Source organism: Zea mays, chromosome 2 (assembly GCF_902167145.1).
Source record: "Zea mays cultivar B73 chromosome 2, Zm-B73-REFERENCE-NAM-5.0, whole genome shotgun sequence".
Taxonomy (NCBI): Eukaryota; Viridiplantae; Streptophyta; class Magnoliopsida; order Poales; family Poaceae; genus Zea; species Zea mays.
The window spans coordinates 46,096,915-46,224,601 of record NC_050097.1 but is presented as its reverse complement, the minus strand read 5'-3'; the positions used below and the strand labels follow the sequence as shown (position 1 = coordinate 46,224,601).

The following is a 127,687-nucleotide window of genomic DNA, read 5'->3' as shown; positions in this document are numbered from 1 at the left end:
GCAATATACTCGGCTTCGGCGGTAGAAAGAGCGACCGAATTTTGCTTCTTTGAAGCCCAAGACACCAAGGATCTTCCCAAGAACTGGCAAGTCCCCGATGTGCTCTTCCTATTAATCTTACACCCTGCCCAATCGACATCCGAATAACCAATCAAATCAAATGTGGATCCCCGAGGGTACCAAAGCCCAAACTTAGGTGTATAAGCCAAATATCTCAAGATTCGTTTTACGGCCGTAAGGTGGGATTCCTTAGGGTCGGATTGGAATCTTGCACACATGCAAACGGAAAGCATAATGTCCGGTCGAGATGCACATAAATAAAGCAATGAACCAATCATCGACTGGTATACCTTTTGATCCACGGACTTACCTCCCGTGTCGAGGTCGAGATGCCCATTTGTTCCCATGGGTGTCTTGATGGGCTTGGCATCCTTCATTCCAAACTTGGTTAGAATGTCTTGAGTGTACTTCGTTTGGCTAATGAAGGTGCCCTCTTGGAGTTGCTTGACTTGGAATCCTAGAAAATACTTCAACTCCCCCATCATCGACATCTCGAATTTCTGTGTCATGATCCTACTAAATTCTTCACATGTAGATTCGTTAGTAGACCCAAATATGATATCATCAACATAAATTTGGCATACAAACAAATCATTGTCAAGAGTTTTAGTGAATAAAGTAGGATCGGCCTTGCCGACTTTGAAGCCATTTGCAATAAGGAAATCTCTAAGGCATTCATACCACGCTCTTGGGGCTTGCTTGAGCCCATAAAGCGCCTTAGAGAGCCTATAAACATGGTTAGGGTACTCACTATCTTCAAAGCCGGGAGGTTGCTCAACATAGACCTCTTCCTTGATTGGTCCATTGAGGAAGGCACTCTTCACGTCCATTTGGTAAAGCTTGAAGCCATGGTAAGTAGCATAGGCTAATAATATGCGAATTGACTCAAGCCTAGCTACGGGTGCATAGGTTTCACCAAAATCCAAACCTTCGACTTGTGAATATCCTTTGGCCACGAGTCGAGCTTTGTTCCTTGTCACCACACCATGCTCGTCTTGTTTGTTGCGGAAGACCCACTTGGTTTCTACAACATTTTGGTTAGGACGTGGAACTAAATGCCATACCTCGTTCCTCGTGAAATTGTTGAGCTCCTCTTGCATCGCCATCACCCAACCCGAATCTTGTAGTGCTTCCTCTACCCTGTGTGGCTCAATAGAGGAAATAAAAGAGTAATGCTCACAAAAATGGGCAACACGAGATCGAGTGGTTACCCCCTTATGAATGTCGCCGAGGATGGTGTCGACAGGGTGATCTCGTTGGATTGCTTGGTGGACTCTTGGGTGTGGCGGCCTTGGTTGTTCATCCTCCTTGTCTTGATCATTCACATCTCCCCCTTGATCGTTGCCGTCATCTTGAGGTGGCTCATCTCTTTGATCTTCTCCTTCATCAACTTGAGCCTCGTCCTCAATTTGAGTTGGTGGAGATGCTTGCGTGGAGGAGGACAGTTGATCTTGTGCATTTGGAGGCTCTTCGGATTCCTTAGGACACACATCCCCAATGGACATGTTCCTTAGCGCGATGCACGGAGCCTCTTCATCACCTATCTCATCAAGATCAACTTGCTCTACTTGAGAGCCGTTAGTCTCATCAAACACAACGTCACAAGAAACTTCAACAAGTCCTGAGGACTTGTTAAAGACTCTATATGCCCTTGTGTTTGAGTCATATCCTAGTAAAAAGCCTTCTACAGTTTTAGGAGCAAATTTAGATTTTCTACCTCTTTTGACAAGAATAAAACATTTGCTACCAAAAACTCTAAAATATGAAATATTGGGCTTTTTACCAGTAAGGAGTTCATAAGATGTCTTCTTGAGGATTCGGTGTAGATATAACCGGTTGATGGCGTAGCAGGCGGTGTTGACCGCCTCGGCCCAAAACCGATCTGATGTCTTGTACTCATCAAGCATGGTTCTTGCCATGTCCAATAGAGTTCGATTCTTCCTCTCCACTACACCATTTTGTTGTGGGGTGTAGGGAGAAGAGAACTCATGCTTGATGCCCTCCTCCTCAAGGAAGCCTTCAATTTGAGAGTTCTTGAACTTCGTCCCGTTGTCGCTTCTAATTTTCTTGATCCTTAAGCCGAACTCATTTTGAGCCCGTCTCAAGAATCCCTTTAAGGTCTCTTGGGTATGGGATTTTTCCTGCAAAAAGAACACCCAAGTGAAGCGAGAATAATCATCCACAATAACTAGACAGTACTTACTCCCGCCGATGCTTATGTAAGCGATCGGGCCGAATAAATCCATGTGTAGGAGCTCCAGTGGCCTGTCACTTGTCATGATGTTCTTGTGTGGATGATGAGCGCCAACTTGCTTCCCGGCTTGGCATGCGCTACAAATCCTGTCTTTCTCAAAATGAACATTTGTTAGTCCTAAAATGTGTTCTCCCTTTAGAAGCTTATGAAGATTCTTCATTCCAACATGGGCTAGTCGGCGGTGCCAGAGCCAACCCAAGTTAGTCTTAGCAATTAGGCAAGTGTCGAGTTCAGCTCTATCAAAATCTACCAAGTATAGCTGACCCTCTAACACTCCCTTAAATGCTATTGAATCATCACTTCTTCTAAAGACAGTGACACCTACATCAGTAAATAGACAGTTGTAGCCCATTTGACATAATTGGGATACGGAAAGCAAATTGTAATCTAAAGAATCTACAAGAAAAACATTGGAAATAGTATGGTCAGGTGATATAGCAATTTTACCCAATCCTTTGACCAAACCTTGATTTCCATCCCCGAATGTTGTAGCTCGTTGGGGATCTTGGTTTTTCTCATATGAGGAGAACATCTTCTTCTCCCCTGTCATGTGGTTTGTGCACCCGCTGTCGAGTATCCAACTTGAGCCCCCGGATGCATAAACCTACAAAACAGTTTTAGTTCTTGACTTTAGGTACCCAAACGGTTTTGGGTCCTTTAGCATTAGAAACAAGAACTTTGGGTATCCAAACACAAGTCTTGGAACCCTTGTGTTTGCCCCCAACAAACTTGGCAACTACCTTGCCGGATTTGTTAGTCAAAACATAAGATGCATCAAAAGTCTTAAATGAAATGCTATGATCATTTGATTCATTAGGAGTTTTCTTCTTAGGTAACTTGGCACGGGTTGGTTGCCTAGAGCTAGATGTCTCACCCTTATACATAAAAGCATGATTAGGGCCAGAGTGAGACTTCCTAGAATGAGTTCTCCTAATTTTGCTCTCGGGATAACCGGCAGGGTACAAATTGTAACCCTCGTTATCCTGAGGCATGGGAACTTTGCCCTTAATGAAGTTAGACAAGTTCTTAGGGGGAGCATTAAGTTTGACATTGTCTCCCCTTTGGAAGCCAATGCCATCCTTAATGTCAGGGCGTCTCCCATTATAGAGCATACTTCTAGCAAATTTAAACTTTTCATTTTCTAAGTTATGCTCGGCAATTTTAGCATCTAATAATGCTATATGATCATTTTGTTGTTTAATTAAAGCCATGTGATCATGAATAGCGTTGATATCAACATCTTTACATCTAGTACAAATAGAAGTGTGCTCAACGGTAGATGTAGAGGGTTTGCAAGATTTTAGTTCTACAACCTTAGCATGCAACATATCATTCTTAGTTCTAAGGTCGGAAATAGTAGTATTGCAAACATCAAAATCTTTAGCCTTAGCAATCAAATTTTCATTTTCTACTCTAAGGCTAGCAAGAGAAATATTCAATTCATCAATCCTAGCAAGTAAATCAACATTATCATCTCTAGGGTTGGAAATTCAATCAGTACAAACATGAGAATCAACCTTAGCAATTAATTTAGCATTTTCATTTCTAAGGTTGTCAATGGTCTCATGGCAAGTGCTTAGCTCACTAGACAATTTTTTACATTTTTCTATTTCTAGAGCATAAGCATTTTTAACCTTAACATGTTTCTTATTTTCCTTGGTTAGGAAGTCCTCTTGGGAGTCCAAGAGATCATCCTTTTCATGGATGGCACTAATTAGCTCATTCAATTTTTCCTTTTGTTCCATGTTTAGGTCGGCAAAAAGGGTACACAAATTATTTTCCTCATCACTATCATTATCATCACTAGAGGATTCATATTTAGTGGAGGATTTAGATTTAACCTTCTTCCTTTTGTCGTCCTTTGCCATGAGGCACTTGTGGCCGACGTTGGGGAAGAGGAGTCCCTTGGTGACGGCGATGTTGGCGGCGTCCTCGTCGTCGGAGGAGGAGTCGGTGGAGCTCTCGTCGGAGTTCCACTCGCGGCACACGTGGGCATCGCCGCCCCTCTTCTTGTGGTACCTCTTCTTTTCTCTCCTCTTGCCCTTCTTGTCGTTATCCCTGTCACTGTCACTTGATAATGGACATTTAGCAATAAAGTGACCGGGCTTACCACACTTGTAGCAAACCTTCTTGGAACGGGATTTGTAATCCTTCCCCTTCCATTGCTTGAGGATTTGGCGAAAGCTTTTGATGATTAAAGCCATTTCCTCATTGTCGAGCTTGGAGGCGTCAATTGGTTGTCTACTTGGTGTAGACTCCTCCTTCTTCTCCTCTGTCGCCTTAAATGCCACCGGTTGTGCTTCGGACGTGGAGGGCTCCTCAAGCTCGTTGATCTTCTTTGAGCCTTTAATCATGCATTCAAAGCTCACAAAATTCCCGATTACTTCCTCGGGAGTCATTAGTGTGTATCTAGGATTACCACGAATTAATTGAACTTGAGTGGGGTTAAGGAAAATAAGAGATCTTAGAATAACCTTAACCACCTCGAGGTCATCCCACTTCTTGCTCCCGAGGTTGCGCACTTGGTTCACCAAGGTTTTGAGCCGGTTGTACATATCTTGTGGCTCCTCCCCTTGGCGAAGACGAAAACGACCGAGCTCCCCCTCGATCGTTTCCCGCTTTGTGATCTTGGTGAGTTCATCACCCTCGTGCGCGGTCTTGAGTAGGTCCCAAATTTCCTTTGCATTCTTCAACCCTTGCACCTTGTTGTATTCCTCCTTGCTTAGAGAGGCAAGGAGTATGGTTGTAGCTTGGGAGTTGAAGTGCTCGATTTGGGCCACTTCGTCCGTATCATAGTCTTCATCCCCTATAGATGGTACCTATGCTCCAAACTCAACAACATTCCATATACTTTTGTGGAGTGAGGTTAGATGAAATTTCATTAAATCACTCCACCTAGGATAATCTTCGCCATCAAAGGTTGGCGGTTTGCCTAATGGAACGGAAAGTAATGGAGTATGTCTAGATGTACGAGGATAGTGTAAGGGGATCTTACTAAACTTCTTGCGCTCTTGGCGCTTAGAAGTTACGGACGACGCATCGGAGTCGGAGGTAGATGTTGATGAAGTGTCGATCTCGTAGTAGACCACTTTCCTCATCCTCTTGTGCTTGTCGCCTTTCCGATGCGACTTGTGGGAAGAAGATTTTTCCTTCTTCTCTTTGTGGTGAGAAGAAGAAGATCTTTTCTCCTTCCGTTTGGAGGAGTCCTTCTTCTTCTCCTTCCTCTTGGTGCGGGACTCTTCCGATGAAGTGCTCCCTTGGCTCGTAGTGGGCTTGTCGCCGGTCTCCATCTCCCTCTTGGTGTGATCTCCCGACATCACTTCGAGCGGTTAGGCTCTAATGAAGCACCGGGCTCTGATACCAATTGAAAGTCGCCTAGAGGGGGGGTGAATAGGGCGAAACTGAAATTCTCAAAAATAATCACAACTACAAACCGGGTTAGCTTTAGAAATATAATAGAGTCCGCGAGAGAGGGTGCAAAACAAATCGCAAGCGAATAATGAAGTGAGACACGCGGATTTGTTTTACCGAGGTTCGGTTCTCTCAAACCTACTCCCCGTTGAGGAGGCCACAAAGGTCGGGTCTCTTTCAACCCTTACCCTCTCTCAAACGGTCCCTCGGACCGAGTGAGCTTTCTCTTCTCAATCACTTGGAACACAAAGTTCCCACAAGGACCACCACAAGTTTGGTGTCTCTTGCCTCAATTACAAGTGAGTTTGATCGCAATGGAAGAATCAAGAAAGAAGAAAGCAATCCAAGCGCAAGAGCTCGAAAGAACACAAGCAAATCTCTCTCTCTAATCACTAGGGCGTTGTGTGGAATTTGGAGAGGATTTGATCTCTTTGGTGTGTCTAGAATTGAATGCTAGAGCTCTTGTAAGTAGTTGAGAAGTGGAAAACTTGGATGCAATGAATGGTGGGTGGTTGGGGGTATTTATAGCCCCAACCACCAAACTAGCCGTTTGGTGAGGCTGTCTGTTCGATGGCGCACCGGACAGTCCGGTGCACACCGGACATGTCCGGTGCGACAGCCACGTCACCAAAGCCGTTGGGTTTCGACCGTTGGAGCTCTGTCTTCTGGGACCGCTTGGATGTCCGGTGGCGCACCGGACATGCACTGTATAGTGTCCGGTGCGCCAGCATGGGCGTGCCTGACCTCTGCGCGCGCAGCGCGCGCATTTAATGCGTCGCAGGTAGCCGTTGGCGCCGAACTAGCCGTTGCCCCGCTGTTGCACCGGACAGTCCGGTGTACACCGGACAGTCCGGTGAATTTTAGTGGAGCAGCTGGAATGAATTCTCGAGGCTGGCGAGTTCCGGAGGCCGCTCTTCCTTGGAGCACCGGACATGTCCGGTGTACACCGGACAGTCCGGTGAATTATAGCGGAGTCGCCTCTGGAATTTCCCGAAGGTGACGAGTTTGAAGTCGGAGTCCTCTGGTGCACCGGACATGTCCGGTGGCACACCGGACAGTCCGGTGCGCCAGACCAGAGGTGCCTTCGGTTGTCCCTTTGCTCTTTGGTTGAACCCAATACTTTGTCTTTTTATTGGCTAAGTGTGAACCTTTAGCACCTGTATAACTTATGCACTAGAGCAAACTAGTTAGTCCAAATATTTGTGTTGGGCAATTCAACCACCAAAATTAATTAGGGACTAGGTGTAAGCCTAATTCCCTTTCAATAAGCAAGGGAGTAACCACTCGCTCTAGATTAGCTAATTTTTGTGAGCATTACTTTTTTGTCTCTTCTATTGAGCCTTTCAGGGTAGAGGAGGCCTTGCTAGATCCGGACTGGGTGTTGGCCATGCAGGAAGAGCTCAACAACTTCAAGCGAAATGAAGTTTGGACACTGGTGCCACGTCCCAAGCAAAATTTTGTGGGAACTGAAAGTAGCCTAGAGGGGGGGTGAATAGGCTACACCTGAAAATTTTCACTAAAAACTTCGAAATAGGTTAAATTAAAGTTGCACAGGTGCAAACCGGTTCAGTCGATTTTACTCACAACTGAACAAGTTTGAACCCACTCAACTTGAATTTAATAATCTATTGAACAAATTCGAAGTAGTAAAGAAAATAGCTAAAGATTTGCCCTACACAAGAACTACTTGAATGAATAATATGAACCAACCACCGAATATGAAAAGCTTAACAAGAACACACAAGAACACGCGATATAACCCGAGGTTCGGCAACCACCACAAAGGTGTCCTACTCCTCGTTGAGGAACCCACAAAGGGCTGGGTCTTTTCCAACCCTAATCCTCCACTAGCCGACCACAAAGGTCAAGGCAATCTCTTCTCAAATCTGCTCAAGGAGCGGGTGATACAAACTTCTTGGGGTCGTCCACAAATTTGGAGACTCCCAAGCAACCTCTAACCGTCAAGGAACACGAGGTTCCAAGAGTAACAAATCCGCACACGGTTAAGTTTGCAACGAGCTCAAGAACAAGAGAATGGGAGAATCGAGATGAAATTGACAGCGAGTTCGATCGAGTTCACCTCACACCAAGGGTCCTTCAAATGATTGAAGGAGATGCGATTGCGGGTGTGAGAGGTGAAGTGAATGCTCTTGTTTGAGGGTTGGTCAGCCAAAGATACATGGGAGAGGCAGAAGTAAATGAGAGAGAGAGTGTGAGGGGGTATATAAAGGATCCCCCAAAAGCTGGCAGCCGTTGGGAGAAAGTGGGTAAAAACCGGTTGAACCGGTTTTCAAACCGGTTGAACCGGTTTCTACCAGGGGGATCCCGGTCCACTGGTCTACTCAGCCGGACACTGGACCGGTTTCAAAACCGGCTGAGTAGGGTCAAATTTCGGCTCAACCGGTTTCAGAAAAATATTTGCTGCGACTTTTCTGACAGCTCTGACTGTCAGACAGGTCAGAGCAGAGGTGGCAGGATGAACAGTACCAAAACCGGTTGAACCGGTTTCAGGACCGGTTGAACCGGTTTTGGGGGCTGAAACCAGACTTTGAGAATTTTGAAGAGAACTTAGGTGGAGACTTTGTGGGAAGTGAAATTTGTTTTTCTCAAGAGCATTCATGATCTGGAAAAGATGATCTCAAAGGAGTTTTCAAAAGAATTGAACTTGGCTCGTTTCACAACTTACTTAACCGTCGCGGATCCCTCTTAATTGTACGGCGATTCCTATGACTCAAGAATTTTAAACTTAGCACCGCCGTTGTTTCATAGCACTTGGAGCACGCCATTGGATGTGGAATTTTAAATCCGCTGTGCTTTATACTTTTATTCTGGTAGGATCTGTGCTTCTCCTGTCTGTAGAAATACTGTGTACATACTAGGAGCAAACTTGTTAGAATCATAGTTTGTTTTGTCATTTATCACCAAAACCCTCAATTAGGGTTGATTGCACTTACAATCTCCCCCTTTTTGGTGATTGATGCCAAAACAAACTAGAATGGAAATAATAATTAAAAGTTGCAAATACTTGCGATATAAAATCTTTTGTGTATGTGTAGCTCCCCCTAAATATGTGCATGAGTTTTGCGATATTAACATTGACTTGATATGTCAATTTGCAACATATTTAGAGAGAGAGAACAATTAACACAATACACAAAAATGATGAGATATGAAACATAATTGAGATATAAAGAGTAAAAGCACAATCAAGCTCATCATTGCATAGCATATGATATGAAAAAGTTCTACCGCTATTACAATAATGAGAGCTCGTCTCATCACATCATCAAGTGTTTATGGCTTTCAAGCCATGCATGCAGCCAATAGTTAGTTATTACAGACCAAGTGTTCATTACAAAAATAAAGTACTGAATAATAAACGTTCTCCCCCTTTTTGGCACCAAGAACCAAAAAGAGAGAGAGAGAAGCGTCAATCCAAGGATCACCAGTGGGGAGGAGGTTGATGAGGAGCAAAGAGGTGTTGCGCCAGGTCGTAGGCAAAATGTTCCTCTCCAGACTGGGCCGGAGGAGGAGCACTGCCAGACGGGTCCTGGGGCGGAGGGTAAGAGGTCGATTGACCCGGATCCCCGTGATATGGGGGAGGGTCAAACTGCTCCGGATCATCAACATAAGTTTCTTCTTCGACGTCATCGGCTGATGAGAAAGGTACCCCATACGCCTGCTGGTACCACTCGTTGACATCTGGAGGAGGAGGGTGAAGAGGTACATCAGGAGAGCGAGGGGCGAAGGGAGTACCCAAAGCGGAAGCTTGACGACGAAGGTTGTCGTCGGTCTCCCGCTGACGTCGAGCCACCTCATGGACATCTGTAGCAATATTTCGGCACATGGAGAAGAAGGTCGCAAGCCCGTGGGCCAGGCGGGCACCCATCCCACGGCCACGACCTCGACCACGACCACGACCACGTGGTGTGGGAGATCCGCGGCCAGGGGAAGAGCGCGAGGCCCCAGCAGCAGCAGCAGCAGCACCAGCACCGGCAGACGGACCAGCAGATGTAGGACCACGAGAACTGGAGGGAGCTTTCCTGAGACGCCCAGCTGGATTGTTGGGATCAATCCAGAAGGGAGTGTATGACTGATGTCGGGTGCCTTTCTCAAATCTGAATTGGGTCACGACCTCAATCATCTTCATAATGAATGGGGCATGAAGACACCCCTTCAAAGGAAAGCAGGCTGCATGAATAATTTCCTGCCATATCATGTCAAAGACATTAATCCTTTCTGAGCTGTTTGGTTTCATAAAAGAGAGCAAGACCTTGCTCTCCCCAAGGATGTTCATCTGATTTCCCCCTTTTGGAATGAGGGTCATCCTGCAGAGGGAGTTGATATAGCGATAATACTTATGAATGTTGGTTGACTCCCAATACTTGCCAGACTCAGACAAATGAAGGTCCTTGGCTTCATCTCTTGTGGGCTGACGGTAATCATGAATCTTGATCCTGTCTCCAGATATATCCTCGTCAGAAAAACCAAGAATGTGAGCAAATCGACGATAGCTCACCTTGTACCAACTACCTTCAATGAAGAAGTTCAGATAGGGGTAGTTGTAATGGCTCTCCTCATCAGCAAGCTTTATCCAGAGAGTGGAATAAAATTGTGCAATCACTTCATCATTCCAATCATATTGGAATGTCATGATGTTCTTCATTTGCTTCCTTTCACAGGCCCTCAGTGCCTGTGACATCTCTGGGTCCCCAATTGCTTCGCAACCTTCCCAGTTAATATAACGTTGATGAAGGATGGGCTGATGCTTCTTGGGAAGAATAACTGAATTATAGAAATCAACATGGTGAAGAGTCCAGAAACGATTTCCATCGATCCTGGCATCGCGAATACGCAATACCGGATTTTGGAAACGCAGATCCTGGAGAAGTGCAGACCCTCCACTGGCCGTGAAGTCCGTGACTGGCTCATTGCCAGCACGCCGAGCCTCGGCCCGGTGGAGCACCAAACCGCGAATCACAGGGGCCGACGCCGGGGGAAGATCAACTTCATCGTCCTTCCCACCGTCATCGTCACTTGCAGGCTCCCACGCCTGCGGATTCGTGGCAGGTCGAGACCTACCGGAGGGAGTCCGGGAAGTCCGACCCCGAGCACTTTGAGACCCGGAGGCCTCAGTACCCGGCATGACATTTCCACATCCGCGCCCTCGCTTGGATCGAGAGCGAGGAGGGGTATCACCATGGATCTCTTGTTCATCCGAAGAGTCGGATTCTACCACTGACGGGTTCCTTCGTCGCACCATTCTAAGAAATAAGAGATAGAACCTATGATGAGCAAGGATCAACCACGTTTGAGAAGAAACGCATAAGAGATTGAATCATGCACTTCAACCGTTCATATGAGCGGTTCAACTACAATGAACAATATCAAGTCGCTAATCTCAAACAGTGTTTGTGACAAAATGAAGATAGTCTAAGTGTTGCAATCACTTAAACCAAAATGTACCCAACGAATGATACATAAGATAATCAAGAACGCGTATGATCGAGTACAAGGAAATAACATAGAACAATACCTCGATCCGAAGATGGGGGTCAAGATCTCCCAACGAGAAGGAGGAAGATGGTGGAAACACGCCGGGAAGAACGGATCTCCAACCACACTTCCAAACGGGAGAGAGCTCGAGAGAGTTTGGAGAGGAGAGAGGAAAAACAGAAGTGGCGGCGGCGGCTGGAAACGAGACTGAGAAAGGAAGAGAAGAGAGGGAGAGGTATAAAAAGGAGAGGAGTCGGCCGCCAGAAAGCCGAAAACCGGTTCAACCGGTTTCAAAACCGGTTCAACCGGTTTCGGGTCAAACGGCGCAGTAAAAGCGCGCAGAAAACAGTGTTGACTGCGCGAAAAACCTGGCAGTCTGACAGCACAGACTGCAAAACTGACAGCGCAGACTGCGCAGCTGTCAGCGCAGACTGCGCGCGGACTGACGGCGCGACGGCCAAAACCGGTTCAACCGGTTTTTATACCGGTTCAACCGGTTTCCACCAGGAAGAAACCGGTTGAGTGGTCTACTCAGCCGGTTTACTCAACCAGATTTCAAATATTGCCCGGAAGGGCTGTAATATCACTTAGCAAATATGACATGAGATATTATAAAGATAAAAATGACATTTCTCAATTCATATTGCTCAAACAAACAATTTTCAATCATCAAATTTGATCAAAATTTTAGTTATTAAGTCACGTTTCGAGAATCCAAGATATTTAGCTCACTCCTAAGAAAACAAAACCTAGTCTCATCAAGGGGTTTAGTGAAGATATCGGCTAGTTGATTTTCGGTGCTCACATGAAAAAGTTCGATATCTCCTTTGGCTTCATGGTCTCTCAAGAAATGGTGTCTAATGTCAATATGTTTAGTTCTAGAGTGTTGCACTGGATTGTTTGCAAGTTTTATGGCACTCTCATTGTCACACAAAAGAGGAATTTTGTTAAACTCACAACCAAAATCTCTAAGGGTTTGCTTCATCCATAGCAACTGTGCACAACATGCCCCAGCTGCTATGTATTCAGCTTCTGCAGTGGAGAGTGCAACACAATTTTGTTTCTTGGAACTCCATGACACTAAGGACCGCCCAAGGAATTGGCAAGTCCCAGTAGTGCTTTTTCGATCTACTTTGCAACCGGCATAATCTGAGTCAGAATAGCCAAGCAAATCGAAAAAGGAGCCTTTAGGATACCATAATCCTAGGTTTTGGGTGTGGACTAAGTATCTTAGAATTCTCTTAACGGCTACAAGATGGCAGTCTTTAGGATTTGCTTGAAAACGTGCACACATACAAACACTCAACATTATATCAGGCCTAGATGCACATAAGTAAAGCAGTGATCCTATCATTGATCTATATAATTTTTGATCTACAGGTTTACCTTCCTCATTTAGGTCGAGATGTCCATTTGATGACATTGGAGTCTTGGCGTGCTTTGCTTTTTCCATGCCAAACTTCTTGAGCATATCTTGAGTATATTTAGTTTGGCATAGAAAGGTACCTTCCTTGAGTTGTTTGACTTGAAATCCCAGGAAGTACTTAAGCTCGCCCATCATAGACATCTCAAACCTGTTCGTCATTACTTTGCTAAACTCTTCACAAAATTTTTCATTAGTACTACCAAATATAATGTCATCAACATATATTTGGCACACAAATAATTCATTATCAACTTTTCGAGTAAACAAAGTAGAGTCAGCTTTTCCTATTGTAAACCCATTTTTAATTAGAAAATCTTTAAGACAATCATACCAAGCTCTAGGGGCTTGTTTAAGCCCGTAGAGTGCCTTGTGAAGAAGATAAACATGATTTGGCTTCTTTGGGTCTTCGAAGCCCGGTGGTTGCTCCACATATACTCTTTCTTGTAGTGGTCCATTTAGAAAAGCGCTCTTGACATCCATTTGATATAGCTTGAAATCATGGTTAGTAGCATAGGCAATTAATATTCTAATTGATTCTAACCTTGCTACCGGCGCATATGTTTCACCAAAGTCAAGTCCTTCCACTTGAGTATAGCCTTGGGCAACCAACCTTGCCTTGTTTCTTGTAACAACGCCATTTTCATCTTGCTTGTTCCTAAAGACCCATTTAGTCCCAATCACATTTTGTTTGGGTCTTTGGACTAAGGACCAGACTTCATTCCTAGTGAAGTTGTTCAACTCCTCTTGCATCGCAGTTATCCAATCCGGATCACCCAATGCTTCTTCAACCTTAAGTGGCTCAAGAGAGGAAACAAACGAGTAAAATTCACAAAAATTAGCTAAACGAGATCGAGTCGTTACCCCTCTCCTGATGCTACCCAGGATGTTGTCCACCGGATGATCCCTTTGAATTGAATGATGGACTCTTGGATGAGGCACTGATGGATGTCTTTGTATTTGCTCTTCCTCATCAGTTACTTGATCAAGAGGCACTTCACCATCAATATTTTCTTGTTCATCTTCTACCACTGTTGGCATCCTTTGATGATTTTCTTCGTGGTTTGGATGACTTGAGGTTGATGGGTTTGCTTGGGTGGAGACACTGTCACTCACCACCCTTGCACCCACATCAACTACCTCATTGGTCATCCACAAGGTTCCTTCTTCATCATCCCTTTCTTGAGGTCTCACCTCACCTATGGCAAGTTTCTTTATGGCCTCACAAGGTAGTTTTTCATTTCCTGCAGTGTCATTAGAAACATGCCCTTGCGAGCCATTAGACTCATCAAATGTCACGTCTATCGCTATTTCAACAAGACCGGTGGAATTGTTGAAAACACGATATCCATGCGCATTTGATGCATAACCAAGCAAGAAACCCTCGTCCACTCTAGGAGCAAACTTTGAGCTCTTGACTTTCTTGTTAAGAATAAAACATTTACAACCGAATACTCTAAAATAATCAACTTTAGGTTTGTTACCAGTGAGAAGCTCATAGGCAGTCTTTTTGTAGATCTTATGAAGATAGAGGCGGTTGATTGCATGACAGGCGGTGTTGACCGCCTCTGCCCAGAAGTTGTCAGGTGTCTTGTATTCATCCAACATGGTTCTTGCAGCTTCAATTAGAGTCCGGTTCTTTCTTTCCACAACACCATTTTGTTGTGGAGTGTAAGGCACCGAGAACTCATGCTTGATTCCCTCTTCTCCTAAGAATTCTTCGACACCTGTGTTCTTGAATTCCGTCCCATTATCGCTTCTCACTTTCTTGATTTTGAGCTCAAATTCATTTTGAGCTCTCCTCATGAATTTCTTTAAGATTTCTTGAGTTTCACCTTTGTCACTCAAAAAGAAAACCCAAGTGAATCGAGAAAAATCATCAACAATAACTAAACCATACTTACTACCACCAATGCTAATGTAGGCCACAGGTCCGAAGAGGTCCATGTGAAGAAGCTCCAATGGGCTCTTTGTTGTGACCACATTCTTTGATTGATGTGGGACTCCATGTTGCTTTCCTGCTTGGCATGCGCCACAAACCCTATCTTTCTCAAATACAACATTTGTTAGTCCAATGATGTGATTATCCTTTTGAAGTTTGGCCAAATTCCTCATACCGACATGGGCTAGCCGGCGATGCCATAGCCAACCCTTGTCGGATTTTGCCACTAAACAAGTCTCAGGCGTCACTTTACTTGTTGTGAAATCAACAAGATAAAGCTTACCCTTCAAGCGACCTGTAAAGGCAACTGAGGAGTCCTCCCTTCTAAGGATTTTCACATCCATATCCGAAAATAAGCAATTATAACCCATTCCACAAAGTTGTGAAACGGACAACAAATTATAGCTCAAGGAATCTACTAATAAAACATTTGAAAGTGATTGTTGGTCAGAGATAGGAATTTTACCAATACCAATCACCTTACTCTTGCCACTATCTCCAAACACAATTTCTTGTGCTTCTTGAGTTAGTTGCAATGTATGAAACATGTCTTTCTCCCCGGTCATGTGATTTGTACATCCACTGTCAAGCACCCAACTTGACCCACCAAAGGAGTAGACCTGCAAAACAAGTTTAGGCTATACTTTTAGGTACCCAAATTGAATTGGGTCCTACAGTGTTAGTTATAGCCTTGGGTACCCACACACTTCTTTTCATGACTTTTTGTTTAGTGTAGGCACCCACATATTTCACAACCAATTTCCCTGAATCCCAAGTTAACATATAATCACAAAGATATGAGTGGGAAATGGGAGCATTAGATTTTTGTCCACTTGAGGATCTCACTTCCTTCATCTTACTCTTTGTGGAACTCAAGTTAACCTTTACCTGAGATGACTTGTCATTTGAGGAGTGGATCCTCCCCAAGGCATCATATAGAGTGGTTCCCTCTATGAACTTGGGGGATCTCCACCCCTTATGCACTGTGCTAGGGTTTTCCTTGGATGAGTTGAACCCAAGCCCCCTTCTACCCTTGTTGGGCTTAAGGGACTTGTACTTGGGTTCAACTTTCTTTAACCCATCATTGCTAGAGCATCTTTTCAAAATTTCTTTGACCTTCACCTGTGGGCTTTGCTTCCTTGCATGGTTAGTTAGACAACAAGAAGCATGATATTTGGCACAATGCTTGCAAGAATTATCATTAGAGCTAGACTTAGATTCAAATACTAAAGTGGGGGCATTGATGTTCTTGCAATTTTCAAGTTGCACTTGAAGTTCTTGATTTTGAACATTCAAGCTTAACATGCTTGATTCAAGTGCATTCCTTTCATTTGCAAGGTTATCAATAGAGGTTTTCAAGTTAATTACTTCTATATCTTTATTGTGAATCAACTCTTGAAGCTCTAGGTTTCTTTCCTTTTCAAGGATAAGCAAGTCTTCTTGAGCATCAAGAGTTGCCTTTCTTTTATCTAGCTTTTCCATTAATTTTGTGATAACATTGTATCCATTTAAGCCAAATTCTTTAATCATTTTATTTTTCATGGCAATTTGATCATCATCGTCATCATTTGAAAAATCATTACTAAACAAAGTTACCTTATCTCCTTTTGCCATGAGGCAAGTTGGAATGTAGGAGTCGTCTTGAAGGTTGGTGAAGAGTTGCGCGCTTGAGGTAGATTGGATGGCCACATTTGCCACCACTTCCTCTTCCTCGGAGCTAGAACTCTCATCATCGGAGTTCCATTCTTCACCAATATGAGCTTGTCCATACTTCTTCTTCTTGAAGTATCCCTTGGTCTTGCCTCCCTTTTTAAACTTATCCTTCTTGGCTTCTTGTTCCTTCTTGTTAGGACAATCCGCTATGAAATGACCGGTTTGGCCACATTCATAGCATGCCCTCTTCTTTCCTTTCCTTTGGAACTTGTCATTCTTCCTTACAAATTTCTTGAAAGTTTTGATGAACATAGCTGTGTCTTCATCACTTGAGCTATCTTCATCACTTGAGGTCTCGACCACTTTCTTTGCTTTGTGGTCTTTGCTCTTCTTGAGATTGTCTTGTTCATTTGTGATCAAGGCATGAGAGTCGCTTGTCTTGATGGGGGCTTCCTCGGACTCGTGTTGTTGAATTTTTGCAAATAGTTGATGAGGCGTCATGTCCTCATAATCATCACGATCCCTTATCATCCTTGCAAGACTTTTATCTTTCTCTTTATAAGCTCTCATGAACAATCTTGTGACCTTGGAGTCACTCCAATCTTCACTCCCAAGTACTCTTATTTTGTTGACCAATACCATCAATCGATCAAAGAGTGATTGGAGCGACTCACCCTTTGTCCAATCATACCTTGCAAGCTCACTTTCCAAAGCTTCAACTCTATGTCTTTTAGCTTTGGGATCTCCTTCATGTGACATTCTAAGAATGTTCCAAATGTCACGAGCATCTTCTCTTCCTTGAACTTTCCGGTATTCTTCCGGACAAAGACTACCTTTGATTATGCTCACTGCTTGAGCATTTCGATGAACCTCTTGCATCATTTCCGGAGTCATCTCTTCTCCTTGGGCGGGCTTATACATACCTACATTAACAATCTCCCAAAGACTAGGATGCACACCGATTAAATGCGACTTCATCTTGTCGGCCCACTCATCATAGTTCAACTCACTAAGAGTTGGTAACTTTCCAAGTGGGGCGGAAGAGAAGTTGGGAATATAATTTCTAGAGTAATCGAATTGAACTTTGCTAAAGTCATTACCTTTGCTTTTGGTAGATGATCCTTCGGTGTTGAGACTTACCTTGCTCAATACCTTAGACACCAAAAGATCCACTAGATCGTCATTATAATCAAATGTTCCCTTACCTTTACCTTCTTCGGCCTTTCTTCTTGTTTCCTCTTCTTCGGCCTTTTTCCTAGCATCTTCCTCTTTCATTTTGAGGAACATTTTCTCGGCAATCTTCATGGCGAGGTCGAGGACCTTGGGGTCCACTTCCTCACCGGTAGATGTGACGGGGATTTCCTCGAGAAGAGGATCCACATGGTCCCGTTGTGTAGACATGATCGTTTCCTCACGCGGTTAAGCGTAAAACGAGGCACGAAGCTCTGATACCAATTGAAAGTAGCCTAGAGGGGGGGTGAATAGGCTACACCTGAAAATTTTCACTAAAAACTTCGAAATAGGTTAAATTAAAGTTGCACAGGTGCAAACCGGTTCAGTCGATTTTACTCACAACTGAACAAGTTTGAACCCACTCAACTTGAATTTAATAATCTATTGAACAAATTCGAAGTAGTAAAGAAAATAGCTAAAGATTTGCCCTACACAAGAACTACTTGAATGAATAATATGAACCAACCACCGAATATGAAAAGCTTAACAAGAACACACAAGAACACGCGATATAACCCGAGGTTCGGCAACCACCACAAAGGTGTCCTACTCCTCGTTGAGGAACCCACAAAGGGCCGGGTCTTTTCCAACCCTAATCCTCCACTAGCCGACCACAAAGGTCAAGGCAATCTCTTCTCAAATCTGCTCAAGGAGCGGGTGATACAAACTTCTTGGGGTCGTCCACAAATTTGGAGACTCCCAAGCAACCTCTAACCGTCAAGGAACACGAGGTTCCAAGAGTAACAAATCCGCACACGGTTAAGTTTGCAACGAGCTCAAGAACAAGAGAATGGGAGAATCGAGATGAAATTGACAGCGAGTTCGATCGAGTTCACCTCACACCAAGGGTCCTTCAAATGATTGAAGGAGATGCGATTGCGGGTGTGAGAGGTGAAGTGAATGCTCTTGTTTGAGGGTTGGTCAGCCAAAGATTCGTGGGAGAGGCAGAAGTAAATGAGAGAGAGAGTGTGAGGGGGTATATAAAGGATCCCCCAAAAGCTGGCAGCCGTTGGGAGAAAGTGGGTAAAAACCGGTTGAACCGGTTTTCAAACCGGTTGAACCGGTTTCTACCAGGGGGATCCCGGTCCACTGGTCTACTCAGCCGGACACTGGACCGGTTTCAAAACCGGCTGAGTAGGGTCAAATTTCGGCTCAACCGGTTTCAGAAAAATATCTGCTGCGACTTTTCTGATAGCTCTGACTGTCAGACAGGTCAGAGCAGAGGTGGCAGGATGAACAGTACCAAAACCGGTTGAACCGGTTTCAGGACCGGTTGAACCGGTTTTGGGGGCTGAAACCAGACTTTGAGAATTTTGAAGAGAACTTAGGTGGAGACTTTGTGGGAAGTGAAATTTGTTTTTCTCAAGAGCATTCATGATCTGGAAAAGATGATCTCAAAGGAGTTTTCAAAAGAATTGAACTTGGCTCGTTTCACAACTTACTTAACCGTCGCGGATCCCTCTTAATTGTACGGCGATTCCTATGACTCAAGAATTTTAAACTTAGCACCGCCGTTGTTTCATAGCACTTGGAGCACGCCATTGGATGTGGAATTTTAAATCCGCTGTGCTTTATACTTTTATTCTGGTAGGATCTGTGCTTCTCCTGTCTGTAGAAATACTGTGTACATACTAGGAGCAAACTTGTTAGAATCATAGTTTGTTTTGTCATTTATCACCAAAACCCTCAATTAGGGTTGATTGCACTTACAGGAACCAAGTGGGTGTTCCACAACAAACAGGACGAGCACAGGGTGGTGACAAGGAACAAGGCTCGACTTGTGGCAAAAGGTTATGCCCAAGTCGCAGGTTTGGACTTTGAGGAGACTTTTGCTCCTGTGGCTAGGCTAGAGTCGATTCGTATTTTGTTAGCCTATGCCGCTCACCATTCTTTCAAGTTGTTTCAAATGGACGTGAAGAGCGCTTTCCTCAACGGGCCAATCAAGGAGGAGGTATACGTGGAGCAACCCCCTGGCTTTGAGGATGAACGGTACCCCGACCACGTGTGTAAGCTCTCTAAGGCGCTCTATGGACTTAAGCAAGCCCCAAGAGCATGGTATGAATGCCTTAGAGATTTTTTAATTGCTAATGCTTTCAAGGTTGGGAAAGCCGATCCAACTCTTTTTACTAAGACTTGTGATGGTGATCTATTTGTGTGCCAAATTTATGTCGATGACATAATATTTGGTTCTACTAACCAAAAGTCTTGTGAAGAGTTTAGCAGGGTGATGACTCAGAAATTCGAGATGTCGATGATGAGCGAGTTGAACTACTTCCTTGGGTTCCAAGTGAAGCAACTCAAGGACGGCACCTTCATCTCTCAAACGAAGTACACGCAAGACTTGCTCAAGCGGTTTGGGATGAAGGACACCAAGCCCGCAAAGACTCCAATGGGAACCGACGGATATGTCGACCTCAACAAAGGAGGTAAGTCCGTTGATCAAAAGGCATACCGGTCTATGATAGGGTCTTTGAAAGGGAAATGTGCCCTTGGGCCATTTCTAAGTATTTTGGTGATTTAGTGTCCAACACAAGTGCCTAATTGTAAAAAGGTGGACAAAGTACAAATCAAGGATAAAGGTATGTTTCTCAGACTTAGTACATTGTTTTATGGACTAATGTATTGTGTCTAGGTGCTGGAAATAGAAAAAATCGAGTTGGAGAAGAGATGGCTCGAGTAGCCAAAGTCTGCTCAGTCTAGGTGCACCGGACTGTCCGATGGTGCACAGGACAGTGTCCGGTGCGCCAGGCTGGCTCGAGGGAAAAGGCTGCTCTCGGGACTTCGACGGCGGTGTACGGCTATAATTCACCGGACTGTCCGGTGGTGCACCAGACTGTCCGGTGGGCCGTTCACAGGCGAACTCGTCGCTCTCAGGAATTCATCGTCGACGTACGGCTATAATTCACCGGACTGTCCGGTGTGCACCGGACTGTCCGGTGAGCCAACGGTCGGCCGCGCGATCTGCGCGGGACACGTGGCCGAGCCAACGGCTAGAAGGGGGCACCGGTCTGTCCGGTGTGCACCGGGCATGTTCGGTGCGCCAACGGCTCTCAGTCTGCCAACGGTCGACTGTGCCATTTATGGAAGGAAATCGGGCACCGGAAAGTGTCCGGTGTGCACCGGACTGTCCGGTGCGCCAGTCGACAGAAGGCAAGATCAGCCTTCCTAGATTGCTCTCAACGGCTCCTAGCTGCCTTGGGGCTATAAAAGGGACCCCCTAAGCGCATGGAGGAGCACACCAAGCAATTCCTACAACATTCCTAAGCACCAAGACATCGATTCCGCGCCTTTGATTCTTTGCGATAGCAATTAGAGCTCTAGTTGAGTGGTGAACTCATTGAGTTGTGTTGTGAGCTCTCGTTGCGACTTGTGTGCGTGGTGTTGCTGTGATTTCTTGTCTTGAGTGCGTTGCTAATCCCTCCCTTGCTCCGTGCTTCTTTGTGAATTTCAAGTGTAAGGGCGAGAAGCTCCAAGTTGTGGAGATTCCTCGCAAACGGGATTGAGAAAAAGAAAGCAAAACACCGTGGTATTCAAGTGGGTCTTTGGACCGCTTGAGAGGGGTTGATTGCAACCCTCGTCCGTTGGGACGCCACAACATGGAGTAGGCAAGCGTTGGTCTTGGCCGAACCACGGGATAACCACCGTGCCATCTCTGTGATTGATCTTGTTGGTTATTGTGTTTTGTTGAAGATTCCTCTATAGCCACTTGGCATTTACTGTGCTAACGCTTAACCAAGTTTTTGTGGCTTAAGTTCTCAAGTTTTACAGGATCACCTATTCACCCCCCCCTCTAGGTGCTCTCAATTGGTATCGGAGCCGTTCTCTTCACAAAGTGACTAACCGCCCGAAGAGATGGATCCTAAGGGGAAGGGAATCGTGATCAACGACAAAGAGAAGGAATCCTTCGTCAACGAGCCGAAGGACGACAAGCCTACCGACTCTGGCTCGGGCCATAGACGGAAAGAAGGGAAGAAGACGAGGCGCATCAAGGAGTGGGTTTCGGATTGCTCCTCGTCCGACTCCGACAATGACAGACTCGCCGCCACCGCCTTCAACAAGTCATCCCTCTTCCCCAACGAGCGTCACACATGCCTTATGGCAAGGGAGAAGAAGGTAAGTACTCGAAACTCTACTTATGCTTCTTCAAGTGAGGACGAATCTAGTGATGAGGATGAAATAGATTATTCATGTTTATTTAAGGGCCTAGATAGAACCAAGGTAGATAAAATTAATGAGTTGATTGATGCCTTGAATGATAAGAATAGGCTTTTAGAAAAACAAGAGGACTTGTTGTATGAAGAACATGACAAATTTTTAGAAGCACAAAAATCTCATGCCTTAGAAGTTAAGAGAAACGAAATGCTTTCTTGTGAATTATCTTCTTGCCATGAGACAATTTCTAGCTTAAGGAGCATTAATGATGATTTGAATGCTATGTTAGAAATAGCTAGTAAATCAACAACTTGTGTAGAAAATGTTGTTATTTGCAATAGATGTAAAGATTTTGATATTGATGCTTGTAGTGAACACATAGCTTCTATTGCAAAGTTAAATGATGAAATGGCTAGTCTTAATGCCCAACTTAAGGCTAGCAAAAGTGATTTCGATAAACTAAAATTTGCTAGGGATGCCTACACGATTGGTAGACACCCCTCAATTAAGGATGGGCTTGGCTTCAAGAGGAAAGCCAAGAACTTAACAAGCCATAAGGCTCCCATCTCCGCCAAGGAGAAAGGGAAGGCCCCTATGGCAAGTAGTACTAAAAAGAACCATGCTTTTATGTACTTTGATAGAAGACAGTCTCATAGGAGTTGTAATGCTTTTGATTCACATGCCTATGATTCTTACGCTATGTTTGCTCCCAGTTCTTCCTATATGCATGATAGAGATATGTCTAGGAAAAATATTCATCATGTGCCTAGGAAAAATATTCATCATGTTCCTAGAAAAGTTATGAATGGTCCCTCTACAATTTATCATGCTTTAAATGCTTCCTTTGCTATTTGTAGAAAGGATAGGAAGATAGTTGCTAGGAAATTAGGGGCAAAATGCAAGGGTGATAAAACTTGCATTTGGATCCCTAAGGAAATTGTGACTAACCTTGTAGGACCCAACAAGAGTTGGGTACCTAAGACCCAAGCCTGAATTTGCCTTGCAGGTTTATGCATCCGGGGGCTCAAGCTGGATAATCGACAGCGGATGCACAAACCATATGACGGGGGAGAAGAAGATGTTCACCTCCTACGTCAAGAATAAGGATTCCCAAGATTCAATCATATTCGGTGATGGGAACCAAGGCAAGGTGAAAGGTTTAGGCAAGATTGCAATATCTAATGAGCACTCTATCTCTAATGTGTTTTTAGTTGAGTCTCTTGGATACAATTTACTATCTGTCAGTCAATTATGTAATATGGGATATAATTGTCTATTTACAAATGTAGATGTGTCTGTCTTTAGAAGATGTGATGGTTCACTAGCTTTTAAGGGTGTACTAGACGGCAAACTTTATTTAGTTGATTTTGCAAAAGAAGAGGCCGGTCTAGATGCATGCTTAATGGCTAAGACTTGCATGGGCTGGTTGTGGCATCGCCGCTTAGCACATGTGGGGATGAAGAACCTCCACAAGCTTCTAAAGGGAGAACATGTGATAGGTCTAACCAATGTACATTTCGAAAAAGATAGACCTTGTGCAGCTTGTCAAGCAGGTAAACAAGTGGGAGGAGCACACCACAGCAAGAATGTGATGACCACTTCAAGACCACTGGAGCTGCTGCATATGGAACTCTTCGGACCCGTCGCCTATCTGAGCATAGGAGGAAGTAAGTATGGTCTAGTTATTGTTGATGACTTTTCCCGCTTCACTTGGGTGTTCTTTTTACAGGATAAGTCTGAAACCCAAGGGACCCTCAAGCGTTTCCTAAGGAGAGCTCAAAATGAGTTTGAGCTCAAGGTGAAGAAGATAAGGAGCGACAACGGGTCCGAATTCAAGAATCTTCAAGTGGAGGAGTTCCTTGAGGAGGAGGGGATCAAGCACGAGTTCTCCGCTCCCTACACACCTCAGCAAAATGGTGTGGTAGAGAGGAAGAATAGGACGCTCATTGATATGGCGAGGACTATGCTTGGAGAGTTCAAGACCCCCGAGCGTTTTTGGTCGGAAGCCGTGAACACGGCTTGCCACGCCATCAACAGGGTCTACCTTCACCGCCTCCTCAAGAAGACTTCATATGAGCTGCTAACCGGTAACAAACCCAATGTATCGTACTTTCGTGTATTTGGGAGTAAATGCTACATTCTAGTGAAGAAGGGTAGGAATTCCAAATTTGCTCCCAAAGCTGTAGAAGGGTTTCTATTAGGTTATGATTCAAATACAAAGGCGTATAGGGTCTTCAACAAATCATCGGGTTTGGTTGAAGTCTCTAGCGACGTTGTATTTGATGAGACTAATGGCTCTCCAAGAGAGCAAGTTGTTGATCTTGATGATGTAGATGAAGAAGACGTTCCAACGGCCACGATACGCACCATGGCGATTGGAGATGTACGGCCTCAGGAACATTTGGAGCAAGATCAACCGTCTTCCTCAACTATGGTGCATCCCCCAACCCAAGATGACGAACAGGTACCTCAAGTGGAGGCGCATGATCAAGGGGGAGCACAGGATGTTCAAGTTGAAGAGGAAGAAGCACCTCAGGCACCTCCAACCCAAGTTCGAGCGACGATTCAAAGGGATCATCCCGTCGACCAGATATTGGGTGATATTAGCAAGGGAGTAACTACTCGTTCAAGATTAGTTAATTTTTGTGAGCATTACTCTTTTGTCTCTTCTATTGAGCCTTTCAGGGTAGAAGAGGCCTTGCTAGATCCGGACTTGGTGTTGGCCATGCAGGAGGAACTCAACAATTTCAAGCGCAATGAAGTTTGGACACTGGTGCCTCGCCCCAAGCAAAATGTTGTGGGAACCAAGTGGGTGTTCCGCAACAAATAGGACGAGCACGGGGTGGTGACAAGGAACAAGGCTCGGCTTGTGGCAAAAGGTTATGCCCAAGTCGCAGGTTTGGACTTTGAGGAGACATTCGCTCCTGTTGCTAGGCTAGAATCAATTCGTATCTTGCTAGCATATGCCGCTCACCATTCTTTTCAGGTTGTACCAAATGGATGTGAAGAGCGCTTTCCTCAACGGGCCGATCAAAGAGGAGGTGTACGTGGAGCAACCCCCTGGCTTCGAGGATGAACGGTACCCCGACCACGTGTGTAAGCTCTCTAAGGCGCTCTATGGACTTAAGCAAGCCCCAAGAGCATGGTATGAATGCCTTAGAGACTTTTTAATTGCTAATGCTTTCAAGGTTGGGAAAGCCGATCCAACTCTTTTTACTAAGACTTGCGATGGTGATCTTTTTGTGTGCCAAATTTATGTCGATGACATAATATTTGGTTCTACTAATCAAAAGTCTTGTGAAGAGTTTAGCAGGGTGATGACGCAGAAATTCGAGATGTCGATGATGGGCGAGTTGAACTACTTCCTTGGGTTCCAAGTGAAGCAACTCAAGGACGGCACTTTCATCTCCCAAACGAAGTACACGCAAGACTTGCTAAAGCGGTTTGGGATGAAGGATGCCAAGCCCGCAAAGACGCCGATGGGAACTGACGGACACACCGACCTCAACAAAGGAGGTAAGTCCGTTGATCAAAAAGCATACCGGTCCATGTTAGGTTCTTTGCTTTATTTATGTGCTAGTAGACCGGATATTATGCTTAGCGTATGCATGTGTGCTAGATTTCAATCCAATCCTAAGGAGTGTCACTTAGTGTCTGTGAAGCGAATTCTTCGATATTTAGTCGCTACGCCTTGCTTCGGGATCTGGTATCCAAAGGGGTCTAACTTTGACTTGATTGGGTACTCAGATTCCGACTATGCTGGATGTAAGGTCGATAGGAAGAGTACATCGGGGACGTGCCAATTCTTAGGAAGGTCCCTGGTGTCATGGAATTCTAAGAAACAAACTTCCGTTGCCCTATCCACCGCTGAGGCCGGGTATATTGCCGCAGGACAGTGTTGCGCACAACTACTTTGGATGAGGCAAACCCTCAGGGACTTTGGCTACAATCTGAGCAAAGTCCCACTCCTATGTGACAATGAGAGTGTTATCCGAATAGCGGAAAATCCTGTTGAGCACAGCCGCACAAAGCACATTGACATCCGGCATCACTTTTTGAGAGACCACCAGCAAAAGGGGGATATCGAAGTGTTTCATGTTAGCACCGAGAACCAGCTAGCTGATATCTTTACCAAGCCTCTAGATGAGAAGACCTTTTGCAGGCTGCGTAGTGAGCTCAATATCTTAGATTCGCGGAACTTGGATTGAATTGTAGCATACATGTGTTTATGCCTTTGATCATGTTCATTCTGCATTTTGTTGCTTATTGTGGTGCTCAAGTTGTACAAACACTCCCTGGACCTCACAAGTCCTTTTTGCAAGTGATGCACATATTTAGGGGGAGCTGTGCTACAACTTGACCCTTTGAGACTAACCATGTACTTGAGTTTGGTTGTTTTAGTCTTCAAGGAGGATTGAAAGGGAAAAGGTGGACTTGGACCATGCAAGACTTCCACTGCACTCCGATGAAAAGAGTAACTTTTCCAAGTTCATCTTTATACTCTTATTGTCCATTTGCTCTTATTTGAAGATTTTGGTGAGGCAATGGGGTTTAAGGGCCAAGATTGATCCCGTTTTGGTGCTTGATGCCAAAGGGGGAGAAAATAAAGGCCAAAGCAATAGATGGATCAGCTACCACTTGAGAAATTTTGAAAGTAGTAGATTAGAGCTTTTGGTTTGTCAAAACTCTTTTATTGTCTCTTATGTCAAAAGTTGGCCTCTTGTGGGGAGAAGTGTTGATTATGGGAAAAAGGGGGAGTTTTTGAAATCCTTGATCAAATTTCTTTGGAAAACCTCTCTTTATGTCTCTACAAGTGGTTTTGACTTAGAGATAGGAATTTGAGTTTGATTTGCAAAAACAAACCAAGTGGTGGCATAGAGTGATCCATATATGTCAAATTTGAATCAAAATAATTTGAGTTCTTATTTGAAGTGATTTTGTACTTGTTCTACTTGCTTTATGTTGTGTTGGCATAAATCACCAAAAAGGGGGAGATTGAAAGGGAAATGTGCCCTTGGGACATTTCTAAGTATTTTGGTGATTTAGTGTCCAACACAAGTGCCTAATTGTAAAAAGGTGGACAAAGTACAAATCAAGGATAAAGGTATGTTTCTCAGACTTAGTACATTGTTTTATGGACTAATGTATTGTGTCTAAGTGCTGGAAATAGAAAAAATCGAGTTGGAGAAGAGATGGCTCTCAGTCTGCCAACGGCTAGAAGGGGGCACCGGTCTGTCCGGTGTGCACCGGTCTGTCCGGTGTGCACCGGACATGTCCGGTGCGCCAACGGCTCTCAGTCTGCCAACGGTCGACTGTGCCATTTATGGAAGGAAATCGGGCACCGGACAGTGTCCGGTGTGCACCGGACTATCCGGTGCGCCAGTCGACAGAAGGCAAGATCAGCCTTCCTAGATTGCTCTCAACGGCTCCTAGCTGCCTTGGGGCTATAAAAGGGACCCCTAGGCGCATGGAGGAGCACACCAAGCAATTCCTACAACATTCCTAAGCACCAAGACATCGATTTCGCGCCTTTGATTCTTTGCGATAGCAATTAGAGCTCTAGTTGAGTGGTGAACTCATTGAGTTGTGTTGTGAGCTCTCGTTGCGACTTGTGTGCGTGGTGTTGCTGTGATTTCTTGTCATGAGTGCGTTGCTAATCCCTCCCTTGCTTTGTGCTTCTTTGTGAATTTCAAGTGTAAGGGCGAGAGGCTCCAAGTTGTGGAGGTTCCTCGCAAACGGGATTGAGAAAAAGTAAGCAAAACACCGTGGTATTCAAGTGGGTCTTTGGACCGCTTGAGAGGGGTTGATTGCAACCCTCGTCCGTTGGGACGCCACAACGTGGAGTAGGCAAGCGTTGGTCTTGGCCGAACCACGGGATAACCACCGTGCCATCTCTGTGATTGATCTTGTTGGTTATTGTGTTTTGTTGAAGATTCCTCTATAGCCACTTGGCATTTACTGTGCTAACGCTTAACCAAGTTTTTGTGGCTTAAGTTCTCAAGTTTTACAGGATCACCTATTCACCCCCCCTCTAGGTGCTCTCAGTCTTTACTTTATTTATGTGCTAGTAGACCGGATATTATGCTTATCGTATGCATGTGTGCTAGATTTCAATCTGACCCAAGGGAGTGTCACCTTGTGGCCGTTAAGCGAATTCTTAGATATTTAGTTGCTACGCCTTGCTTCGAGATCTGGTATCCAAAGGGGTCTACCTTTGACTTGATTGGATACTCAGATTCCGACTATGCTGGATGTAAGGTCGATAGGAAGAGTACATCAGGGACGTGCCAATTTCTAGGAAGGTCCCTGGTGTCGTGGAGTTCTAAGAAACAAACTTCCGTTGCCCTATCCACCGCTGAGGCCGAGTATGTTGCCGCAGGACAGTGTTGCGCGCAACTACTTTGGATGAGGCAAACCCTCCGGGACTTTGGCTACAATCTGAGCAAAGTCCCACTCCTATGTGACAATGAGAGTGCAATCCGCATGGCGGACAATCCTGTTGAACACAGCCGCACAAAGCTCATAGACATCCGACATCACTTTTTGAGAGACCACCAGCAAAAGGGAGATATCGAAGTGTTTTATGTTAGCACCGAGAACCAGCTAGCCGATATCTTTACCAAGCCTTTAGATGAGAAGACCTTTTGCAGGCTGCGTAGTGAGCTAAATGTCTTAGATTCGTGTAACTTGGATTGATCTAGAGCATACATGTGTTTTATGCCCTTGATCATGTTCCATTATGCATTTTATTGCTTATTTATGGTGCTCAAGTTGTGCAAGGGATCCCCGGACCTCACAAGTCCATGTGTGAATGATGCACATACTTAGGAGGAGAAATGCTACAACTTGACCCTTTGAGACTAACTGTGTGCTTGAGTTTTCTTAATTTAGTCTCAAAGGAGGATTGAAAGGGAAAAGGTGAACTTGGACCATGCAAGACTTCCACTGCACTCCGATGAGAGGGTAATTTACTCCAAGTTCATCTTCGTGCTCTTATTGCCTTTCTACTCTTAATTGAAGATTTTGGTGAGGCAATGAGGTTTAAGGGCCAATAATGATCTCGTTTTGGTGCTTAATGCCAAAGGGGGAGAAATTAAGGCCAAAGCAAGAAATGGATCAGCTACCACTTGAGAATTTTGAAAATGGTAGAGTTAGAGCTTTTGTTTTGTCAAAATACTCTTATTGTCAAAAGTTGGTCTCTTGTGGGGAGAATGTTTGATTATGGGAAAAAGGGGGAGTTTTTGAATCTTTGATCAATTTCTCTTGAAATACCTCTCTCTATGCCTCAACAAGTGAATTTGACTTAGAGATAGGAATTTGAGTTTGATTTGCAAAAACAAACCAAGTGGTGGTAAAGAATGATCCAAATATGCCAAATTTGAATCAAAAACAAATTTTTGTTCTCATTTGCATTGATGTTGCACTTCTTTGGTTGCTTTTTGTTGTGTTGGCATAAATCACCAAAAAGGGGGAGATTGAAAGGGAAATGTGCCCTTGGGCCATTTCTATAAGATTTTGGTGATTAAGTGCTCCACACAAAAATGCTTTGAGTGATATTTGTGCCAAAGACTCAAGAAGTGCAAATCAAGATTAAAGGTATGTTTCTAGACTTAGTACTTTGTTTTGAAGACTAATGTATTATGTCTGAGTGCTAGAAACAGGAAAAATCGTTTTGGAGAAAAGTTGGCTATGTACAGCCAAAAGGCTGCTCGGTCTGGGTGCACCGGACTGTCCGGTGGTGCACCGGGCAGTGTCCGGTGTGCCAGGACCAGTCCCGATGAACAGCGTCTCGGGTCTCGACGGCGACGTACGGCTATAAATCACCGGACTGTCCGGTGGTGCACCAGACTGTCCGGTGAGTCGTCTGCGGCGAAGTCGCCGCTCTCGGGAAACAGTCAACGGCGTACGGCTAAAAATCACCAGACTGTCCGGTGGTGCACGACTGCACCGGACTGTCCGGTGAGCCAACGGTCGGCCGAGCCAACGGTCGACCGCGCAATCCGCGCGTGAAGCGTGGGCACGCCAACGGTCGGCAGGGGCACCGGACCGTCCGGTGTGCACCGGACAGTGTCTGGTGCGCCAACGGCTCCATTTCTGCAACGGTCGGTTGTGCCAATTTAGGAAAGCAATCTGCACCGGACTGTGAACAGTGGATGTCCGGTGGTGCACCGGACTGTCCGGTGCGCCACCCGATAGAAGACAAGAATTGCCTTCCCAGATTGCTTTCAACGGCTCCTAGCTGCCTTGGGGCTATAAAAGGGACCCCTAGGCGCATGGAGGAGAACACCAAGCATACTTTGAACATTCTAAGACTCCCACACTCCATCTTCACACATTCGATTGACATTCTTAGTGATTTGAGCTCCGTTCTAGTGGTGAACTTGTTGCGTTTTATTTGAGCTCAAGTCTTGGCTTGTGTGTGTGCGTATTGCTGGGATTTGTGTGTGTTGCTTCCCTCCCTTACTCTGGTGCTTTCACATTGATATTTGTTGTAAGGGCGAGAGACTCCAACTTGTGGAGATTCCTCGCAAACGGGAAGAGTGATAAGAAAAAGGAACACCGTGGTATTCAAGTTGATCATTGGATCACTTGAAAGGGGTTGAGTGCAACCCTCGTCCATTGGGACGCCACAACGTGGAGGTAGACAAGTGTTGTACTTGTCGAACCACGGGATAACTCACGTGTCTCTTGTGATTGCTTTTTGTGTGATTATTAGTATTCGCAAGAGCTCGCTTTATAGTCACTTGGAATTATCTCTCTAACACTTAACCAAGTTTTGTGGCTATAAGTTTTAAGTTTTTACAGGATCACCTATTCACCCCCCTCTAGGTGCTCTCAGTGAGAAGCGGGTGTTGCATTTGTGCAGGCGTCGCGCGTGAAATAGGGTGGGGTGAGAGCGATGTGGCGACGTGTGATTGGTCCAACTAGCTGACGTAAGCACCACGCGTACTAGTCGTTGCAACTATTCGTTTGTGACAGTTTGGAATCCCAAAAATAAAAAAACTACAAATAATCACAAATTTTATATCTAGTCCATCTATAAATACCCCCTACCCTATTGGAGGTCATTGCACACATCATTTCATCTCATTTCTCTCCTCCAAACTCCCATTTTCTACTCATATTCATGCCATATCTAACTTGAGCCCAAACTCAAGTGAAGGAGACAAAGGTGCAATTCATTGGGAGCAACCATGGAGGAGGCTATGCTCAAGCTCGATGAAGAATTGTTGAGCCAGTCCAAGCGTCGTCAACGCTACATCAAGGGTGATTGTGAGCCTGCCCATGACCGCCTTCATCAGGACTACTTCGTCGATGATTGTGTGTATCCTTCGAATTACTTTTGACACATGCATCGCAAGAGGTGACAGCTTTTCTTGAGTATTATGCATAGATTAGGTGAATACTCTCCATATTTCACTCAAAGAGAAGATGCTCTGGGCTGGCTCGGTCTCTCTCCCCTACAAAAGTGCACCACCTCTATGCGCTTGTTAGCCTACGGATCCGATGCAGATTCGATAGATGAGTACTTAGCTAACCATATCAATTGCATTAGAGTGTATAGAGAAGTTTTGTGAGGGTATCGTTCACTGTTACGGGGAGGAGTTCTGTCGTGGACCAAATGTCACGAATACTCAATGTCTACTAGCAAAAGCAGAAGAGCATGGCTTTAGGCATGCTAGGAAGTATCGATTGCATGCATTGGCAATGGAGGAATTGTCTGGTCGCCCATACCGGTCAATTCACAAGGGGGATATCAAAATCCCACCATCATATTAGAAGTTGCATCATATGATCGATGGATCTAGCATGTTTTTTTTGGGTGGTCGGGTCAACAATGGCATTAACGTACTCAGTCAATCACCATTATTCACTGATGACCCGATGATCTACTACAACGCACCCCAAGCCTAGCAGCCAGGATTCAAATGGACACCGAGATAATGAACACATCAATGTATACATAACTCCAACATGATTTGGTTGAGCATGTGTGGGAACATAATCATCATTAGATTTATATAATTTTCTATTAATTATTATGTATTTTTTTAATTGTCATGTATTTTCTTCTAATTATTAAGTACTTTATATTTTTTACTCAATAAAAAATATTATGTTTGATGATTTGTAAGCGTTGAAACAAATCTATGTGCTTACTTAATTTTGAAATAAACAAAGTTGATGTGGTTTTGGACTAAGTCTATAGTCTGCTATAGGGCTATACACGACGAGGAGAGTGGAGTCGAGATCTAACATAGAAGAACGAGAGGATGGTACACCGGCACCAGCCTAATTACAGCGTTGTATCATGAAGACTGTAGGGCAAGATACATTCTACAATAGGCCAGGCTACGTTGTTGACCTCTAGTTTGAGGTCTGCCCAGACGAATTACAGGGTCCCAATAGCTAATCCTAGCTCAGAATTACAAAACCGTGGCTAATTGTCACTTGCACCTCTATACGATGAACAATTTACATGACCATTGGCCGCTGTCGACATTCTTCGCTAACAGTCCCTTGTCATCACTACCTGCATGAGCTACTGCTACAAGCCTTGCCGAAGACGCCGTCGCCGGTGTGGTACCTAGAGGCGATTGAATTTGGCCGACGGTCCATTACCGCATTAGGTCCAACATATGTACGCATGGCACCATCCAAGTTCCAACATCTGTCTATGTCCAATGGTAATCCATGTATAGAGGAAGTGCTGCTACAATGACAACTGCAACAAGAGTTAGCTCGTCACACCGCTAGGTGGTCGCCTCAAGATGACTCCTGGCTTTAGTCACTATTCACTTGACCCGCTATTTCTTGACGAGGAGTCTGCACATGTAAGAATACAATGTTGATTGCCCCTAACGCACTGTGGATTTCGTAAGCTGTATGAAAAAGAACTAGGGCAGTTTATAGAAACAGAAAGTTTATACCTCGCGAGTGACGCTTCCCCTCCATCGCCTCTTTCTTTTCCTGGCAACTGTGACAAAGGAAAGGGCCATCCCAGGGACGCAGCTTCCCTGTCTTTGACGAACCCTCGTGTATGGATATGCCTTGGCCAGACTCCAAGTCAATTTGACAAATTGCACATGCAAAAAGCTTGAACATATCTCGGACAGGATATTCAGAATTAAGCCTGCATTTTGGGGGAAAAAACAAGCTTGTTTTCAACATTTTATGAGTCTATGGCTTTCTCACAATATTGCCATGATAGCTCTTGATGAGATACTGGTTCCTTCCAACAAACATCTACTTCCATTTCCGAGACATGCAATGAAAACACTACTGGAAGCAGTTACGTTTTGGGGTTGTCCTAAGTCAACCATTTCAAAATTTGGTTGAATATTACTTTCTATGTGTTGAGTTTGGATATTTGAAAAAAAAATGATGAGTATCGTCTCGAAATATAAATAGTTTTGTAAGAGAGGACACTAGAAAAAGTATTGTTTTGGAGACCAGGTCAATGTTCAAAATGTCACTTAGAGACTCGAGTAATTGATTACTCTGTGAGGAACTGCACGGTTAATTAAGTGTTAATAGAACAGCATGCACTTAATTGAGGACAAGCATAGCACACAGTCACAAATTGTAATACTATTGAGTATTGACTACCCTTTAAAAATTCAGCCCAAGGATGCAATACCCTGGTTTTTTTCAATATTTTGTGAAGGTGTTATATACTCCTACTTGACAACAGCAATCATTGATCATTATGCTCTATCAGGAATTTAACTTTTGTAGACAAGATATGGTATCTGGCACTATCAAACAAACTAATGTATTTTGTGTTTCGGCACCGCACATCCAACTTCCGCATGAAGGTAAAATACTTCTGGCCCAAGTGGCATCACGTTAGTAGCAGGAAACATCATAATTCTTTATTGTAGTAGTAACTACAAATATCTTAGCCAGTACTGAAACAGTGCTACATACGAAGCACAATTTATAGTACAATTATTTGGCACCTATTATGCATCCGTAATCAAGATGAGATAAGGGCACAAACCTCCTCGAAAGGGATGGGCATCCATCCTCAAAGACCTCCTCCACGAAATCTGGCTCGGGATAATTATCCTTGTCAGCGAGAGACAATGAACCAGATGCCGTTTTCCTTAAGAAGAAATTTTTTAGAAGGACAAGGCCTTTTCCTGGCGTTTTTGGAGATTCTATAGTGCATTTTTGTTTCTCTGGTGGTATTATGTCAATGACAATGCAAGTTGTATCATCTCTCAATCCTTTTGATTCAACTGCTTCCTGCAAACAGTACACCAGTTAGGAACAGTACAACTGAGGATTTTAGACCTTGTGTTAAGATGGGCTGGGAAGGGTACTAGTGTTGTACTTTAACAATTTGCTCGGCTGCAGCCTCAGGAGGAAGCCCCCGTGCACATCTAAAAGCCATTTCCGCAGTCAAAGCATCCCAAACACCGTCACTTGAAATAATAAGACGACCTCCAGCGTTAGACAGCTACAAGCATTGCAATACAGCATTATTTTTCAAAATATGATCAGATTAAAATGAACAAAGAATCACTTCAGAGAAAATCACAGAATAGTCCTCTCAGAAAAGAAAACATAAATGTAGTTGGATATAACAATGAGCAAACTTTGCAAACAAAGGAAATGAGAACAAAATCTGGCAGTCAGTTTATAAATACTGGAAATATATGTCCTGACAAAGTGATGTGTCATCTGACTAGTCAGGTAACAGGTACAGGATAGAATTTACTTTGACCTCAAACGTTAGAGCTAATTTACAAGGATAGGCTCATATAACAACAGAAAATTCAGATGATAATGAAAATATCCAAACAGCACAGCTTCTGGTATTTGAATGTGATATCACTACAGCAGGAGTTTACAATTCAGTTTTATCCAAAAATGGTGTAAAGTGACTTTCCAACAGTGTACCTTAATTTGCTTCACATAAGGAACCGGAATGATAAATTCACCTACGTCCTGATCACCAATCGATCTTGAGAGGCATAGACCACCTGGCCAACATCTAAGGGGACCAATCTGGATGGATAAAAAAAGGAATAAAGGATCAAAAGAGGGTGTGAATCACACCTACAAACCAAAAGATAGGACTCTAAAAGGAAAACCTATGGAAGATGTCCAACATACAACAGGTATTAAAATGTTCAAGCCGGTACTCAATACAGTTTGATACGTCAGTCATAGATTAAAATAATAAAAAAATAAGCATAATTGAGAGTTGGTGGCTAGTTGCACAAGTGTGATTTCAGCAGGCCGTGCAATGGACCGTGCAAAGTACTGTTTTGCACTGTAGAATACATTGTAGATTATATTGTTCACAGAGTGGAGTTTAAAATATGGAGTGAGATAGGGAGTGTGATAGGGATTCTGCTAGAGATAGTCAGAGCTCCATCCAGCTAAGCTCCCATCTAGCACGACTTAAAGCCCCGCTTAAGGCTAGTTTGGCAACACCATTTTCTCAAGGATTCCTATTTTTCAAGGGAAAATGAACTAATTTTCCTTAAAAATAGAAATCCTTTGAGGAAATGGGGTTCCCAAACTAGCCCTTAACCAATGAAAATGTCATACATCTAATAGCTTGCTATAAACCAAACCAGTCACAGACAGGCAGCAATCTGCCGAAGTTTTTTTCAGAACAAAGAAAACACCTTTAAAAAAGCAGTTCTCTGCCTCAGAAACTTCAACAAAAAAAAGTATTAAATATTTCACCAAAAACAGAAAAAAATAAAAGCACGTTAGCTGTTTTCCAATAAAGAAACCTTTTTTTGGCTACCAACTGCATAAACTAGATGGAAAACTTTGGAGTGAGTGAAAAGGCAAAGAGCAACCTCAGCACCACCGACAACATTTAGCCTTCCAACTTCACCTCCGCATTCGGTTACACGTCCAACCCTACAAATCAAAAACTAACAAGTCAGAAAAGCCCAACGTGTAACCAGCTGTAGAACAACAGTGCACGGTAAGAAAGAAGTCTTACTCCTCTTCATTAGCGTCAAAGCGGTGGTCAGCCGACAAATAGTAGATGGATCCCGCAGCATCAAGGACACAACGTGAGTCACCAACGGACGCAACAGTTACAACGGAGCCATCAATTATGGCAAGTGTCACGGTTGTCCCCGAGGAATGAGCTGAAAAAAAAATGTACACGGGACAGGCCAACAAGGATCAGCACCATCAAACCATTTACACGGTCAATTTGAAACAATCCCCACCTAACGCCTGGCCATAGAGATGCCAGGATGGCAATAGATGTGCCGGTACTCTACTCAACTAGTAGTACATGCGCGGTACTTGCTAGTAGTTGGTAGTGACAAGTGAGGGTAGCAATCAATTTAGTTCCATGAATCGAAGGAATTTCAGTTACCTTTAGTTTGAAAATCCTTGTCGGTCTTGACGAACCCGGCGACGAGCGCCCTTGGGAGCGCGGCGAGCCAGTCGTCCCTGCTCAGATCGGCCGGGACGCAGCCGAGCACGTTGGCGAGGAGGTGCTCCTCGGCGTACACCGCTGCGGCGCTCCCGTTATGCCCGTCGAACAGCTGCAAGAGCGAACGAGACCAAGCACCGGCGAGGCGCCCTGTCAGCACGAACCCGGAGCATAGTAGCAGACTAGCATTGGGACGCGTAAGGTAAGACGGGTCCGGGTCCAGGGAGGTGGGCAGCGCTTACGGCGAAGGCGGAGAAGGAGGTGGACGGCGCGCCGGGGCGTCGCTCGCAGGCGGGCTTGAGCAGCGCGAAGTCCTCGCCCTTCTTCGCCCGGCAGGCCTGCCCCGCCGCGACCGAGGGCCGCTCGCCGCCTCCCAACGCGGCCCGCTCCGCCGACGCCTCCCGCCGCAGAAAGTCCCCGAGCGCCACGCTCCCGGCCCGCCTGATCCTCCCGCTCCGCGACGCCGACATCCTTAATCACAGCCAGATCCCGGCGGCGGCGGCGGCTGTAGCAGATCGGGCGAGCATCGCCCCTCCCTCGCCTTGGCCTTGCTGGCGCTAGCGCGCTGGTCTAGTCTGCTCGGGGGAGCACGAGCACGAGGCGCGCACTAGCCTTTTCCGCCCGCTCGCTGCCTCGCCTTTTGGGGTGGTGGGGAGGGGGGATTGCTCGGCTGGCCGGGGACCCCGCTGCCCGCTCGGCGCGTTGCGGTTGCTTTGCGGGACGAGGGAGGGAGCGGCGGAGCGGGGGCAAGCGAGCGACCTGTCACATGGGGCGCTCGGTACAGGACGCGCAAATCCAGCCCGCTCCCACGCGCGCCGGCCCCTCGCCCTACGAAATGAAATCCCGAAAAGCGGCAGGAGGGAGCGCGCGGCCGCGTGCGTTTTTAACTCCGGGACGCGGCAAGCGGGTGGGCGTGGGTCTGGGTCAGGTGGGGGAAGAGCGAGTTGATCGGGTGTTCGCGTGGTGGCACCTGGCCGGGGGCAGTGGAAGCACCGGTCGTCCAGGTCTTCGGCAGTGTCCTGTAGCTGTACATCAGCAAGAATTTTCTGCAGCATGTGGCTGTGAAAGCATTACTGTCCTACGAACGAGGCAGGATCGGTCGATCGGATGTGCATTTAGATTCCCGGAACCATTTTTTCCCCGAAGTCCAGCGATAGGGTTGGTGTGGTCCTTCTCCACTGGCCGATGCACGGATAATGGGGATAACTAACATGGCATCCGCAAAACCCGCGGTGGAGCCCAGAATTTTTAAACTGTGCATTTTTAACATAAAAATATGCACCAAATTAATTATAGGTGATATAAGATAAGGATAAGTGCAAATGGTTTTTATTGTCGTTTATTTAGAAAGATAATTCATGATAGTTTGTTCTTATACTTTTCTAACCTCTATTGTCATCTACATATAAACACATAGATTTTGTGTTCAGCTGAGCCAGGGATGGTCGCCTACTCGCCTGCCGCCTGGCAGTATACTGAGACTCGTCGTTCCGTTGCTTAACAGTCAGTTGCTTACAAGTATACAGAAGTCGGATCCACATGATTACAAGTATATTAGTTACATAATTTTATCTAGTCCAGTATGATAAAATTTTAGGTTAATCAAAGCTACAGATTCTGAACAAACTCACTTTTACTATCAAAACAAAGTTGATCAATTCTCGTTAAACTCTGTCACATGTCTTATTCCATTAATATGTCAAAATTTGTAAGTCTGACTAGCATGATTCTAGCCGGGTTAGTTGCGTATTTTTACTTTGTTTAGTCCGATAAAATTCCAGGTCGAACGAAGTTACAGATTTTGAACAATCTCGTTTCTACTAACAAAAATAAAGTTGATTGATTATCGTTATATTCGGTCACAGATGTCTTGTTTCTCGTTAATATATCAAGATCCGAAAGTTCGATTATTCCAGTTGCGTTAGCTGAGTTGTTTTAGTATCTAGTTTAGTATGATAGTATATCTGATCAACAATCTTGCCTTAGTAGTAAAACATAGTCATCTCTAGTTTTGTGAAAAAAAAATGAATTGATTTGATTTTGTAGTTAGGAGGAGATGTGTTGTAATTATTTCTGAGCTTCCGCAACGATTCAACACTTTGATTATCTATTATTGTGTCGTTCGATTCTACAGTTAGGGATTCCATGTGACATATAGAGGAGAAAACTTCTATTAACTGTTGAGATGAAAGCCAGCGTCAACGGGGGATAGGGTATTTGCTGAAGATTCCAAGACTGAAAGCAAAGGGCAGTCAAGAGGAGCTAGCTTTTTCGTTCGGCTTTGTTTGCCAGTTTGCGTGGATGCAACCGAGAACCGACCGACTCCTCGTTTTCCTGCCTCGCGTCAGTTTGGCGGGATCGACGCGAGCTGGTGCCTCCATGACTGACTCGATCCAGAACAGCAACGCCTCTGCGCTATTCCATCCTGTCACCTCAATTTCGAGGTCGGGACGACTGATTAAAACCCTATTCTATTTGTTCTTGCAGGATGAAAGGGGCCCCTGCTGTGTTTTTTTGTATACTGCTGGCTTTTGCTAGTGTCTCTGTTCATGACTCGGTGGCGGGTGGAGACCGGAGGGCGCGACGCAGCCGGCAGCCCGTGCGAGGCCGGCCGGCCACCGATTGCAACGACGTCGTCGCGCTGCCCAGCATCTTGCTCCGATGGACGATGGACGTGACGGCCGACGAGAGCCACGAGACCTCGTCGCCTACCACCGAGAGCTGATACGATGTGCACTAGGAACTTCGTTGGAGTTTACAGCAGCTGAAACGCATTTAGTAGTGACAGCAGGCCGGGCACATCGGAGAACTGTGTGCGTGTCAGCGTGTGTGTGATCAGAATAATCGGTTTCAGGCCCCAGTTTCAACGACAAAACCCGAGATGGCCAGCTGGTATCAGCGACGGAGCTGGTAGCCTGCCCTGGAACACCTCCAAATGGCCCGGGAATACAAGAAAGTTCTGCTAGTACCAGACGAGACTCGCTGGGACAGACGAGCTTTTAGGCTGATTTGATGACCAGAGATCAAGTAGGGATGTATAGAGAGAAATTTCATTGTTATTTAATTTTGAATGACCGAGCGCAGGAGAAAATCGAGCTGTTTTTTATAGCCTGAGCGGATGAGGCTGATGATCCGGATCCGGCTGTTGGTTTGGTTCCGGGTGGCAGCTCATCTGGGTTCACTACTTCCAAGTCGGAACATGCGCGCGCGTTTCCTCCAAAGTATGGTAGCTGTACAGGGAGTATCTTCGCTTCCAATTAAAACGGATTATTTAAAGTATTGTAGCTGTAATTTATAGAGATAAAAATATTATAAAAATAGTAAAAGTCGATACGAATCCAAGCCAAATAAACGGCTTTGTTTAGTTTCGCTGTTTCAGCATTGAAACAGCTGGCAGTGCTTGCTGCTGTACCACCAGGTGCCACCATGCCAGGAATGCCACAGCTTTCGAAAGGCACTCGATGAACTTTTTTTTCTCGCACCAAGTAAACGCTCACGTATGCTGTTTTGTTACCCAGAGAACGATACTACCAGCGTGATGATTAGGTGGTGTTGGGTTTTTAGGGACTAAATTTTAGTCACTTATTACCAAACACAAGGACTAAAATGTGTTTGTCAATTTAGGGGTTGTTTAGTTAGAGGGACTAAAAATTAGTCTCTAGTTTTTAGTCCTATTTAGTCCTTTTTTTTTGCCAAACACTAGGACTAAAATATAGACTAAAGTGATTTAGTCTTTAGTCCTTCACATATGTGCTAAAAGGAACTAAACCATATTAATTCCACATTTACCCCTCATTTAGTTTAATTGTACTAAGGGGGTGTTTGGTTAGAGGGACTAAAGATTAGTCTCTAGTTTTTAGTCTCATTTAGTCCCCTTTTTGCCAAACACTAGAACTAAAATATGGACTAAAATGATTTAATTTAGTCTTTAGTCCTTCACATAGGTGCTAAAAGATACTAAAAGCCCATAATTATCATGTTGCCCTTACTTTTTTTTATAGAGAACTAATATTATGAGTATATTCTAAGGACATTTGAGTCTTTGGACAATGTATTTAATGACTTTAGAATCTGTTTAATCCCTAGAACCAAGATTACATAATTAAAATATAAAAGATAAATAGAGTGTAACTCACCTTACATATAAAGCGTGAGTTTCTAAAAAAAAAGACTCAACAGGTCACCTTGGTCTCATGGCTATTCAAGATTACCAGAAAAAAAAACAGCAGGCCTTCCTGCTATTACTGTTTGTAAGCAGACATGGTTAAGTAATTTTCAATGATAAAAAAGGCTTCCATGGTAGACATGTGAGGCTTTCAATGCTGAATAACGTACCGCATACATAAACAGATTGAGCAACCATGACCTAGCATGCAGTAAACAAACAAGAACAAGACAAAGGTTATGGAGCAGAAGATCACATCATGCAAGCGTTCAACGTGTAAACAAGAGTGTTCAGAATAACCACTGGGCTTCTAGGAGGCCAAGCATTTAACACAGATCAGAGGAGGCACAGGAAGGTGTTTTTTGGTTGGTGAAAAAAAAAATCAACAAGCTAAAATTGTAGGGGATGGCCGTGTCACAAAAGGCTCCAGCTTTGGAAGAGAGGGAGAGAGAAAAGAACAACACATGTGCATTGAACCTACAGGCTATATACAGAACAAAAGAGAATGTGTACAATTGTCTGAAGCTTTTGGCACGTGAACGCGCCTGATCAGCATCTGCAATGGAGCGCCTTTCTCCTGTAACCATGCACTAGTGTTCTACAAAAACCTCACCAGCTAGGCTTCAAACACACGAAGGCACTGACAGCTACTACCTGATCCTAGAAATTAACAGCTTAATTACAATCGGAGAACGCTTCCCAAACTATACTACACGTCCAGCTGTGTTATCTCAAAGTAGGAGGCCGAGCGCCCTGAAGCCGACGACCTGCCCGAGCTCTCCCTCTCGACGGAGTAGGCGATGAGCAGCTTCACGACGTGCCTGTACCTCCTCCTGTACGTCGGGAACTTGGACAGGCTCCTCACAATCCCAACCAGCCTGCCAGAAAGACAGCACCATTCAGAACAAGGAGAAACGCCACACCACACGCATGTCATGAACAACAAGTGAACGGAGCAGCACACGTGCCTTCTACTTATGGCCTGGATCTGCGCCAGCCTCACAGGGTCCTGGGGCACCACCATCATCCCGGCGCCGTTCTCCCACCCGCCAGCGCCAGCGCCCGCGACGTTGCCGGCGAAGACGGTCAGCTTCTCCAGGAACCTGACCTCCTCCTCGGTCATCCTCAGCGCCTGTATCTGCTCCTTGAGCACCAGCACGGGGTGGAAGAACCAGTCCAGCAGCCGGTCCTGCGGCCGGTTGTGCTGGTTCACCTCGAAGCTGCCCAGCACCAGGCCCCCGGACCCGGCCCTGATCGACTGCAGCACGGTGCACAGCAGCGAGTAGGACGGCAGGCCCAGGCTCACGGTCTCGTGGTGCCCGCCCTCCTTCGCCCCCCTCAGCCACTCCGCCAGCCCCGCGGCCGTTATCACGTTCTGGTTCAGGAGGTCCCTCCCCCGCTGCTCGCATGACTTCATCATGTTCTCCCATATCTGCACAACAAAGAAACTAGGATTTCAGCCGTGGTTTTAAGTGTGAATTGCATTGCAGCGAGTTTCTATGGTGGAAGTGTGAATCAAGGGTGTGTCTGAAAATTCTGCGTGCAGACAAGACAATCTGGGAAATGGAATGCCATGAAAGGAACATGCATACCTGGACCATCTTGACTTCCTGTATAGCCTCTCTCACTGATCTCGCAGGCGCCAGATTCGGAACCAACATTGCCGGTGCTTCACTGGGGCCAGGAGGGTGGTCAGCTCCTTTGCCGCCGGAGGCGTTTGTTCTCACCGAGAATTCCGTGGAGTTCGACGGTTTCCTCTTTCTGTAGGACGGCCTGTGTGTTTTTTTTTTCAACACGCAAGAGGTTAAACAATTGCATAGCGAGGAAGCAGCACATGCCAAAGGACATCAGGACTGTCAGATCGGAACAAGAACAATCAAGGGAGAATGCAGTACTTTGGGAGAACTGTTCCTTCACGGAGGTAGAGCCAGTCGTTGGTGTACTCATCGAACTCCGCAACCATGGCCACGACATACGAAACGCCCCTCTGAAACGACCTCTCCTGCGACATTACAGGCGCAAAAGATCTGTAAGCACTCGCATCACAAAAAAAAAAACCCATTCACAAAAACAAAACCAAAAAAATGCTAGCTTTTGCAGATTGTTTAACAGTGTGCCGAGACCTGGAAAACGATGACCGCTCCGTAGAGCCCCACAAAGATGCTGGAGACGATGGCCAGCAGGACGCTCCCGACCACCACCAGCGGCCAGAACAGGATAGCCAGGCCGGCGATCGGCACGCAGACCGTCTCGAGGAACGGGCCTTCTCGGCTTATAAGGTCGTGCAGCAGCCTCTGCCAGCCTTTGAAGAGCATGTAGGGGCTCTTGACCAGCGCAATCACCGTGTAAAGTGGTATGTCCACGACTAGCCCGAGGAGAGCGACGACTATGCATGAGGGCACGTCCAGCAACCTGCAAGAACAGCATTCACGATTGTTATACTCACAAGACTGTACATTTGGGGGAAGGTAGCTGTTGTTTTTTCTGTTGTAATTGACAGAAATCTCTTGCCATCCCTGAGAGAGAGAGACTCATGTTTAGTTCGCTGTCTAATTTGACACACTTTGCCTAACTTTTCTGACTAATATTAGTTCTTCAATTCGTACAATTAATCTTAATCAAATTGTGGCACATTCAGCCACGAACCAAATAGACCCTCACAACCAACAGTACATCTTATTTTATCTTATTAACCTAAGTAAAATTACAACGTCAAATTTCAAGCAGCTGCGTGTATCAGACCATGAAAAGCATAATGAATCAGTTGTTTTTTTAAAAGAAAAGATATCATATGAATCAATATTTTTTCGAAAATAGATGATATATCATAATGATAGAATTTGTAGAGAATATACTTATCACCCTAACACGACAAATGACACACTGCCAGGGCAGTATACTTTATGGCAAAAAGGCTAATCATGTCCTTGTCATGACAACCTCATCTCCTTGTCACAAGGATTACACAGCACAGGGCTAATCCTGAAGCAACCGAAAGAATGGTGGCTGGTGGGAGGACAGATATACCTTATGGAATGGGGCTCACGATTCTGGGAGCCCTCGCGCAGCTCCTTGAGGTAGACAGGGTAGGAGTGGAAGCAGATGTCCGCGAAGTCCCTGACCACCGTGCAGCTGCCCTTGATCGTGCCCCACGTCCCATCCTGCTCAAGCAAACCAGAACCATCATGTTGTTTGTTGCCAGCTGCGGGCACCTGAATGGTTTGACCTGCGCCGGTGCAGGAGACGCTGTCTGGTCTGCCTGCCTTACCACAATGCCGTGCACGAACTTCTTGGCCTCGCTTTCCTGCCGGAACGCCTCGAAGGTGGAGATCCACGGCGTGAAGAAGCCGTACCCGAGACCCACCAGCGCGCTGCCCAAGATGCCCAGCCCCAGCCAGAGGCCGAACAGCACGGGTAGCGCCAAGAGCACGGCTAGCTTCAGGCCCGCGTTGATGCGGTCGGTCCTGGAATTAAAACGCGGATTGCAGGGCAACAACGATCAGTCAAACAGTATGACCGCGACCATCTACTGGTCTCGAGAAGATGCAACTGGCGACCGAAAGAAATTTTGGAAGAAAGGTGCATTCAGATAAAAACTATTATTCAGAAGTATCGAACGAAAAAACAACGGATTTTGCTGGAATGGAATAGAGAAGATAAAGGAGAACGCAAGGAATAGTTGTGGGGCGGCTTACTTGATGAGCGAGTAGATTGCCCACCAGACGTGCGCCGGGAAGAGCACGAGTATGACGCCGACGTTGCCCACTATCATCACGGCGGCGGCAACGGGCCCGACCACCACCGCTGCGCATCAGGCAACAGAAGTAAGAACACGCAGGCGCGGCGCAGCAAAGCGGGGCTCCAGACCAGAACATGGCGAGACGCGAACGCGATCGGTTACAGGAAAGAAAGGGCGTGCCTTTGATGCCGCCGAGGAAGAAGGCGGCGCAGAAGGAGAAGACCACGTAGGCGACGCGCAACGAGTGCTGCACCGACGCCATGGGCTCCGCCGCGTAGTCGGCGGCCACCCACCCCTTCACCGACTCCATCCGTCGTCGGCCACCGCCGCCGCCGCGCGACGGACGCTGTGTCCGATCGAATCCGAGGCCGCGCGCGGCGCCTCCCTCGCACCCCCACGGCGCGACGAACGGAACCCGCGCACCTCCGCCGCCGCCGGAATCAAGGAAAGAGCAGCGATTCCCACAGTACCTTCGCGCGCCGCAGAAGTTAGAACGGACGGAGAGCACGAGAGACCACGACAGGGAATGAAAGAAAAGAGCGCCTGCCGGCTGTCCGGTCCACGCTTTCGCGCGCGGGAATCTGAGACCGAGCAAGCAGGTGGAGGCGGCCGGCGCGAGCGACTTGCGCGACAAGACGTTCCCGGAGAAACAGCTTATAACGCTCGGGGGCGGGTCAAACCGGCTGCCACGGCCACGCCTCCTGCTCGTGTTCTTGCGGGACAGCGGGAGGAGAAGCGGGAGGGGTTTTCGCCTTTGCGTCTGTATTTTTTTCTGTGTTATACACTCCCTCGGTTTCAAAGGAAATGCAAATATTTTAAATATATATAATAATAATATCTAATTATGAAATATAGTTTTATAAGACATTTATTATAAATATTTTTGTATGGGTATAATTTTAGTTAAAACTGTTGGAGTCTCATTCTCTGTCGAATAGGAGAAATTGTCTTAAAACAATAAGATTGAATGTTAAAACTACAAGAAGCATGCGTAAAACAGTGAAGGATGACAGTTTCGACTTAAGGTAGTTATGAAGGTCAAACACAATGTTGAGCCGAAGAGGAAAATACTAGTTAATCTATGATGTTTTGTATTAGGATTATGTGTATATGTTAAATGTCATAAATGTATTTTTATTCGGGCTACGTCTCGTGCCTATAAATAAATGAACAGTAGTCTCACACCGTTCAGTCAGAATTGAGATTACACTCTCATTTTCTCCTTTGAGTAAGCCGAAGGTACCGATATATTATTTTGTTGATATATGATATAAACTTCAATGTTATTTAATATTAATGTGTTATAAGTAATTATTATAATGTTACATTTTGAAGATACATTTTTTATTTATAAATGATGAAGACTTGTTTTTCATAACCTTCATTCGAGAACCATCAAATCTAAAAAATGATGCTTCGAAAAACAAAAGTTCTTTTTATATAATACTTATGTTGCCTTGTTTTGTGATTCATCAATCGTAAACAAGAGATCAACAAAAACTATTTTTTTTAACTATCATGGAACAGTTTTTTCTTGGGGGGGGGGGGGGGGGGGGAGGGAATAGGTGCCAAGCTGCAAGCAGTTTTTTTCTTGAGGTATGTGGTTTTCTTTCAGTATTTTTTGTTAAACTTTAATTTGTATCGTCTTCCACTATTAAGTAGTGTTTTTATCTCTACAGTACATCTGCAACAATACAAATGGTCTAATTTGAAGCAAGTAGTCTATTTCTTTCTTGCCTGTGCCTTCGGTGGACCAAGAGAGGACATAGTTAATGGCACGGCAGGTAAAGGTTGACATGACACCATCGCCAGGGTTTATCCACAATCGCGAGTGATGGGTGAATTGACACGAATCACATAAATGCGTGCATGGAATAATCTCGGATTCGGGTACTCTTCTAGATTGTCCTAATAATCTTCACTGCTTCTAGAGCGTTGACGAAAGCGATAGAATTTTTTTTTGTTTATAGCGTGCACGGACACGTTATACTCGCTTTGTTCTATTTGTCCTGTATTACTTGACGTTTTAGATTAATTCACAAAAAATAATGTAAAAGGTAAAAAAACACTATATTGTATTTTCTCTATTCTTTTTTATTTATCACGATTTAGTTTAAAAATAAAGTAACGAACGATAAATATTCGGGAACGAGTAGTAACAAAGAGGTGAAGATGTATTGAGAGAATATATTAAAAGAAGAGAAAGAGACAATAAGAAGTGAGAATAACAATTATTTCAAAACAAAATTTAAATACTATAAAATGAGTATTTTAGAACGTATGGAGTACTTAACTTACGTCTGACTGTATGGGTGTGTCCTACCACAGATCAGACGTCAAAGTAGGAGTACAGGTGCCAAAATTGACATTAAATTATCAGAGAACATTCTAACAATTCTTTAGAACTTCTTATCTGATCCATGCTCTGACTGTCCCAAGATAAGCGCACATAAATTCTCAAATAGCCAATTTTTTGAAGTTTTATTAAATATCATGAGCTGATCATAGGGATATAATTCTGTAATAAACTTATTAAAGGCATGAATATTGGTACTACCTCCATTTCTAAATATTTGACGCCTAATACTTCATGTTTGAACTAGAAAACGTCATATATAAAAAAGCGGAGGGAGTATTATTTTCTATGTGCCTAATCAATCTTTTTATTTTTCTATAAAATAGATGTGTAATTAGTTTGGAATGGAAGAGTATGTAATATCCACTAATGGATTCAATTGCATAGATTTAGAAAAAAAAAACACACTAAAAACCAATAGAATCTAGATAGTGATTCTCAAACTCCTATCCAACATAAACAGGATCCAGGTGGATGACACACACACGATTCTTACCTAATGTAATAACAGTAACAGTGCTGTGTTTATGTTTTACAGACATGTTGTAATAGTAATATTTAAACGAGCTCGAAAAAAAAAGAGAAAAATCAATGCGCGTATATTTACCACTAATAATGAACTGATACCTTGACTATACATAAACTTAAATATACGTAGAATGTGGTACGAAGAAGCTACTTCGTCCCGTGTGCTGTCAAAGTCTAGAGTACCACACACCATCACTTCTCTAGCTAGTCGTTTTATGCCAGCTGTTGCGGCAGCTCTGGCGCGCGATGTCGCCAAAATTGCCCAGTACCCAATACTAGTGGGACCTTTGCGATTCGTACATTCTTTTTCTTCTATATTTTTGCCATACTTCGTGTAGTTTTATTTTGTGTAATCTTTTTTTATGTAAGATTAATTCTTAAATATATAGTTGGTCAAGAAACCAAACATGCCCTTAGATCAACCGTCAACCCGTCAAATATTCAAATACATCGCCCGAACTACCCTGCGCAGTCGCTAGGCGCTGCTAGCAGAATGCCCTCACCATTTCATCAACCAATAGCGCCCTGTCTCGTTAGATTATCTTCGGCAGGTTTATTATCTTACTCTCTATTTCAATCTATACTATGTAAAATAATACTCTGCATAATCGTGAGATGACGACCTATTGAATAGTAGTATATAATAGGGAGTGGTTGCCTTGTCATTTCCGCGCGCAGCCCGGACCCCGCTGCGCACTGGCGGCGACGGCGGCCCGTCCGGCTCGCCACCCCGCGTCCTTGTCCGCTTCCCTTGGTTCCTGGCCTGGCCTCTCATCATGGTTGTGGTCAGCCTCCGCTGCTCCGCTTCCGCTCCCAGGTGCTGCTGGCTGTATCCAGACATCCAGTGGTGCTCGTGCAGACCAGGCGTCCTGCTACGGCCTTTCCCCCCACAACCACAGGCGGCCGACACGTGCGTGGCCACTCTTGGCTCCGACCACTGCGGCTGGCTTGGAACATGCTGCGTGACTGACCGTCCGGCTGTACCTGCATTCCACCTGCCGGGCTCTCCATCCGTGGCGAGTTCAAAAATTTTCGACAGCGTAAACCTAGTCGTCCTTTTTCTACTTTCTCTCCTTTTTAAGATAGAATAGTTGTATTGCATTACAGATGTGTGCATAAATTTTTTTTTACCGGTAGTATTGATATTCTTATGAGAATTCTCTCTCGATTTGTAAAAGTACATTTCTTTTAAAACAGAGGGTGTAGCGCAGTCGAGAAATCTGACTCCTGACAGCATGGTTCATAGCACAGCCGACTCTCGCTGACAGCAAGGATTTTTTTTGCAGTCTATCACTTAGCTAATGTATATAGTCTTCTCTCAGTGACAAAGTTTCTTGGTTCTGCTGTCTAAATCGACTGTACGTATAGTCGTATACAGTCCGATTCTTTCCTCTTTTTTCTTCTATCTTGTCTATCTCAGTATTTAGCATGTTTACAGCCTGTTATTATACTTTTGCTCACGTAGGAGTCACGAGGTTGCATAGATTTTACTAGAGGAACCAATGCCAGTTGGAGCCTCGGTGTGTATAGATTATTTTGTTCTAGACGTGTAATAATTGTTCGACGGCAAGTAACAACACCTCATTCATCATCAAAGAAAAGCCCGCTACTGAGAGTCTGAGACATCAAATTATGTGATCGTCACATCTCAGATACTCACATGCGCTATATTACCTACCGGCGACATCCTCCTCCCTTTTTTTGTCCCAACTCTCTCCGTTGAAGTCAAGATCCAACGGCGTCACCGCACCCGTTCTAGTCTTCTAGACGAAGGAAAACTAACGATGCGTAAGCGTAAGCCTAACCAGATCAGTCAGCTAGCTCCGGATAAAAAATAATAAACTGCCGGCATCGACATCACAGAGGATAATGAGCCCCGGCCGATAAACGCTTCGCTCGTTGCTCCTGTCACAGCTCACGGCCAGGCAGGGGGAAGAACGGAGAAGCTTCCACGCAGTAGGGAAACATCTGCTGATGATTCGCCCCCCGTCGGATACGATCCCACCCCCACCCTTATTTTTTTTTAAAAAAAATCCCTCTGTTTGACGCGCGTACGCGAGTCAGAAGCTGAGACCATGGAGACGGCAGCCAGGCAGGCAGTCGTGGGCTGCGCGCCTCGGATGATTTTGACGAGGTTGCCTTGCTGCGCACTCTACACGCCTCGATCCTCCAGGCGTTAAAGAATTCCAGAGGGCGGGGCGGGGCGGGGCGGGGCGTCGTTATCCCAAGATCCATTGGCGTCCATCCAAGCAGCAGTTGGATTGGAGCTCAACAAATTATTGCCAGCAGAACATTAATAATAACCAACAGATGCCCCGGCCCTTGACACAGGAGGAGAGAATCAGCACAGGGGGGAAATGGCACGAGTTTGAGGCCACGGGTGGTGGTGGCGGCTGGTGGAACACGGGTCACGGGCCGTCGGTCTCTTCGTCAGCCCACACGATTATTTATTCCTTAACGCGAGTCTCGCTGCTGACGTGGCACCGTGTGTTGGTGCTAGCAGTAGCTGATTTGGCCGCATGTCGCTGCCGAAAAGGTAGGGCCGGGAGAGGGCCCTCCGTCACCGCCGGCCGCCGGGGGCTGCTACGGCGATCGACCCTGACGACCTGCCTAGTGTCACGGCTTCCGTCACACGAGACAGGGATAAGGATAACTATGTAAGCAAACAACTCGCGCACGCCCGGCCAGCACTCAGCGGCTCGATCACGATCGGATGCCAGTGCCCAGGACCTCGGGGAAAAGCCAGCTGGTGCAGCCTGCAGGTGGGCTGAATTTCTTCGATCTTGATGCGGCACGGCACGGCGCGGCGCACCAGCACCACCAACAGTTGTCGGTGCAGCGGAGAGAATGCCACCTCACCTGGACACCTGGTAGTGGTAGCAGGAGCAACCGAGCGAAACCCATGTCTCGGACGGTCATGCTGCACGAAAAGGAACTTCGGAGACGAACCCAAACTGACCCACATGCGCCCACGAAAGAACGGAGTAGCAAACCCACGAGCCAGCCAAGGCCTGGGTCTCTCTCTCCATCCTTCTAGCCCATGGGCCTTGGTTCTGCGAGACGGGCTCCAACGAGATCACGGCTTCATCAACGCTGCTGTCTAGAAATAGAGCAACATCTGCAACAACTGGAAACTCTATTTTTTTAAAAGGATTCCTATTTTCCTAAGAAAAAATAAACTAATATTATTTGAGAAGAATACAAGTGATAGTCGCCTAGAGGGGGGGTGAATAGGGCGAAACTGAAATTTACAAATATAAACACAACTACAAGCCGGGTTAGCGTTAGAAATATAAACGAGTCCGCGAGAGAGGGCGCAAAACAAATCGCAAGCGAATAATGAAGTGAGACACACGGATTTGTTTTACCGAGGTTCGGTTCTCGCAAACCTACTCCCCGTTGAGGAGGCCACAAAGGCCGGGTCTCTTTCAACCCTTCCCTCTCTCAAATGGTCCCTCGGACCGAGTGAGCTTCTCTTCTCAAATCAAAGCCGGGAACAAAAACTTCCCCGCAAGGGCCACCACACAATTGGTGCCTCTTGCCTTGATTACAATGGAGTTGTGATCTCAAGAACAAGTGAGAAAGAAAAGAAGCAATCCAAGCGCAAGAGCTCAAAAGAACACGGCAAATCTCTCTCGCTAATCACTAAAGCCTTGTGTGGAATTGGAGAGGATTTGATCTCTTTGTATGTGTCTAGAATTGAATGCCTAGCTCTTGTAAGTGGTTGAGAAGTGGAAAACTTGGATGCAATGAATGGTGGGGTGGTTGGGGTATTTATAGCCCCAACCACCAAACTTGACCGTTGGCTGGAGGCGTCTGCTCGATGGCGCACCGGACAGTCCGGTGCACACCGGACAGTCCGGTGCCCCTGCCACGTCATCACTGCCGTTGGATTCTGACCGTTGGAGCTTCTGACTTGTGGGCCCTCCTGGGTGTCCGGTGCACACCGGACATGCACTGTTTGATGTCCGGTGCACCAGCATGGGCAAGTCTGACGTCTGCGCGCGCTGCGCGCGCATTAAATGCTCCGCAGGGAGCCGTTGGCGCCGCAGGGAGCCGTTGCTCCGCTGTCACACCGGACAGTCCGGTGCACACCGGACAGTCCGGTGAATTTTAGCGGAGCGGCTGCCGCGCGAACCCGAGGCTGGCGAGTTCTGGAGACCGCGCTTCCTTGGAGCACCGGACATGTCCGGTGCACACCGGACAGTCCGGTGAATTATAGCGCGCCGGCTTCCGAGAATTCCCGAGGGTGAAGAGTTTGAGTCGGAGTCCCCTGGTGCACCGGACAGGTACTGTTCACTGTCCGGTGGCACACCGGACAGTCCGGTGCGCCAGACCAGGGGTGCCTTCGGTTGCCCCTTTGCTCCTTTATTGAATCCAAACTTGGTCTTTTTATTGGCTGAGTGTGAACCTTTTACACCTGTATAATCTATACACTTGGGCAAACTAGTTAGTCCAAAGATTTGTGTTGGGCAATTCAACCACCAAAATTATTTAGGAACTAGGTGTAAGCCTAATTCCCTTTCAATCTCCCCCTTTTTGGTGATTGATGCCAACACAAACCAAAGCAAATATAGAAGTGCATAGTTGAACTAGTTTGCATAAAGTAAGTGTAAAGGTTACTTGGAATTTAGCCAATATAACTACTTACAAGATATGCATGGAATGTTTCTTTCTTATTTAACATTTTGGACCACGTTTGCACCACATGTTTTGTTTTTGCAAATTCTTTTTGTAAATCCATTTCAAAGATCTTTTGCAAATAGTCAAAGGTAAATGAATACGAGTTTGTAAAGCATTTTCAAGATTTGAAATTTTCTCCCCCTGTTTCAAATGCTTTTCCTTTGACTTAAACAAAACTCCCCCTAAAAGGGATTCACCTCTTAGTGTTCAAGAGGGTTTTGATATACCATTTTTGAAATACTAATTTCTCCCCCTTTTGAACACAATAAGATACCAAATGATAAATACTTTTGGAAAGCACTAAGGTTTTGAATTTGGTGGTGGTGGTGCGGTCCTTTTGCTTTGGGCTCATCATTTCTCCCCCTTTTTGGCATGAATCGCCAAAAACGGAATCATTAGAGCCCTTGAAGTACTTTCTTCCCCTTTGGTCATAAGTAAATGAGTTAAGATTATACCAAAGACGAAATCCGGTCCTTTTGCTTTTGAGCTTTTACGCTCTCCCCCAAGGATGAAGTCCTTTTCTTTGATGCTCATTTCTCCCTAAGGAAAAGAGAGTTGCTCGGAGTGATGGCGAAGCATGAGTTACGGAGTGGAAGCCTTTGTCTTCGCCGAAGACTCCAATTCCCTTTCAATATACCTATGACTTGGTGTGAAATAGACTTGAAAACACATTAGTCATAGCATATAAAAGAGATATGATCAAAGGTACTCAAATGAGCTATGTGTGCAAGTTAGCAAAAGAAGTTTCTAGAATCAAGAATATTGAGCTCATGCCAAAGTCTGGTAAAAGATTGTTCATCAAGAGGCTTGGTAAAAATATCGGCTAATTGATCTTTAGTATTAATGTAAGAAATCTCGATATCCCCCTTTTGTTGGTGATCCCTAAGAAAATGATACCGAATGGCTATGTGCTTAGTGCGGCTATGCTCGACGGGATTGTCGGCCATTTTGATTGCACTTTCATTATCACATAGCAAAGGGACTTTGGTTAATTTGTAACCGTAGTCCCGCAGGGTTTGCCTCATCCAAAGCAATTGCGCGCAACAATGTCCTGCGGCAATGTACTCGGCTTCGGCGGTGGAAAGAGCGACCGAATTTTGCTTCTTTGAAGCCCAAGACACCAAAGATCTTCCCAAGAACTGGCAAGTCCCCGATGTGCTCTTTCTATTGATTTTACACCCCGCCCAATCGGCATCCGAATAACCAATCAAATCAAATGTGGATCCCCGAGGGTACCAAAGCCCAAACTTAGGTGTATAAGCCAAATATCTCAAGATTCGTTTTACGGCCGTAAGGTGGGATTCCTTAGGGTCGGATTGGAATCTTGCACATATGCATACGGAAAGCATAATGTCCGGTCGAGATGCACATAAATAAAGCAATGAACCAATCATCGACCGGTATACCTTTTGATCCACGGACTTACCTCCCGTGTCGAGGTCGAGATGCCCATTAGTTCCCATGGGTGTCTTGATGGGTTTGGCATCCTTCATCCCAAACTTAGCAAGAATGTCTTGAGTGTACTTCGTTTGGCTAATGAAGGTGCCTTCTTGGAGTTGCTTCACTTGAAATCCTAAGAAATACTTCAACTCCCCCATCATAGACATCTCGAATTTCTGTGTCATGATCCTACTAAACTCTTCACATGTAGACTCGTTAGTAGACCCAAATATAGTATCATCAACATAAATTTGGCATACAAACAAGTCATTTTCAAGAGTTTTAGTAAAGAGTGTAGGATCAGCTTTTCCGACTTTGAAGCCATTAGCAATGAGGAAATCTCTAAGGCATTCATACCATGCTCTTGGGGCTTGTTTGAGCCCATAAAGCGCCTTAGAGAGCCTATAAACATGGTTAGGATACTCACTGTCTTCAAAGCCGGGAGGTTGCTCAACATAGACCTCTTCCTTGATTGGTCCGTTGAGGAAGGCACTTTTCACGTCCATTTGATAGAGCTTAAAGCCATGGTAAGTAGCATAGGCCAATAATATGCGAATTGACTCAAGCCTAGCTACGGGTGCATAGGTTTCACCGAAATCCAAACCTTCGACTTGTGAATACCCTTTGGCCACGAGTCGAGCTTTGTTCCTTGTCACCACACCATGCTCGTCTTGCTTGTTGCGGAAGACCCATTTGGTTCCTACAACATTTTGGTTAGGACGTGGAACTAAATGCCATACCTCGTTTCTTGTGAAATTGTTGAGCTCCTCTTGCATCGCCACCACCCAATCCGAATCTTGGAGAGCTTCCTCTACCCTGTGTGGCTCAATAGAGGAAACAAAAGAGTAATGTTCACAAAAATGAGCAACACGAGATCTAGTGGTTACCCCCTTATGAATGTCGCCGAGGATGGTGTCGACGGGGTGATCTCGTTGTATTGCTTGGTGGACTCTTGGGTATGGCGGCCTTGGTTCTTCCTCATCCTCCTTTTCTTGATTATTTTCATCTCCCCCTTGATCATTGCCATTATCTTGAGGTGGCTCATCTTCTTGATTTTGCCCTTCATCATCTTGAGCCTCATCCTCATTTTGGGTTGGTGGAGATGCTTGCATGGAGGATGATGGTTGATCTTGTGCATTGGGAGGCTCTTCGGATTCCTTAGGACACACATCCCCAATGGACATGTTCCTTAGCGCGATGCATGGAGCCTCTTCATTACCTATCTCATCAAGATCAGCTTGCTCTACTTGAGAGCCGTTAGTTTCATCAAACACAACGTCACATGAGACTTCAACTAGTCCAGTGGACTTGTTAAAGACCCTATATGCCCTTGTGTTTGAGTCATAACCAAGTAAAAAGCCTTCTACAGTTTTAGGAGCAAATTTAGATTTTCTACTTCTTTTAACAAGAATAAAGCATTTGCTACCAAAAACTCTAAAATATGAAATGTTGGGCTTTTTACCGGTTAGGAGTTCATATGATGTCTTCTTGAGGATTCGGTGAAGATATAACCGGTTGATGGCGTAGCAGGCGGTGTTGACCGCTTCGGCCCAAAACCGGTCCGGTGTCTTGTACTCATCAAGCATGGTTCTTGCCATGTCCAATAGAGTTCGATTCTTCCTCTCCACTACACCATTTTGTTGTGGCGTGTAGGGAGAGGAGAACTCATGCTTGATGCCCTCCTCCTCAAGGAAGCCTTCAATTTGAGAGTTCTTGAACTCGGTCCCGTTGTCGCTTCTTATTTTCTTGATCCTTAAGCTGAACTCATTTTGAGCCCGTCTCAAGAATCCCTTTAAAGTCTCTTGGGTTTGAGATTTTTCCTGTAAAAAGAATACCCAAGTGAAGCGAGAATAATCATCCACTATTACAAGACAATACTTACTCCCGCCGATGCTTATGTAAGCGATCGGGCCGAATAGATCCATGTGGAGTAGCTCAAGCGGCCTGTCGGTCGTCATGATGTTCTTGTGTGGATGATGGACTCCAACTTGCTTTCCTGCCTGGCATGCGCTACAAATCCTGTCTTTCTCAAAATGAACATTTGTTAATCCTAAAATGTGCTCTCCCTTTAGAAGCTTATGAAGATTCTTCATCCCAACATGGGCTAGTCGGCGGTGCCAGAGCCAACCCATGTTAGTCTTAGCAATTAAGCATGTGTCAAGTTCAGCTCTATCAAAATCCACTAAGTATAGCTGACCCTCTAACACACCCTTAAATGCTATTGAATCATCACTTCTTCTAAAGACAGTGACACCTATATCAGTAAAAAGACAGTTGTAGCCCATTTGACATAATTGGGAAACAGAAAGCAAGTTGTAATCTAAGGAATCAACAAGAAAAACATTGGAAATAGAATGGTCAGGAGATATAGCAATTTTACCAAGTCCTTTGACCAAACCTTGATTTCCATCCCCGAATGTGATAGCTCGTTGGGGATCTTGGTTTTTCTCATATGAGGAGAACATCCTTTTCTCCCCGGTCATGTGGTTTGTGCACCCGCTGTCGAGTATCCAACTTGAGCCCCCGGATGCATAAACCTACAAAACAAATTTAGTTCTTGACTTTAGGTACCCAAACTGTTTTGGGTCCTTTGGCATTAGATACAAGAACTTTGGGTACCCAAACACAAGTCTTGGAGCCCTTGTGTTTGCCCCCAACAAATTTGGCAACTACCTTGCCGGATTTGCTAGTAAGCACATAAGATGCATCAAAAGTTTTAAATGAAATGGCATGATCATATGATGCATTAGGAATTTTCTTCTTAGGCAACTTAGCATGGGTTGGTTGCCTAGAACTAGATGTCTCACCCTTATATATATAAGCATGATTAGGGCCAGAGTGAGACTTCCTAGAATGAATCTTTCTAATTTTGCTCTCAGGATAGCCGGCAGGGTACAAAATGTAACCCTCGTTATCCTGAGGCATGGGAGCCTTGCCCTTAACAAAGTTAGATAAGTTCTTTGGAGGGGCACTAAGTTTGACATTGTCTCCCCTTTGGAAGCCAATGCCATCCTTGATGCCAGGGCGTCTCCCATTATAGAGCATACTTCTAGCAAATTTAAATTTTTCATTTTCTAAGTTATGCTCGGCAATTTTAGCATCTAATTTTGCTATATGATCATTTTGTTGTTTAATTAAAGCCATATGATCATGAATAGCATCAATATCAACATTTCTACATCTAGTACAAATAGTGACATGCTCAATGGTAGAAGTAGATGGTTTGCAAGAATTAAGTTCAACAATCTTAGCACGAAGTATATCATTCTTATCTCTAAGATCGGCAATTGTAATTTTGCAAACATCAAAATCTTTAGCCTTAGCAATCAAATTTTCATTCTCTAATCTAAGGCTAGCAAGAGAAATGTTTAATTCTTCAATCCTAGCAAGCAAATCATCATTATTATCTCTAGAATTGGGAATTGAAACATCACAAACATGTGAATCAACCTTAGCATTTAAACTAGCATTTTCATGTCTAAGGTTGTCAATCATCTCACGGCAAGTGCTTAGCTCACTAGATAATTTTTCACATTTCTCTATCTCAAGAGCATAAGCCTTTTTAACCTTAACATGTTTTTTGTTTTCTTTAATTAGACAATCCTCTTGGGAATCTAAAAGGTCATCCTTTTCATGAATAGCACTAACCAATTCATTCAATTTTTCTTTTTGAGCTATGTTAAGATTTGCAAAAAGGGAACGTAAATTATCCTCCTCATCACTAGCATTATCATCACTAGAAGATTCATATTTAGTGGAGGAGTTGGATTTAACCTTCTTCTTTTTGCCGTCCTTTGCCATGAGGCACTTGTGGCCGACGTTGGGGAAGAGGAGTCCCTTGGTGACGGCGATGTTGGCGGCGTCCTCGTCGTCGGAGGAGTCGCTTGAGCTTTCGTCGGAATCCCATTCCCGACAAACATGGGCATCGCCGCCCTTCTTCTTGTAGTACCTTTTCTTCTCCTTTCTTCTTCCCTTCTTGTCGTCGCCTCGGTCACTGTCACTAGATATAGGACATTTAGCAATAAAATGACCGGGCTTACCACACTTGTAGCAAACCTTCTTGGAGCGGGACTTGTAGTCCTTCCCCCTCCTTTGCTTGAGGATTTGGCGGAAGCTCTTGATGACGAGCGCCATTTCCTCATTGTCGAGTTTGGAGGCGTCTATTGGTTGTCTACTTGGTGTAGACTCCTCCTTCTTCTCCTCCGTTGCCTTGAATGCAACGGGTTGGGCTTCGGATGAGTCGCCAAGCTCGTTGATTTTCCTCGAGCCTTCTATCATGCACTCAAAACTTACAAAATGCCCGATCACTTCCTCGGGGGTCATTTTAGTATATCTAGGATTACCACGAATCAATTGAACTTGAGTGGGATTAAGAAAAATGAGAGATCTTAAAATAACATTTACCACTTCGTGGTCATCCCACTTCTTGCTCCCGAGGTTGCGCACTTGGTTTACCAAAGTCTTGAGCCGGTTGTACATATGTTGTGGCTCCTCCCCTTTGTGAAGCCGGAACCGACCGAGCTCCCCCTCGATCGTTTCTCGCTTGGTGATCTTGGTGAGCTCGTCTCCCTCGTGCGCGGTTTTGAGTACATCCCAAACCTCCTTGGCGTTCTTCAACCCTTGTACTTTGTTATATTCCTCTTTACTTAGTGAGGCGAGGAGAATTGTTGTGGCTTGTGAGTTGAAGTGCTCGATTTGGGCTACCTCATCCTCATCATAGTTCTCATCCCCTATCGACGGTACCTGTACACCAAACTCAACAACATCCCATATACCTTTGTGGAGCGAGATTAGATGAAATTGCATTAAATCGCTCCACCTAGCGTAATCTTCACCATCAAAAGTTGGTGGTTTGCCTAACGGGACGGAAAGTAAAGGTGTATGTTTGGAAATGCGAGGGTAGCGTAGGGGGATCTTACTATACTTCTTGCGCTCTTGGCGCTTAGAAGTGACGGAGGGCGCATCGGAGTCGGAGGTCGATGTTGATGAAGTGTCGGTCTCGTAGTAGACCACCTTCCTCATCCTCTTGTGCTTGTCACCTTTCCGATGCGGCTTGTGGGAAGAAGATTTTTCCTTCTTCTCTTTGTGGTGAGAAGAAGATTTCTTCTCCTTCCCTTTGTTGGAGGAGCTCTTCTTCTTCTCCCTCCGTTTGGTGCGGGACTCTTCCGATGAAGTGCTCCCGTGGCTTGTAGTGGGCTTTTCGCCGGTCTCCATCTCCTTCTTGGCGTGATCTCCCGACATTACTTCGAGCGATTAGGCTCTAATGAAGCACCGGGCTCTGATACCAATTGATAGTCGCCTAGAGGGGGGGTGAATAGGGCGAAACTGAAATTTACAAATATAAACACAACTACAAGCCAGGTTAGCGTTAGAAATATAAACGAGTCCGCGAGAGAGGGCGCAAAACAAATCGCAAGCGAATAATGAAGTGAGACACACGGATTTGTTTTACCGAGGTTCGGTTCTCGCAAACCTACTCCCCGTTGAGGAGGCCACAAAGGCCGGGTCTCTTTCAACCCTTCCCTCTCTCAAACGGTCCCTCGGACCGAGTGAGCTTCTCTTCTCAAATCAAAGCCGGGAACAAAAACTTCCCCGCAAGGGCCACCACACAATTGGTGCCTCTTGCCTTGATTACAATGGAGTTGTGATCTCAAGAACAAGTGAGAAAGAAAAGAAGCAATCCAAGCGCAAGAGCTCAAAAGAACACGGCAAATCTCTCTCGCTAATCACTAAAGCCTTGTGTGGAATTGGAGAGGATTTGATCTCTTTGTATGTGTCTAGAATTGAATGCCTAGCTCTTGTAAGTGGTTGAGAAGTGGAAAACTTGGATGCAATGAATGGTGGGGTGGTTGGGGTATTTATAGCCCCAACCACCAAACTTGACCGTTGGCTGGAGGCGTCTGCTCGATGGCGCACCGGACAGTCCGGTGCACACCGGACAGTCCGGTGCCCCTGCCACGTCATCACTGCCGTTGGATTCTGACCGTTGGAGCTTCTGACTTGTGGGCCCTCCTGGGTGTCCGGTGCACACCGGACATGCACTGTTTGATGTCCGGTGCACCAGCATGGGCAAGTCTGACGTCTGCGCGCGCTGCGCGCGCATTAAATGCTCCGCAGGGAGCCGTTGGCGCCGCAGGGAGCCGTTGCTCCGCTGTCACACCGGACAGTCCGGTGCACACCGGACAGTCCGGTGAATTTTAGCGGAGCGGCTGCCGCGCGAACCCGAGGCTGGCGAGTTCTGGAGACCGCGCTTCCTTGTCCGGTGCACACCGGACAGTCCGGTGAATTATAGCGCGCCGGCTTCCGAGAATTCCCGAGGGTGAAGAGTTTGAGTCGGAGTCCCCTGGTGCACCGGACAGGTACTGTTCACTGTCCGGTGGCACACCGGACAGTCCGGTGCGCCAGACCAGGGGTGCCTTCGGTTGCCCCTTTGCTCCTTTATTGAATCCAAACTTGGTCTTTTTATTGGCTGAGTGTGAACCTTTTACACCTGTATAATCTATACACTTGGGCAAACTAGTTAGTCCAAAGATTTGTGTTGGGCAATTCAACCACCAAAATTATTTAGGAACTAGGTGTAAGCCTAATTCCCTTTCAACAAGTCTAGAGGTTGGTTTGGCCTTCTAAAAAACAACAAAAAATTTTCTAGCATAATAGAAAATAGCTACGCCTTCAAACAAATAAAATAGAGCGACGTTTTTTTAAGACAGTAGAAACTGTTTTGGGACCTTTTATATAAAAGGCGTTAGTTCAGAAAGATTACGCACACCAAACACTAATCATGAGCAAGGTCGCTAGGATTACTTGGAAAGAGCAAAAGTTTACACACTGCATTCCTTTGTGGCAGTATACACGGTATTGGACTAGTCACGTCGTTTGAACCCCAATCCATATGGATTGAATGAGGGTTTCAAGTGGTTTAAAATTTTAGAAAGTCAAAATCTCTCCCAATCTATATTAATTCCCTCAAATCCATATGGAATCAAAATAACCGAATAAGCCCTAGAGAAGTCAATTCTCTGCGGCGAAGCTAGAGCTAGAGGGTGTGCAATTGTCTTATGGGTACATAGGCATCAAGTAACGAAGGTGCATGTAAGGTGAACATTTGCACATTAAAACCTTTTTGTATTTTTAGGGAGTATAAATTAATTGTTGATATCACCCATATTCAATTCTGTAGCTGTATTGTCCTTTTGGAACTAAGGGAGTATGTTATTGTTGAACACTGTTTTTTTCTGACCGTTTGCCGTGCGCGGCACAGACCGTTCGCATGTGTGCAGAATCAATTAGAGTTCCAGATTTTTTTGCGATATTTTTTAGTAAAAATCCACGAGATAAGCTCGGGAACCGATTTGTAACGAGTCCATACTGTTGAGAACTACGTTACCACGGATCACCAGATCCGCTCCCTTCCCTCCCGTCAGCAGTAGAGGCGCAAGAAGCTGTAGAGTACCCGTAACCCTTCCCATAAGCACGACAGAGAAAACACACGAGACACGATATAGGGTTGGGCCTCTGGCCTCTTTCTGATCTCTGTACTATGAGGGGGTGTACAGGTTCCTTATATAGAGATGTGAGACCCCTCAGGGGCAAAGCAGGTATTTGCCCACATAACCCTAACTAGGGTTACCTAACACTCCCCCTTGGGCGAATACCGCGACCAACACATGCCTCGTTAAAACTCCGAAAAACCCAGTGGGAAAATGTGGAGAAAGAGTGCATGGTGATACAAATTGCATTTGCACTTTGTTGCCTCGTTAAAAACCTCATGTGAGAAACTTCAAGAAAACTCACAAAGGGAAAAAGAGTACAACAGCTGTCATCGGGACAGATTTCGATCCTCTGAGATCTAGATTCTATCGAATCTTCTACAAGGGCTAACTTTAGAAATGTGCTCCTCCTGATCCTTGCAAAACTGTATCAATAAGGCAAAACATCTTCTTCTAGAAGTATATGCACATAAAGATTTAGCAAACGGATTGCATATCCTTGCAAGGAATATTTCAGGAACTTGACCTCTACCCACTTCTAGGATATACAAGGTAAGTGCACGTATCAATATAAATAAGCCACTTTGACTGATGGTGTTCGATCGACTGGATCTATATATTTGATAGAAAGTTCCATAAAGGTTCACATATTGATCATCAAGCTCACGCCTTCAGGGCATAGAATATACATTTATTGTCTCACGGTTGTGATCAATATAAGCATTCGCTCCCCCTGACGATGACATCTGTCAAAGTCGTTATCCCTCATTACTCAAGCATATTCTTCAAGATATATGTCTCATTGTTCATCTGGAATAACGAGAATGGATGAGGTTGAGGTGCTATCATTTTCTATCTTACACCACAATTTATACATAGTTGTGCAAAGCAAATAACATGTCCTTCAATAGGACTTAGGGGATAATATAGTTGCAATAGTACATATTCTAATATGACACATCGCTCGAGGCATTCATCCATTGCAACATCTATGATGGTGTAACAAAAGTCCATCTAATATAAGATCGTAATCCATCAGGGATTTTTCATCGATCAGATACATCGTTATAGTCTGTCATTCTGGCACAATGGGGATATTTGCCAGTAACACTTAAACCTTATAGGTTTCTGCCATCAGGGCTTTAGAGGATACCGTAATTCCACATCTAATGGAAATTACCATGAGTAAAACTCATGGAATGCACATGTGCTTATTCGGTGAACTTCAAGTCCTTTGGTACCTCATCTTATTCCTTTTTGGGTCTGTATGGGTCTTTATCCCTTTATAGGGATTATCAAACTTTAGTGTTCAACACAGACTTTGTTTCTTCTAGAAAGGTTCCATCTCAGAACTATAATCTCAACTAGGAGATATTCTCTCTACACAGGAGAGTGGTCATTCATCAGGAATGCATTATTCGGTATGAGATTTATATGTTGCATATTTATAATTCAAGATTATGAGTCCTCCTTGGATCTCATGATGGATCTTCTGAATCCTATTAACTGCATATTTTAATTCATGCCATTTGCCAGATATATTACATAACGGAATAGTGTTTATTCAACACATACGTGGGATGAGTCTCTCACAAGACCACTTGAACCATCGCATTCACCACACATTATTTCAATAGTGCCCATAAATGTCCGAACTTCAAGCTCGTGACTTTCATTTTGCGATTATTGGTTCAGCCTCGATTGCATTTATCAATGACCCGATAAGAGAGCTTAAAGCACTCATGCCTAGGACTTTGTTTTGGATCCATTTGCAATCTAGAGGGGCAAGATAGGTGTCGACATATTTGTCTCCCACATTTAATAATGATCTTCGTCATTTCCCAAAACGAAAGATTCATTGTTCCGTATTCCCAGCACAATGATATTGCGCGCATTGCTAGGAATTTCATCATCAAGATGAACCTCTTCGTGAGGCAAATCACCATCAGGGTGAATTAATCGGAGGAGAGTTATCACAGACCATGTGAATCTGCAATCAGAACATATGCTTTGACTAAGGCTGATGGATCATATTCGCAGGCGTCCCCGAGAATAGATCAAATGCCAATAAGTCAAATGTGGATATGATATTAATCCCGGGTATATCCACATCTACATCAGGTAGAAGCATTCAGACCAATATGGTTACTCCTCAACGATTTCTGGCAAACTCCATATACACAGGAGTACACACCGAACGGCAGGTTCAGTTTGGCTTTTGTGCGTTTAATAGAACATTGAGGCATTACACTATATGGGCATTCCTCCCCCTAATGCCGAGATGTTCTTAAAATCATACAGATAAAATCCCCAACCACAATCATCCAGTTGTGGTCAATGTATGTTATTGTGGTGATTTATTTAGGAAATCTTACGCACATTACAAATAGGGGTTTTATGCAGTGAGCTTTGGACATTAATGTAGTGGCATGAATACTACATATTTATCCTTCAACATGAAGAGTTAGTCTCAACATCCAGCGAGACACGCAACAACAAGTTGCTTCGTGGTTACAATTCTGCCAACTTATTGTTATTATTACCAAATGCACAGTCAATCATTAAGATTTAGACTAACATGCACAACACTATTTTATCCATAAGGATCCTTCAGGGGATCATGCATACCATTCGTCGTTTGGAGCCAGTAGTTGACTTCAGATCAACAAGTAAAATGACCATCAGGGTCTAACGCTCACAAAGACATTCACTGGTTGCATTGTGCTTTTAAGCACATAGGAAAAATGTGTGTGTTTATATTGGTAGTGAAGTGCACGGCATCAGGCCAATGCTGCCAAGCAAAGATTTTTATATGCAAAAATGTATAGTCCAGCTCATTTTATTATTGCCCATGGTTTACCCAATTACTCATACTGTTCTGAAATTGGGTATCAATTTGTGCAACATTTTTAGGTATTATAATTTTGAGAGAGAATTTATAACAATAGTTAATAATTTGTGATGTTGCTAGCAGGGCAAACATTTCTCATATTATATACCAATTTGTTCTATAAAGCATTATTTCGATCTCTTCGTTGTTCGGCAAAAAGAGAATCTTCGGAATAGAACAGATAAGGCCAATAATTCATTTTTATCTGGGAAAATCACCATATAACTAGCTTTTGATGAAGCAAATGATGATAACTGCTTGGCAAGAACGAAACAAGACTGGTATCCGCCTAGGATCCATCTTCAACAACAGATAGTACTGCTCTCATACGAAGAAATCATCAGGAGTAGAGAGGATACAACATGTCTCCATAAGATCTTCATATTTCTATCACAAATTATTATCACTAGTAGTCTAGTGGTCAAGACATATGACTCTTCTGGCTCCGAGGACCAAGAATATGTTAATGTCTAATTTAGCTTCAAGCTCTGTGGTGATGTGGGATTTCATAGTTATTTGTCTACTCTTCTCACTTTTGGTAGATCGAAGGTAGATAATGGTAAGCATGCCGAAGGGTGGAATTCAGTGTAGTTCGGCTACATAAACCCCAAGTTGAGTCCATTCAGGACCGACCTTTACCATTTAGCTTACAGTGTATACCAAATTGTCAAAAGACTATCCTGAGTCAATTCAGTGACTATATGTATTTACAATTCCGAGAGATGTATGCGACACAAGCATAGAGGTCCTAGATAGAACGAGTAAAGTGGTTCGACGGGAACACACTATGGTTTTCACACCAATATAGTGAAAAAATTCTCAGAATAACCTTTCGATGTACTTGCAACTTCGTGTTGCTAGGGTACTAGCCATTATTCTCAAAGTTCGCTTTATGTCGTTCAACGACAAAGAGAGCAACGTGTCAACATCTGGTTGAGCAATGTATAACTGAGATTTATAGCCTTAAATCATTTGGTAAGGTCTTATTGCTTACTAATAAAATCCCAATTTGTGATGTCTTCTGTGCCAAAAAAACTTTCATGCATTAATATTGAATTTCTTCAGGTTACTTCGGGTAAAATTTTATGCATGAGGAGAGAGAGCACGGAATTAACTTATGTGTGTTTTATTGTAATTCAATTTAATTTCCCAGATTTCCAAGCACTATAGAGCTTAATATAGTTGTTATGGCCACTTGGCGATATATAAATATGATGCCACACAACACAGTCAAATAAAATATAGAGCCAAACAAAAATATTTATGAATGTTGCACATAATATGACTTTAGGGGCTTCAACAACCCAGCACAATCCACGCGAGTACAAGCTCTAGCGTCTGGTGTCAACGCGTGTGCGGCCATCAGGGCTACGACAACACAGCAAGCCTTCGTAATAAGCGCAGCAGGCACAATTATGGCTCGGTAATCGGGGGTACATGATAAGTCCACGCAATATGCGCAACAGGCGCAATTGTGGCTCGATGATCACGACAGACAACAGTGCCTACAGGGCATGCGAAAAATACGCGACTCAGCGATGGCGATTCGACTCAACGGGAGCTGTCCGATTAAACGAGAATGCTACATAGCAATCACATGACACAACCAAGTTCGTACGACACAAATATTGCGTCGTGTTGCCAGGGCGCAGCCAATGCCATAACTCAGTCGATTAATAACGCAGCCTGATTGACACGTGTGAGTACCCAATATATCATTTAATCGCTCGACGTGAGTACGAAAGCTCAACGCAACCCAAATATTTCGAGCTATTTGAATATACGAAGTATAGCTCTCACATGCATTTTAATAATTTTCTGCTAACTATTTATTACGAGAAATAAAGCAGAAAAATAATACTACAATTAATGCATAAGCATAAGTAGATCAGGTGTATGAAAGACATTTTCTCATATCCAAGCATGCATTTTTCTAATAATTATTTACTGCGGGAAATAATTAATTAAAATGGAAATTACAGTCTAAAACAATCTCGAGTGTCCATGCACATTAATCTATAACTAGGTGAGTGCCCGTGCGTTGCAACGGAAACATATAATATAATGATAACTTATATACAAAATGTGTGTTACATTGTTATAAGAAAATGTTTCATAATCTATACACAAAGATGAGATTTCTGCAAAGAATACCATGCCACATCACTAAAATATGAATGGTTCACTTATCCCTCATAACAGCAGCCTTGTCTCTGATTTAAGTTTAGGCACATTACAAATACTCAAACCGCTCAGCAAGTCCTTTTGCCGCTTCTTCAGAACTCCAGATGTTATGGCATCCTACTTCTCTGCTACCTCATCACAGTGACAAGCCGACAGGTACCACCTCTTTGACTCGAGTGCCCATGCTCGTATGGCGTCGCCTCGCCGCACGCCTAACTCGCCTAGGCGTTTGGAAGGGGGTGGGTCGCCATGTCTCGCCTTAACGCCTTAATAACCTTGGTCGGGGGCGACACCAAGCCGGCGGCCATGCTGTGAGGCGAGGGGGTAGGTCCATAGGTGGGCGTGAGTTTCTTTCCATGAACTTAGTGGCCAGGTACTCACAAAACTCATTAAATCATTGCCCACCATAGCAGAGACAACCTATAATTGAAACAGTATAACAATAAACAATGGTGATTATGAAAATTACTATGTACAAATAAATACAGATATTCAAAACCGAAAATAAAATGAAACCTTTAAGTAGGGTGAGATACTGTTCTTGAGATAATGATTTCTTGTGCTTTCCCAGAGAGCAGAACCACCTGCATGGGCTATAACCAAAGCATCAGCCATACGATTAGAAGCAAGACACTGGTTAACTGCCCCTTTGTAGTCTCCAACCACCAACGCATGTTGAATGCTTTTGTCAATTGATGGATCTGATGGCACAGCATCTCCAGGAACTTCCTGTTCTATCTGTTGACCATTTGTAGAAACTGATTCTTCAGCCAAGCTAGCCTCTGAAGGTTGAGGATTGTTGAAAAAATCATCCCCATTATCAATAAGAAACTGGGCATCCGCATTATCGGTTACTGCAGCATGATCAATATTAAGTGTATCTGCCAATATTTGGCTCAATTCATTAGTTGAACTTGCAGGCGGTGCCTGAGGTGGTTCGAAGCCAAGATGAGCAAGCAATTTTGTCCTTGCAAAATCCCCGTCCTCAAACATAACCCTTAAGAAGCCCCAGGTTTCTCTCTCCTCGTCAGATCTGATCAAACATGCATCACATAAAGTTAGTCTCCATGCAAATATCAGTATTAGTTCTACTAAAGAAGCACCTACAAAGATTCTTGGTATTTTTTTCACACAGAGCACGTAGCGAACTTTTGTCGCCATTCTGAATAGCAGCTTCAAATTCAGTTGATTGGCTCACCAGACTTTGCTCAATCACCAAATTGTGCACATGTACCTATAAAAAACATAACATAAACACAGGAACTTGAAGAGGAGCAGAAAACAGAACACTGACAAAGAATAATTACCTCAGATGTAGATGTTTGCGCACCTTGGGTGGGTGCCACCGGATGGAAAGAAACAAGTTTACCACCGAAACCAAAAGATGCACCGGTGGGGGCATTTCAACCATTTAATCTTGTACAGAGTTACACACCATAATATAAGTACGAGTAAGGAAGCAACACACCGAATTTGAGAATTAACACTTTTAACCGCCTGTCGTTTTATTTCAGTTGGATCTAATAGAATGTTTTTCAATTAATAAAGTAGTGAAGCTGAACAGCAGGGAACCAATGACCGTTTAAATTCTAATACTGTGATTACTAAATACTTTTGTTATATTTGCAAGAAGACTTGACTCGTGTATGCACTGTTAAGACATTAGTGTAAGTTTAGAACAAAAATATACCATGCAGGTGTTCTCCTTCTAGATTTGTTATCATCACTTATGTACTTTTCTGAGTTAACCTTGTACTTACACGTTGGAGGAAAGTTGATGACCCCTTCGGTCCATCCTTCAAATAGATGCCCTTCTTCAGCTCTACTTTCAGCTATCATTAAATGGAATGGAAAGATGAGCTAGGACTTTTGAATAAAGGATATTTTGCAATGTGACGATAAAACATAAAAGCCTACCTGGTCTTTCCCAAACAATTCGTTCCAATCCTGCTTGGATATGAGTTCGTGTGTCTTCTCATATGGTAAGTTGATCCTATAGTTGAGATCACCTAGCCATACATTCCTTCTAAAACAAGCTGAACTGCAATGCGTCACCAAATATAGCTACATGAACTGAACTGGTAAACTATGAAAGCAAAAGTTCTAATAGCATTGCAATATTCAAGAATGGCTAAAGATAATGCTTTGTTCCTTTAACTATTAAAATAAGTACAAAATGAACCACTAAAAAGTAGAGGTAACCAATACTCACTCATGATCATATATCGTTTCAGGCATGTTGACTCTCGAAACTGGATTAAATATTGTCCTTCGGTGGATTTCTTGAACATCAGCATTCCTTTTTAGTTCATCTCCTTCCTTTTCTCCATAGGTCAGGTGACAACATATAAAGCAAAACTGTGTTTGGTATATGGACACTTTAATAGCACCCAAAAGTTGATGACCCCTTCAGTCCATCCTTCAAACAGATGCCCCTTCTTCAGCTCTACTTTCAGCTATCATTAAAGGGAATGGAAAGATGAGCTAGGACTTCTGAATAAAGGGTATTTTGCAATGTGACGATAAAACATAAAAGCCTACCTGGTCTTTCCTAAACAGTTCGTTACAGTCCTGCTTGGATATGAGTTCGTGTGTTTGGTATAAGGATTAATGACATGTGAGAACCGATTAAATCTCCAAAAAAATTTCTGTTTGGTTGGCCCATATAAAGAAAAGAAAACCCTGAAAAGTTACTACTTCCCTAACAAAGTTTTTCTTGTTTTACCAAAACAACACAAAAAAGTGGTGCAACAACACTTCACAGAGAAAAAATCACATCACTTCTGTGAAAAAATATTAAGTATTAACCATAGATGTAGGAATTACCAAAGAACATAAATGAAATGAAAAGATCTGAATCACAAAGGCTGAATGATGGAACAGAATGTCAAAGATTTGTTACGACTTACATCTTTGAGGATAGAGTTGTCATGCATGTCTGAACCAGGGGCTTAATGTTGTCTGCACTGAACTCGAACTTTTCGGAGAATCGTTCTGGGTGATCAAAAGCTACCTTTGACGCCATCTCATCACCTTCGTTCTGGCTGGTAATTCACTGGCTGCCCAACGATAAAAAAACTCTGCAAATACATCCTCCAATTCACTGTTGCTGCATCAGATTTTTATCCAAATATAAAAAATGTGAACTCACTTTTAAAGAAAGAACATTTCTTTTTCAAATAAAATCATAATAAAAAAACATAATGTGCATGTGATTTCAGGGAAGCATTGGCACCAGTGATCTTGGTCTCCTTTGTATTACCTTGGTCCCAAGAGAGTTAGGTCTGAGAAATTCTTTTAGAATAGAAAGTTCGGTAGCTGCGCAAAGGAAAAAGAATGTTGATACAATTGGTAAGTTTAAACTTAGGAAATCCAAGTGTCAACTACTACCTCTGATCACAAATACAAGTTTATTCATTAATCAGGATTGTTGTAGGGAAACTCTTTTTAGCTTTGACTATCAATATCTAAAAGGTCATAAAGGTGGACATCACAGTATTAACACACCAGATCCATCAAGAAAAAAATACTTCCATATACCATAATATAAAACTCTTTCTATTTGAAATAATATGTCCATAGATATTGCTAGTCAAGGTGATGTATTGGATACTGTGTTGACATCATAATTGACCTATATTGACTATCAGATGGAGTAAATATTCACCTCCACTCTTTTCTGGGTGAAATTGAACTGCCTGAATGTTGCCCATTGAGATGGAGGATATAAAGCTGTCACCATAGTTGCATATCGAGGAAATCTAGTCTCTATTAGCATCTGACTAAGCATGAAGAAAGAAAAGAACAAGTCACACCTCATCAGTCAACCAAAGTACGGTAATCTAAATGGCTCGTTGCTTACAGGCAGTACGTGGTAGGAGTGAACAAAGTACACATGCTGGCCATCAGCTCCCTGCAACAGTGGTGTGTCCTTGGTGATCTGGAGAGCGTTCCAGCCAATATGTGGAACTATGAGGCCATTTGAGGAGTCAAATCGCCTGACCACGCCTGGTATCACACCGAGGCTGCTCACTGTGACAGTAAATGCAAAATCAACCCGCAGTACGCGACTGCGAGCAGCAAGTTTGTTGCGACGTCGGCTTCAGACCAGAACGTCGCGTTGTGCAGGCAGGCAAGCAGGCATATCATCATTCATCAGCACCTGGTGGCTTGGCTTCTCCTCCACCCAGCCAGCGTCATCTGATAAGGCCTGGCAACTTCTTGGCTAGGGTTTCGATCGGGTGTGCAACGACGCGGTACGGCGCCGCTGCGTTAGCTGTGCCAGATCGAGGGGCGGAGGCGCGCGCTGGCCGGGCCGGCCGTCTGGCAGGCGTGCGCGTGGCTAAAATTTTCAGCTACCATTCATCCATTTCGCTCAGCTAGTATGCAAGTCGCAGACAAAGTGGGGTTGAGAAGAGCTTACCCGGGCCGTTCTCCTCGCTGGAATCGAAGAGCAGCTGGAGACCGAGGCAGATGCCTAGGAAGGGGCGGTCCCTTTGGATGTACTCACGGAGTGCGTCGGCCATGCCCGTCCTATTGAGGACGTCCATGGCGGAGCCGAAGGCGCCGACACCGGGAAAAACGAGCCGTTCCGCGGCGACGATGTCCTCCGGGCTCTGCACGTCGCGGATGTCGAAGCCAAGAAGCACACAGCCCTCAAGCCCACCTGCTGATAGAATATCAAAAAATTACAAATGCAGTTGCATGCAATTTTGAAAAAAACGGTAACATGATGATTCGCTAAACAAGAAATTGCAACAAACATGATATACATGAGCATGACTTATACAGAAAAGCACTTCCAATAAAACTTTCTAGATCGCAGGGCCTGATAAAACTCAAAAGGTTCAAAAATGTACTCTATGTTCCAAATCGTAAGTCGTTATCTTTTCAAGGTTCATAGATTTTGTTATGCAGCTAAATATGCACTATGTATAGATACATAGTAAAACAGTTGTGGGCTTATAAATATGGCAAGCTTGCTCCTAAAATGGGTGCAATCCTCAAACTGCAAGTAAAAAAACGCAACTCCTATGCAAGTATAAAATCCCTTCTCTCCAACCTTGTAGCTCCTATGCAGAACCACTAAAAAAACGATAAGAAAATTGATTCCAAAAAATGACTCTTCAAGATAAAACCATATCAAACTAATATTTAAGTTTATGGTCCATTGCAATATGTGAGAGCCCCTAACTAACTCTTAAAAGGAAATCAAGGTAAGTCAGAGGAGCAGTAACAAAATAAATACATCCATCTTCATTGAGAAGATCATTAGCAGTATCCAGGAGTTCATGTGCTTGTAAATATGATCCACCTAGTTTATGTGAACATAAATCAATCATAGGCTCCACTTCTTCGATGCACTGATAGCATAAAAGTTCATTTTCTATACTGCCATACTTCCCAGGCTCCTCATATATAGCCCTATAGAGAAACAGGTAATAGATTACTCAAAATCATTAAAAAAACTCACCCTAATTACTCATTCAAAAAGGAACAATAATAAAATATCCACACAATAAACAACGACAGGATGTAATGATCATATATTCTGACAAAACAAGTAGAATTACACAAACCTCGTATTCTTGAAATTTATTATTGTGGCATCTATATTCTTGTCTTGCTCAGAAAACAAAGCACCTTTCATATATGAAGCATATGCCTGAGAAACAATTGCATTTTGGTGAAAACATTTTAGATTTGTCTTCAAAATAGTTCAAATACTATTAAAAATACAGTTGATAGAAAGTGAAAGAAAATATACATCAGCTTCTAGAGATTTCCTAGAATCTCCTTTTACAGAACATAATTGTGAAAAGTGATGCCCATTTAACTGCTTTTCGAAATCGACCCAACATGTAGATACACTGTTTTTGCATTTGTACCAGATGTTTTCTTCTCCATGGCATGACTCCATGCTCGCTCGGCCATATAAAACACTACATGGAGAAACCTACTTTCACATGTTAAATTGCTTCATGAAGTCCTCTCTAGGTTTAAACAAATTGTAATAGTCCTTGCTCAAAACATCAGACAAGGTTTATATAAGACTGCAAAGAGAATTATGAAGAAAACCAACATGCTATATAGCATATTATCAGCAGAAGGGACCACACCTCACATTTGTGACTATTGACTCGGTTATATTCCTTTGTTGTATTTACCTCGGCCATGCAAAAACTTGAGACTTGTACAACCTTCTGAGTCGTGCAGAACAGTATCGCCTGCAGACACACCAATGAGGTAATGACAAAGGACCTCCATTCTAACTGATAGCAGAAAGCGTGATAGAAAACGAAAAAGCATAAACAGGCCAAAAGTTTGAAACAAAATTTCAAGATTTCCTATGGGGTACCGGTACAAATGCATAGAATTGGATCGCATTGTACAACAATTCATAGTGATAATACTTGAACACAATTCGACCTTCAGGTTCGAGACTGAGATCCTCCAGATCGGCATTGGGCATGGGCGGTGGCATCGATGTTGGCTCCACCCATGGGAACGATCGGCGGCTCGAGGAATCCGGGCACGAGCGGGGACGCCCGAAGCGCGGTTGGCAGTGGGCGTGGCGTGGGACCCTACCTGCTCAGCTCCACAACGCACCGTTGGCGCAACACACGCTGGTGCCACCACGAGGAGGCGGCGCGAGGAGGATGCACGCGGCGCCGACGGCCTAAGGCGTCGCCATTTCGGGGAGGGAGTCGAGCGCCAGAGAGTCATGCGACACGGAGGCATGAGAGAGAGGAGGGGAGCATTTGAGAGAGATGAGGAGGACGTGAGCGGTTGAGTGGAGGCGTCCGCCATGGAGGTGGCGGCTGCGAGCAGATGGGTTAGGGATCGGGGTAGAGTAGAAGCGGATTGGCAGAAGACGTAGAGCGGTTGCTGCGTTGCGACTTGCGAGCGAGCATCGCGTCGAGGGGAGACGGACAGAGACACTGACGGGAAGATGAACGGAGACACTGACGCAGGGTCCATCATTGGGGAGGTAGAGTTTGACGGTGCGGTGAGGGAGGAGGTGGAGTCCGATGGTGGGGTGGAGGAGAGGGAGGGGAGGCCGCCGGAGTTGAGCGCAGTGGAGGAAGATGCGCGAGCCCATGGCTGGAGCCGCCGGCGAGGATTAGGTCGGCCGCACGGTGGGCTACACGCTGGGACGGTGGGCTGCACGATGGGACGATGGGCCTCAGGTCCACACGAAAATTATTGGGCCGCACGAACCGCTGCCATAGGCGCGCTGGTATGCCATTTATTTGATTAGTGCCACATCGGCTGTTGAGAGTGATAGAACATGGCTTATAAGCGCAGCTGTGTATCTTATGCTGCTCACTGAGAGAGATGGAACAGATCATGGCTTATAAACCTGTGTATGTATTGTTCATTTTGTTGCGCGGGATACACGGTCGGCCGGTGGAGGCAGAACAGCCACTGGCAGAACGCGTCGGAGGCAGAACACGTCAGAGGCAGACTACTATTGCGTTCTTAATTAAGTAGTAGAGATTTTCCGTGGAAGAATTCACATGCTCATAAATGGAAGCGATCAAACCATGGATCAATGAGAGAAAATCCTACCAGAACCGTTACGAACGACCGGTCGTAATGTGCAGGATGACAGGAGAAAAAATAATTTAAAAACGATGGACTCGCTCCTCTTTGTGCCTAGATTCCCGGCCATCACCAGGAAACGTTGAATGCCGCATGTAGGTGGGGCTCGACCGTATCACGCAGTAGGGATATCTACCCGTACGGGTCAACGTCTCAGCGGCTCAGAGCGAGCAAAAATCGGCCTCATCCCGTCGACCCCCTCGGCAAGACTCGCCAGCAACTGGAGCACGTGTCGCTGCACCAGAGAGAGCAGACTACACACTGGTATGGGCGACGCGTGCGGATATCGTCAGCAGGGCGGTACACACGGCTCGCGCGGCGTGCGGCCAGCAGGGCCACCAGCCCAGCACGTAGGCGTGAGCATTGCCAACAAGGCATGGGTTCTCCGCAGCCATACGAACGAGTGCAGAGAGAATTCGGTCTCCCTCCGATGTGGATTCGTGTGGCCGTGATGGTGGTACTGCACGTCAGTGCCATTGATGGACACATGCTTGCGGCTAGTACATGAAGCTTTTTTTCTAATCTTCTGCGGTTCTTCTCTCGATTGAAAAGTAAATTGCAGATTCAATCAAGAAATTGTATACCGTATTTCTTGATGCAGAATGGAAGTGAAACCTGTCGCGTAGGACAGTTCGGCAAGGCCGAGGGACCTGCCGGCGTGACGGGGAGTTGATGCAGATCCGATCTCGTAGCAACGTTGAGGTAGAGCGTGCTGATAACGTGTTGAGAACTACGTTACCACGGATCACCAGATCCGCTCCTTTCCCTCCCATCAGCAGTAGAGGCGCAAGAAGCTGTAGAGTACCCGTATCCCTTCCCATAAGCACGACAGAGAAAACACACGAGACACGATATAGGGTTGGGCCTCTGGCCTCTTTCTGATCTCTGTACTATGAGGGGGTGTACAGGTTCCTTATATAGAGATGTGAGACCCCTCAGGGGCAAAGCAGGTATTTGCCCACATAACCCTAACTAGGGTTACCTAACACATACTTCCCCCTTTATATACATGAAGGGTTATGGCCGATTCAAGCTCACACAATTGATCCAATGAAATCTACTTATCAAATTTACCTCATTTGTCCTATTCTTTCCATTCCTTAGGAGTAGGCGTAATCTAGTCTTAGCCTAGCCTTAGTATTAGTCTCTCCCGACCTATTTCTTCACCTCTCTTCATTCCGGCGTCGTCTAAAGACGTATTGGGTAGTCTGCCGACCCCAAGACACACCCAAGATCTTACCTCCCAACGTCGGGACAAGAGACACCGCACCGTCGAGACGAGGAAGGGGCCATTATTAACTCGTCCTACTAAGAGCTGATTTGGTGATTATGGATCCCTAGAGGATCTATAGGGGAGTAATCCCCTTGGTATTTAAATTTAAATAGCAAGAGGATTCCTTCTCTATGGATCCTCTCAGGATTCTTAATCACCAAATCAGCCCTAAGCAAGTGTCACGACCATTGTTAACTCGCACCCCACTCCACTCCACACATACACAGGCACACACGAAATAACTCCGCGGACTTGCGGAGTCTTGAGACACCGCACCGTGACATCATACATTGCACGGTCTAGCGCTGGCAGCCTAGCACTGGTGGACAATGAAGCTAACTAGAAAATAGAAGCGCCCTATCGGGCGCTATAGCAGGAGTAAATACATAGAATCCTGTAAAGTTATATATTGTACACTGAACGGAACAATGAATCATTAGGACGACATTTTCAGAGAGGAGTTTGTCCATGAAATGAATAGTGACACAGAGAGCACACGACTCACGAACAACAGGCAATTATGAAGTATAATACACGTTTTGTTCAACAAGTGACGACGGTTACATAAATTCTTAAACATCATAGTTTTGCAGCCATGCAGATCGAAGACAGAAGGTCTAGACAGTGGGGCATTACATATACACAAGACACTGGTCTAGGCAGTCTGCGTGCATATCCACCTGATATTATTGACACATGTAGAGTAAGTTGCTAGGCTAAGATTTCGAGGGAGAAGTTGCTAGGGTTGGCTCACGCATCATACTAATGGAGCACTACGATCAAACGGTGACTTGTAGACATGCATTAGTATGCCAGCATTAGAATTTGTAATTTAAAAAGAAGAGAACTGTCACATTGTGTATCAGTCAAAATAAATTTGTAATTTAGAAAGAAGAGAGTACTATACAAGACAAAATCTACCCAAAACAAAGCTGCTGCACCTATGGATCTACTCCATCAATTTCAAAATAATATTCATTTTAGCTCTAAATTATTATGTCTATATTTATATGGATGATAATGAATCTAGACACATATATAGAACATATATACATTAACTATTGTATGAATCTACTGAAAAGGTAAAAACGAATTTTAATTACAAAAGATCAAGTAGCAGCCAAAATCTTCACTAATTCACACTAAGGCCTCATAAGCAACCACAAACAAAAAAGAAATTAAACCGACTAAAATGAGGGCACGAGCAACATTCACAGCAAAAAAGAAATTAAATCTTGATAGTAACATAAAGGTCACCTTGCTTATTTCATTCAACATTTGCACCACCCTTACAAAAAACTTTCATGGTGTCATTACCGTACATTCCTAAAAAACGCTTCAATTATAATGTACCCAAAATCCTATCCAAAATAATCACTTAAGATTGCATGATTGTAGGAAAGAGTCCAATGCAAACAGAATAGACATAAATGCAAAATGATTTAGTAGAACCATATTTTATAGTAGGGCACTATGGCAGCTAGATGTTGGCTTGAATATTAACTATGTTAACTTAGCAGTGCATGGAAAACAATTATGATATCAGAATGAAAGTTCTGCACTCCAATTAACAGAAATTGAAAGCAAAACAATAGACAACTCAATACATAAAAAGCTAGTTCTCACTACAATATATTAGGAAAAGAAATCTATTATATCTAAGCTGACCACTATGCAGTACCACCTACTGAAACATATAAAACAACTATTTGTTACAGTGTTTCTCAGGGAAGACCACAGTGACCCTTATCTTGTTAGTAACCAATGCCGCTGCACACTCCATTCCAATATAGCCCACCACCAATGACAACAACATTTTCACCGGCGCAAGATTTCATCACACTCACCAACTTATCCGCATCATGGATGTGGCACAAATAACATATGCTTGAAGCATCTGAAACTATATTCCAAATTCTTGCAGCTTCAAAACCCATGTTATGTAAATAAACAAAATTTAGAAAAATACGCAAATTGATCATGTGCTAGATTTTTTTCTCAATGAAGGATAGCAGATTCATGAAGAATTGAATTTGGAACAAAAAATAAAGCGGTACAAATAGATCTAATACTCGAGCAACTATCACAATAATTAGAGTTTTGTAGTTGATAGTCTCACAGGTGGCTAAGCAATGTCTTACGCCTCACATAAGCAGAAATCACTTTTGTTCCAAGAACAAGTTCAATGCCTAATCAAATAAAGTAACAGTTAGAAAAATACAATAGATAAAATGATCATATGGATGGATCTACTGAACCATTTCCATAAATTTTGAACATGTGTATTCTGTTTGTCAATCCTTAATTGTGTATCTGCTAAGTTCAACAATGTGCCCCTGTTAAGATAAAATTTTGAATGATTTTGAGTTCACTTTTTTATTTATATCAGAAATTTTCCAAAGCAGGAAACAGTCCTGTGAGTACTAATTGAATTTTGTTTTGCATCAATTATGTCCCCCAAACATCTAAGAAAGACGTAAACCTTTTATCGATATCCAATTACGTACTCCAATTATGGTTACCCTCTACCATTGTAATATTAAGAGAGAAGGTGTCCATGTAAAAGTGATACAGCGACAAGAAGCCATAGTGATTAACAACATCAAAGTACTACAATTGCAGAGCCATTTGGAATAAACTGATTGTGTAGACGCTGACGAAATCCTAACAATGTACCTTGCATGCACTAAGTGCAGTTTATAATGGTTGTTGGCAACTAATGGTCATTTTATTCATCAATGTCATACAAGCAATGTTCTCAGCAGCTGAATAACACTACTCCATTATGGGCTTGTGGCCCTTCTGTATGAACAATCTGCTCCAACAGCAGCTCTGTGACTCTAGATTTATTTGTGGTTTAGCAATATGTAACAGACCCTAAAGTGCCAAATCGATGAGAAATGGCAAAACGAAGAGTGAGAGCGGCGGCAGCTCACCAGTCAGTAAGACAGCACGGGCACGACGCCGGAGACAATGAGCGACGTGGTGCCACACCGAGCAGGCACACGCCGGCGTCCATGAGGAGTAGCAGTGCAGGCTGTCGGGCGCTCTATCGGCATGAGACAATCTATCTGAAATCAAATGATACGTGAAACCTCATAGAAGAATAGATCTCAACATTCAGCTGATGAAGATTAGATCAGTATACAAAGTAGTAGCAACTAACTTGTTGATATACTTATAGAAATAATTGGTTCGAATCTTTGTTGGTGGTATCCATGTCATTCCCGTGAAACTTCTGCTACTTCTGGTGCTTTATGGGATCCTACCAACATCAACTTCCTTAAATCAGGTACCAGCAGTAGAGGAGAAGAATAGGAGACCAACTACAAATGGAAAGACTATAACATATAAATGGAAAGACTTAGCAAGAAATAGAAACCATCTAATTGATGAAAATAGATCAATCTATCTTACTAATCAGTTCTCCTAAAATCATGCTGGACTGCTGATATGATTTCAGACAATTTATAGAAACCAGACTAATCAGGTCTCCTAAAAGTCCTCCTAAACTGTTGATCCGATTTCAGCAGATTTGGGCAATTTGCTAAAGGAAAACTATATTTTTACTACCATGCCATATACTGAAACCAAAATTTGGCAGCACAGTTATTGTAGTTCGCTGGCACTGGACAAGACCATGACATATTTTGGGCTATGTACAAAGTCAAACTATTGAACCAAGGGAACCAATATTTTTCAAAATTAAGTTCAGACACGTGCTCACATCCGCAACTTTATCAATTTTTTATATTACTAATTTGCAGGCCTCTAGTAAACAAATCACAACACAACCAGTATATGAGGTGCATTGTGTGTGTGCAGTATTATCTATATTGCCAAAAATAATTAGCAATGTCACATAACAATGTACTACCATAGATGTTCAGATCTAACCTTTTTCAAACCGAAGTATCAGCAATTCAGCATCCTGATCTCCATCTTCTGCAACATCTTCATCATTAGCATAAAAAAAGAATTTCTGCAAGCCACATAAAAGGTTAGTCAAACACAGGGCTGAAAAGTATTTATCATCACGAAGCACACAATTTACAAATAAGATGTCGGATGGCAAACAAGTCTTTTAAAGATAAGCATGAGAAACAACCTAAACGTGAAAAAGAGATTTTAGTTCTTGCAACATAAACCAACGATAAAATCAAACACCTAACTTGTGAATCTAAAAGTAGTCTTAACACAACCAGTGCCCTTAAACCGATCTAAGATCCTTTAAAATTCAATTAGTTCTTGCTTCATAACATTCATTGGTTAAAGTTGGGGGCACCCAAAAAAGAATAGTCTGGGTCTGCTGATGATTCTAGCAGTGGGATGCCGGAATGTACTCTGAACCTCCGACATGAACACCAAAGCAAGCTGAAGCTCAAGCATATGCAAATGCTAAATATTTTGGAGCATGTAATGGCTATTTTTTCTAGAAAATGCCAACAATTGAACTAATCAATATCAAGTATCAAAGAATAGATACAATACAATACAAAAGGCTGGAAAGACATGGCTAACATGAAAGTATCACAGATAAGAATATCTTTCAGAAAAAGCTAAAATATGGACATCTTTCAAGAAAGGCAGCAGAAATATGGGCATGCCATGGCCAGGCACGGAATGGGAAGAAAAGTTACATGATATAGTGAGGGTAAGGGATACGAAAACGGGTGAGGGTAAGGGATACAAAAATGGTCATATGCCAGGTCACACTGCCATGCAGACCGAGGATCAGAGAAATGCACTACAGATGTTACGATAGTCGATAGCAAGTAAGCTATATCTTGAAAATAAGCTATGTGATTCACAGTCAGTTGTGGATCAGATAGGGCTGGCTGTGTCTAGGACTGAAAAGCCATGAAGAAATCTGAAGAACAAACAATTGCGAGTGAATCTCTTCACCAGTCTATATGGCTTACATATTCTTGTTTTACAATGCAAACAATGGGTATACAAGCTGTAAGCATGTATGTGATCTAGATAAAAAAACATGCACTGTTTCTAATTCTTTTATAGAAATTCTGAGCAACAAATATCCATCATTATTTGTAACCGAAACTTAAATGTAAACATGAATTTTAGTTCGGGGAAAAAGAAGTGGACACATACCCTACCTTGAGTCAAATCCGATATAACCTGTAAAATCGATTCTCTGGGGCCTAAATACGCCAAGGTAGTGACCGATCCAACAAAGAAAAATCCAATGAAAGCAATCCCAACAAGCATTAGGGAATCGATATCAAGGCCCCAAAAGTTTCCTGTGAATTTGCTACCTGGGATTCACACCTTAAATTTCGCTCATCGCTATATCTGGTACCCAGGCAACTGAATCCCCACGCCAAGACATTAATCAAGAAATTCCACCATATTGACAACCTACATTAGTCCCGTCATCAGAAATACAGAAGCGACAATATCAAAAGGCAAAATAAACACGTCATTCAAAACCTCATAAATTCAAGCAAAGTTGTTACCTAGAATACTCTAACCATCAGGGAAAAAACAAATCTATAGATACATTTGAAAACCTGGAGAAGTAGCTAGCAGTCAGTGAACAGCGCCCGTCATTAGAAAGACATGAGTGACAATATCAAAAGGCACAAATGGACAAGGCATTCAAAACCTCACAAATTTGAGAAAATTTATCACTTGGTGGAGAGCGAGGAGGAGCGCACGTGTCTTCCCCATGGCGGCGCCCCCATGGAGGCGAAGCTAAAGCGTCGGTACAGGCGCCAAGAGCCGAAGGAGGTTCGTCGCAGCTCGCAGCTATCCAACAACACAAAGTTCTGATTGTCACCTTACTTGTTTTAACAAGTTTGAATGGAGGAGTGCTAATGGTTTCTAGGTGGAATAGCACACAAAGTTACAAAACTAAACTGAATTCCCAAGTGCGTCAATCTAATTCGAGGTGGCGGCTTTTTTCATGACTTGTAATTAGTCAACTGTTTCGTCAAATAGGATTAGATAAATCTGGCTGTGTATTTTGATTGAAAGCAAATTGAATTACAGGCACCATCAGGCTTGAGTGTTGCTAATAACCTCTTTATCTTCTGCTAAATAAACCTGTACACATTCTTCGCACAATGAATTTTACTTTTTAACTGATCATATCCAAATTCTTTCAAATGATTTGTGATGGACTCATTTAGTGACTAAATCATCTTGAAAATTGGAGTCTAATATTTATATCTACAGGTGACATTTGACCATATGGATATGGCTTTGTCAAAAGCATTTAAGTCTGCCGTCGTAGATAGCATACTGTGTATTCCCCAGCACCAACAGGTAAAATGTCATAACACTCTAGAACGTAGAGCCTTCAGAGCTTTCTTACTCTCTTCTGACCCCTTGTTCTATTAATTCTAGTCTTTTGTCTGCTACATTTTTTTCCAGTCTCATTCTCATATGTGAATTGTTGGCGGATGGTGTTGTGTGAGTTGGCAAATACTTTTCAGTATTGCAAGAAAAAAGCAACTACTCTAGGAGAGGTAACGCTAATTCCATGCCATGTTTAAAGAAACCACTTGATCAGATAACCTCATCTTGTGTAATTCTAAAATCATCTACTCATGTTCTTTTTTCAGCTCAACAAATCATTGAGAAGATTTATTAAAATGAGCTCAAAGTGGATGATTATTTTGCCTCCTGTACTCATGTGGAGACACAAACACCAAAGATAATATATGAAACAAATATCAGGCAATGAACAACATGTACCAGAGACAGAGAGAGAGTTGGTAGTCTTTTTCGGACAAAAACATGGCGTATATAGCTCGTCTGTCCGGTACGTATCAAGCTACATTTCCTCTACTAATTCATCTGGGCCGGTGCCCGTGGCCTAGCCTAACATTAACAAGTGTGCTCGTACCTGGAATCCAGCACACGACATCGATCCATTGTCCGTGAACTCACCGGTCGGGCAGATCAATCGTCCGGCGAACACGGCGGCACGCCTCATCTATTTCATCCTCTACCCCCTCCCTGTACAGCTACCAAAATAATTTTAAATGTTTTGTCCTCTTAAGGACAGGCTGATGACCACTACACAGATTAGCTTGGCAAGAAAGAGCTATCATCGCCACCGAAAAAGTAAGTATATATCACAGAATGAAAATAGCGGAAACAACAGATACCTTTTAATATATGAAACAAATATCAGGCAATGAACAACAGGCTATCAGAGATAACAACGGGCACAAAAGTTTTGAGCAATGAACGACAACCTATCAGAGATACCGAGATCAGTCGGACTATCCATATGGACCTTGCAACAACAAATACAAAACGTGAATGCCCAGTTACCCAATACACATATCCATAACCAAGGAATATGCTCTGCACTTATCACAAGAAAGATAAAGAGAACTGAACAATTCCTCTACATAACATGAAACGATACTTGTTTCTATGAGTAGCGCGAATCAACAATTGATAAACTACTGTAACTACGGAAGAACCTATGTGTTATTGTACTAAGTCCTTGATAGCTACAGCATCACTGGCAGTCCGGCAACTATAGCATTTCAGCATCAAATGGCAGGCACGAAGTCGATTGAGGAAACGTACCACACACTGCTGGACGCGGGACTGGAACCCCGCGAGGTCGCGCACGTCGTCGGTGTCCAGATCCAGCCTCCTGCCTGGAACCCCGCGAGGTCGCGCACGTCGTCGGCGTCCAGATCCAGCCTCCTGCCTGGCGCCCCTGCGTGAGAGCAGGGCGAACCCGTCGGCTTGGTGTGCTGGCTAGGGCTTCGGAATGCGGGGCGGAAGGGCCGTACCTGGGGCGGCGTAGAAGGAGAACTGGATGGAGAGGACGGCGAGGCAGAAGGCGAGCGCCAGGCCCAGAAGCAGCGCCACCGTTGGCCGCCGCTGCGCCGCCGCCGGCAGGTGGGCCCTCGTCATCGGCGGACGCGACGCAGTGCCGGTCTTGAACACCATGAGGTGGCCGGCATCCATGGGACAGAGCTTGTGCGTGGTGGCCTGGTGTGTCGTCGAGAGAGAGAGGGAGAGGGAGAGAGAGGGGCGAACGTGATGTAGCTCGGCTCTGTTAACTTCAAGAAAAATTTCGGGTCCGTGAAATGCTGTCGTGCGAGCAAAGGCGAGCGGGCCACACGCGTCGCGCGACGGATGGCTGGGAAGCCACCGAATGCGGAGAGCGCAGCAAAACGGGTCACGTTTTAATAAATCAGATTCAGGTTGAAGCAACGACAACGACCCAGCCGTTTCTCCTTTTCACACCGCTTCACATCACGTTACCAGATAGATGGCGTCGACAGGACACTGATAGCCTACGAAAGTACGGAGTAGTAGGGAGCGCCAATGACTCGCGCAGCAAAGCCAAACTATGCTATGCCGCCCCCCTCGTCATCTCTTAGTGCGCAAGGAAGACCTCAAGACGCGCGCGCGCAACAAAAAAAGTCGTCCAAGTCGAAGTCGTGCCGTGTGCTTCTCGCTATGCCTTGTACGGCACATCCATATATATCATCGTCACGCCGCCCGCGCTTGCACTTGGAGGGGTTGTACAGGCTGAGACCATTTAGAGAGTTTCACGAGAAATTTCATGACACTAATTAGAGGATGTTTGGTTTCTGAAGATTAATTTTGACAATTTAGAGACTAACATAGAATAAAGTGGAGAAACTTAAAAAACTTAATTCTTAGAAACCAAACAGCCTTTAGTATGTCATATACAAATTTTAATCATATAACACCATATTTATTATAAAATAGGTGAAATTAATTTCATCGCCGTAAAACCATGTCAATCCGTTTCCAAGGTACTGGACAAAGCGAGTGAAACCACCATTGTAAGCGATTTATTTCATCTCCATCTTTTTCATGTATTTCTATGGGTTATTTATATGCAATTTTTAAGTCACATGCTAGCCTATAAAATTGTATCATGAAACTCTTGGTTGGAAGGTTGTTGGAGACAACCAAGTTGTGTCTAAATGATCGTGTAAATGATCATGTAAAATATTATTTTATATCATGCCTGACTCACTGTGCATGCGGCAGACTCTACCAAGAACCGAAGAAGGTGTCGATCTCCTCCACACGCCAAATTAAGGCAAACGATTTCCATCAATCGATCGGGCGCCTCAAAGATCCCACCGCTTCACGGTCTGAGAGGTTGAGACTTTGCCCGGCGACGAAACACTCTACACAGTTTTGTCGCTGGTCCGCCGCCACTGCACCTTCGTCGACGGCGACGACGACGCACGGCCATGCTTGCGAGCTCGTCCATGGGTGCTATGAATAAAACACGCTGAAAAACGGTCTCATCTGATGCGCCGTGCACATGTAAAGCGAGAGAGAGAGAAAAAGAAAGAAAGAAAGAAACTGAAGCGCCGCGCACACGTTTTCCGGGCGCCTGATGCATGGAATTATTGTGGCACTAACGATCGTCACTTTGGCATCAGCGATCGAGCGGCTGATTGGTGTCAAGGGTCCATGTCCAACTGGACGGACACGGACCAAACGTACCGTCTGGATCGCGCGGCGCCACGGCGGAGTCAGGACAAGCGTGCCGGGACCGTTCGAGCTCCTCCTATAGCTAGGTGATAGTACTGATGCATGGGTCGCTCTCGCTGATGCTATGAGAAAAAAATTATGGTCCACGACAACCTCTCTCTCTCTCTCGATCGTCTGCATAAATAGACCCCCGTCTCTTCTACTTTTTTCCTCCCCCGTGCCTCACGGTCGACAGCTACCTGGCCGAGCCACCATCAAAGCGCCAGTACACCAGTACCTATGCATTGCTAGCAGCTAGCTCGAGTCCGCTCCCACCGTACTCACTGCCAGTGCCACACCACGCGTACGCCATGGCGCCGTCGCCGGTGGCGGGCGCGCACGGCGAGGGCGCGAGCGCCGGCGCCGTGTGCTGCATGTGCGGCGACCGCGGCCTGCCGGGCGAGCTGTTCCGGTGCAGGTGCTGCCGCTCCCGGCTCCAGCACAGGTACTGCAGCGACCTGTACCCGAGGGCGGCCGCGTACCGGCGGTGCAACTGGTGCCTGCGGGAGCCGGGGCCGGGGGTCGGCCAAGCGGGCCTGGGCCATGCCCATGCCGCGGCGGTATTTGCGGCTAACAACAAGCCCGAGGATGATAAACAACGGAAGACCACGGCGGCGGCGTCGGACGAGGAGCGGCGGCTGCGCCACGACCACGATGGGTGCTCCCCCTCCCCGAAGAGGTTGTCGCCGCCGCGGCCGCCTGCGGAGCTCGGACACCCGGTGAAGAAGAAGCACAGGGCCGAGGAGAAGACGCCGCAGCCGCCGCCGGCGGTGGCGGCTAACAACAGGCCCGAGGATGATAAACGGAAGACCACGGCGGCGGCGTCGGACGAGGAGCGGCCGCGGCAGCGCCACGAGGGGTGCTCCCCGACCCTGAGGAAGTCGTCGCCGCCGCCTGCGGAGCTCGTACACCCGGTGAAGAAGAAGCACAGGGCCGAGGAGAAGACGCCGCCGGCTGTCGCGGGGAAGGTGCGGGTGAACAGGGTCTGCAGGGTGCGGCGGTACAAGCTCCTCGCTGAAGTCATCAGCTGCTGATAAGCTAGTACTCCTGCCGACAAAACATCGAGAATTAACCATGTCTGTATAGATGACCAATAAACACGAGACTCGCGAGCCCGGCACGAAGCCCGCTGTTTGACCCGGTTTGAGCCTGGCACGGTCCGGTTTTATGCGGTCTTAGGTCAGCCCGGCACGAATAAGCGTGCCGGGCTCGGACATGAAACTAGGCACGACGGGTTAGCCCGGCACGACTCGTTTAACTCTAAGCCCGTTAAACCCGTTTTTTGCACTAAAACGTGCTTATCGGCCCACATAACCCGCTTGTCGACCCGTTTTTTCGTGCTAAACGGATCCAGCTCGTTTAGGCCCGCCGCGGACCGGAGTCGGACAGGAAATTAAGCCCGCATGCTTAAACGGCCTAGCCGGTTTTCTAACCGTGTCTGGCGGGCCGGGCCGGGCCGAACGACCCGTTTGGCCATCTGTACATGCATGTAGTCATGTAGAGGAAGAAAGACGAACTAGGATGGACCAATCGATCGACCCCCTCCCCACCTAATACTCAGTAACGTACGTAGTCGACGACGTATACATATATATATGCCCTGTTTGTTTAAGATCAGAGTTACCATATGTTCGGAAGTCTCAAGTCGATCAGTGTATTATACTGCTACGTACAGAAAGCTAGGTTTGTGTCCGAATACCGGAATCAAATAAAGATCACGCACGAGGCACGACCAGCAAACAGTGAACTCAAATCGTCTTCGTCGTCTATACAGTTATAGTTGCGTTGCTCTCCGTCGCAACGATGTAGATAACATACTCTCTATAACAACATTCATATTACTATAGTAAATCTTTATAATGGTGTGTCTATATAAACATCTATAACTATTTTTTAAAAATAATTACATACCCTCTTCGTACCACCTTGTTTTCTACGTATAGAATTGCTCCAGATTTATAGCATCACTCTCTTTTCATTTAATTTCTTGATATGACACGGTACCGTTACGGCGCCCTTGCTCGAGCGAGCATAAGGCTAATGCTCAGCTAGGTGCGGAATTTCCACGTGCCCGAGCCCACACCGAGCTTTTTATATATTGCTAAACAAATAGAAATAATCACAAGAAGAACCCAGGTACATGTGAATAATATCAGGTTCGCTTAATAACACGATGGCGTAAGCGTGGACGACTGAAGAACCGGATCGGCGTGCAAGTAGCTAGGACCGTGTACGAGTACGACGACTGGCTGTCGTTGGGGGCCGGGTGCTGCACAGCACTAGTGCCCCTGCCCCACACGGGAAACAGACGGAAACGCGATCAGAGAATTATATATCTGCAGCTCGCACGTCGCAGGTACGTACCAGTAGCAGCTGGCGCCGTCCGAGCTAGCTACCAGCAACAACTCAAACTCCACCAGAGAGACAATCTCCCATGATCGGCGCGGATCGGAGCAGAGCGGTCGTCTCGTCTCCCACTCCCAGCCAGGAGATCCATGCCTAGCTCGAGAGGAGGCGGACGGCAGAGCTGGTGGCGATCACGAGGTTTAGTTGGTGGAACGAATGATAGGCTAGCTGGGCCGTGTACAATTAATCCCTGCAGGCCAGCAGCGTGCAGTTAGCTCGGCGATCATGTCGCGCAGAGCTGTACCGAGATCTTCCGTGCCTTTTTTTTTTTGCTTCCGTGATCGAGCAGCAGATCCTCCGTGTCTGTGCCTGCCAGTGCCAGGTCAACAGGGTTTAGAGTTAAGGTTTACGGCCCGACCGGTCGGCGCCATGCACCCGTTGACTACCAAATATATTTCTAACCCGCTCGTGCACATGGGCCGGCGCTAGTGCGCGCTTTGCTGCTGCACATGGGCTGGCCCGCTCCGCGTGAAGTTGTGAATTGCCTGCCGGGTCGCTCGCTCTGAGCTGGCGCGCGTTTTGTACGCATGTGCCGGCTCGCTCCGCAGCTCGCGCACTCGCTCGTACGTTGACGGAGTCGCTCGTGATTCCGTGAGCTGCACACAGGACATGCACCCTAAACAAGGCCACAACTACACCATGTATATGCTTTGTATTTATTCCCTACATTCCAGGATATACTACATATGTTTAAAAACCAAAAAAATATATATTTAATTTTCTCTATATTACAGCATGGATGTACGTATCTTTAGAGACAACACACCTTATATCATGAGACAAAACTAAAAATTAGTTACATCATGTGATCGGCACCGCGACTTGTTTGCACGATATCAAGCGGGATGATAGCACCGAGCCACCGACAACCACTATGCCAAGTAGTGTTGACTCTGCGTCATTTGTTTTAGCTATTAAGACCGCGATGAACAATATCATGTACACGTTTGTTATGCTAAGAAGCACTAAACAGGTGGTCTTCAACCCATTTGCACTAGCGTTTTTTAGAACAATCGGTGTTAGAAGTCAGTAAAAACAATTATTTGCAGTAACTGACAAAACATATATAGGATCAGAACCAACCAACTTCACGTACACCAGTCCGATTCTGCACAACCTGAAAATCATAGCCGTCATGAATTGCAAGGTATGACAATATTCATACTCCTTCGTTAAATAAACCTGCAAGAATATAGATATAGTTTGTATAATGGCTTTCCATTCTCCCTTATAAGCATTGTACAACAACATAATAACAAACAAACACTTTAGATTCAATCGATGTTTTCATATTGTTTGTTTATAGATATCTGTTTTGCACACTTATAAAGGATGTCTACGCTGCTGGACCGCATATGCTTTTGTGTACAGATAATGAAACTGTTATAGTGTCTCCAGCTTTGTATATGTTTATGTGACTTCTACCAGTGAACTCTAATTTTGGTTTGATGTAGTCTACTCAAGTGTTACTTCATGTGTATTATTGTCTCATTTTACTCTACAGCTATTGTAAGCCTCTCATTTTACTCTACAGCTATTGTAAGCCTCGATGTCCGCTTCATTTTGGTTTGATACTTCTTTCCTTACATATTTTGTAGTTACAATTTTCACTTTAAATGTGATCACGCTACAGCATCTAATTTGAAATCCTCGTAAAAATATTTCAAGTCGTTGCGCAATTGTGATTATGAACTTGTAGAAAACACATGCTGAATTCTAATGTAGCTAGCTCTCATATCCTACCTCGTGTCACGACTCTGTGGTAGACAACCTCGTGCTTTAGAGCCTGTTTGTTTACCCCCAGATTATATAATCTCGGATTAAATAATCCTAAGAGGCAAACAAACAGTCCAGCTTATTTGCCGAGATTATATAATCTAACCCCTTGGATTATGATAATCCATAAGCAAGTGGGGAGGTGCTTATTTCAGATTATTTTTTTCCCACTTCCCCACTACCCTTTCAAGTTTCGTAGAAATTACCCACCATTACCATTATAACCCACCATTGGCATTCTTGTCTTCCTCATACAAAAGAATCCTATTAACAACTTAAATAATCTGGGTAAACAAACATGACTACTCAGATTATATAATCCAGATTATATAATCCTCCAAAAATAATCCAGATTATATAATCCATGGGGGTAAACAAACAGACCCTTACAACTCACGAGCATCCGTAGTGGAGTACTTGCTCGCAGTCCGAGCAACGACGACTTCTTGGACCCTGTTTGGTTTAGGATTCATTTTCAGAATAATCTGATTATTGACTGAACAGTTTGTATTGTACATTGGACTTTGTGCCCAGAACATCACAATCTTCATGTAAGCTTGGTAATCGCATTTGCATCAGATTTGGTGCAGTATCAGATTTCCCAGAATCTGTAGATTTCCGACCACGGTTGCACGAGCATCAGACTCGGACCATGCAAAGCTTAGCGTGTCAGTTGCAACTGGGCGCCGTGGCACCAACAGCATATGCACCGTTGCTTGGATTGGAGCTGGAGCAGCACCGATCAGAAGATCGAATCCACGCATGGTACTACCTCGCATCGGAGTGACGTGCACTTGCTAATACGACTACGACACGTGGATTTGCCAAGAGTGCAGAACCGGTCGTCCGGGTCCGGGCCGCTTGGCCAGTATAGTACCATGTCCGGATGTCCGAGAGCTGCCAACCGCTCTCACCAAATCTAACGGTCGAGGAGCCACAGTGCCACAGGTGGTCAAAGGCTATAGATCCTTGACTTTTCTTTAGACTGTCTGTAACGGTCTCGTCTAATTTTTTCCCCTCTATAGCGTACTATGCAGCCAACTCATTTAGATTTTACTCTCTATTTTCTCCTTTCTGCAGCATCGTTGGGGCCTTTCAATTTCCAGAACCGCAGGCAGCAGGATACCGTAGCTCCTCTGCATGGCGGCTACCGGATACCCAAATGCCGCCGCATGGTGCGTTCGAGTATGTGCGACTGTGCGTGCCCCGCTTGTCCGCTTCACGGCTGGACTGGTTCTGCAGCAGCTCTGCGCCTAGCCACCTACCAAAGCGAAAACCAGCCGTCCGATCTACCTTCCCAGTTCCACCGGTCACCTGGTGACGTACATCTACGTACCCACGAACCCCCGCGAGCCGCCCAGCGAACGTCATGGCGTACAGCCTCGACTCGAGCGTTCGTGGTCGTGGTCGTGGCCAGCACGAAGGCGCCACGACACGGGCGCGGCAGCCACAGCCAGTAGGCAGGGCAGCCAAACAGCGACAGGGCGCACGCGGTCCACACCCAACTGCACGCAGAAAACGGGCGGTCACCCATCCGCCCCCACCACGCCGCGGCCGCGCGCGGAATGGAACCATCATATATACCCACGCTCCGGCTCCGTTTCCGTTTCCAGGACACGGCCAGCCGGAACACCCGACAACCCGGACCAGAACAGCCGCGTCGAGGCGGCCCTCGAGACCCCCGGCCCCGACCCATCCCACCACCACCCCCACCCCCACCTCGCCTCCCGGATCCGCACCCGATGGGCAGCCTCGGCGGCGACGCGGAGCCGCAGGGCGCGAGGCGGCGGCCGCGGTTCCTGTGCCTGCACGGGTTCCGCACCAGCGGCGAGATCATGCGCAAGCAGGTGCTCGGGAAGTGGCCCGCCGACGTCACGGCGCGCCTCGACCTCGTCTTCGCCGACGCGCCGTTCCCCGCCGAGGGCAAGTCCGACGTCGAGGGCATCTTCGACCCTCCCTACTACGAGTGGTTCCAGTTCGACAAGGTCCGCCGCCGCGTACGCGCACGCGCATCCGCCCGCCCATTACCCGCCCCCCTCTCCTCCCCGATCTCGTCGTCCTGCTGATTTCGTCAAACTAATTGTGGTTTCCCTAGTTTTTTTTTGTGGTGCGCGTGTCGCTGGCTCGTGCGACGCACTTACCAACTTGACCTTTATAAGCACTTATTACTACCAAATTCCTTATGTACTGTACAACGCAAAACAGAGTTTTATGGAGTACAGGAATTTCGACAAGTGCCTGGCCTACATCGAAGAGCTGATGATAAAAGACGGCCCCTTCGACGGACTGATGGGTTTCTCCCAGGTAACAAGCCGCACAGCACGGGTTGAGATGAGACCACCTCCCCTTCAATTTCTGTGGCGATGAACCAGCTGCTCGATTAACGGTTGCGAATTGTGGTGCGCCGATGTTGGTTCCAGGGTTCCATTCTGTCGGCGGCGCTTCCGGGGCTCCAAGAACAAGTGAGAGATCATGGTTCATACAAGACTCGAAGCAGAGCAGGTGGTTCTGTATTGCTTGCTTGCTAGTTCTTACTCTGTCGCCTTTGTGTTTTCGTGGCAGGGGCTGGCCCTGACTAGAGTCCCGAAGGTCAAGTACCTCATCATCATCGGTGGCGCTAAGTTCCAGTCACCCACGGTGGCCGGCAAGGCGTACGCCAACAAGATCGCATGCCCCTCGCTTCACTTCATCGGTACGTTACGTCAATGGCAACGCCGCGCATCATTCCATTGTCATGCCAAGTTTGTTTGTCCGGTTGCGTTCAAGCGTTGCGTTGGTGGAAACGTTATGGCGTACTCACGTCGTCTCCGTATTCGTTGCTCTTGCCTGCCGGCTTCTCTTGTTAATTGAAAGAGACAGGGCTTGCTTTCGGCAATGTGCTGCATAATGCTGTCAAGAAAGGTTCAAGAAACCTGTGTCCACCATTAAAAAAAACCCAATTGAATATATGCCAACTTTGATTTCCGCATGGAAAATAATGTACGCTTTCGCCCTCCATCATGTCCACTGTTCTAGAATGCTTCGATTAGGTTTATTATAAGATGCACATGGTCCAATTCTCTAGTCATTTCTGTTCGTTATTTGTCTTGGTACCTTTTATTTAAATAGGCGAACCGGTGTATAGCTGACTACGAGGCACCACTCAAGTCTGAACACGTTTCCAAATTTGGTTGATGCAGGTGAAAACGACTTCCTGAAAGTCCATGGTGAAAAGCTGATAGAATCATGCGTGGACCCATTCGTAATCCGTCACCCAAAGGGCCACACAGTTCCGAGGCTCGGTAAGCTCCTCTTCTTCGGTCTAATCCCGCGTTTGAGACCCCCTTCTTCAGCCAAACGAGAAACTACGTACCTTGAACCAAAACCCTGGGTCATCTAGCACAAATATATTTTTTTTCCTTTTCGCCTCGATATATACGAACGGCAGTCAGCCAAACTAATTCCACAATGTATGGCTGTTCCATGGCGTGCAGATGACGAGAGTTTAGTGGTCATGCACCGTTTCCTTGAGAAGATTGAGGGGGAGGTACTTGAGTATTCGTCCAAAGATGTCAACGAAACCGAAGTGGGCATGTGATAAAGACTTTAGACCATTAGTACTTGATGTTGGCGAAAAGGCTATACTTGTACTATTTATTTACAGAATGAACATGTGATGTAACCTCGATTTTCATGAGGCATGATTATGAAAAATACAGAATAATTGTTTTATATTCTATATTACTTGAATCAGAATATCTATGTACCTTTGGTTCATGACGCTGCTCTAGGTTGCTCAGACAGTACGTGTTGTTAGGAGAATGAAACCCTAACTTTAGTGTAGGTTGAGTATATTAATATAACACGGTAACTGGGTCAAGGACTATTACAATATTACAAGAGAGAGACATAATTACGGTCACGCTAATATCCCTCAGTCACAACTATCATGTATAGATATTGACACCGGACCGAAACTCAAGGAAAACTATCATGTATAGATATTGACACTAGACCTGTTGAGCTCTAAAAAGAGCCGTGCGGACAGTCCGGCCTCGAGGCCAGACGGTCCACGGTCCGGACTGTCCGCGGTGGTGGCGCGGACGGTCCGCGCGCGCAGAGTCAGTTAGGGTTCCTAGTTTCTCGCGGGATTTGTTACCTAAAACCGCGGGATTAACTCGGGAAACAGTTGGAAACGGATCCAGACCTCCCCCTTTATATAGATGAAGGGCTACGGCCGATGGAACCCCCAACAATGGAACCAATACAACTTCTATCTCGCATTTATTTTCAGCACAATTAGGAGTAGTTCTAGTCTAGTTCTAGTATTCCAATCCCCAAATTCTTCGCCTCTCTTCGACTCTACGTCAATTAGAGGAGTCTAGGTCGGCCGGCCCGAGCCTAGACAACCCCTAGGATCTCTCCTCCCCTACGGGGTCTCTCCCGGGAGCGAGATCTAGGCGCTGCCGGCGATCTTCCGCCGCCCCTGCGCGGACCGTTCGGTCGTCAAGCAGAGGACCCGAGCCCTGTGCCAGGTCGCGGACCGTCCGGCCCCAGGCCGCGGACCGTCCGCGCCTGACCAGAGAGTACCGCCGCTGGTTCTTTTGAGTGATTGGCGCCTCCAAAAAGGTGTCAACATACTTTTTGGCGACTCCGCTGGGGATTAGGTGTCTAGACCTGCTAAAAATCGGCCCATAGATGGCCGGTTCTAAGGATCACACCAAGATCTCCACCACCAACATCATCAAGCCGGCCATGGAGGCGCTCCCGGCTGATGACCAAAGGCCCTTTGAAGACCTCGTAATGCGCGATGAGAAGGAGGTGATGCGGCAATGGAACGAACAACGCGACAAGGAAGAGGCGGAACTGCTTCATAAACTCTCCGAACGGCGCAAGGAGGCGGCAGACAAGTACTTGTCACACTTCACGGTAGATCACCACCAGAAGATCGTCCGTCAAGGGGAGATCGATATGGAATCTCTCCTACCTCCACTTCAGGGTCCCGCTGTAAGTACTCCAGATCTATCTCTTACGACTTTCATGGATCAACGAGGAGATCAGTTAAAGCAATATGTAGATGAATCTATTAAAATGCATTTACGTGCATACGAGAAATCAGCTGCTCCTAACTTTCCATCGCGAGAGTGTAATACAGTGCCACCCGCGTCAAACACATCGGCTATAAATGGGTCACCCTTGACCCAGCCATCATATGGTATGCCGATGCACGCTTTCGTGTCACCATCACAGCCGCAACCGCTAGGCACGCGGCAGGTACTGGACGCGACCGGACCGTCCGAGCATCATCTTAGACAGTCTGGTTATACCGCAGACCGTCCGGCGTGTTTCGCCGGACCGTCCGAACCGATGCAGACCCGCACACAAAACACTCAGGTCGCACCATACATGGCCGGACCATCAGGGTACAACCCCAAACAATTCGGCCCCATCACGGACCGTCCGGCGCATCACGCCGGACCGTCCGGATATGTTGCGGACCGTCCGCCATCTTACGTCGGACCATCCGGATATGGCATGAACCGGCCGACGTATTACGCTGGACCATCTGACTCTACACGAGTCCATGCGCAGACTGCCCAAGTCACGCCATATATGGCCGATCCATCCGGGTACAGCCCTGGACCATATGGCCCGATCGCGGACCGTTCAGTTCTTTACGACAGACGGTCTGGGTACGAGACTACCCATGTAGCACTATATACGGCTGGACAATCCGGATATACCTTCAGACCATTTGGCCAGGTCGCGGACCATTCGGCCTCTTACGCCGGACCGTCAGGATATGCATACGCAGAGCCGAGAGCTGCGCAATACGCACAGTTCCCACATTCATCGCAGCAACATTATGGTGCCCCACCAGCAACACATTATAATCATGCCATACCACCTCATGGACATAGGGCTGAATACTATTCGGCCACAAGAGAGCCTGAGGGGTATAGGGCAGGAGCTGGTGACATTAATAGGACACCTAACACACACCTCAAACATACCTGGGAGGAAAGCCGACAGAGTAATGTCAGGCAACCTGAAATCTCCACCCACAAACTCAATGGATGGTCGCCAGACATGGCAGAGAGGGTCAGAGACGAGGTAGCCGGGATGTTCAGGGACAAACTCGGTGTTAGTGTGTCAGGTACAGGGCAATCGTATCAGAAGCCTTATAGCCACCGATTCGACACCGTGCCATACCCACAGGGAACTAGAATACCAGACTTCTCTAAGTTTTCTGGTGAAAGTGGGAAAAGCACACACGAACATATAAGCCAATTCATAGCACACTTGGGAGAATTGGCTGATGGGGAAGCCTACCGCGTTCGTTTATTCTCGTTGTCCCTTACTGATACTGCATTTGCATGGTACACAACTTTGCCACCAAACTCTATTAACTCTTGGGAAGAATTAGAGCAGAAATTTCATGAACACTTCTTCTCAGGAGAACATGAGTTAGAATTGGCTGACTTAGCTTCAGTCCGACAGGGGCCTGAAGAATCGGTTAATGACTATATCCGGAGATTCCGGGACACTAGAAACCGATGCTTTCAGATTCATGTCGCAGAAAAACAACTGACAGGGCTAGCTTTCAATGGGTTGCGACCCTACTTAAAAGAAAAATTAGATGGCACCCAATTCTTTTCGCTAGTGCACTTACACCAGCGGGCTATGACCTGTGAAAGCCGAAGTAAGGAAACATCAAAATCGGCTAGCCATAAGATGCATCTAGTGGGATACGATAATTCGGACGATGAATCCACGGATGTATACACCGCCGAACTGGTTTGGCCAGGACAGGCTAAACCTTCAACGTGTTCTGCTTTACAGTCGATTCGAAAGAATCGACAAGAGGAAATTAAGTTTACTTTTAATGTTGCCAAATGCGATAAAATATTTGACGAGTTACTGAAAAACGACAACATTAAATTAACTCATACTATTCCTCCTCCTGATGAATTAAAGAGGCGTGCTTATTGTAAGTGGCATAATTCCTTTTCTCATGCCACCAATGATTGTAATGTTTTTCGTCGACAGATACAATCGACCATAAATGAGGGTCGATTGGCTTTTCAGGAGATGCAAGTAGACACACAACCCTTTCCTGTTAATACAATCGAACTCACATGCAAAAAGGTCTTGGTTCGGCCCGAAATGGCCGATAAAGGCAAAGGCAAGGGCATCGTCATCAGCAATCCTCGCATGTCAGATATATCACAAAAGGAGATTACTCGAAAGGCTTCGGACGAGAAGGCTAAAAGGTCCGAAGACGCCGGGGGGCAGGCACAGTTAATAAACCAAACACATCAGCCTAGCCCCAGCATCGTAGATGGTCCGGCACCTACGTGCGGACAATCCAATGCTCAGACAAACGGTCCGGCTAACTCAGCCGAACAGTCCACCTATGACCAAAGGCGTCAACCTCTACTCAAAGCAAGGAAAAAGACGCAAGGTCAAAGCACATATAATCGGCTGATCAAAGCCGATCCTACTTTTGATCAGTTGCTCTCCAAAAATACTAGCAAAAAGACTGCTCCACGTGATCGGTCAACAAAGAAACCTCGGTCACCTGCTAAAACAAAATGGTCAAACAAAACGACCCGAAAGGCGACACAACAAGCATCGCCTATTCATTCTATGAGACCAGGGTACTTTCCACCTATTTACTCATCGTCTATATATTATCCTGTTCAAACATGGAATGGCACGATGATGAATCCATGGTACATGTATAGTCCCTTCGTCTATCTAGACTGGGGGGCACCTACATTATATTCCTTTTGATCCATTGATCAAATGGTCATGGCCGAGAAAGATACAATCCGAAACGGCCTTTATATTGGTGCTTTATTGAATAATCTCCATATCGAAAAGTCGGTGACCTACATCAGGTTTAGCTCATATGCTTTTGGTTCGTCAACCTTCACCAAAAGGCAGGGGGGCATATGTTGAGCTCTAAAAAGAGCCGTGCGGACGGTCTGGCCTCGAGGCCGGACGGTCCGCGGTCCGGACTGTCCGTGGTGGTGGCGCGGACAGTCCGCGCGCGCGCAGAGTCAGTTAGGGTTCCTAGTTTCTCGCGGGATTTGTTACCTAAAACCGCGGGATTAACTCGGGAAACAGTTGGAAACGGATCCAGACCTCCCCCTTTATATAGATGAAGGGCTACGGCCGATGGAACCCCCAACAATCGAACCAATACAACTTCTATCTCGCATTTATTTTCAGCACAATTAGGAGTAGTTCTAGTCTAGTTCTAGTTTAGCCCTAGTTTAGTATTCCAATCCCCAAATTCTTCGCCTCTCTTCGACTCTACGCCGATTAGAGGAGTCTAGGTCGGCTGGCCCGAGCCTAGACAACCCCTAGGATCTCTCCTCCCCGACGGGGTCCCTCCCGGGAGCGAGATCCAAGCGCTGCCGGCGATCTTCCGCCGCCCCTGCGCACGCGCGGACCGTCCGGCCCTAGGGCGCGGACCGTCCGGTCGTCAGGCAGAGGACCCGAGCCCTGCGCCAGGTCGCGGACCGTCCGGCCCCAGGCCGCGGACCGTCCGCGCCTGACCAGAGAGTACCACCGCTGGTTCTTTTGAGTGATTGGCGCCTCCGAAAAGGTGTCAACAAGACCGAAACTCGATATATTGACACTAGACCGAAACTCGATGAAAACGGTGGAAGGATGCCTTTGGTGAAGATGTCGGCGAACTGCAAGGACGTAGAGAACGAGAATATTGGCGACAACGACACACTCACGGATGAAATGGAGATAGATCTCCATATGCTTCGTGCATTGATGCTGCACAGGATCAGTGGAGAGATAGACCGCGCTGACGTTGTCCATGTAAATGAGGGGGGCTGTGGAGCTCATTAAAAAGCTGAAGGAGCCAGGAAGCCTCGACCACACCATTAGCCACAACACGATACTCGGTCTCAGCGTTGGAGCCGGAGACGATGGGATGCCACTTCAAGGATTAGGAGATGAGGTCGATGTCTAGAAACACAGCATAGCCGAATGTGGACCGACGTGTGTCGAGGCTGAAAGGGAAATAGGGTTTAACCTTTTCCTATATATGATTTTGGTGGTTGAATGCCCAACACAAATAATTGGACTAACTAGTTTGCTCTAGATTATATATTCTACAGGTGCTAAAGGTTCAACACAAACCAATAAAAAGACCAAGTTAGGGTTCAAAAAGAAAGAAGCAAAAGAAACAAAAGAGAATCCTGGTCTGGCACACCGGACTGTCCGGCGTGCCACCGGACAGTGTCCGGTGCACCAGGGGCGATCGACTCCAACTCTTCACCTTTGGGTTTCTGATGCCGCGCTCCGCTATAATTCACCGGACTGTCTGGTGTGCCACTGGACTGTCCGGTGCACCAGCGGAGCAACGACTAGCCAGCGCAACGGTCGACTCCAATGGTCGTCTGACAACACACAGTGCGCGGACAGTTCACGTAGAAGTCAGAGCAGCCGCAGAAGGCGCACCGGACTGTCTGGTGCCACATGAAGACAAAGCTCCAACAGTCGAAACCGTCAGAACCCTAACGGTTGGGTGACGTGGCTAGCGCACCGAACAGTGTCCGGTGGCGCACCGGACTGTCCGGTGCGCCCATCGACAGCAGCCTACCCCAACGGTTGAATTGGTGGTTGGGGGCTATAAATACCCCCAACCACCTCCACTCCAACCATCCAAGCATTCACTACTTCTCATTCAATACAAGAGCAATAAACACCACTCCAAAGACACAATTCAAGAGATCAATCCGCTCAAAGTCTCAAAATCAACTCTAGCGCATTTAGACTTGTGAGAGAATCATTTGTATTTTCTTGTGCTCTTATTTGCTTGGTTGGCTTTCTTCTTCCTCATTCTTGTTCTCTAAGTGACTTGTAATCAAAGCAAGAGACACCAATTGTGTGGTGGTCCTTGTGGGGTCTAAGTGACCCGTTTGATTAAGGAGAAAGCTCACTCGGTCTAAGTGACCGTTTGAGAGAGGGAAAAGGTTGAAAGAGACCCGGTCTTTGTGACCACCTCAACGGGGACTATATTCATTGGAACCGAACCTCGGTAAAACAAATCACCGTGTCACCCGCTTTATTTTCTTGGTTGATTTGTTTTCCCCTCTCTCCCGGACTTAACTTTTATTCTAACGCTAACCCTGGCTTGTAGTGTGCTTAAAGTTTGTAAATTTCAGTTTTCGCCTATCCACCCCCTCTAGGCGACTTTCAATTGGTATCAAAGCCTGGTACTTCATTTAGAGTCTAACCACTCGAAGTGATGTCGGGAGGATCCGCCAAGAGGGAGATGGAAACGGCCACAAGCCACGGGAAGGCTCCATCAAGAGAGTCCGGCGCCAAAGGAAGGGAGGAATCACCTCCCCGCGCCAAGTCACACCGGAGTGGCGACAAGAAGAAGATGAAGAAAGTGGTCTACTACAAGACCGATTCTTCGTCGCCATCCACCTCCGGCTCCGATGCGCCATCCGTCACTTCTAAGCGCCATGAGCGCAAGAAGTTTAGTAAGATCCCCTACGCTATCCGTGCATTTCTAAACGCACTCCTTTACTTTTCGTCTCATTAGGCAAACCACCGGTTTTTTACGGTGAAGATTATTGTATGTGGAGTGATAAAATGAGGTATCATCTAACCTCACTTTAGGCAAGCATATGGGATACTGTTGAGTTTGGAGCGCAGGTACCATCCATAGGGGATAAAGGATATGATTCGGACGAAGTCGCCCAAATCTGACATTTTGACTCCCAAGCAACTACTATACTCCTTGCCTCCTTGTGTCGAGAGGTTTATAATAAGGTGCAAGGGCTAAAAAGTACCAAAGAGATATGGGATGTACTAAAGACTGCGCACGAAGGAGATGAGATGACCAAGATCACCAAGCGGGAGACGATCGAGGGGGAGCTCGGTCGATTCGTCCTCAACCAAGGAGAGGAGCCACAAGCGATGTACAACCAGCTCAAGACCTTGGTCAACCAAGTGCGCAATCTCGGGAGCACAAAATGGGATGACCATGAAATGGTCAAGGTTATTTTAAGATCACTCGTTTTTTGTAATCCTACACAAGTTCAATTAATATGTGGTGATCCTAGATACAAGCTAATGTCTCCCGAGGAGGTTATAGGGAAGTTTGTGAGTTTTGAATTGATGATCAAAGGCTCCAAACAAATAGTCAACTTGGAGCAAGGCGGCACCTCCACACCCGAGGTGCAACCCGTCGCATTCAAAGCGATGGAGGAGAAAAAAGAAGAGTCTACATCAAGTAGGCTCCCCATCGATGCCTCCAAGCTCGACAACGAGGAGATGGCACTCATCATCAAGACCTTCCGCCAAATCCCCAAGCAAAGGAGGGGGAAAGATTACAAACCCCGCTCCAAAAGGGTGTGCTACAAGTGTGGTAAGCCCGGTCATTTTATTGCAAAATGTCTTATATCTAGTGACAGTGACCGGGGCGACGACAAGAGGGGAAAGAGAAAGGAAAAGAAGTACTACAAGAAGAAGGGCGGCGATGCCCACGTGTGTCGGGAATGGGACTCCGACATGAGCTCTACCGACTCCTCCTCCGACGAGGACGCCGCCAACATCGCCGTCAACAAGGGACTTCTCTTCCCCAACGTCGGCCACAAGTGCCTCATGACTAAGGACGACAAAAGGAAGAAAGTAAAATCTAGAGCCTCCACTAAATACACAACATCTAGTGATGAGGATAGCTCTAGTGAAAATGAAGATAACTTGCTTAGTCTTTTTGCCAACCTTAACATGTAACAGAAAGAAAAATTAAATGAATTGACAGGTGCTATAAATGAGAAGAATGAACTCTTATATATCCAAGAGGAATTCATTATTAAGGAAAATAAAAAGCATGTTAAGGTGAAAAATGCTTATGCTAAGGAAATAGAAAAATGTGAAAACTTGACTAGAGAGCTTAGCATTTGCCATGACACTATTTCCAACCTTAGAACTAAGAATGTTAATTTGACTGCTAAGGTTGAAAAATCAAATGTTTATCATGATTCAATTGCCAATCTTAGAAATGAAAATGCTAGTTTGATTGCTAAGATTGATAAATTGAATAAATCAATTTCTAGCCTTAAAATTAAAAAATGCTAGTTTAATTTCAAAGGCTAAAGAATTGAATGTTTGCAATATTTCTATTTCCAATCTTAGAGATGAGAATGTCATGTTACATGCTAAGATTGATGAATTAAATGCTTGCAAACCATCTACATCTGAAAGTCGCCTAGAGGGGGGTGAATAGGGCGAAACTAAAATTTACAAAGTTAATCACAACTACAAGCCGGGTTAGCGTTAGAAATATAAATGAGTCCGAGAGAGAGGGTGCAAAACAAATCGCAAGCGAATAAAGAGTGTGGCACGCGGATTTGTTTTACCGAGGTTCGGTTCTTGCAAACCTACTCCTCGTTGAGGTGGTCACAAAGACCGGGTCTCTTTGAACCCTTTCCCTCTCTCAAACGGTCCCTCAGACCGAGTGAGCTTTTCTTCTCAATCAATTGGAACACAAAGTTCCCACAAGGATCACCACACGATTGGTGTCTCTTGCCTCAATTACAAGTGAGTTTGATCTCAAGAAAGAATGAGAAAGAAAGCAATCCAAGCGCAAGAGCTCAAAGGAACACAACAAATCACTCTCACTAATCACTAAAGCCTTGTGTGGAATTGGGAGATGATTTGATCACTTTGGTGTGTCTTGTATTGAATGCTAAGCTCTTGTAAGTAGTTGGAAGGTGGAAAACTTGGATGACTTGAATGTGGGGTGGTTGGGGGTATTTATAACCCCAACCACCAAACTAGCCGTTTGGTGGAGGCTGCTGTCGACGGGCGCACTGGACAGTCCGGTGCGCCACCAGACAGTGTCCGGTGCGCCAGCCACGTCACCAGGCTGTTGGGTTCCGACCGTTGGAGCTCTAACTTGTGGGCCCGCCTGGTTGTCCGGTGGCGCACCGGACAAGTCCTGTAGACTATCCGGTGTGCCACCCGTGCGTGCACTGCTCCTCTGCGCGCGCAGGCGCGCATTTAATGCGTTGCAGTCGACCGTTGGCGCGAAGTAGTCGTTGCTCCGCTGGCTCACCGGACAGTCTGGTGTGCACTGGACAAGTCCGGTGAATTATAGCGGAGTGGATTCCTGAAGGTGGCGAGTTCAGAGTCGCTCTCCTCTGGAGCACCGGACACTGTCCGGTGGTGCACCGGACAGTCCGGTGAATTATAGCGGAGCCCTCTGAAAATTCCCGAAGGTGAAGAGTTGGGCGTCGAGTTCCCTGGTGCACCGGACACTGTGCGGTGGCACACCGGACAGTCTGGTGCGCCAGACCAGGGCAGCCTTCGGTTATCCCTTGCTCTCTTTGTTGAACCCATTTCTTGGTCTTTTTATTGGCTTAGTGTGAACCTTTGGCACCTGTATAACTCATACACTAGAGCAAACTAGTTAGTCCAATTATTTGTGTTGGGCAATTCAACCACCAAAATCAATTAGGAAATAGGTGTAAGCCTAATTCCCTTTCAATCTCCCCCTTTTGGTGATTGATGCCAACACAAACCAAAGCAAGTATAGAAGTGTATAATTGAACTAGTTTGCATAATGTAAGTGCAAAGGTTACTTGGAATTGAGCCAATATAAATACTTATAAGATATGCGTGGATTGTTTCTTTTATTTTTAACATTTTGGACCACGCTTGCACCACATGTTTTGTTTTTGCAAATTCTTTTGTAAATCCTTTTCAAAGTTCTTTTGCAAATAGTGAAAGGTAAATGAATAAGATTTTGTGAAGCATTTTCAAGATTTGAAATTTTCTCCCCCTGTTTCAAATGCTTTTCCTTTGACTAAACAAAACTCCCCCTTAATGAAATTCTCCTCTTAGTGTTCAAGAGGGTTTTGGTGTTAATTTTGAAGAGGGTATACCGATTTGAAAATACTTCTTTAAAACCAAATTGAAAGACTAAAATTTTGAAATTGGTGGTGGTGCGGTCCTTTTGCTTTGGGCTCATGCTCTCTCCCCCTTTGGCATAAATCGCCAAAAACGGAATCATTAGAGTCCTCTCGAACTACTTTCTCCCTTTTGGCAAATAAAACATGAGTGAAGATTATACCAAAGACGGAGAGATGCTCGGAGCGACGGTGAAGGATGAGTTATGGAGTGGAGTGGAAGCCTTTGTCTTCGCTGAAGACTCCAATTCCCTTTCAATACCCCTATGACTTGGTTTGAAATTCACTTGAAAACATATTAGTCATAGCATATGAAAGAGACATGATCAAAGGTATACTTATGAGCTGTGTGTGCAAAACATCAAAAGAAATTGCTAGAATCAAGAATATTTAGCTCATGCCTAAGTTTGTTAAAGGTTTGTTCATCAAGTGGCTTGGTAAAGATATTAGCTAATTGATCTTTAGTGTTAATATATGCAATCTCGATATCTCACTTTTGTTGGTGATCCCTTAGAAAATGATACCGAATGGCTATGTGTTTAGTGCGGCTATGCTCAACTGGATTATCCGCCATGCGGATTGCACTCTCATTATCACATAGAAGAGGAACTTTGGTTAATTTGTAACCGTAGTCCCTAAGGGTTTGCCTCATCCAAAGTAGTTGCGCGCAATAATGGCCTGCGGCAATGTACTCGACTTCGGCGGTAGAAAGAGCTACAGAATTTTGCTTCTTTGAAGCCCAAGACACCAAGGATCTTCCCAAGAACTGGCAAGTCCCCGATGTGCTCTTTCTATTAATTTTACACCCCGCCCAATCGGCATCCGAATAACCAATCAAATCAAATGTGGATCCCCTAGGATACCAAAGCCCAAACTTAGGAGTATAAACTAAATATCTCAAGATTCATTTTACGGCCGTAAGGTGAGCTTCCTTAGGGTCGGCTTGGAATCTTGCACACATGCATACAGAAAGCATACTATCCGGTCGAGATGCACATAAATATAGTAAAGAACCTATCATCGACCGGTATACCTTTTGATCCACGGACTTACCTTCCGTGTCGAGCTCGAGATGCCCATTGGTTCCCATGGGTGTCTTGATGGGCTTGGCATCCTTCATCCCAAACTTGTTTAGAATATCTTGAGTATACTTCGTTTGGCTCAGGAAGGTGCCCTCTTGGAGTTGCTTCACTTGAAATCCTAAGAAGTACTTCAACTCCCCCATCATAGACATCTCAAATTTCTGTGTCATGATCCTACTAAACTCTTCACATGTAGATTCGTTAGTAGACCCAAATATAATATCATCAACATAAATTTGGCATACAAACAAATAATTTTCAAGTGTTTTGGTAAAGAGTGTAGGATCGCCTTTTCCAACTTTGAATCCATTAGTGATAAGTAAATCTCTAAGGCATTCATACCATGCTCTTGGGGCTTGCTTGAGCCCATAAAGCGCCTTAGAGAGTTTATAAACATGGTTAGGATACTCACTATCTTCAAAGCCGGGAGGTTGCTCAACATAGACTTCTTCCTTGATTGGTCCGTTGAGGAAGGCACTCTTCACGTCCATTTGATAAAGCTTGAAGCCATGGTAAGTAGCATAGGCAAATAATATGCGAATTGACTCAAGCCTAGCTACGGGTGCATAGGTTTCACCGAAATCCAAACCTTCAACTTGGGAGTATCCTTTGGCCACAAGTCGGGCTTTGTTCCTTGTCACCACACCGTGCTCGTCTTGCTTGTTGCAGAACACCCACTTGGTTCCTACAACATTTTGATTAGGACGTGAAACCAAATGCCATACCTCGTTCCTAGTGAAGTTGTTGAGCTCCTCTTGCATCGCCACTACCCAATCTGAATCTTGTAGTGCTTTTTCCACCCTGTGTGGCTCAATAGAGGAAACAAAAGAGTAATGCTCACAAAAATGTGCAACACGAAATCTAGTGGTTACCCCCTTATGAATGTCGCCGAGGATGGTGTCGACGGGGTGATCTCGTTGGATTGCTTGGTGGACTCTTGGGTGTGGCGGCCTTGGTTCGTCATCCTCCTTTTCTTGATCATTTGCATCTCCCCCTTGATCATTGCCGTTATCTTGAGGTGGCTCATCTCTTTGATCTTCTCCTTCATCAACTTGAGCCTCATCCTCATTTTGAGTTGGTGGAGATGCTTGCGTGGAGGAGGATGGTTGATCTCGTGCATTTGGAGGCTCTTCGGATTCCTTAGGACACACATCCCCAATGGACATGTTCCTTAGCGCGATGCACGGAGCCTCTTCATCACCTATCTCATCAAGATCAACTTGCTCTACTTGAGAGCCGTTAGTCTCATCAAACACAACGTCACAAGAAACTTCAACTAGTCCTGAGGACTTGTTAAAGACTCTATATGCCCTTGTGTTTGAATCATATCCTAGTAAAAAGCCTTCTACGGTCTTAGGAGCAAATTTAGATTTTCTACCTCTTTTAACAAGAATAAAGCATTTGCTATCAAAGACTGTAAAATATGAAATATTGGACTTTTTACCGGTTAGGAGTTCGTATGATGTCTTTTTGAGGATTCGGTGTAGATACAACCGGTTGATGGCGTAGCAGGCGGTGTTGACTGCCTCGGCCCAAAACCGATCCGAAGTCTTGTACTCATCAAGCATGGTTCTTGCCATGTCCAATAGAGTTATTGTCGGCGTTTCGAACCTGGGGGGTCCCTGGACCGACGAGTAAATTATCGCCGCGTGCCCCAGCCCAGATGGGTCGGCGCGAGACAGAGCGCGAAGGGGGGAAGAAGCCGGAGGGAGACAGGCGTGAGAGGTGAAATCCCGCGGCCTTCGTGTTTGTCCCACGCCCAGGTCGGGTGCGCTTGCAGTAGGGGGTTACAAGCGTCCACGCGGGAGGGAGCGAGCGGCCTCACGCGAGCGCCGTCCCGTCCTTCCCCGCGCGGCCAACCCTCTGTAAGAGGGCCCTGGACCTTCCTTTTATAGGCGTAAGGAAAGGATCCAGGTGTACAATGGGGGGTGTAGCAGTGTGCTAACGTGTCTAGCGGAGGAGAGCTAGCGCCCTAAGTACATGCCATCGTGGCAGCCTGAGAGGTTTTGGCACCCGGTTCGTGTGGTGTCGTGGCCGTCGGAGGAGAGCTGGAGCCTGGCGGAAGGACAGCTGTCGGGGCTGTCGAGTCCTTGCTAACGTCCTCTTGCTTCCGTAAGGGGGCTGAGAGCCGCCGTCGTCATAGAGCGTGCGGGGCGCCATCATTACTTGTTTGGCGGGGCGAGCCAGATGGGACGCCGGTCTTGTTTCCCGTAGCCTGAGTCAGCTTGGGGTAGGGTAATGATGGTGCCTCCTGTGACGTGGTCGGTCCGAGCCCTAGGTTGGGCGAGGTGGAGGCTCCTCCGAGGTCGAGGTCGAGTCTGTCTTCTGAGGCCGAGGTCGAGTCCGAGCCCCTGGGTCAGGCGAGGCGGAGATCGTCGGCTGAGGCCAGGGCTGAGTCCGAGCCCTGGGGTCGGGCGAAGCGGAGTTTGTCATCTTCCGGGGCTGAGCCCGAGTCCGAGCCCTGGGGTCGGGCGAAGCGGAGTTCGTCGTCTTCCGGGGTTGAGCCCGAGTCCGAGCCCTGGGGTCGGGCAAAGCAGAGTTCGTCGTCTTCCGGAGCTGAGCCCGAGTCCAAGCCCTAGGGTCGGGCGAAGCGGAGTTCGTCGTCTTCTGGGGCTGAGCCCGAGTCCGAGCCCTGGGGTCGGGCGAAGCGGAGTTCGTCGACTTCCGGGGCTGAGCCCGAGTCCGAGCCCTGGGGTCGGGCGAAGCGGAGTTTCCTATGGCGCCTGGGGCCAGGCTTGGTTGCTGTCAGCCTCACTCTGTCGTGTGGCACAGCAGTCGGAGCGGCGCAGGCGGCGCTGTCCTCTTGTCAGGCTGGTCAGTGGAGCGGCGAAGTGACTACGGTCACTTCGGCTCTGTCAACTGGAGGACGCGCGTCAGGATAAAGGTGTCAGGCCACCTTTGCATTAAATACCCGTGCGATTTGGTCGGTTGACGTGGCGATTTGGCCAAGGTTGCTTCTTGGTGAAGACTGGGCCTCGGGCGAGCCAAAGGTGCGTTCGTTGCCGTAGGGGGTCCTCGGGCGAGACGTAAACCCTCCGGGGTCGGCTGCCCTTGCCCGAGGCTGGGCTCGGGCGAGGCGCGATCGCGTCCCTTGAATGGACTGATCCTTGACTTAATCACACTCATCAGGCCTTTGCAGCTTTGTGCTGATGGGGTTACCAGCTGAGATTTAGGAGCCTTGAGGGTACCCCTAATTATGGTCCCCGACAGTAGCCCCCGAGCCTCGAAGGGAGTGTTAATACTCGCTTGGAGGCTTTTGTCGCACTTTTTTGCAAGGGGACCAGCCTTTCTTGGTTGCGTTTTGTTTCGGTGGGTGCGCGCGAGCGCACCCGCCGGGTGTAGCCCCCGAGGCCTCGGAGGAGTGGTTTGACTCCTTCGAGGTCTTAGTGCGTTTCGCAACACTTCGGCTGGTCTGGTTATTCCCTCATGCGAGCTGGTCGTAGCCCGGATGCACGGTCGGGTCCCAAGTTCTCGGGCTGGTATGTTGACGCTGTCAACGGTTTGGCCGGAGCCGGGTTTGTGAGAGCAGCCCCCGAGCCTCCGCACAGGGCGAGAGGACGGTCAAGGACAGACTCGACTTTTTTACATACGCCCCTGTGTCGCCTTTCCTCAAGGAGGAGGGGGGGGGGGAAGCGCCATGTTGCCCTTGGAGGGCGCCGAACATGGTGTCTCCAGTGAGCTGCTGACGGGTAATCCGAGTGGACGCCCGTGCCCCATTTGTTAGGGCTCGGCTAGAGGCCCGGAGGCGCGCTCCAAAAGTGCCTGCGGGTGATCTGCCGGACCCGGTCCCCTTTCGACGGGGTCCGAGGGCTCGATGCCTCCCTCTGATGGGATTCCGTTACAAGATCGTTCCCGCTGGTCTCGGAAATGTCCTAGGGTACCTCGGGAGCGTAGCCCGAGCCTTGGTTATGTATCGAACGTACCTAGGGTCATCCCTCGCTCTGTGTCTGAGGCGGCTGTGAACCCTTCGAGGGCCAGCCTACGAACCCCTAATCAGTAGTGGGCGCGGAGCCCGAGTGGCCTGAGGCGGCCGTTGAACCCTTCCGAGGGGCCGGCCCTCGAACCTCTGACCAGTAGTGGGCGCGGAGCCCGAGCGCTCTGAGGCGGCTGTTGAACCCCTCCGAGGGGCCAGCCTTCGAACCTCTGATCAATAGGGGGGCTCGGGGCCCGTTTCCTTCGCGGAGAAGGATCCCTTTTGGGGTATCCCCCTTTCCCGGTCCCTGCTGTAAGAGAGAGAAAGAGGAAAAGGGAAAGAATACGAAATTGAGATGACGTGGCACACCTTTTTTGACGCGGTCATTATGGCGAAGGTGAAGCGTCGCTCGCTTCTCCTGCCAAGGGCGCCATCTGTCCCGCCGCGGAGTTAATGCGACGGGGCGAGTGGTTCGCGGGGCAGTCGTTGCGCGTGCGCGAGCCGTTCGAGAAACGGTCGTTTCGCTTTGAGTTTTTGAATCCCGCGGCAGGTTCGGGCGACGCGTTGAACAGGTCTCGCCTGGGTCTTTATATACTCGGGGGAGGGTTTGGTGACGGTTCTTTGCTCTGCTTCTTGCCCCCTTCTTAGGTTTTCGCAACCTGAGGGATTAGCCAGAGAAAAGGAAACCGCCCACCCAGTCCTTTCCGCCGCCACCTCTTCTGCTCGGTGATGGCCGACCGGGTGACCATTATTCCGCCGCGCGACCCATGGCCTTTCTCCACAGTCACGGCGGATGACCTGGAGGACCTCGTTGCTGAGGGTTTACTTCTCCCTCTCTCTGATGAGAGGCAGCCAGAGTGGATTCCCCCCCCCCCCCCCCCGAGCGGAGCCGCCCCGTCCCCGCCGCCGGGGTACGTCGTGAGCTTCGTCTCCTTCCACGAGCGGGGATTTGGAGTGCCGGCAAGCCGCTTCATGAGGGCGATTCTGCATAACTACGGGGTGGAGCTGCACAACCTCAGCCCCAACTCCATCTCGCAAGCCGCCATCTTCGCAGCGGTTTGCGAAGGATACTTGGGGATCGACCCCCACTGGGACCTGTGGACTCATTTCTTCTCCGCGGAGCTTTTTCCTTCACCGACGGGGGAGAGAAGGGTCCGCGCGGCAGTGCGGGCCGGCGGCTGCATCCTCCAGCTGAGGCAGGCGCGGGCGTCGCAGTATATTCCCGCCGTCCTTGCGTCCTCGAATAAAGGGTGGCAGTGCTGGTGGTTCTATGTCCGGAATGACGACGAGAGGCTCCCGTCGTTTTCTCAGCGAGTGGTCACCGTCGCTGCCGATGCTTGGCGCTACGGGACCCCGCACGACAGACAGAAGAATCTTGAGCCCCTTCTCAAGGCCCTGGAGGTGTTGCGGAAAGGAGGGCTCACCGCTGCGGCGGTGATTGCCGCCATTCATCGCCGGAGGGTGCTTCCCTTGGCGGAGCGGCGGTTGCCGCTTTGGGAGATGACGCCAGAGGCTGACTTGGAGGGCTCGCGGATGTCCTCGGATCCCCTTCCCGTCGATGTTCTCCACGGGCGGGTGGCCGTCGCGTTGGGAAAACCGGACGCCAGCGCCCTCTCTCAGCCCTTGATGTGTCCCGACCGCGGGTGTGTGTCCCTGGTGAGTGTCCGCTCCTTCTTTCTCCTTGCGTCGGATTGCCCTTGGTCCTTACGGTCGAGACTTTTCATCTATCTCCAAGAGGTAGGGTGTCACAAGCCTTCCCGGCCATGGGTCCCGGAGGACGCGGTGGACCTTGCAGCGCGACGGGTTGCCGCGGAGGAGAATAAGAAGAAAAAGGACGCGAAGAAGGCTCGGGCCCGCGAGCGGACGCGGGCCCGAGACGCCTTGGAAAAGCTCCGTCGTCGGCAGGAGAGGGATGGACTCCCGAGGGAGCCGTCGCCGGAAACGCCTGATGACGACGACGATGATGAAGACGATGACGAGGATGACGACATGGCTACCCGCCTTGGCCTCAGCCCGGGTTTGAGGCTAGGCCAGGAGTCGTCAAGCCAGCCCCCGAGCGGGCTGGCGCCGTCAGTTCCCGGGGTCGGGACGCCGAGGTCCCGGTCCGAAGAGCAGGGGCAGTCCGAGGGGGTACTCGACCCCTCGGCTGGGGAAGTTGAGGTGACCCCGGGGAGTCAGGCCGAGGTGCCTGTTCCCTGAAGACCGTCGCCCGTGCCGACAGCGCAGGAGGGCGACCCTCAGGTCACCGTGGCAGCGCCTGGGCAGTCCGTCTCCCGGGCGTCTAAGGTGCCCAAGGCGAGTATGGTACCGAAGCTGGCGGTGGGGCGGACCTCGGCGGTACCTTCGGGGGTCGAGATCCGAGAGACCTCCCCACAGGCGCGGTTGATCATGGCCCGAAGTGGGTAACTACATTAGAATGTCTTCGTCTCGGCTCCTCCTTTGTATGTCCCGACCCTGACTTTCCTTTCCTCCTCAGCAAGCGGAGTCATGGCCTGACCGATCTGGCTCCCAGGAAGGTCCTCAAGATGGCGTCGGCTTCTGCAGCCGGTGCCGCACCGGGCCCCGCCGTTCAGCTGACCTTCTCGCAAGACGCCCCACAGCGGAGGGCTCAGGTGGCACCAGTTGTCGTGGAGCGAGTTCCCGAGGCCGACTCTTCTGTTGAGGCGGCTATCGCGCTGGGGGAGGCGGCTGACACGAACGTGGCCTCGGGCCCACCAGACATGCCGCCGGCGCTAGCGCCAGCTGCTGCCGAAGTCGCTGCCGTCCTGGTCGGGGAGCGACCTGTCGTCGCCGACGCTGAGATGGCCGAGGCGTCGCCACTTGGTGCCTCAGAGGAGGGGGCATGGAAACGCGACCCGTCCCGCCGAGCGGCAGCCTTGTCCCTGTGCGGCGGAGCTCCGAGGGGCGGCGCCAGTTGCTCCGGTTCCGGACCCGCGAGGCTTCGGATCCCTTCTTCGTTCTTGACGATGAGCGGGAGGAGCAGTCTTGGGTCGAGCTCCGCGAGTGTGCCGAGGCAACGGTGGGGTCGCTCCGGTCGTCCTTGGAGGTCTTTTGCAGGGACGTCCCCAAGATCCTCCAGGTAATGATTTCAGGCATACCTTTTTTGTGATCAAGGCGTCCTTTGTGACGCCCCGCTTCCTTCCCTCAGGATCTGACGGACCTGAGCGCCGCCAAGTCATCGTTCATCCGCCACGAGGTTGATGTCTGGGGCTCGCTGTGATCCCTGAGGACCTCGCTCGCCGGGGCTACCACGCGCCTCTCCCAGTAGGGCGCCGAGGTGGCGGACCTTCGGTTGCTCTGCGCCGATCTGAGAGCAGAGGCAGCAGCGGCACGCGTAGAGGTGCAGCGACGGCAGTCAGAGTTTGACCAGGTCACCGATGAGCGAGATCGATCTCGGGGCCGGGCCGCCGAGGCCGAAAGCCGTGCCGGAGCCCTTGCAGCAGACCTAGTCGTAGCCCAAGCCGCATCCTCGGAGCAACGTGCCCGAGCCGGAGGTATGTCCTGTCTGTTTTCGGTTTTCGTTTCAGCTCGTTTCCTCCACTTGTGAATAAGGTGTCATGTAAGGAATTCAAATCCTTAAGACACTTATAAAAGGAAAATTCTCTCTATAACTAGAACAGTGAGACTAATGCTTTATCTAAGTAACTCATGTAGTCTCTCTAGTAGAGAATAAGTTTCTCTTTAGAAGTGCGCAATATAACTTAAAAGGAAAATCAATCCAATAATTTATGTTGTATGTCTTCTTGCTTATATTGGATATGATTCTTCTACATTTATCGCTCTCCATGTTATGAATTAGATTTGTTCCCATTATCTTAAAGAATTATCTATACTTGTTTTGTAAGCAAAATTAAGCATATATCATGGGATAGTCTAGTTCACATTATAAAGTTTCCATGCTTTAGTAATCTATTTTACATTCTTTATCAAAATGATTACACAAAGGGAAACTAGTGCTTGTGTTACTAATGACATATCTCTTGAGCTTACATATGAAAATCCACAAGAGAGTAAATGCAAGCCGCAAGCCACAAGGGTTACTGTTCACCTAAAGGAAGAAAGGTAAAAGAAAAGGTATGGGAACTCATCTTCTTAATCAAATATAGTTCCCATCAATAGTTATTTACTCTAAATTCTACCTATGAGAAGAATAGATTCTTTATTGGACTTAAGTCATTCAGATATGCATTCAATCTCATTCTCATAAGATGCACTTGTCCATTAGAATCTAATTCATGCATTTGCTATATCTATTCTCATATTTATATGCTCTTAAGTCATGATAATAAATTCAATATGAAGAAGTAAAATTCCTATGATTGATCAAGATATTTAAAAAGTGCTTATTCCTCTAATGTGCACTAATGTTAAGGATTTTACTTCATGTCTGTGTGACTTGTGAATGATGAATTGTTTATATTCCTTATCTAAAAGAAATCATTCTTCATCATGTACTCCCTTGTGCTATTAACTTCTCTCTTGAGTATTTTCAATAAGTTTGGAAGGAAAAAGAGTCAACTATAATGGGAGGACACTCAAATGAAAAAATGAAGCAATCAAGAGCAACAACACCTACTTGGATAATGAGCTCTTCAAAACAATCAATGGTGTGGTTGTAAGCATTCTATGTCTTTTTCATTATGAGAATACTAGGCATAAAATGTTTATTGAAAATCTTGTAAGCCTTGATCAAGATGAATGGTGCTTCTCCCTACTTGTCTCTAAAAGTTGAATGCATCTATTTCTTTCATTTCAATTCTTTGATGCATATCTCTAGAGGGAGCCTATTGCTATATCTTGATCCTATCGAGGCTATCGCCTTATCCTAATAATCTCATATAGTCTCTTGTATGAGAATAAGTTTCTCATGAAGTATGCTACTACATATCAATCCAACTTGTTAAAATAATGTCGCTCTTATCAAGGATTGTTGCTTTCATTGTTAAAGTAGCATATTTAATGGATTCTCTTATTTCAAAGCTTATCTATTGCATATATTGTTCTTTTGATCACATTTGTTATTTGTTTAATCATTGGATGAACACTTATGTTTCTTAGTGCCACATATTCTATATCTCTTGATATGCACTAAGTTAAAAGGAGAATTCATGACACTTCTATGCAATGTATGATCCATTTGATATATGTTGACAATGTCTTAGAAAAGGATCACTAGTTGTAGAACTCTCTATTGTGCAAAATATTTCCATATATTGTCTTGAGTATAGGTCTTAAGCGACTAAGACTAAGGACAAAGCACAATGAAGAGAGCATCTCTATGTGAAGGTACAAAAGGGTAAAACAACTTCCTTTCGTTTTAAACTTATACCTAAATCTTCCTTTTACCTATACATTCTTTGCATATCTTGTATAAAAGGAAGACAAAGCATGTTCATGCATTAGCCCTGCTTCATACCTAGTTTAACTTCACAAACATTCATTAAGCTTAATTCTGGCATCTTTGTTAAAACTGAGTGAAGTAGTTTTATTGTCAAAGAGCTTAAAGCTTAACCTTGTGATGAGGATAAGCTGCCTTATTTCAAAGGTGGATGGTCCTTAAGTCTCTTTGAAATTCTTAAGGGTAAATGCTTAAAATATTTTAACATGCTTTCATAAGTGCATAAAACTGTCATGAGCATCACTTTTATACTATGACATAATGCACTTCATATTCTCTATGATATAGACATAATCTCATTAACCTAATTATGTGCACTTGGCATTTAAGACCAAAAATCTGTATTCCTCTCAAAGCACATATTTAGGGGGAGCCATCTATATTATATAGAATTGTTTAAGCTTAATTGACATATCCTTTTAATCATGTCTCTTTCCTTGGATACATTGGCTCTAACTATCTCTATTTGTGCCAAGGCTAAGACTAATATGTTTTCATGAGCATCTCATGTATTAAGTCTTAGATTGAAAGGGAAATGGAGTATTCGGCAAAGACATCGCTTCCACTCTACATCTTCGATATTATCCCTCCTTGCCGGTATTCCACCAGCCCTCCAATTTGGTATAATCTTCACTCATATATTGTTTGCCAAAGGGGGAGAGAAAGAAAAGGGCTTATATTTCACTCAAGTATCCGTTTTTGGCGATTCATGCCAAAGGGGGAGAAAGTATTAGCCCAAAGCAAAAGGACCGCACCACCACCAACTTTCAAAATTTGAGTTAAGAAAAGGTTTTGAAATGATGAATTTTTCAATTGGTATCTTATTTTTGATAGAATTTCAAATTGGTACACCCTCTTCATAATTAATATCTAAAACCCTCTTGAGCACTAAGAGGAGGATTTTATTGAGGGGGAGTTTTGTTTAGTCAAAGGAAAAGCATTTGAAACAGGGGGAGAAAATTTCAAATCTTGAAAATGCTTCTCAAAAATCTTACTCATATACCTTTGACTATTTTGCAAAAGACTTTGAAAAGATATTCCAAAAGAGTTTGCAAAAACAAAACAAGTGGTGCAAGCGTGGTCCATAATATTAAAATTAAGAAAGCATTCATGCGTATCTTATGAAATGTAGATTGGTTTTAATTCCAAGCAACCTTTACACTTACAATTATGCACTTCTATATTTGCTTTGGTTTGTGTTGGCATCAATCACCAAAAAGGGGGAGATTGAAAGGGAATTAGGCTTACACCTCTTTCCTAATTGATTTTGGTGGTTGAATTGCCCAACACAAATAATTGGACTAACTAGTTTTCTCTAGATCATACATTATACAGGTGCCAAAGGTTCAACACAAACCAATCAAAAGAACAAGTTAGACTTCAAAAGAAAGGAGCTATAAGGAAACCGAAGTGTGCCCTGGTCTGGCGCACCGGACAGTGTCCGGTGCACCAGGGTGAACCAGCTCAAACTCTTCACTTTCGGGTTTCCCAGGCGCACCTCCGCTATAATTCACCGGACTGTCCAGTGTAGCACCGGACTGTCCGGTGTGCCAGCGGAGCAACGGCTATCTGCGCGCAACGGTCGACTCTGCAAAGTGAACAGTGGATTTCAGAATGTCAGAGCAGAAGTCAGAGGGGCACCGGACTGTCCGGTGGCGCACCGGACTGTCCGGTGGCGCACCAGACTGTCCGGTGCCACAAGAGGACAAAGCCTCCAACGGTCGACCAGCTCCAAGCCCTAACGGAAGGATGAAGTGGCGGCGCACCGGACACTGTCCGGTGGCGCACCGGACTGTCCGGTGCGCCCTTCGCCAGCAGACTTCACCAACGGCTAGATTTTGGTTAGTGGCTATAAATACCACCCCAACCGGCCACTTCAAGGTGTGGGAGCCCAAGCAACATTCCAAGTCATCTAGTTGACATACTCAAGCCCTCCCAACCACATATATTCATTGATCCATCCTATACACAAGATCTAGACCACTACAACCAACACAAGTGCCACAAAAGAGAAAGCTAGCAAGAGAGCTACTCATTTGAGTTTAGCACTAGTGCCTTGTGAGATTCATTGAGAGATAGTGTGTGCTACATCTTTGTGTTCATTTGAGCATGGAGTTTTGACTCCCATTGAACTTCCTCCAAAGTTTTGGAGGCTTGTAAAAGCTTGCAAGAGACACCAAAGAGTGTGGTGGTCCTTGCGGGGTCTTAAGTGATCCTTGAGAAGAAGAAGAGCTCGCCGGTCTTGAGTGATCGGTGGAGAGAGGGAAAGGGTTGAAAGAGACCCGTCCTTAGTGGACTCCTCAACGGGGACTAGGCCTTCGAGGGCCGAACCTCGGTAAAACAAATCACTCGTGTCTCGTGTGCTTATTGCTTATGATTTGTTTGTTCTCTTCCTTTCTAAGCTTCTCTTGCACTAATCTTTGCTAATATTATTTGGTGTTGCTTTAAGTTAAGTTCTCATTTGGTGAAGCAACACTTTGCAAGAAAGAACTTGTGTTATTGCTCTTCTTATCTAAGCCCTTGTGATTTATTCTCATAGACTTATTATTAGTATTGATTTATCAATTCCGCATTATTTGAAAGCAATACTCTTTACAAGCAAGGACTTAGTTTTATACTCCGATATTTATCAATCTTGTTTTAACCACTAATAAAGGGATCTAGTTGGGGGATAAAGTTTTAATTTTCAGGTTTCGCCTATCCACCCCCCCTCTAGGCGACTATCAGATGGGCACCGGACATGTCCAGTACGTCAGGCGGCCAGCGCCCTCACCAGCGCCAACGGCCGGCGCGCGATCAACGACGACCACGTGGCAGCTGCGTCTGCTGGACCAACGGTCGGGAGGCATCACTGGGCAGTTTAGTGTGCACCGGACAGTCCGGTGTGCCAAGCGATCGAAGCTTCCATCGGCTGATTCAACGGTCGGCTCGGTTAAAGAGGGAAATAAATTGCGCATCATTCAGTGTCCGGTGTGCATTGGACAGTTCGGTGCACCCGCGGACAGAAGGCAACCAGAGCCTTCCAAATGGAGCTCCAACGACTCCTAGGTCCCTTGGGGATATAAAAGGACCCCTTAGGCGCCGTGGAGCAGAACAAAAGCACACTTTGAGCATTATATAACTCTAAGACTCCACGATCACGCTGTCGATTCATTAGATAGAGATTTTAGCGCGTTCTTGAGTTGTGACTCTGCTGTTTTGACTCTTTCGCTCTCTTCTTGACTTATGTGCATGTTGTTGCCATGATTGAGTTCTTGTGTGTGTTTCTACTCCCTTCTTACTCCGGTTTGGATTAAGATCATTTGTGTAAGGTGTGAGAGACTCCAACTTGTGAAAATTCCTCACAAACGAGATTTGATATGAGGAAGAAAACTGTGGTACTCAAGTTTGATCTTTGGATCACTTGAGAGGGGTTGAGTGCAACCCTTGACCGATAGAGGTCACCACAACGTGGAGTAGACATTGACCAAACCACGGGATAAAATCATCGTGTCTCTCGTGCATTTACTTTATTGCGATTGTTATCTTCCCGAGTTCTCATATTCACTTGTAACATTATTGCTCCTAAGTTTGATACACATCTCAAAGGAGAAATCAAGTGAAGAGTTCTTCTATCTCCATCTCTACTCATAACAACTTGGTTTTAGCTTTGACTAACACTCATTATAAACCAAGTTTGTGTTGTTTAGAGTTGATTTTTGCAGAATCACCTATTCACCCCCTCTAGGTGCTCTCAGTGCGGCATAGCAAAAGGGCGTCGGGAAGTCCCTGTCAACATGACTGCACGCCACTACATCATGTCTCTGGCGTATCCTGTCTCTGCCTTGCAGGACCAGTCATGGCGACCTAAGCACCAGAGTCTCCACAGTAACCCGCATACCGGGAAGGACGAGACAATACACCATACCGGGTGTACGCCTACGCATGTTGTAGGGTGACACGAGGTTCATAACGAAAGGCGGGGTTGCCCCATGCACTACCCTGAAACATACCATGACTCTACCCGTGGGACCCACAAACGCCACTACAAGGACATCAACATCGAACTCACTACATGGACCTGTATACTGGACAGACGAAGTGGTACGCGATGTCGGGGGTACGAATACGCACAACCATAAAGACGACGTCAACCGAGGAAAACATATCACACTCTTACCAATAGGGAACATGTCCTCTCTGTAAGGTCCTACCCTTGAACTATAAAATGACAGGACCCCCTCCGTCGTACGACACATGCACCTGCTGTAACATAGTCCTCAATGCAATGCTACGATCAGCACTACACTGACTAGGACGAGAGTCTAGACCAGTATAAACCCTTTGTCTGAATCTCAGGATTCACCATTCAGAGTGAATCCGTGCTAACAATCCCTTTCGGACACAAATTCTATTGTCCACATGTTTCCGAAAAACCACGACACATTCTTATCTTAATATTAAAACTCTACTTTATGAATTGTACAATCTATATTACGGAACAATGTTTTGGATGATTTGAACTGCTGAAAACCATATAAGAAAGGCCTAAGATAGTCAACCTTCTCTTTTTTTCCAAGTTGCGTGGATGCAGATGGAGCTGACAACGTTACTTCGGAGCGCGACGGAATGTTATTGCTAGTTACTCTAAAATAATTGTCGTTATTGTTTTTCCAAAATAAACTATTTTAAATTTTAACTACATATATAAAAATATTAATATTTAGAATGTATGATTAGTATTTATTAAATCTAACTTTGTAATACTTTATTAACAAATATAAATAGTTTTTAAATATATAAATCAACTAAAAAACTAAAACGAATTTGATTTAGGACAGATGGAGCATTATAATATTCATTAACAATTTAACATTTTTTTCAAATTCAGTAACGAGTACTCTTTCTAAAGTTTCTATAGTGTCATGTAAGAACTTTTTCTATTGATTTGTTCGCGTCATATTAACGCCAGGGAGGGCCTTTTCTCTCTCCTGTGAACGCCAAACAGTGTCTCTTTTCCAATTCCAGACCTGAAGAAACTCCGACCGGTGGCGGCAGGTGCGCCACCCCGAGGCCCCGACCCATCCCTCTCTCTGCCGGAACCTTCAGATCCGCATAAAACCTCGCTCCCCTTTTGGTTTGTGCCACGTGACAGGATCTGTGCCGCGATGGCGACGTCGAACACCGCGCGGATGGAGGACGGCGGCGGCGACCTGAGAAGCACCATCAAGAAGTGGAACATCATCTACCCTGTCTACCTCAACTCCAAGAAGACGGTCGCCGAGGGCCGCCGCATCGCCGCTGCCAAGGCCTGCCCGGACCCCACCTGCATCGAGATCGCTGACTGCTGTTCGCACCTCAAGATCCCCCACGCCATCGAGGTACCCGCCCTGATTCCTTCTCCGATTGTTTCCTTTTCCATTTCTGGATTGACAGTATCGTTTGTTTGCACATCTGATTGGCCAATTTTTGTTATGTGAAGTTGGATAAGGCGTACCCTCGGGATTTCTTCCAGGTGGGGAGGGTCAGGGTGCAGCTTAAGAAAGATGACGGCTCCCCCGTCAATCCTGCTATTAAAACGAGTAAGTGAATGAACTGCACACTTGCTTTCACCTGAGCTGAATTTAGAATGGGACCTCATACATATTATACTCTATTCTGAAGCATGTGTTCAAGATATCATGAATTGCTAGTGATTCAGCTGGAAGAACAAGTATGCAGTATTGCAGCGCTTCCTTGTGTAAACATCAAATAGTTTTTGCTTATTGATGATTGCATCTAGGAAGGAAGACGACAAACTGTTAATGGGTTATAGTTCATATTTTTACTTCACTTATTAGTTAGGGAACTTAACATCTGAAGTTCAAACCCATGAAATTTTTATCTCTGATATAGTGTTTTAAAGTGCGAGCTTAAGCATTTAGCAGTGCCTTTGGGAAAATTCTAAGCACGTTATAGCAGCTGCTATAGGAGCGCTAAGGCATATAGTGTTTCACAAAACAAATGCAAATTATTGCCAAAAGAATTTGATAAAAAACAGTAAAAGGAGACTTGCATGGATGGAATATACCCAATGATTTAGCCTTGAATAGGAGCAAATGGAAACAGCTATCTACATGTCTGAACCTTGATTTGTGGCTTCTATTGGGTTCCAAATCTAGCCTACCCCAATTTGGTTGGGACTAAAAGGCTTTGTTGTTGTTGTATTGCCAAAAGAAGGGATTTTCAACAGGAAGCAATAAGTAATCACATAGTAGGTAGTAGCAACAATACACATAACACATAGGTGAGTAGGTGACACCGGGCCACTCACATAGTGACACAATACATAAGAATTTATTAAGCTAAAGTTTAAACAATATAAGTAGTTTAAGACTTGTCCAGCTATCTAGGACATAAGCAAATAGTCGAATCGCCAACCAATTAAGTGTAGAATAGCTACCGTAAGACATAAGTATCTACTGTCACATGGCCACATCACATTGGGCTGCATAAGTAATGATCTATCACTTGATAATTGTAGTCTAAAAAGATCTGAACAAAGTCACAGAAGATGATGCAGATGGTGAATGCATGTAAAAATGGTGATTCTCATCTTCTGAATCTGTAGAGAAATCAGCTGATTGTATTTCTTCGTCATCAGGAATCAACTTCCTTCTCTTTCGAAGCTGGGTATCTCTCTTTCTTTTGTTCTGTGTTGCTGCTCCTTGTGATGATGATGCGTTTGCTCTAACTTGTACTCCTTCTGCTGGTTCTGGTTCAGCATTGGGCACAATACCAGTGATTGATTCATTTTCCTCATCCTCAAGAACATTGGTCATGGGGTTTTCAACGGTCCCTTTTTCTTTTTCTCCCTTTGTTTGAGTTAGAATCATCCTGTCATGAAGTTGTCTGTTACGTCTCTTTGTGTGAACCTGTAGGTTAAGTTAAAGTAAACAAAATTGCAGAAATGTTCACGTTCAAGGAAAATATAACAGTAAGAGATGCATGTAATTTTTTCTAAATATTTATTCCTTTCTTATAGTTGCTCAAATGCACTCCAATTCCTCTCACAATCTGAGGAGTTACATGTCAAACCTAGAATCCCTTCAACCAATTCCCTAAGCTTTGGTGCACTTGTGCCACGATCTAGCCACCATTTAGATTCATTATAAAAAAACAGGACAGGAGTTAAGAAAGCACAGGTACCACATCCGCAGCCTCCGAGGCGGTGAGGCCATCACATGCAGCTGCCACTTGCAGTCTCTTGTGGTCACTCACAGCCACCACTCACAGTTCATGGCCGTTGCCGCACCGCTGAGCCGCCACAATAGGTTCAGAACTGAGAGTGGTCATGAATGCAGAGGGGAGAACTTGAAATGATAGGGTTTGTAAGCACACTTATATACCATGTATAGATGGGCTGGATTTGGGTGGTGGAAATTTTGTTGGGACTCATTTTGTGTCTGGTTAGCTGGTTGGACATTTGGCGCCACTAAGTCACCGTAAAGCGTTTAGCGGCGCTAATGCATGAAATGGCGCCCGTAGCTGCAGTTGTGGTAATACGTGCAATATTGTAGCGGCACATGTCTAAGGTTTTTGAAGTGTAATTACTTCCTTTTTAGGGAAGAATAGCATGGATCTGGTTAAACTTAAAATAAGAACTAGGAGCCAAGGTGTGAGTCTATTCTGAAATGAAAAAGAAGCTTACTCCCGGACTATTACAGCTTCCATCAGTGTTATATTAGTTCCATACAAACGACCCACTCTAATACCTTAGGTTAGTAATATATTTCGTGTTGAGATTTACATGTTTTATCATTATGCCCATACTTTGATGCTGTTATTTATGGATGCATATATTCCGTCCTTTTAGTTTGATCTGATTTATGTCAAACTCGTTTGAATGTTATCAGGAAAACTTATTTTGCTGCTTTTTCTCGGTGCCTCAACTTTTATGTGTATTGACTATCAACACCAGCTTTATGATTGCCAGGAATCGCCTTCTGCATTATCTATGCATGATTTTCTTTTTGAAATAAATCTTATTGCTGCACTTTGTTTTGTTTTGTTTTTGCATTTGTTATGTTTGGATCACTTCATAAATTGGGAAAACCTATGTGTCTGCTTCTCCCTGATGCTTCAATGTTTATTACCTTTCTATTAACCTCAAAATTGGCTTGGCTATATTGAACACTGAGGTTTTATTTTACATCAGAAATCACAAAGCTTCGTCCGCATATGAATGTTTGTAACAATATGGGCCTGTTTCTTTTTCATGAGGTTTTGCATGTGTCATGTGTGGTACCCCCTCAATTAGCAGCATCTTGTTTTTTGTTACTTCGAATCAATACTAAATAATTCCCTAACTGGATACTCGGTGGGTAGTACATTTATGTTTCAGTCTTTCAGAATCATGCTCAGCTGCCTATTTCACATTGGATTAGCTTTATCTTTCCTTTTTACCTATTCTTTTTTCCCAGAATTTCTTTTGTCTACTAAACTCAAGGTTTCTATAATGGAATTATTTTAATCGTTATTCACTGGGTTAACAATAATAATTTCAGAGATTGGGACAGGTCATCACTTCCCACCTTGTTTGGTCCTTGAATATTTCAACTGTCAGCCACTTAGCCTCCCTTTAGTTGGGTAGATTTCAATTGCTACAATATTCATGTATTTCTAGTGTTTATCTTGTGTTTATTCATATTAAGTAATCCAGGGTCTTCATACTTTTGACACTAGCGTTTACTGAATCTTCTTTGTCTGTGACCTGCATATGTTTTTTTTTCCTTTAGTGTATGTAAGAAAAATATCTTTACGTCAATTATACTTCTTTTTATGTTCAGAAGAGCCTCTTTTGACATTCTAGAACCATTGTTAATGGATACCCAATGAAATTTAGGGCATTGGTGCCATGGTAGAGTGTGTTTGGTACATTGAACCCACTGCTATGCCATTTAGGGAAAAATCTACTCTGATTAAACTACTAAACATTTTGGGTTTGCTGGAGAAACACTTGTTGCAGTACTATGAGGCCAAGCCTATTTCTTTTATATTAGTGAATCTCTATCCTATTTCACAAGTACTATGCATCCTATTTGGAGTCAGTAGCTAAGTGTTTACACCTAATTTGTCCTGCATACTACATTACTGTAGTTTCTTCTTCTCTAGTTTGGATTAATAGCTGGTTTTGCCCCTCATGTTCTATTTGACCTTTGCATGAACTACCAGAAAAAAAATACTAGTATATGAACTAAAGATGCTCTTTCCAGAGGCAAGCTTCTTGCTTGATGACATGGGTTTGGTGTGTCATCTTTCCTGTGGACATAGATGTTTTAGACAGCTTCATTATGTTAGTTCTAGGTGCCACGATTCATACCTTGACAATTGCCTTACAAGTGTCCAAGCCTCCAAGGTGATATATTTTGTTATTGGCAGCAAATTGTTTACTAAACATAATGCATGCCTCACCTGCCTTCATAGCTCATGTGTTGGATTTATGAGATATTGTTTTAACAATCTCATCAGTTTTTTTTTATTTCGTCTTTGTTTGCTATGATGTGTCATGCTATAACGTTGCCATGAGCAGTGTTGCTTGATGACATCACTGTTTAACTGGAGGCTCCCACAGAGTGTGGTCAAGTCTAGGAAGGGGATTAACTGCGGCAAACCTTCCCCCTGCAAATGGGGAGAGGCATCTTCGAATCTGTGTGATTTGGTGACTCAGTGAGGCAGCCCTCACCACTGCACCAGACCTACCCTTCTAACTATGTTAAATATTTATAAAAGAATTTTTTTTCTAACCTGACTTCAATTTTTGGTTGAGACATGAGCATGAACATGGGCACCTGAACATGTAATACTCTTCCAAATTCTGATTCATTTCTCATTAATCATTGCCCCAAACTCCTCTCAGTGCCCCTCCATGATCTGAAATCATCGTTTCTGAACTCTTATTGGATGATGCATGTTCTGATAGTGATTTCGATATAAATTCCTAATATTGCTGTGTTGCTGTGCGAACAACCAGCAGGCATGCCTTTGTTAAGTACCGTTGTGTGAATGAGTGGTGGAATGTTTTTTCAATACCTGTGTGTTATGGTGACTTAACTACATCTATCTTCCACCTTGAGGGGGTTTATGCTGATCTGAAAAGGTGTTTAAGGACTACAAGAAAGACTTTAAGGGCTTGCACTGTTATGATGCTTCATTCCAGTTGCATACCTTGAAATTTGCTGCCATATTTAATTATGCACATGCCAAGATTTGGTCTTCGTAGGAGTATATTTGCGCAGTTGAATCTTATTGACCTGCCTTCACATATTCCAGAGAAGCAGCTGATGATCCAAGTAGCAGAGCTAGTTCCCAAGCATCACGGAAGGACAAAGAAGCAGGAGCCAGCGCCCAATCCCGGTGGCAGTTCAAAGAACACAAAAGGCGGGAAAAAGAAAAAGTGATGCAGTATCATTGTGTTGTTTTTTATTCTGTTCGTCATCATACACTAAGCTTCTGTGAAAAAGGAAAAGTCTTGGACGTTGTTGTTATGTTGCCATTATGCCATTTTTTCATGTATAAGAACTTACTAAGAATCTTCCATTGACTCGGTAAAATGCAACTTAAAAAAATTTGGCGTCGCTAGATTAAAGGGCCCTTTGACAAGGCTTCACCTTCTATGGCTATTTTGTAATTCGTTTGACAAAATAGGTTCTCCTATGTTTTGCAAGTTGCAAGTTGTAGACGGTGGCAAGGACCATAATTTCAAAAAAAAAAATATTAGAGGCTAGGTAGGAGGAGCCGGTAGAAGTCTTTTTTACTAAGACTTCAGCTCTTGGGGTTCTTTTGGCGAGAAGTAGTTTTTTTTATCCTTAGACACGATAAGCTGAAGCGATCAAAAAGCCCTACCCAAAGGTGACTTATAAGTTATAAGTCGTAGGATATGTTGAGAACTACGTTACCACGGATCATCAGATCCGCTCCCTTTCCTCCCGTCAGCAGTAGAGGCGCAAGAACATGTAGAGAACCCGTCTCTCTTCCCATAAGCACGACAGAGGAAACACACGAGACACATGATATAGGGTTGGGCCTCTGGCCTCTTTCTGATCTCCTATCCATATGAGGGGTACATGTTCTATATATAGAGACGCGATAGCCCTCATGGCTATATTCGGTATTTGCCCACATAACCCTTCATTAGGGTTTCTCAACACTCCCCCTTGGGCGAATACCGCGACCAACACATGCCTCGTTAAAACTCCAAAAAACCCAATGGGAAAAATATGGAGAAAGAGTGCATGGTGATACAAATTGCATTTGCACTTTGTTGCCTCGTTAAAAACCTCATGTGAGAAACTTCAAGAAAACTCACCAAGGGAAAAAGAGTACAACGGCTGTCATCGGGACAGATTTCGATCCTCTAGGATCTAGATTCTATTGAATCTTCTACAAAGACTAACTTTAGAAATGTGCTCCCCCTGATTCTTGCAAAACTGTATCAATATGGCAAAATATTTTCTTCTGGAAGTATATGCACATATAGATTTAGCAAACAGATTGCATATCCTTGCAAAGATTATTTCAGGAACTTCACCTCAACTCACTTCTAGGATACACGAGGTAAGTGCATGTATCAACATAAATAAGTCACTTCGACTAGTGGTGTTCGATCGACTAGATCTACATATTTGATAGAAACTTCCATAAAGGTTCACATATTGATCATCAAGCTGACGCCTTCAGGCATAGAATATGACATTTATTGTCTCACTGAAAGGATCACGATGCCCAAGAGGGGGGGGGTGAATTGGGCTTTTCTAAAAATCGACACTAATTAAAACCTAAGCAAGAGCTAAACAAGAGCCCAACTTCACCCCAACAACTAGCACTAAGAATATAATACTAGAAATGTAACAAAGCTAAGATCATACTTCAAATACTTGCTAAACAAATACACAATGTAAAGTGCTTGAATTAAGTGCGGAATGTAAAGCAAAGTTTAGAAGACTCCTCCAATTTTTCCCGAGGTATCGAAGAGTCGGCACTCTCCACTAGTCCTCGTTGGAGCACCCGCACAAGGGTATCGCTCCCCCTTGGTCCTCGCAAGAACCAAGTGCTCACTACGAGATGATCCTTTGCCACTCCGGCGCGGTGGATCCCTCGAGACCGCTTACAAACATGAGTCGGGTCACCAACAAGATCTTCACGGTGATCACCGAGCTCCCAACGCCACCAAGCCGTCTAGGTGATGCCGATCACCAAGAGTAACAAGCCATATACTTTCGCTTGACCAAGAGAAGCCTAATGCAAGTGGTGTGTGCTCTAGGTGGCTCTCACTAGCGCTAATGAGGAACAAGCGCGGATTATGATTCTCTAATCTCCTCACTAGGCTTTTGGTGCTTGCAATGCTCTAGCAATGTGCTGGAATAAATGTGGAGTGCAAGACATTGAATATGGTGGGTGGAGGGGGTATAAATAGCCCTCACCCACCAACTAGCCGTTACAGGCAATTTACTGCGCGATGGCGCACCGGACAGTCCGGTGCGCCACCGGTGCGCCAACGGTGCGCCACCGGTGCGCCAACGGTCGTTTCCAACGGCTAGTTCTGACAGAGAGCCGTTGGACTCATGGTGCACCGGACAGTGAACAGTCCACTGTCCGGTGCACACCGGACAGTCCGGTGCGGTGTCCGGTGCACCACTAAAATTCAATCTCAAAGCTGTGCTCTCGGGTTTCTGCGAAGGGGAAAGACTCTGCCGTGGACCAGCCTGGCCCCACCTGGCAGAGGGTGCACCGGACAGTCCGGTGCACACCGGACAGTCCGGTGCCCCAAAGCCAGAAACACTAACTCTTGATTTTCAGCTGATTTTCAAATCGGTTTTCGCTCTAACTTGTGTGTGAGTTCTAGAGTGACACCTAGCATTGTATATGAGTGTGATTGTGCACCAACACTACACTAGAACTCTCTTGGTCAAACTACTCATCGACAACCCCTCTTTATAGTACGGCTAAAAGAGAATAAAAGACCTAACTAAATCGCGAGTGTCCACATCTCCTTAACACTCGGACTCCGTAGACCTTCACCTTTTGTTCCGTCGTTTTAGCCGTCGCTTCGAGTTCTTATCTCCGGGATTGTTTTCTCCGTTGTAGTACTTCTACCTGTCATGCGACCTAACTTACCATTTGTCTCTGCAAAACACACGTTAGTCACATATAATATTACATTGTCATTAATCACTAAAACCAACCAGGGGCCTAGATGCTTTCAATCTCCCCCTTTTTGGTGATTGATGACAACCCTACAAGTTTTGTGAGAGTAGTTTGTTTTGAAGATTCTGTCAATAGAAAGAATGGTTAGTTATACTCAGTAATCTTTGACAGAAAGAATGTGTACCATAATAATAAGAGTGAGCGCATACACATCATAAGATTCTTGTTCATATAAAAGTGAAGTTAAATTAATGAAACAAGAGCTAGAAGACTGGTGATAAAATATAAGGTGAAAACATAATACACACAGTCAATCATACGCAACGAGAGTATATGACGAGTTTGTGAGCCAAAAACATCAAGCTAGTACAGAGAGTAGTAAGCACATATATTACATCAAAATGACTCTGACTCTCTACTAACTCTCTAACTCCCCCTAGCTCTCACAACTCATATCTCTCCCCCTTTGGCGTCAAACACCAAAAGGGACCTGAACCTAAACATCTGAAGCAGGAGGAGGCGGCGGGGGCGCATCCGGTCGAGGTCGAGGTAGCAGAGCGAACGCCGACGGAGGGTCAGAGTCAGTCTCGGATCCAGGATCTGCGGTAGAAGCTGGAGCTGGTACTGACTCGGACTGAGGCCGCGCTGCAGGAGCTACCGGAACAGAAGCGGTCACAGATACTGCCACAGCGGTAGTGGTAACAGCAGATGCTGGTGGCACTGGCGGCTGCGGACAGACAGAGCTGAGAACCGGAGAGGTGAACGCCAAAGTGACCGGCCGGAGCGGAGAGGTATCAACAGGGGGTCCTGACAAAATCGATGGCACCACTGGAGCGTGAAGCGGAGGAGGTGGAGCAGACTGAACCGGAGGTGCTGAGATACCAGAATGCTGAAGCATAAGGGCCATGAATGCCCTACTCTCAGCCCGATCCTGAAGTAGCTGCTGCTGAAGTGCATCCTGCCTGTCCTGCATGCTCTGAAACATCGAGAGCATCGTCTCGGATAAACGGGCCTGCTCGGCTGCCAGGTTGGCCAGAATCGTCGCAAGAGCAGGGTCCATAGCCGGAGGAGGAGCAGGGGCAGCACGAGAACTCCCAGCCTCATGATCATGTGAGCGTGGAGGCATAGGAGGCGGAGGCGGAGGAGGAACCCCAAAATCATCATCATCATCATCATCAGCTGCTGTACCCTGAGTGTCAAACTGTCGAAGAGCTGCATCCTCGGCCTGAGAGCCAAACACAGAAGCAGAAGCTAGCACAGGAATCTCAGGAGCAGGACGATAGGATCCAAAAACTAGGCGAGAGGCCTCAAGGGTGCTCTGAAATCGAGGGGGCTGAATCAGCTGCGCAAAGATGTGGCATAAGTAGTGAGCATAAGGCAACTGCCGACGAGCACGAATCCCATCCAGAACGGTATCCTCGATCTCACAAATCAGGAAGTCCACAACGTCAAACTCAGAGTGGGAGACCAGGGCACCAAGAAGCCAAAGCTGAATATGAGTGGTAGCCTCCCTGTATCCCTTCCTCGGCAGAAGAGTCCGTCTGATGAGCTCATATAAGTACTTCGCTGTTGTAGTAAAGTCTGTCGGTGAACGTCGCGACCCATCTGTGAAAGGCGGGCGGAACAGAGCCACGACGTGAGCTGTCCCTGGAGCCACACCGCCGTGAGGGCGACGAGGAGGGTCAGAAGAGCCGTAGCAGAGGCTGTGAAGACGAGTCGTCGACTCTGGGAATCCAAAGAGCTGACGGATCTGACTGGCAGTGATCGTGACATCCTCTCGCTCAAAGCGGAACCTCATCCAGTGATGATCCGGGTCAATCCAAACAGAGGCGTAGAAGACTCGGACCCACTCCTCAACATATCGGCCGCTGATAGTCAGAAGAGTCAGAAGGCCAGGCAAATAGGTGAGATGCGCCTCAGAGTCAGCATCGGCTGCAAGCAGAAAAGCTGGAAGATCCAAAAGGCGGTGCACTCGCAGAGCTATCTGAGCAGACATCTGAGCTCTGAAGAAAGACTCCTGAATCCGTGTGCTGAAAAGATCACCTGCTGCTGGGTCTCTCTGAGCTGGTACCCAAGACTCCACGGGTACGTACCTGAAC

At 45.6% G+C, this 127,687-nt stretch overlaps 6 protein-coding genes and 1 long non-coding RNA gene across 7 annotated transcripts; 3 read left to right on the top strand and 4 right to left on the bottom strand.

Annotated features, from left to right (window-relative positions):
- Nucleotides 1-31,900: 31,900 nt before the first annotated feature.
- Nucleotides 31,901-36,642, bottom strand: LOC100284946 (catalytic/ protein phosphatase type 2C). The gene is made up of 9 exons (NM_001157841.2): nt 36,289-36,642; nt 35,987-36,158; nt 35,600-35,750; nt 35,451-35,514; nt 34,534-34,641; nt 33,965-34,090; nt 33,629-33,876; nt 32,556-32,758; nt 31,901-32,451 (listed from the first exon to the last, which is right to left on the bottom strand). Exons 1-9 carry the CDS (start codon nt 36,514-36,516, stop codon nt 32,417-32,419), a joined length of 1,335 nt encoding a protein of 444 aa, NP_001151313.2. The 5' UTR covers nt 36,517-36,642; the 3' UTR covers nt 31,901-32,416.
- A 4,019-nt stretch (nt 36,643-40,661) lies between these two features.
- Nucleotides 40,662-44,688, bottom strand: LOC100384677 (uncharacterized). The gene is made up of 9 exons (NM_001397527.1): nt 44,131-44,688; nt 43,907-44,015; nt 43,480-43,675; nt 43,239-43,372; nt 42,335-42,623; nt 42,107-42,213; nt 41,804-41,984; nt 41,180-41,643; nt 40,662-41,089 (listed from the first exon to the last, which is right to left on the bottom strand). Exons 1-9 carry the CDS (start codon nt 44,258-44,260, stop codon nt 40,921-40,923), a joined length of 1,779 nt encoding a protein of 592 aa, NP_001384456.1. The 5' UTR covers nt 44,261-44,688; the 3' UTR covers nt 40,662-40,920.
- A 21,160-nt stretch (nt 44,689-65,848) lies between these two features.
- Nucleotides 65,849-66,936, bottom strand: LOC103648603 (uncharacterized). Its single transcript, XR_002267544.1, has 4 exons — nt 66,829-66,936; nt 66,629-66,755; nt 66,038-66,554; nt 65,849-65,941 (listed from the first exon to the last, which is right to left on the bottom strand). It is a non-coding gene; the product is annotated as an uncharacterized lncRNA (long non-coding RNA).
- A 2,408-nt stretch (nt 66,937-69,344) lies between these two features.
- On the bottom strand, nt 69,345-71,993 carry LOC109944169 (imidazole glycerol phosphate synthase hisHF, chloroplastic). The gene is made up of 6 exons (XM_020548844.1): nt 71,880-71,993; nt 71,722-71,793; nt 71,101-71,186; nt 70,914-70,945; nt 69,945-70,187; nt 69,345-69,553 (listed from the first exon to the last, which is right to left on the bottom strand). The coding sequence occupies exons 1-6, from the start codon at nt 71,991-71,993 to the stop codon at nt 69,345-69,347; spliced, it is 756 nt and encodes a 251-aa protein (XP_020404433.1).
- Nucleotides 71,994-83,746: 11,753 nt separating this feature from the next.
- LOC103646381 (uncharacterized) lies at nt 83,747-85,062 on the top strand. The gene has a single exon (XM_008671112.4). The coding sequence runs from the start codon at nt 84,227-84,229 to the stop codon at nt 84,947-84,949; it is 723 nt and encodes a 240-aa protein (XP_008669334.1). The 5' UTR covers nt 83,747-84,226; the 3' UTR covers nt 84,950-85,062.
- Nucleotides 85,063-89,738: 4,676 nt separating this feature from the next.
- LOC100278972 (uncharacterized) lies at nt 89,739-91,834 on the top strand. The gene is made up of 6 exons (NM_001371668.1): nt 89,739-90,082; nt 90,303-90,401; nt 90,518-90,559; nt 90,660-90,789; nt 91,277-91,378; nt 91,571-91,834. Exons 1-6 carry the CDS (start codon nt 89,840-89,842, stop codon nt 91,672-91,674), a joined length of 720 nt encoding a protein of 239 aa, NP_001358597.1. The 5' UTR covers nt 89,739-89,839; the 3' UTR covers nt 91,675-91,834.
- A 25,562-nt stretch (nt 91,835-117,396) lies between these two features.
- On the top strand, nt 117,397-123,023 carry LOC100282410 (signal recognition particle 19 kDa protein). The gene is made up of 4 exons (NM_001155321.2): nt 117,397-117,461; nt 117,559-117,784; nt 117,886-117,985; nt 122,715-123,023. Exons 2-4 carry the CDS (start codon nt 117,572-117,574, stop codon nt 122,840-122,842), a joined length of 441 nt encoding a protein of 146 aa, NP_001148793.1. The 5' UTR covers nt 117,397-117,461; nt 117,559-117,571; the 3' UTR covers nt 122,843-123,023.
- The last annotated feature ends 4,664 nt before the right edge of the window (nt 123,024-127,687 follow it).

What these genes read in the sequence shown, in the direction of transcription:
- LOC100284946 (NM_001157841.2), bottom strand. Translation starts at nt 36,516, where the DNA reads ATGTCGGCGTCGCGGAGCGGGAGGATCAGGCGGGCCGGGAGCGTGGCG. An exon ending in TTTGACGCTAATGAAGAGGA is followed by an intron (nt 35,515 to 35,599) that starts GTAAGACTTCTT and finishes TTTGATTTGTAG; the next exon opens with GGTTGGACGTGTAACCGAAT. An exon ending in TGCCCATCCCTTTCGAGGAG is followed by an intron (nt 32,759 to 33,628) that starts GTTTGTGCCCTT and finishes CCCAAAATGCAG; the next exon opens with GCTTAATTCTGAATATCCTG.
- LOC100384677 (NM_001397527.1), bottom strand. Translation starts at nt 44,260, where the DNA reads ATGGAGTCGGTGAAGGGGTGGGTGGCCGCCGACTACGCGGCGGAGCCC. An exon ending in CTTCCTCGGCGGCATCAAAG is followed by an intron (nt 44,016 to 44,130) that starts GCACGCCCTTTC and finishes CCTGATGCGCAG; the next exon opens with CGGTGGTGGTCGGGCCCGTT. An exon ending in AGGAAGTCAAGATGGTCCAG is followed by an intron (nt 41,644 to 41,803) that starts GTATGCATGTTC and finishes TTTGTTGTGCAG; the next exon opens with ATATGGGAGAACATGATGAA.
- LOC109944169 (XM_020548844.1), bottom strand. Translation starts at nt 71,993, where the DNA reads ATGCCCAATGCCGATCTGGAGGATCTCAGTCTCGAACCTGAAGGTCGA. An exon ending in AATTCTATGCATTTGTACCG is followed by an intron (nt 71,794 to 71,879) that starts GTACCCCATAGG and finishes TTCTGCTATCAG; the next exon opens with TTAGAATGGAGGTCCTTTGT. An exon ending in GGAGCCTGGGAAGTATGGCA is followed by an intron (nt 70,188 to 70,913) that starts GTATAGAAAATG and finishes TTCTATCAGCAG; the next exon opens with GTGGGCTTGAGGGCTGTGTG.
- LOC103646381 (XM_008671112.4), top strand. Translation starts at nt 84,227, where the DNA reads ATGGCGCCGTCGCCGGTGGCGGGCGCGCACGGCGAGGGCGCGAGCGCC.
- LOC100278972 (NM_001371668.1), top strand. Translation starts at nt 89,840, where the DNA reads ATGGGCAGCCTCGGCGGCGACGCGGAGCCGCAGGGCGCGAGGCGGCGG. An exon ending in GACTGATGGGTTTCTCCCAG is followed by an intron (nt 90,402 to 90,517) that starts GTAACAAGCCGC and finishes TGTTGGTTCCAG; the next exon opens with GGTTCCATTCTGTCGGCGGC. An exon ending in CCACACAGTTCCGAGGCTCG is followed by an intron (nt 91,379 to 91,570) that starts GTAAGCTCCTCT and finishes CATGGCGTGCAG; the next exon opens with ATGACGAGAGTTTAGTGGTC.
- LOC100282410 (NM_001155321.2), top strand. Translation starts at nt 117,572, where the DNA reads ATGGCGACGTCGAACACCGCGCGGATGGAGGACGGCGGCGGCGACCTG. An exon ending in AGATCCCCCACGCCATCGAG is followed by an intron (nt 117,785 to 117,885) that starts GTACCCGCCCTG and finishes TGTTATGTGAAG; the next exon opens with TTGGATAAGGCGTACCCTCG. An exon ending in CAATCCTGCTATTAAAACGA is followed by an intron (nt 117,986 to 122,714) that starts GTAAGTGAATGA and finishes CACATATTCCAG; the next exon opens with AGAAGCAGCTGATGATCCAA.